The 144179-nt window shown below is 39.2% G+C and overlaps 15 protein-coding genes and 1 pseudogene across 15 annotated transcripts; 9 read left to right on the forward strand and 7 right to left on the reverse strand.

Annotated features, from left to right (window-relative positions):
- Positions 1–4487: 4487 nt before the first annotated feature.
- Positions 4488–5409, forward strand: LOC133108304 (olfactory receptor 2AT4-like; annotated as a pseudogene).
- Positions 5410–8701: 3292 nt separating this feature from the next.
- LOC133108305 (olfactory receptor 2AT4-like) lies at positions 8702–9679 on the reverse strand. The gene has a single exon (XM_061217776.1). It carries the CDS (start codon positions 9677–9679, stop codon positions 8702–8704), a length of 978 nt encoding a protein of 325 aa, XP_061073760.1.
- A 7336-nt stretch (positions 9680–17015) lies between these two features.
- LOC133107234 (olfactory receptor 1M1-like) lies at positions 17016–17960 on the reverse strand. Its single transcript, XM_061216192.1, has one exon. It carries the CDS (start codon positions 17958–17960, stop codon positions 17016–17018), a length of 945 nt encoding a protein of 314 aa, XP_061072176.1.
- Positions 17961–20724: 2764 nt separating this feature from the next.
- On the forward strand, positions 20725–30578 carry LOC133108306 (olfactory receptor 51E2-like). The gene is made up of 3 exons (XM_061217777.1): positions 20725–20747; positions 24173–24192; positions 29641–30578. Exons 1-3 carry the CDS (start codon positions 20725–20727, stop codon positions 30576–30578), a joined length of 981 nt encoding a protein of 326 aa, XP_061073761.1.
- Positions 30579–34457: 3879 nt separating this feature from the next.
- Positions 34458–38555, forward strand: LOC133108309 (olfactory receptor 52K1-like). Its single transcript, XM_061217780.1, has 3 exons — positions 34458–35398; positions 37621–37648; positions 38409–38555. Exons 1-3 carry the CDS (start codon positions 34458–34460, stop codon positions 38553–38555), a joined length of 1116 nt encoding a protein of 371 aa, XP_061073764.1.
- Positions 38556–38811: 256 nt separating this feature from the next.
- LOC133108311 (olfactory receptor 1-like) lies at positions 38812–44754 on the reverse strand. The gene is made up of 3 exons (XM_061217784.1): positions 43791–44754; positions 42061–42114; positions 38812–39062 (listed from the first exon to the last, which is right to left on the reverse strand). Exons 1-3 carry the CDS (start codon positions 44752–44754, stop codon positions 38812–38814), a joined length of 1269 nt encoding a protein of 422 aa, XP_061073768.1.
- Positions 44755–54294: 9540 nt separating this feature from the next.
- LOC133108312 (olfactory receptor 1-like) lies at positions 54295–55278 on the forward strand. Its single transcript, XM_061217785.1, has one exon. The coding sequence runs from the start codon at positions 54295–54297 to the stop codon at positions 55276–55278; it is 984 nt and encodes a 327-aa protein (XP_061073769.1).
- A 3573-nt stretch (positions 55279–58851) lies between these two features.
- On the reverse strand, positions 58852–62889 carry LOC133108314 (olfactory receptor 1-like). The gene is made up of 3 exons (XM_061217787.1): positions 61926–62889; positions 61212–61245; positions 58852–58909 (listed from the first exon to the last, which is right to left on the reverse strand). The coding sequence occupies exons 1-3, from the start codon at positions 62887–62889 to the stop codon at positions 58852–58854; spliced, it is 1056 nt and encodes a 351-aa protein (XP_061073771.1).
- Positions 62890–79509: 16620 nt separating this feature from the next.
- On the forward strand, positions 79510–80505 carry LOC133108315 (olfactory receptor 1-like). The gene is given in 1 exon segment (XM_061217788.1): positions 79510–80505. A coding segment is annotated over 1 exon segment (996 nt).
- Positions 80506–84463: 3958 nt separating this feature from the next.
- LOC133108316 (olfactory receptor 52E4-like) lies at positions 84464–85429 on the forward strand. Its single transcript, XM_061217790.1, has one exon. The coding sequence runs from the start codon at positions 84464–84466 to the stop codon at positions 85427–85429; it is 966 nt and encodes a 321-aa protein (XP_061073774.1).
- Positions 85430–89363: 3934 nt separating this feature from the next.
- LOC133108318 (olfactory receptor 51E2-like) lies at positions 89364–92214 on the reverse strand. The gene is made up of 2 exons (XM_061217793.1): positions 91260–92214; positions 89364–89413 (listed from the first exon to the last, which is right to left on the reverse strand). The coding sequence occupies exons 1-2, from the start codon at positions 92212–92214 to the stop codon at positions 89364–89366; spliced, it is 1005 nt and encodes a 334-aa protein (XP_061073777.1).
- A 9494-nt stretch (positions 92215–101708) lies between these two features.
- Positions 101709–106627, forward strand: LOC133108319 (olfactory receptor 52B2-like). The gene is made up of 2 exons (XM_061217794.1): positions 101709–102611; positions 106589–106627. Exons 1-2 carry the CDS (start codon positions 101709–101711, stop codon positions 106625–106627), a joined length of 942 nt encoding a protein of 313 aa, XP_061073778.1.
- A 5930-nt stretch (positions 106628–112557) lies between these two features.
- Positions 112558–113520, reverse strand: LOC133108321 (olfactory receptor 51E2-like). Its single transcript, XM_061217795.1, has one exon. The coding sequence runs from the start codon at positions 113518–113520 to the stop codon at positions 112558–112560; it is 963 nt and encodes a 320-aa protein (XP_061073779.1).
- A 3736-nt stretch (positions 113521–117256) lies between these two features.
- Positions 117257–118222, reverse strand: LOC133107911 (olfactory receptor 51E2-like). The gene has a single exon (XM_061217205.1). The coding sequence runs from the start codon at positions 118220–118222 to the stop codon at positions 117257–117259; it is 966 nt and encodes a 321-aa protein (XP_061073189.1).
- An 8594-nt stretch (positions 118223–126816) lies between these two features.
- On the forward strand, positions 126817–127761 carry LOC133107220 (olfactory receptor 1M1-like). The gene has a single exon (XM_061216168.1). It carries the CDS (start codon positions 126817–126819, stop codon positions 127759–127761), a length of 945 nt encoding a protein of 314 aa, XP_061072152.1.
- A 7826-nt stretch (positions 127762–135587) lies between these two features.
- Positions 135588–136529, forward strand: LOC133107251 (olfactory receptor 1M1-like). Its single transcript, XM_061216211.1, has one exon. It carries the CDS (start codon positions 135588–135590, stop codon positions 136527–136529), a length of 942 nt encoding a protein of 313 aa, XP_061072195.1.
- Positions 136530–144179: the final 7650 nt, after the last annotated feature.

Consider the following 144179-nt stretch of genomic DNA (forward strand, 5'->3'; position numbering starts at 1 on the left):
TAGAGGGACGTTGTCCCCGGTAAATGTATTTTGGTTTGTGTTTATTCCTGAGCTGCGCCTCATGGTTTTTGTTTAGCCTACGCTGTTTTTGGCTAGGTTGTATTTTTATTTCATTGCCCCTGACTGGGTATTCTCTGTGCTCGTTATTCGGCACAGTTACTGGTCGGTACACTCGCCCTGTTCTCAAAGGGTCGTTTTATTTTCTTCAGCCATTTTGGGCTCCTTTTCTGTTTTCCCTATTAAGAATCGCCTTTGGGTTTGTTTTTGTTTCTCCCCCCTGTTACGGGAGTTATTCTCAGTTTTTGTCCCACTTATCCCTGTACACCGCCCCTGGGATCTAGGAGGGGTTTTATTTAGTCGCACTTGGTCCTCCGCTCAAACCCCACCCTGATAAAAACTTTATATAATATTGAATAAAAAGTGCCAGCGCACATAAACAGAAGTCCAATGGTTTCTTTTGCAAAAAGAAGAAAAAGGGGTTCTAATCCAAGGAAGTGTTGAGTTGGAAGAAAGATAATTGTACATATATAGTCCATAAGGTTTTCATTTCATCATTACGACTCCACAGAATTCCCTGTGCTATTTTCATATTTCGGAACATAAATATAATTAGTTTAACTCTATTTCTTCAAACAAATAATGCAGAGCTATTCTTCAGTCTTTTGTTTTAAAGTGGAAAGAAAAAACACTTTTTGTAAGATGTTTTTTTGAGTTTCAGATATGAAAGATAAAACTGAGTGTCAATGGCACAAATCTTATAAAAGCATTATTAATCAGGAGGGTGATATTTTCTGCCTCAGTGGCTTACCAGCTTATTGTCTTATACACAAGTTTATTTTACTTCAGCCATTAAAAGTACGTGCTCTGACTAGAGTACTTCCATCTTCCCAGGCACCAGTTGTGCAGCTTGTTTGATGTGGGGCGGCCTGTAGCGTGGTGGTTAAGGTAAACGACTGGGACAGGCAAGGTTGGTGGTTCAAATCCCAGTGTAGCCACAATAAGATCTGCACAACCCAACATTGGGCCCTTAAGCCAGGCCCTTAACCCTGCATTGCTCCAGGGGAGGATTGTCTCCTGCTTAGTCTAATCAACTGTACGTCACTCTGGATAAGAGCGTCTGCCAAATGCCAATAATGTAATGTAATGTAATGTGCAAGAAAATAAGTCCCAATCGGGAGCACACACTACAGAGAGGAGTGCATGCTTTCGGTGCACTCCGGGTGAACTAAATGTGTCTTGTGTGTCTGCCACAGATCTATTAATTCAATTGGACAGTCCATATGGGGACAAAATTAAAAATGCAACTGCAAAAACAAAAGTGTGTATGTGTGTGTATTGAGCATATTGTTTCATTTGAAATCCAGTGTGCTGGATGTCACTGTATAAATACTGTAGTGTGTGTATATTTATATCCACTACCATTCAAAGCTTTGGAATCACTGAGATATTTAATGGTTTTGAAAGAAACAGTTTATTTATTAATTTATTTATTTAATTGCCACTGTCACAGTGACGAGATGACTTGAGGATGCTGGATTTTTTTTTGTTTTTTTTTAATGGCCACTTCTGAAAGAAGAAGAAAAGTATTCAGACCCATTCACATTTTGTTAGATTTAATTTTAAATGGATACAATTGTTTTTAGACATTTTTGCAAAAACTGAAATCTCTCATTTATATACAAATATTCAGACCCTTAATTCTGAACTTTGTAGAAGCCCCTGAAGCCACTCCAGCATTGCTTTGGGTCATTGTCATGCTGAAAGGTGAACCGTCACTCCAGTCTGAGGTTGCGTGCACTCCGAAGCAGGTTTTCTGTGAGGGCCTTTCTGTATTCATTAACATTCATCCTTCCCTCAATTCTAACTAGTCTCCTCGTCCCTGCCCTGAGTAGCACCCCCATAACAAGATGCTGCCAATACCATGCTTCGTCATAGGGATGGTGTATTAGCCAGGGGATGACCAGTGCCTGGTGTTCCCCAGACATAGTGTTGGGGCTCTCCCCAACTAGTAAATTTCTTCAATTCATCAGACCAGATAATCTTTTTCCTAATGTTTTCAGTCCTCCAAGTGGGATTCTATATGCCGTTTAGTCAAGAGTGGCTTTTGTCTAGCCTCTCTCCCATAAAGGCCTGATTTGAGTGCTGCTGAGATCGTTGTCCTTCTGGCAGGTTCTCCCATCCCTGCAGAGGACTTTAAAAATTGCAGTGTACTAGACTGTGAAGTAACTGAAAGGATTTTTAGTTTCATTATCTGTGTGTGTGTGTGTGTGTGTGTGTGTGTGTGTGTGAAAAGTCCCTTGGGTCACAAGTGTCATGAGGATAGAGTCACACCTCTGAAACTAGGCCTGCATAATGAGACGTTCTTAAAAATCCAAGTGTCCTCAAAGCCATTAGTTCCACAACGCCGGCCCGCACACTGCTCTGCTCCCGCACACCCGGATTCATCTGGACGGGCATCTCCGCTCTTGCTGTGGTAAATGCTTCTTGTCATTGCTTCATGCTATTCTAAGTCCACTCTATGTATTCGCTGATATTTACTTGAATCGTTTTATTAAAATGTTTTGTATTTCGAATTACAGAGACCTATATTTTAGCTTTAGAATGATTATCAGATTACCAGTATGCTCTTATCAGTGCTGGAAGTAGGTGTCGAAACGTTGAACATTGTTTGACTTTGGAAGTGAATTTAATATAGGCAATTGCCTTTGCAGTACTGTTGCACCAAGTGCATTACAGTAATCTTTTTTTCCCTAATGCTGAAATCTGAAAACTGATTTGCAAGCCCTTGGTTAAATGCTGATCATTCACAATCCTCTGTATATATGCATACAACCAACAGACTGTGGCCTTGGGGTGCAGAAAACTACAGGTAAATTCTGACAGGAGTTTCTTTCATTTAATTTGGGAAATTTCCGGTTGGGCAGGGATAAAGACACACATGCAGAGGGAAGACAAGGGTGTAAACTCCCTGCAAATCCAATGCCTGATTTCAATGCCTAACTCGATCTAATCAATACATTAGTCTAAGCAACTGTACGTACCTCTGGATATGAGCGTCTGCCAAATGCCATTAATGTAATGTAATGTAACCTCATCATTATTCGTGGTAGTGCCTTTTTGCCCTTGTGGATAAGTTGTCAATGTCTCAAATTATTTTTGCATTCATATTTATATCATACAAAAAACTGTAACGTAATAAAACTGCAAAATGGTGATGCCAGATTCTTAAAGACTCTTCGCTTTGAAAACAGCAGTTTAGATTCTTACCAGTTTCTTAATTATAATGCAGGGCAATAAAACGGCGTTAACGCTAACGGTTTACAACCCAGACCTAGTCACAGACTCAGATAATAAAAGGCATATTCTAACAATCCTTGATACCATTTCTCTACATCAAAAATGTTTCCAATATAAGAACAAAAATATACAATTCAGAAGTTGTATGAATAAACGCATTGTTTCTTTTTTTCTTAGTTCACATAGAAATACAAGGTTGTTTTGCAAATTATTCGACACAGACATATTTATGGAACCAAATATTCCACCTGGTTATGAAGCTACGACTGTTTTCTGACTAATGTCTTGAAATTTTCTGATATTTCAGTCCCGAACTAATGTAAAACCTGGCACGCTTCTTGTACAGGGTTTCCTACCCTTTCCAACAAGGTATAATGTGTCATATTCCTGCCGATGGATAGTTTAGGAATATCGCTGCATTCGTGTAGCTGAATGAATATACAGATTTTGGATTTACAGGATCTGGGCTATAGATGGAAATCTGTAATTTTACTGTAACAGGTAGGCTCTGTTTAACCTAATTTTGAAATAAAGTTCAATTTTAAATGTGATCCAGATTGGTCAGAAAGCATTACATTGAGTAATCCTTTATGGAGAGCTTTTTTAACTTTTTTGAACACTTGTTTTATTCATAAAATTGAATAAAACATGTGAAGATTAAATTTTCTATTAAAACAGATTCTTTTCTTTTCATTTTGTATCATCTGTTTTAATAGAAAAATAAGCTGTTCTGATTATTTGTGCATCTGGACAAAAAGATGTGCAGATGTTTTGTATTTTGTAAATTTGGGAACACTTGAGGAAATACGGATGCAGTTTTAGGAAAACTCATGTGGACTTTGAATGCCTGTCGTTATCTTTAACATATTTTGTACACAAGTGATAAGAAGTAGTCTACATAATGCCATTATATCAATTGTAAGATATGACTGTGTATGCATTGCTAAATTAATTTTTGAAAGAGAGAAAACACAGAGGAAATCTGAATTTAGAATGGACAACACAACACTTTTCACTGATGAAAAGTAGAGACTGTTCCAGGTGAATAGAATAAAAACATTCCTAAATGGAATTAGGATGGATGGTGTAGTTGTTGTTTTTAAAAAAAAATATTTAGCAATAAATTGATTCTGCTACCTCTGCTCTGCATCCAGTTCTCCAGGTGGGGTCTCAGAGGACTGCAGTTCACCATGTCAGAGGGAAACGGGAGCGCAGTGACTGAATTTGTCATAGTGGGGTTCCCTGGACTCAAACCTAAATACTACGGCCTGGCCTCTGCCGTCATGTTCCTGGTGTATGTCTGCACTTTGCTGGGAAATGCCATATTTCTCATGCTGTTCACAAAGGATCGCAGCCTTTTTGGCCACTTTGCCAAAGATCATTGCCAGATACTGGTTTCAGGCAGGAACCATTTCATTCACCGCCTGCTTTGTGCAGATGTACTTTGTGCACTATTTCGGAACTGTCAATTCCTTTGTGTTGTTCATAATGGCTTTAGACCGTTACGTGGCGATATGCCACCCTCTCAGATACCCCATGATCATGACAAATTTTAATGTGTGTATGCTCCTTGCCACTGCCTGGCTGATCTCGAAGGCTGCTCCGATGATTATGGTGATCAGGGCGTACCCTCTGCCTTACTGTGCATCAAACAGAATAGTCCAGTGCTACTGTGATCACATTTCAATCACAGTGCTCGCGTGTACCGACAGGGCGCCTTACGGCTTCCCGGCCTTCATTGCCGCTATGGTGGTACTGCTTGTGCCGCTGGCGTTTATCGTCTTCTCCTACGCCTCCATCATCGTGGCCGTGATCTGGATCGCCAGCACGGAGGGTCGCCTCAAAATGCTGTCCACCTGCAGTGCCCAGCTAATCATCATCACCCTCTACTACCTCCCCCGCTGTTTCGTGTACCTGGCAAGCATCGTGGGAATTAAATTCAGCAGGGATCTGCGCATTGTCATCATCATGCTGTACAGCCTGCTCCCACCCATGATAAACCCACTCATATACTGCTTGAGGACTACAGAAGTGAAGCAAATCATGCTGAAAAAATTTAGGGGACAAAGGGTGCATGTGCAGAGACAAAATATCTCTACTCTTTGCAACTAAGCCATCAACAGAATGGTTTTCCTCTAAAAAAAAGTGAATATATGCCTTTTTGGGGAAACTACTGGCTATGAATATTGCACTGTACAATCAAGCAGGCACATCAGCAGCAGAATTAAAAACAGCCAGAAAGGGATTTTATTTGTATTTCCTTTACAAAGCTTACATGGCATCAATAATGATGATGTCAAAAAAATCTGAAGGCCTGTGATCAATGTGGATTTCACTGCAAAAAAGAAAACATTTTCATTTCAGAGAATGTGTTTCCTGAGTGCCTCTTTTCTCAAAATAAGGATAAGATAAGAAATGCAGTTAAGTTTACCTTGCACCACAGCAGGAGGGAATAGCCAAGACAGCAAAGCAAATAACAAATAAGCAAATAAGAAGCATTACGTTTATTTGCACTGAGACGACAACTGAGGAAAACTTCTGTCAGCCTCAGCTGCACGTTCAGTCTCAGATCAACATCAGTCTAAGTTTGCCTTTTTGTGACTTACACACTTGAATTCAGTAACCAACTTTTTATTTTATATTTTCTTTCATGCCTTATGTTGCTTCGGAAACTCACATACCGAAAGTACCAATGGTCTGACTTTCTTTTACAGCCTTTTGCCATTCAATGTAATATGACTCACTTGTGTAGGCCTAGCTGATTTAGTCACTTCTGTAAAAGTGATTTTTTCATATGGTATTTCACACCTGTACTTATTTGTAAGTAATTTCCCAAATACAGCCTACTAATTGGAATTAATGTGTGTGCTGTTTCTTCATTTTAATAGGCCTACATTCAAATTCCAATGAATCCATATTCTTTTTAAATCTTCAAATAAAAATTTACTTCAAATGGATGTTTATTGTCTTTTTGTCAATTATCATTATTACTATTGTTCTTATAGATGTTGGGAGAAATTAAAGTATATTCAATTTTTACATGTACAGCAGCAGAAAAAAAATATGTTTGACACAAAAGAGAAATCCCCTTTCATACTGTTAAAATATTCACAGGTGTTTTACTTCAAGTGCTTTGTTAACACTCATACAATCAAGGTGAAATAACTAAAGAAGAATAAAAAGCAGTGTACATAGAAAAATACACTTTCCCCATATTGCATAAAGCCAACAGGCTCTACTCTCAAACATATAAAAAATGTAGACATCCTGTAAATGTGAAAACAACACATTTACAGGATCACATTCAGTTTGACACAATTATAGCCTCTAATCATGACATATTAGAAAGTGGCCTATACATAAAATAATCCATGAATTTTTGTAAGAATTGAATATGCCAGTTCTATACCACACATGCATTTCATATATTCTGTATACTCCGTTATAGGTGATTCCTGAACGTGTTTTACAAACGTGCACATGGGCAGGTCCCGTTGAAGAGGGAGTGGCCTTCTGGGGACCGCCCGCTGACATGAAGGGGCATGTGAGGGACAGGAGTGAGCTGTGGGAGGGGACTGTGAACCCCAGTGTGTGGGCAGCCCCACAACGTTATGGGGAGCTGGGGTGGGTCATGTGACCCGTCCAAGGGCTCGGACAACGCCTCTGACTGTAATTGTGCAGGGACTGTGTGGGCCTGGCGTGGTGGGGCCCAATGTGAGATCTTTTTATGAGGTTGGAAATCCCTGCTGGCACCCCTGTGTGTGCAGGTGTGCCTCTGCTTTGGATCATGTCCCCTGAGGGCTTCCCTGGAGGACCAGGTTAATTATCTTTACACTACAGGCTTCTTTCTGGGGGTGGTGGACCGGTGTTCACCTGCTGTGTGCATGCTTGTTGATTCTGATGCTGGACTGTTCTCTGCATTGCAGGTCAAACCACAGAGGAACTCTGTGGGAGGCCAACTTTAGATGATTGTGTTCTGTTTGTTTTATTGTCAGTGTCTCTTTATTCACTCAAATGCATGGTATTGTTAGATAAAACATCTGTCAATGGGAACACTGTTAACTGGGTGGTTTATTTATTTAAATAAAGCACATATTTAAGGGTTAATGGCCTATTTGGCTACTCTTTGAAGGTTGTTTGTCAGCTGTATAGCCTACCTATTCTGTTAGCAAAGGTAACTTTATTCATGGTGATTCTCTGAATCTGATGTCACTGCAGAAGCGATTCTTTTATGTCACTGTTCATCCAGAAGTTCACAGATTTTGCCTCATTTGTGCAAATGTAACTTAATGAAATCATTATTGATCCATCTAGGTAGAGTGTTTATATGGTTATCAACATTTTCTTCTTTTTAAAAAACATTTACAGTTTGTTTTTAATGTTGATCCCAAGTTAGCCATGTGATTGTCGCAACCCCCAGTTCAATTTGGGAGAGTATAATGCTCTCACATGATGTTGTTTTAAAATGTATATATGTATATATTTATGCAACAGGCTAGCTAAATAACACTGGTTGTAACAGACACAACATTAAACATTAAAAATAGCCAAGAGGAAAAATGTCTGCTTCTACTCGACTGTTGAATTGTAGCTAGCATCTTATTCCACCAGGCCAGGAAATAAGCTTGATTTTTGATAGTGATCAATAATACTTTGTAGCAGCTAAAAAATCACTGTAGTTATTGATGGAAATAAAGACAAAGCCAATATATTTCTAAAGCCAATTATATGTTATAGACTATATAGTATACTGTATATCTTAACCTATTTCTTGTAAAGGTCTCTTGTACAGGTTGTAGTTATTTAAAATATTTTCTTTTTTTATGACCATGTTGGCTTCTTCATAAAAAACAGCAATGCCAAATGATATTTGGAGCTATTGGAACAAAGTGGGAACTGCACTAAAACTGCACTCTACCTAAAAAATCAATTGATTTCTTTTACTGCTTGTGGTTGGCTTCAAAGACATATCTTGAAGTAATGAGTAGTCTGATAATATTTCATTAATTGGTGACTGGCAGGGACTTGCTTGTCCAACTTCATTTGCTTTGCTGTCTTGGCTATTCCCTCCTGCTGTGGTGCAAGGTAAACTTAACTGCATTTCTTATCTTATCCTTATTTTGAGAAAAGAGGCACTCAGGAAACAGACGTTCTCTGAAATGAAAATGTTTTCTTTTTTGCAGTGAAATCCACATTGATCACAGGCCTTCAGATTTTTTTGACATCATCCTTATTGATGCCATGTAAGCTTTGTAAAGGAAATACAAATAAAATCCCTTTCTGGCTGTTTTTAATTCTGCTGCTGATGTGCCTGCTTGAATGTACAGTGCAATATTCATAGCCAGTAGTTTCCCCAAAAAGGCATATATTCACTTTTTTAGAGGAAAACCATTCTGTTGATGGCTTAGTTGCAAAGAGTAGAGATATTTTGTCTCTGCACATGCACCCTTTGTCCCCTAAATTTTTTCAGCAGGATTTGCTTCACTTCCGTAGTCCTCAAGCAGTATATGAGTGGGTTTATCATGGGTGGGAGCAGGCTGTACAGCATGATGATGACAATGCGCAGATCCCTGCTGAATTTAATTCCCACGTTGCTCGCCAGGTACACGAAACAGCGGGGGAGGTAGTAGAGGGCGATGATGATTAGCTGGGCACTGCAGGTGGACAGCATTTTGAGGCGACCCTCCGCGCTGGCGATCCAGATCACGGCCACGATGATGGAGGCGTAGGAGAAGATGATAAACGCCAGCGGCACAAGCAGTACCACCATAGCGGCAATGAAGGCCGGGAAGCCGTAAGGCGCCCTGTCGGTACACGCGAGCACTGTGATTGAAATGTGATCACAGTAGCACTGGACTATTCTGTTTGATGCACAGTAAGGCAGAGGGTACGCCCTGATCACCATCATCATCGGAGCAGCCTTCGAGATCAGCCAGGCAGTGGCAAGGAGCATACACACATTAAAATTTGTCATGATCATGGGGTATCTGAGAGGGTGGCATATCGCCACGTAACGGTCTAAAGCCATTATGAACAACACAAAGGAATTGACACTTCCGAAATAGTGCACAAAGTACATCTGCACAAAGCAGGCGGTGAATGAAATGGTTCCTGCCTGAAACCAGTATCTGGCAATGATCTTTGGCAAAGTGGTAGTGCTGAACAGAATGTCCGACACAACCAGGTTTAAAATTATGATGTACATGGGTTTGTGGAGGCTGCGATCCTTTGTGAACAGCATGAGAAATATGGCATTTCCCAGCAAAGTGCAGACATACACCAGGAACATGACGGCAGAGGCCAGGCCGTAGTATTCAGCATGGAGTCCAGGGAACCCCACGATGACAAATTCAGTCACTGCACTCCCGTTTCCCTCTGACATGGTGAACTGCAGTCCTCTGAGAGACCCCACCTGGAGAACTGGATGCAGAGCAGAGGTAGCAGAATTAATTTACTGCTAAATATTTTTTTTAAAACAACTACACCATCCATCCTAATTCCATTTAGGAATGTTTTTATTCTATTCACCTGGAACAGTCTCTACTTTTCATCAGTGAAAAGTGTTGTGTTGTCCATTCCAAATTCCAAAACTAAAATGTCTGAAAATGATTTTTCTTACAATTGATATAATGGCATTATGTAGACAACTTCTTATCACTTGTGTACAAAATATGTTAAAGATAACGACAGGCATTCAAAGTCCACATGAGTTTTCCTAAAACTGCATCCGTATTTCCTCAAGTGTTCCCAAATTTACAAAATACAAAACATCTGTAAATCTTTTTGTCCAGATGCACAAATAATCAGAACAGCTTATTTTTCTATTAAAACAGATGATACAAAATGAAAAGAAAATAATCTGTTTTAATAGAAAATGTAATCTTCACATGTTTTATTCAATTTTATGAATAAAACAAGTGTTCAAAAAAGTTAAAAAAGCTCTCCATAAAGGATTACTCAATGTAATGCTTTCTGACCAATCTGGATCACATTTAAAATTGAACTTTATTTCAAAATTAGGTTAAACAGAGCCTACCTGTTACAGTAAAATTACAGGTTTCCATCTATAGCCAAAATCCTGTAAGTCCAAAATCTGTATATTCATTCAGCTATACGATAGTCATATATATAGTCAGAAAACAGTCGTAGCTTCATAACCAGGTGGAATATTTGGTTCCATAAATATGTCTGTATCGAATAATTTGCAAAACAACCTTGTATTTCTATGTGAGCTAAGAACAAAAGAAACAATGTGTTTCTGAATTGTATATTTTTGTTCTTATATTGGAAACATTTTTGATGTAGAGAAATGGTATCAAGGATTGTTAGAATATGCCTTTTATTATCTGAGTCTGTGACTAGGTCTGGGTTGTAAACTGTTAGCGTTAACGCCGTTTTATTGCCCTGCATTATAATTAAGAAACCGGTAAGAATCTAAACTGCTGTTTTCACAAGCGAAGAGTCTTTAAGAATCTGGCATCACCATTTTGCAGTTTTATTACGTTACATTTTTTTGCATGATATAAATATGAATGCAAAAATAATTTGAGACATTGACAACTTATCCACAAGGGGGCAAAAAGGCACTAGCACGAATAATGATGAGGTTACATTACATTACATTAATGGCATTTGGCAGACGCTCTTATCCAGAGGTACGTACAGTTGGTTAGACTAATGTATTGATTAGATCGAGTTAGGCATTGAAATCAGGCATTGGATTTGCAGGGAGTTTACACCCTTGTCTTCCCTCTGCATGTGTGTCTTTATCCCTGCCCAACCGGAAATTTCCCAAATTAAATGAAAGAAACTCCTGTCAGAATTTACCTGTAGTTTTCTGCACCCCAAGGCCACAGTCTGTTGGTTGTATGCATATATACAGAGGATTGTGAATGATCAGCATTTAACCAAGGGCTTGCAAATCAGTTTTCAGATTTCAGCATTAGGGAAAAAAAGATTACTGTAATGCACTTGGTGCAACAGTACTGCAAAGGCAATTGCCTATATTAAATTCACTTCCAAAGTCAAACAATGTTCAACCTACTTCCAGCACTGATAAGAGCATACTGGTAATCTGATAATCATTCTAAAGCTAAAATATAGGTCTCTGTAATTCGAAATACAAAACATTTTAATAAAACAATTCAAGTAAATATCAGCGAATACATAGAGTGGACTTAGAATAGCATGAAGCAATGACAAGAAGCATTTACCACAGCAAGAGCGGAGATGCCTGTCCAGATGAATCCGGGTGTGCGGGAGCAGAGCAGTGTGCGGGCCGGCGTTGTGGAACTAATGGCTTTGAGGACACTTGGATTTTTAAGAACGTCTCATTATGCAGGCCTAGTTTCAGAGGTGTGACTCTATCCTCATGACACTTGTGACCCAAGGGACTTTTCACACACACACACACACACACAATGAAACTAAAAATCCTTTCAGTTACTTCACAGTCTAGCACACTGCAATTTTTAAAGTCCTCTGCGGGGATGGGAGAACCTGCCAAAAGGACAACGATCTCAGCAGCACTCAAATCAGGCCTTTATGGGAGAGAGGCTAGACAAAAGCAACTCTTGACTAAACGGCATATATAATCCCACTTGGAGGACTGAAAACATGAGGAAAAAGATTATCTGGTCTGATGAATTGAAGAATTTTACTAGTTGGGGAGAGCCCCAACACTATGTCTGGGGAACACCAGGCACTGGTCATCCCCTGGCTAATACATGTACCATCCCTATGACGAAGCATGGTATAGGCAGCATCTTGTTATGGGGGTGCTACTCAGGGCAGGGACGAGGAGACTAGTTAGAATTGAGGGAAGGATGAATGTTAATGAATACAGAAAGGCCCTCACAGAAAACCTGCTTCGGAGTGCACGCAACCTCAGACTGGAGTGACGGTTCACCTTTCAGCACGACAATGACCCAAAGCAAACAGCCAACACAATGCTGGAGTGGCTTCAGGGGCTTCTACAAAGTTCAGAATTAAGGGTCTGAATACTTGTATATAAATGAGAGATTTCAGTTTTTGCAAAAATGTCTAAAAACAATTGTATCCATTTAAAATTAAATCTAACAAAATGTGAATGGGTCTGAATACTTTTCTTCTTCTTTCAGAAGTGGCCATTAATAAAAAAAATAAAAAAAAACCCAGCATCCTCAAGTCATCTCATCACTGTGACAGTGGCAATTAAATAAATTAATGAATAAATAAACTGTTTCTTTCAAAACCATTAAACATCTCAGTGATTCCAAAGCTTTGAATGGTAGTGGATATAAATATACAGTGACATCCAGCACACTGGATTTCAAATGAAACAATATGCTCGATACACACTTTTGTTTTTGCAGTTGCATTTTTTATTTTGTCCCCATATGGACTGTCCAATTGAATTAATAGATCTGTGGCAGACACACAAGACACATTTAGTTCACCCGGAGTGCACCGAAAGCATGCACTCCTCTCTGTAGTGTGTGCTCCCGATTGGGACTTATTGTCTTGCACATTACATTACATTACATTATTGGCATTTGGCAGACGCTCTTATCCAGAGTGACGTACAGTTGATTAGACTAAGCAGGAGACAATCCTCCCCTGGAGCAATGCAGGGTTAAGGGCCTGGCTTAAGGGCCCAATGTTGGGTTGTGCAGATCTTATTGTGGCTACACTGGGATTTGAACCACCAACCTTGCCTGTCCCAGTCATTTACCTTAACCACCACGCTACAGGCCGCCCCACATCAAACAAGCTGCACAACTGCTGCCTGGGAAGATGGAAGTACTCTAGTCAGAGCACGTACTTTTAATGGCCGAAGCAAAATAAACTTATATGTGTATAAGACAATAAGCTGGTAAGCCACTGAGGCAGAAAATATCACCCTCCTGATTAATAATGCTTTTATAAGATTTGTGCCATTGACACTCAGTTTTATCTTTCATATCTGAAACTCAAAAAAACATCTTACAAAAAGTGTTTTTTCTTTACACTTTAAAACAAAAGACTGAAGAATAGCACTGCATTATTTGTTTGAAGAAATAGAGTTAAACTAATTATATTTATGTTCCGAAATATGAAAATAGCACAGTAAATGTAACCTCATTGTTTGACGCATTTAAATGAGAAGGGAATTCTGTGGAGTCGTAATGATGAAATGAAAACCTTATGGACTATATAGGTACAATTATCTTTCTTCCAACTCAACACTTCCTTGGATTAGAATCCCTTTTTCTTCTTTTTGCAAAAGAAACCATTGGACTTCTGTTTATGTGCGCTGGCACCTTTTATTCAATATTATATAAAATTTCATCAGCTCTCAAATGATGTTAGAAAAGGATCTCAGGTGTAGCGTGGTCACAAAGCTCTTAATTACGAAGTCGATTAGTGCCAGGCCCAAACAGACATTCATACTTAAAGGCTCATCATCAGGGTGTACAGGAAGAGTGGGAGGAAAAAGAACAAAGAGAATAATACTAGCAGACCCCAGCTGGTTAACGAGTGTGGACCTTCCTTTAGGGCAAGAGCTAATGGTCTCTGGTGATTTCAAGCGGGATTGAAGTGGGGCCCACTGGTTCAGTTTACCATCTTTGTGTCAACAACAATGAACCATTTAACCTGTTTTAATTACTTTGACCTATGGAGCTGAGGCTCCTTGGCTCCAGGTCTTTGCACCAGGCAGAATCTGAGAGTGCTGCTGCTGCATGCCTGCTCTGCTTGGTTTAATGATATGACATGTGTTATGAAAGCTGTTATTTATAAATAAATGTGGCAACACAAAAATAAACACCCTCCATTAGTTGTTTTATGTCAAATCCGCTCAAGGAAAAATCACACAAGGATGCAAGTACAGGTTAATTGCCACATTGACACCAATCCGTACATAAGTACACTTTTTTTTTCTTCTTTTCTTGAATTTTATGTATGTTCTATTGAAAATTGGTCTTCTAATAAGGAAACTTTGTTTTGTACATTGCTACAGCACTGTCTTAGAATGTTAGGGTTTTGTTTCACAAATATACAAATATGCAAATTTTGTCAATACAAACCGCAAACCAATTAACATATAATGTCTCAGAAGAAATGGATAAGAGTGAGTGCTAAATAGGACCAAATAAGTGCATGGTATACATGGAATATGCAGTGTATGCAGTAAAAGCTATTGTGGCTGAGGCATTCATAATGCATGTTGGAATACAGCATTCCAAAGTGCCCCGGCTGTACTAATTGTACTCCTGCATGGCTCACAGTTTCTGCTTACAAGTGACATGTGTCTGTCAAAACTGTACTGCCTCATAACCAGAAGAGAGTGATTTAAACAACGTATATTTGGAGTCATGTTTCTCATCCCCATGTTTCAACATGCCCCGTGTTAGTTTGTGCCCCTGTCTCCCCTACCAGTACTGGGTAATTGCCACATTGACACTTTATTAAATTACGATTTTGGTGTACTTCCTTCTTTTCTTAAATTTGATGCATGTGCTATTAAAAATGGGTTTTCTAAAGAGGAAACTTGATTTTGTGAATTGGTACTGCATCTTTTGTTCAAAATGAGCAATTACAAACCCTGACACAAGCAATACGTTATATTGGGAAGGCTTGGAGTGATTTGACACATATTGTTGGAAAAACAAGAAGCACTGTTTGCCTTTGAGAATTTGCTGAAAATCTAGTGAGCAATTCTGTGGGCAAAATCTCTTTGTCAGTAGAGAAGGGCTAGACTGGTCAAAGCTGACAGGAAGGTGACAGGAACACAAATAACCACACATCACAACAGTGCAGTGCAATGCAGAAGAGCATCTCTGAAGACACAATGTGTTAAACCTTTAAGTGGACAGGCTACAGCAGCAGAAGACCAATAAAAAAGAAAAAGAGTCTAATTAATACCTAATGAAGTGCTCAGTGAGTGTATATGTGTTTTACCAATTACAGAAACACCTATTTCCCCCCATTTCTACGGATGAACTTAAAAGTAAATCAAAGGAACAAATCAACAATCATTTGCTATCTTCTTTCAAATTGCCGGATTTCACAGGGTTTCTGTCTTTAGTCTCCCCCTCAGCAAGTTCATTGTATGCTCAATTGAATTTAAATCAGGTGACTGACTTGGCCAGTCCAAAACTTTCCACTTTTTCCCCATTGATGAATGCTCTGGCTGTGTAGGCAGCGTGTTTGGGGCATTGCCTTGCTGCAGGACAAGGTGCTGGCCATCCTACAGTTTCCATCCTCCCAAAAGATATATCCTCCCAGCTATACATGCCCAAGCCATGACACACACACTACCTCCTATGTATTTTCGAAATACAAAATACTGTATTTTATTTTGATACATTTCTTTGTTGCAGGATTTCGTAGTACATTTACATTTGGGGTATTTGGTATCAAAATACATTTAATGTATTTTTGCCCATCCCGGCATACAGTTAACAGTTTGAGGGCACCCACATATACCAATGCACATGCAAACAGACACACACACACACACACACACATCTATTCAAAATTGTGAAGGCATATTATCAGCAACAAATAAATTGGCAAGATATTTTACATTCCATGGACCAGAACCCATACACATTACATTTTTTCCTTAAGCTATACAGGTTAACATATGTGTAATTGTTAAGGCTCTACCAAATTATTATTGTTAAACCGAAGGACTTAAACAATAGTAAATAGACACAATTTGTTGCACTTTGTTGTACGTCGCTCTGGATAAGAGCGTCTGCCAAATTCCAATAATGTAATGTAATGTAACAATTAGTAAGATAATGTAGAAAAAAGGAATGCCTGCACACTGTATTGCATGCAGTTATTCCTTGACAATGCACAATGCTATAGCAACAATCGTGCAGTGCCCATTCCATACCTAGCCTGAAAACACAATGTGTATTTATCTGGATGAGGTCAATTGTAGCATGAAGACTGCATTGGAAAAACAACATGATACATAGATGACATTATGACCACTCACAGATGAAGCGAATCATGCTGATTGTCTGGGACACGTCATTTTATTTTGTTTATTAAAACAAGATACTGTTGTATCTTAGTTACAGCATAATTTGTTTAAACTACTGAGCTATGGGTTTAATGGGGAATCAAAACTGGCCGATAATAAATGTTTAGGCAATGTTTTATTGAAATTCTGACTGAAGGAAATGCGTACATGATGTGCATGGCCTTCACTTCACCTTTACAAAAATGCCAACATGTAAAAGCCCCACCCAGGGCACCACACCTCACCAATGACTCTGCCAAAAAATATGGGCCTCAATGTTAACTGCCAAAAACACAAAACATGTGACTGGAAATAGCATAGGTTACCTTTTCCTGCTCACATGTTATAAGTGGGATTATTTTTATCGTTCATATGCGTACTCCTCACCTGTTAGGTGTTCAAATGTGGTTTTTGAATAGTGTTTTTCAATGTGATTCTTTTATGAGGGTGAATACAGTTAAGAAAATAAGTGTTGATCCTTTTTTTAGATCTTCAACACAACAGAGGTGTACCATTCTCTACACATATAAACAAATCAAACATAAACATCAAAAATCAAACAGCAAACAGAAAGTTTTACCCAGGAGATTAGTGAGAGGTTACAGAAAACATTGAGCCTTAATTAGATGTAATATTAATAGTCTTTCAAGCTTTTACTTACAGTAATGTGTATTGAATAGTAAAGACACAGAGAACAGCCACCAAATGTCTGCCATGCTGTTTAATCACTCAGTTTAATTTTTGTAAATATTCTAAAGATTTTATTTTTTATTTCCTCAGTACGAAAACAGTACACAATGGGATTAATAAGACAGGGACCTAGAATCGCTCCTATCAATAACCCATGGCGCTCCTCCTTAGTAAGTACTACTCCTAGTCTGGTTAGAACTACTTGTACAAATAGTGGAAAATAAAAGCAAATAACAACAATCAAATGACTGAAGCACGTGCTGTACATTTTTTTCCTGTCAGTCTTGGAAGACATTTTAAAGATGGCAATCATGATTCTTGTATAGGAAAATAAAATAAAGGCAAATGTAGAAAACAACAAAAGGAACGTTATGATGGTAATCATGAAGAAATAGTAATTGGGATCGACGCAAGTGGCTCTGACTAAGCCTGGGTAGTCGCAGAAGGCGTACTGTATTGTCGACCTGCAGTAAGGGAGAGGTATGACAGTCCCAGGTAAAATGGCCACAAACACGCAGGCCAACATCCAGAGGGAAAACGCCATCAGCAGTGTACGCATGTTTGTCAGAATACTGTGATACCTCAAAGGGCTGGATATAGCCACTAGGCGGTCGAAAGCCATCCCAGCGATGGCAAACATTTCCATAACTCCGGCCAGGTGGAACGCAAACATTTGAATGAAGCATGGAGCGTAGGCGATGGTTCTAGCGCCCGCTAACAGCAGCCCAATCATGGTGGGGCTGCAGCTACTGCTATGAAGCATGTCCACGACAGCCAGGTTGCAGATTAGCAGGTACATTGGCTTGTGCAGACGCTTATCCAGTGCAATGAAGCATATGTTTGCGGTGTTGGCAACCATGACCATGGTATAAACCACCAGTATCACTATCCCAATGGCCACCGGATTCCCAACCTTGTCAAGTCCACCTATGATAAATTCTGTTATTACTTTGGTTGTGGCATTTCCTGGTGACATGTTTGATGGCTCCTTTGGAGTTCAAAGCATCTGAAAAGATAGAAATACTGTAAGTACCTAGGATTTTCTCACCCCAGATATACATGGATATACAGTATATTATATTTGCATTGGTTGGCACTTTGAACCTCAATATCTCACTCATATGGTGTTTTGCCATTTCTGTGTTATGAAAATAATGTAAAAGTCTCAACAAAAGACCACTAATTTTGTGGGTAATTCAGAAATATACATGCTTTTCCTCATTTCATAACTGTACATTTTATTACATTTGAATTAGACCTCAAAATTCTACATTTCGACCATAAATTGAGACTTAAAGGTATAATAGGTAAGATTTTTGTTAAAACATTGTTACAAGACCATCCCTTCCTATCGTTGAAAATGGCTCACTGACATGTTGACTCACCCTTTGCATGTGCTTATAGTCTTTAAATTCTGGTTTCAAAATATACAGTTGACAGGCTGTCACTCTGTACCAAAACCTTGTACAGCTGTACAATAATACAAGTTCATTTGTTGAAAATTGGTTCGAATTGCCTCTGCCACTGGCGTGGGGGCTTATTCTGATTGTTCGTGGATCATGGCCCAAATTGCACTCCAGACAAGCGATCATTGAAACTCTGTATACTATTGCTTATTATCCAAGCGAAGACTACATATCTAGTTATAATACATATCGTTTTATAACTAGATATGTATTCTTCCCTTGGATACTAACCAATCGGTATACAGTTTCAGTATAGTTTCAGTGATCGCCTGATGTGCAATTTGGGCACTTACGCGTTCTATCTGTTTATGTGTTGAATCATGCGGTTTTAGCTAAACTTTAATTTGTCTCAAACTGTAAGTTGCATTCTTTATGGTAGACTATCATATCGTAGTTATATAGCCATCTAGTTACATAGCTAAATACGTTCTTGCCCATAATATAATTGATTAGCTAAAGTGAAAACTCAAAAAGATAAAAAAGTATAAATAGTTGTGTAGCACACTAAAGTCCACATTTCATAAAGTCACCTGTTCGGCGAACATTTTCTTACGAGGACACTACGAAAAGATGGCAGGCTCTGTTGCATTTGTCACTCTCAGGTTTCCAAAACATTGCATGAGGACACTGAACTGCATAATAACGCTTTATATTTCGTGTTATATTCATAGACTGTGGGAAGTTAGTGTTGTGGGTTGAGGGTATTTGTTGCTGCTTTGTTAGGAGTCCGAAATTACCTATTGTACCTTTAACATGGAGACACGCATTGGGCTAATTGAACATTACGTTATTAAACAGAGACGAGAATCACAAGAGCCCATAATGTTCAGCAACTTTATCACTGACAGGCAATAGATGACATTTAGCACGCTGACGGTTGCAGCAGCCAGCCTGAAGGACTGCCGAAAGTGGCAAGCCCTCAATTTCTGAAAACAGAGTACAGTAAATTATCCAATAGAGTAAAGTGAGGGCGGCAAAAAGAGGACAACTGGGTCAGCGTACATGAACATAAAATGCCAAACAGTGTATGCTCCTGTTAGTATTGACTCTATTTTTTTCAGTTGTTTGGGTGGTTGGATGTGTTTTGAACAGCTCTGTTTGTGAGACTGGATATTAACCCATGTCACGGCTGCCAGGCTGTTGTGGCTGCGTATGGTTCTTCCACTCACTACTGATGCTCTTGACTTTTTGTTCAGAGAATAAAGCATAAAATTAGTAATATGTCTTATTTGTTCCTTGTTACTGAGAGAGAGTTCAATCATCCAATCCACCAAACACCTCAAAACAATGCAGTCATTACCAACAGGAGAATACACTGTTTGACATTGGCAGGGATATTTGGCACATTTCACTTGGGACCCCACCCACATAATCAGCTGTGCTGCTCATCCCACAAATGCATGATCCTTACACATGGGACATCATTGTAAAGGGGAATGAACAGGCTTTCCAATGATGTCAGACACATAATAAAACGGTGTCAACAGGAGATATACAGACTTTGGCACTTTGTCTTACTTTCTTTTAACTCTCCAGGTAATTTTTTTAAATCAAAAAACTGCTCTTAAAATGTTACTTTACCTTATTTAATGAAATACTAAATCTTACAATTAATGCTTGGAAATATAAAATTTGCCAATTTCTACTGACACACTAACGCAGAGAAATATAAAAGACCAAATTTGTGGACAAAAAATGTAGGTTGCCTAAGACTTTTCTTTATACAGCATATATACACACACACAATATACAGTATATAGAAATGCAATATGCATACAAAATACAAAACATTATAATTCAGATTACAAAGGCAAAGCATTATGCACAATAATAAGATCAAAACCTTTCTTCAAATGCTGTACAATACATACTGAAAGTCACGTCTGTTTCTTCAGTCTGAGAAAATGAGAATGCTTTCTCTGCCCCTCACATGAAAAAAGTGTCATTCATGCTGTTGCCTCAACTGAAGCAGTATTCTTATATTCTGGAAATTTCACTCATTTACATTTACCCTTGTCTTAAAATTCCAACATTTCTTAAAATCAGAAAGCTTTCTTACTTACTCACATGGCACAGCCTTCAAATGAAGATCAGATCAATGTGGATGTACATTTATAACCAGGTTCTCTTACATTGGGGAAAAGAAGGCCCAGTTCTATTCTTGGACAATGGACAAAAAAAGAATATCATGACACAGACCTGTGGGATTATGAGTTTAACACCCCCACACTGTACATACTATCTAAGACTGCTTGTTAATAATAATATCTGACAATGGAAACTAGCTCCATCATGAGGTAATTCATGAAGCTGGTAAAACTAATTCAGGGTTACTTACAACTTTTCCTTTTCTCTTAAAACAGTAAGCATTGGTACTAATAAAAGACATCATTGTTGTTGCTGATTGGACATGGGCCATTACAGATATACACATTATTTAGTATAGGCTGACTGTAATGGAAGGTGGTCAGCAATGCCACCATTGGTTCTGAACCCAAAAAGGACCACAGCTCTGTATGCATTTGTCAGGATGTGGTTGCTGATGGAAAGTCCACTTTCTATTAGGAAAGGTGATTTCCAGCCACAATGATTAATTCTGATACCTACCTATGAACATTGACTGTAGCATTCATTCCAGTTCCAAGAGATTTCCAAGGATTTTAAAAAAAGAACAGATTTTCTTGGTATCAATTTGATGTTTGATTTCTCATTTGGAGTTAAATGATTCAACTGATGTAATTCACAGTTTTCAATGCTTATGGATATTATTGCTCATACTAACTGTGTCACATAGTAGACAATACGCATACCTCGACTATAACATGAACAGTACAAGATTGAGATCTGGTTTCATTTAGCTTTAAGCTTGTTTTCTGGTCTGACAACAGTCTCTGGTCTACAAATGAATAAGCATAAGTGTTATTCCCAGGGCCTGAAGTGAACTGAAGGTGAGGGGCACAGGAACAGGTTGGTTGTCACAATGTTAGTAATTGCTTTTGTTAAAAAGGATAAAATCTTGACTTTAGACTTTATTTACAAAAGAATATTTATGTTTACAGTTTTGATGCATGTCCCCTTGAGCATCCTCTTGACTTCAGGCCAGGTGACCTTTACCAGGGTCTTTGGTTCCTCGTAGAGGGAGGACTTGATGATGGTCCACTGGTCTTGGATCAGGACAGGTCGCGGTCAACTCCGGAAGTCAATATCGGCTTGAAGTGATTTGTGAGCCTGTCCACCTCTGAATCACCAAAGTCTGAAATGATATCCATCCATCCATCCATTATCTGAACCCGCTTATCCTGAACAGGGTCGCAGGGGGGCTGGAGCCTATCCCAGCATACATTGGGCGAAAGGCAGGAATACACCCTGGACAGGTCGCCAGTCCATCGCAGGGCACACACACACCATTCACTCACACACTCATACCTACGGGCAATTTAGACTCTCCAATCAGCCTAACATGCATGTCTTTGGACTGTGGGAGGAAACCGGAGTACCCGGAGGAAACCCACGCAGGCACGGGGAGAACATGCAAACCCCACACAGAGAGGCCCCGGCCGACGGGGATTTGAACCCAGGACCTCCTTGCTGTGAGGCGGCAATGCTACCCACTGCACCATCCGTGCTGCCTGCTGAAATGATATAAAAATACTATTTTGTTTGCTGCAGGGAAGTTTGTAGTAGCGGTGTAATACTGCTACCCTCCGCTGCACATTGGGCCAAACAACGCCAGGTTCTTAGGAAACACACTAGAGCCCATTTTAGCAGCTTAGCAGTGTAGGTGTGTAGCTGTGTAGGTTCTCTGATGTGCTCGAAGCACTGGACTGGACAAAAATTGTGTCATTACTGTGTTTTTACCAAGATATATTGTAAAACCTGAACCCAAGATATACAGTAGTCCCAAACAATTACCATAACCATAACATATACCATAACTTGAACCACACACAAAAAACCTCATCTGCATATGCATAATAATCATAATGGTGTACATCAGTCATTTTATTTCAGTTTTCCATTAATTTTTAGCCAGCCAGTCAGTACTATTTGAAACATCAGTGTCGTTGAAGCATAGGTTCAAGTAGCTATATTTCCCCAGCTTAAAAGTGTTTCAAAGAAATTACAAGGCACGAGAGGAAATGCATTCAAAGTTCTAACTGTCATATGCTGTATGTTTGCCGGCCTGAGCTGACAGGTATTCTCAATGGTGTAGTTACTCCCTCCCTCTCCTCAGAGCCCTATGTGAAACTGTCAACATCATTAGGTACACTCAATTAGGAATCTAACACCTGAACTGCAGACAAGGGAGGCTTCAATCGCCTAATGAGTGCCCCGTGTCTTTCAGCTGTGACACACAACAGTGTCCCTGTATCAACACAGATGTTACGTCACTTGACCTTATGTCAGTAGACATTTCAGGATGCGAACTGTAGGGCAACTTTTTTCCAGAGAAACCTGCTCCATAAAACGCTGAAATTATTCTCATGGCCTTTAAAAACAACAAGAGCTTATATGTAAAATAACACATAATATATATTACATACATACAGTACATTATAATAATGAGAATTATACATTAGATGATTATGATATTGATGATGATATACTGCACAGTGTTTGGGACAGACCATGAGGGACAGACTGATTATACTGTAAGTGCCTTCCGTCATGTTTAGGACAAAGACATGCGTTCTATACTTGCAGACAGATCCAAGATTAACTTGTATCATTTTGAGGGCAAGAGCATATAATAAATATTGTTTCATCAGAGCATGCGTGTTTTTCTGGAATGTATCTTAATTTTTTTGCCATGATGTATATTATAGAGCTGTGTTCGGTAAATATTTGGGCATCCACCAGTCAAAATGTTTCGCACCCTGGACACAGGGGACAGGGCACTGGACTTCTGTTCACTATACTGCATCACTGTACTTTAGGACAGTGAGGATTGAACAAAATATATTTATGTTCTAATTCCAGTGGTTTTAAGAGCTAACACCCTCTTTTAATGACTTATAATTGCCCCAAGGATGCTTCCTTTCCTGTTTCTGGAGGGGAGAGCAGGGATAGGGAGGGCATTCCTATGATCAAAATAGAGCAAGCTACTCAATCTCAAGTGACACTGCCTGGACTATGAGCAAGTTTGCCTGATAAATTATATTGCCACTTTCTCAAATTCACACTACAAGAAAATAAAAAAAAAATAATTTTGTGATTGATACTTGTGATGTCATTCATGGCATGAACTCTCAGGACCAAAAAGCAACATATGAGAAGTTTTCAGTTTATTTTTTTATGTGTTTAACATCTCCAGTGTTGGTGAGGACTCAAAAGACCATGATCAAGACCATGAAACACAACAAATGCAAACTGAATCAGCTGCAGCCATAATGTTTGCGTCCACATATTTAATCATAAGCATAGGATGAGGAAACACAAACGTGTGTTTTTTTACATTTATCAACACATTCCCTACTGCTCTGCTCTATCCCTTGAGAGCATTACGGCAAGCCATTACTCAATTAAAAGCTCATTATTAAATTAATAGCTCAGTTGGACACTAATGCCCTGGGAGCAAGCTGAGTTTGAAATCACTGGTGAATCTAATTATCACTACTTGCTGGAGGGATTTGTTTGTTGAAATGGAGGATAAACTAGCAATGAAATGTTTCAGAAAGAGGCAGCAGTTTTTTTTTATTTGGAAATATAATAATTTCTGCAGTATATTCCATGTTAATGTGGGCTAATCCTCATATACAGTGCAGTTCATAAGTATTTGGACAGCGGTACAATTTCTGTCCCTTTGGCTCTGTACTCCAGCCATACTTAAAGCATGATTATGAGGTTAAAGTGTAGACTGTCACCTTTCATTTGAATGCATTTACAGCCATATGTATGGCGTAACTCTCATTGGTGTAATTACTAGAGAAGGATGTCCCCTTGGACCAAACCAATCATTAGAAGCTCTCAATTAAGAGCTTCACGCCTGAGCCGGAGAATTGTGTTTGACACATGAGTGATCCAAGTAAATGATCAATGTTTTGTTAAAAATGTAAATTTTTATAAAATATATATTCATCTTAATTTTGTAGAACAATGATCTGAATGTCTTAATACCAAATTCAGAGCAAAAATATACACTCCAGAACTGGCCCAAACACGTACAATCACAAATATTCTTCACAAGAACGTTGACTTCATAATGTTGTCACAATGGGTTTCGGACATCTAACACGGCTTCTGAACTATGTCACAGAGGTCAGGATATCCGTTATGAGAGAGAAAATCTAAATCAACTTGTGATTTGAGAAGATGAAATGGCTGATCACATGCAATGCTCCATCACAGTTCACAACAGCTGCATGCTCAGATTTTCCACCTGGTGGCGGTTGTGCACATACAAACTGTAAACCACTATGGATTATGGGTGATCTTGAATACAAATGACTGCTTCACCTGTTACAGGCTGAAATGCAACTTGGCTGCCTCCTACAGTGGGCACCTCACAGGTATTATTTCCCAGCCGGCCTAATTTTTGCTGAGAGGCAAAACGTAAAATGAAAATACAGTATATACCACTGTTCTATCCAACTGTGATTTCATCATATTTGGCCTTTCTGGTAGTTTATTAGACTTCCCTCATTAGTAATCATTTTTTACACAATGAAACCTAGCTAACTAGCGAAAGGTCACCCTTGGTACAATGCACTTCATGGTACATTAATGTCGATACCATACCATTTTCCGTAAATAGCATTCCAGGTTGGTCTGTCTTTCGTTGGCAGATTGTCATGTGTCCCGACTATACTCTCCAGCATTATTTAGATTTTTTTTTGTCTAAGACTTCCGCCTTTTGATTTATCCTTGTGAACAAACTGCCTATTCTCTGCTGATTCTGTTTGCTAGCCTGTATACTCTGCCAACCAGATAATAAAGACTTTGAACTCACTTCTGTGGTCTCACTACTGGGTCTAATGTTCTGGAACCTGACAGGAATTGAAATTTGATTGAAGTTACAAAAGCTATGCCTAGATTCTGTTTCCTAAGAAAGATGAATTCCTTGGGTTTTATTGTATTCCTATGTTTCCTATAACAGTGTGGTGAACAGCGTATCAACATTAGCAATTGTTTGCTGGTGCAGAAAACTGACTATGGAGGGTGCAATCAATCTGAAGAAGATAAGAGAGCAAATTAAGAAGAATATCCCAACTAAATGTCCCTTGAAAGACTCAAAATCAATACTATCTGGATGATGAAAACAAAACAGTCATTGTCTTCATATGTCACAAAACAAATGTTATTTAAGCAGTCAATATTCTTCTCTCATTTGTATGGCTGGGAGTTTCATAAAATGGTTCATTGAAAATAATCAGGTTGATAGCATCATGGACCCATTGCAATAAAATTCACAGATAATAATGAAGCACAAAATTGACATTCAAGCTTTAAATAGCCTTTAAAACCCCTTCCTCTGCCATTATCATCACACTGAAATCCTTAAAACCTTAAACTCCTTCATGAAATGATCTTGCTTATGTCACGTTTTATGTTTGTCATGCCATTACATTACATTAATGGTATTTGGCAGACGCTCTTATCTGCTACCTGCATGACTGCTACTGCATGACAAAGATAAGGACCAGGGCCTATTTGATTTTTATTTTTTTTCAAACAAATAAACAAATGCAAAAGTATGACCAAACCCCTTAACTAGCCAAACACTGCTTACCTAGCCAAACTAAAAATACTGATACACAAAAAAGTACATCACAGAAAGACAACAATTAAGGTTCACAGGGAGGTAGGGAGGGACGGGGAGAGGTGCTGCCTGAAGAGGTGCGTCTTCAGTTTGCACTTGAAGATTGGAAGAGATTCTACAGTTCTGACCTCAACGGGGAGGTAAGCTGGGGAAGACCCCTTAACTGCTTGGAAGGCTAGCACCAATGTTTTGAATTTGATGCGAGCCATGACAGGCATCGAGTGGAGGGAAGTAAGCAGGGGGGTGACGTGAGTATTTGGGAAGGTTGAAGACTAGATGAGCTGCTGCATTCTGGATAAGTTGGAGGGGTCTGATGGCGGACGCTGGGAGGCCAGCCAAGAGGGAATTGCAGTAGTCCAGGCGGGACAGAACCATCGCTTGGACCAGGAGCTGGGTCGAGTAGGGGGTGAGAAAGGGGCGGCTTCTCCGTATGTATAGGAAGAACCTGCATGACCGGGTCACCACCGCAATGTTCTTGGAGAGGGACAGTCTGCTGTCCATCACCACGCCGAGGTTCCTTGCACTGGGTGATGGTGTAAGTGTGGTATCCCCTTGGGAAATGGAGAGATCCAGATGGGGAGAGGTAATGGCAGGTATGAATATAATTTCTGTCTGAGCTTTAGATGGTGGTTGTCCATCCAGCTCTGGATGTCACTCAGGCAAGCAGAGATACGGGCTGAAACCTGTGTATCAGATGGTGGGACTGAGATGAAGAGTTGGGTATCGTCCGCATAGCAGTGGTAGCATAGACCATGTGCAGTGATAACAGGGCCAAGGGAATGAGTGTAAAGAGAGGACTGAGCCCTGGGGAACTCCTGTGGCAAGGGGCCGAGGTGTCGATACTGTACCAGCCCAGGCAACCTGGAAGGAGTGACCAGAGAGGTAGGACTCAATCCAGTCCAGGGCTGTGCCACAGATGGCAAATGGGAGAATGTCAGGTGTGATAGTCTGTTTCATGTTTGGTTATTTTCTTAGTTATCTTATTGTCATGTGACGTATTTTGGTAGTCTAGTCTTGTCACGTTTTTATGTTTAATTTCTTGTTTCGTTTCATTGTCAGGTCATGTTACGTTTCATGTTTAGTTCTTGTTACGATTATTTTTTTAGTCTTGTCATGTCACATTATATAGTTTATTCTTGTCACAGTCTGTTTCTTGTTTTGTCATGGTTTGATTCATGTTTTGTTTTCCTGTTCATTATTTAGCATACACTTTTTTGTGTCTTTCCGCAAACCTTGCACTCATACTTTCTCTCTCTGCTTTGTTGTCGCTCATGCTTCCCAAATGGTTTCATTTTCCCATGTGTACTTACTAATCTACTCACGTGAGATCAGGATTGGGTAATACTAACATTTTAACCATGTGTTTATGTTTACCTTACGTTTCTCGTGCATGCCATTTACTAATTTACTGATGCTAGGTCAGGATAAATTTATTACTAATGATTACTAATTATCTTGTTAACATGTCAGTCCTCTACACCTGATTTCCATTCACATGCTGCTCTCAAGCTAATTGTCTGCACCTGCCTACATCTGCATGTAAGCTCAGTGTTCATGTCAGGTCTTCACAAAATTGTTGCCTCCTGTTTGTCAGTGCACTTTCGAGCGGTTTTCCAAGCCATTGATTACCTTTTAAGATCCAAGCCTGTTGATTGATCATCGTTATTGACATCTGTTTTGTTGACCGTTGCCTGCCTGTACCACAAACTCTTGCCTGTTGTCCTTGTACTTTTGCCCCGCGGAGCGGACTTCGGTCTTGACTCTTGCACCGTCTTCGAATCCGAGCCTGCCTACCATCCGTCTGCACTACTGCCTTGCTGACAGCCTTCCTGGTTACTGGATTTTTTGCATGGTTTACCGATTTCGAGACTGCCTTCTCCCTCTGTACTGAACTTTGGTTTTTGACTGGATTAACTGTATATGAACATTGGTTGTTCTTTGACTACACTCATTGGACAATCCCTTAATAAAGTCTAAAGTTCAAAAATAACATTTCAACCCCAAAAATGGGAAAAAAAAGAAATACAAGTTATTTTTCATAATCAGCATAAAAAATACTATATTAAATATAATTTTAAAAAATAGTCTGAAAATGACAGGTTTTTTCCCAAAATAATTGGCGGGGAAGGGGTTAAAGGCTTGAAATCTGCTCATTGTGGCTTTTGGCTACATTTCACTTATTCTTGTTATTTTTGATAAATATTTATTTTTTGCTATTTAGCTGCTGTTTGATATTAACTGCCAACTAATCACAAACCCTTTTTTCTAATAGCCAGTGAATAAAGGCATTGCTTAATTTTGTGTGTAATGTCTTTCTGAAACAAAACATCTTAGGTTTGAGTTAGGCTAAAGGTTATTCGCCTTGTATTTAATAAGTGTTAATATTACTACTGTTTCTTCTATTCACAAATTATTTGTTTCCTCTACTATTCTGAAATGTACTTGTTCACTTGAGGAAGGAAATTAAGGAAAAAGTAATTCGATTCTGATAACTAGCCTTGCTTTCGCCATAACCAGACATTGTATTGACAGTTGTTATTGTCTATGAGTTACATTACATTACATTACATTACATTATTGGCATTTGGCAAACGCTCTTATCCAGAGCGACGTACAGCTGATTAGACAAAGCAGGAGACAATCCTCCCCTGGAGCAATGCAGGGTTAAGGGCCTTGCTCAAGGGCCCAACGGCTGTGCGGATCTTATTGTGGCTACACCGGGATTAGAACCGCCAACCTTGCATGTCCCGGTCATTTACCCTAACCACTACGCTACGGGCCGCCCCAGGTTCCCCAGGTTCATTACTGTGTCACATGTAGAAAACTGCAGAGCAAGAAGTATAAATGCAGAGTTGATGTGCCTGTACTATAATACGCACAGGCTGAACAAACTGGATTTTTTCCCCTTGTTCTCTACCAAGTTGTTTGTGGTGAGAAATTTGTCACATTCTTTCCCCATTAAGAAGGTATTACTTGGAAGATTACCTATTTCAACAAGAAAAATACATGTACAGTAATGCTCTTTATGAATGTGGTGATTTTTACTTTTGGGAAACGTAAAGAAAATCTGAAGTTTGAAAGTAAATGAGGCAATGTATACTTTCTTTGGCATAGTTTTCTTTGCACATTAGCATGTCATGCTATAACTGGAAAGTATTTGGGAGATATTGTAAGTAGAAACCTATTGCTATTGTTAGACATTACCTTACATTTTCACCATTTTATTTGCTCAGTTCGATGGTCAGTTACATATGTCCATGTAATCTTAATTTTTTTCAGGAATTAAAAATAAATCAACTGTATAAATATAAATAATTCTTTTTTTAATTTTTTTTACTTACAGGACAAGTAAAAACAAAAAGCCAAGCAAAATAGAATGAATCACTCATCTGACCTGAACTCCTTGAATTCCACCCTTTCTCTGAATACAGCTGTTGTGCATCCCCCATTTTTTTACATTAATGGTTTCCATAACATACCACATGCCAAATACTACTATGTTTTCCTATGCTTTGTTTTTGTGGTCTCTGTGTTGGGGAACTCCTTTGTCATATTTGTTATATATACAGAGCGCAGTTTTCACACCCCAAAGTATATGGGCGTTTTTAATTTGGCTGTAGCTGACTTGGGGGAAAGCAATTCTCTTATTCCAAATTTAATGGCAATGTTTCTTTTTGATTCCCAGTACATCTCTTATGATGCTTGCTTGGCCAACATGTTTTTTGTATTTTACTTTTCCTTTTTGCAGGCTCTCATTCTTACCATTCTGGCCTATGATAGATTGGTGGCAATATGCTTTCCACTGAGATACCATGCCATTGTCACAATGCCAGCCATGGCTGTGATGTTAGCAGTGGTGTGGGGAATTACTGCACTTTTCATTATTTTAACTGCAAGTTTAATTACCAGATTGTCATTTTGTAAATCCATTGTGGTAAAAAGCTACTTCTGTGATCATGGACCCATTTTCCATTTGGCATGCAATGACATTCTGCCAAATTATATCATGGCATATGCTTGCATAATATTGTTCCTTTATTTACCATTAGTTTTGACTGTACTGTCATATGTGTTTATTGCAGGTGCTCTCTTTAAAATCTCTTCACAGGAAGGGCGATTTAAAGCCATTAAGACTTGTTCTGCACACCTAATGCTGGTGGCTATATATTATCTTCCAATAATAGGCACCTACATTGCTGTGGAAGCTCGTACCCTTCATCCAAATGCCAGGATAATCAATACATCACTTGCAAATGCCATTCCTCCCATGATGAACCCAATCATTTATGTCCTGAACACAGAAGAGGTTAAGGAATTCTCAAAAAAACTTTTCAAAGGAAAAAAAACCACAACTGAAATAGTCAAATAATTATATGATTAAGTACAACTGGAAATCTGCTGTTTACTGCTTCGGATTTTCCACAGTTTGTGAAAAAGGATAGGCTGATTTAATATAATCTTTTTTTAGTCAACTAATTCTTGGTTAATATATTTTGTGAAACAAAATTAATTTCAAGCTTATTAAATGTATTCTTTTTTCATTCCATTTTTAAATGGAGTTAAATTACATTGATTTGTGTTTGATTTTGTGGATTCTATTCTTGTTTGGTTTGAGTAATGTACTGTACTTTGTCACATATTCAGTTAGCTTAATGGTGATGTCAGGAAGTTATTAACTGTCAACAGTAACTATCGTTACAGTTCTACTCTTCCACAAATGAATGCAGATATTTTGACATCTGACGCAAGCAATAGTTCATTGCATCTTTATTTAAGATTCCAGTTTAAAATCCCATGAGTTGGTATTGCAGCAATAAAGCTAACAGTCAAATACCAGTTGTTTCATCAAAAAAACTCAAATATAATCGGTGTTTCGTCTACTATTAATGGTTAATATATTTTGTGGAACATTACCTTTCAAGTTTATTAAATGTATTATTCATTTGAAAAATAATTATTAAATGTGAGGAATTACATTGATTCATGTTTGAATTTGTGGATTCTATTCTTGTTTGATTTGAGTAATGTACTGTACTTTGTCACGTTTACAGTTAGATTAATGGGGATGTCATTAAATTATTAGATGCTAACACTAACTACCTTGACAGTTCTACTCTTCCACAAATGGTACTTTTTCTGCAATTAAGGTAATGAAGGTAAGGAATAGTTAATTGCGTCTTTATTTAATATTCCAGTATAAAATAGCAAGTGTCGCTATTGCAACAATAAAGATACCAGTCAAATACCAGTTTGCCAGCGTGATATTGGACACACTAGTAACACAAGCATTATTAGTCAAGCATTTCTAAGACAAAACTGTAAGAAAAGAAATCCCATTTCTGCGGCCGAACTCTACTCTCTAACACAGCAGTTCCAAAGCTCGTTCCTGGGGGACTCCCGTGCTGGTTTTCAGAAGGATTGTTTACCCTCTTAAGCCATGCTGGGCCCATATTTAACAGTCAAGGTGCAATTGTCAAAGCTAGAGGCTGGTTTGATGAATTAACGGTGGATGTGATGTGAGGTACCATTTTTATTGTCCCATTTCTTTCCCTTTAAAAACAGTGCAGTTCAATCTCTTCCTTAGTGCAGGTATAAGAACGCTAGGTGGTGTGGAGTACAATGCAATTCTTTTACACTTTCGATTCCTTCAGTCCAAAGAAGGACTCTTTTGACTGACTCACTTCATTCACTTGATTCAGTAAGGCCAGAGCTCATAAGAACTCTAGTGAACAAAGACTTCTCGTTCAGAGTTCATAGTGGTTTTATAGTGTCCTGCAACATTGCGTCATTAAATGCTTTTGCACAATTATTATAATTCATGTCTTGCCTTTCATGATTTGTATGTCTCAATGTGAAATTAAATTCAAAATATGTAGTTTTAAATGCTTAAAACATGGGGAAGTAAACAGTTTTACGTCATTTGAAGGCCAGCCGGCTTGTCACCTTTCACCAATCACAAACCATATCAGCTGCATTCGTGGTCGTGGCTACATGTTAATGTGTTTGCGTTCAGGGTCTGTATGTGTTAATGTCAAGAGTAAATGTTCAGATATAAAAATATAGTTTTACAAACATAAGATGACAAGTTATAGCCCCAGAGTTTCATTTTCACAGTGTTTGTAGTCTCCCAGTTTCAACTACTATCACACAGCGAAACTTTGAAGCCGTTTTCTCAAAAACAGGATTTGGTGGAACTCAAAATGCAATGGACAAAACTCCCTTGATATCTGTAGCAGAGAGATAATGTTGGTGTCGTTCGAAAGCTTCCAGCTCTTGTGCATACCACTGTTTTAATGTGTGGTTATTTGCATTCCTGTCACCTTCCTTTCAGCTTTGACCAGTCTGGGAATTCTCCATTGACTTCACTCATTGACAACACATTTTTTTCCCCGCAAACTCTAGAGACCGATGTGTGTGAAAATCAGCAGGAGATCAGCAGTTTCCGAAACACTCAAACCACTCTGTCTACCAACAACAATCATTTCATGGTTAAAGTCACTTAGATTACATTTCTTTCCCATTCTGATATTTGGTCTGAAATACAGCTGAACCTCTTGACCATGTCTGCATGCTTTTATCCATTAAATTGCTGCGACATGATTGGCTGAGTACATGTTTGCATTAACATTCTGGCTGCCTAACAAAGTGTTCAGTGAGTCTATAATGTACTCAAAGAGATAGCACAGTTAACAAGCAATGTCACTGGTCTATTTCTGTCATTGCATCAGTGCAGAAAGCGGACAGTTCAAGTGGTTATCCATACTGTTTGCTTTTTGTGTCACACATCTCCATCAAAGCTCACAGCAGCTGTGGTGTAGAGTGTTGACATTTGTTACCTGATGGTGGTTGTCCAAAAACAAACCATAAACCACTATGGATTGTGAGTAATCTTGCAACAAATGACCGCTCCACCTGTTAAAGTCTGAAATGCAACTTGGCTGCCCCCTAGAGTTGGAACCTCACAGGTAATATTTCCCAGCCGGCGACATTCTTGCCGAGAGCCAAAACGTCAAATGAAACATGAAACTACTGTATATACTGAATAAAGGCATTGCTTAATTTTGTGTGTAATGTCTTTATGAAACCAAAACAGCTTAGGTTTGAGAAAGGTTATTTATGAGAGGCTGTTTAGGCCATAAATCATACTCTCTCACACACTATCACAGTCTCTCACATACACTAACCTACTCTCTCACACAGACTATCATACTCTCTCACACACACTATCATAGTCTCTCACACACACCATCATGTGTGAAAGTGTGTGTGAAAGAGTATGATAGTGTGTGTGAGAGAGTATGATAGTGTGTGAGAGACTGTGATAGTGTGTGTGAGAGACTATGATGGGATATGTAAGAGCAAGTATGATTTATGTCCTAAACGGCCTCTTATAGTCATTTGCCTTGTATTTAATAAAAGTATTAATAATACTACTGTTGTTTCTTTAAAAAAAAATTTTTTTTCCCTCTACGATTCTGAAATGTACTTGTTCACTAAGGCAGGAAATAACTAGCCTTGATTTCTCTATAAACAGACATTGTATTGACACTTGCTATCGTCAATGAGTTCCCCAGGTTCATTACTGTGTCACATGTAGAAAACTGCAGCGCAAGAAGTATAAATGCAGAGCTAATGTGCCTGTACTATAATACGCAACCAGGCTGAACAAACTGGATTTTTTCCCCCTTGATCTCTGCCTAGTTGATTGTGGTGAGCAATTTATTTCACATTCTTCCCCTATTAAGAAGGTATTATTTGGAAGATTACCCATTTCCATAAGAAAAATACATGTACAATAATGCTCTTCATGAATGTGATGGTTTTTACTTTCAGGAAATGTCGGAAGTTTGAAGTGTGAAAGTAAATGAGGACACATTGATATACTTTCTTTGGCATAGTTTTCTTTGGCCATTAGCACATCATTCTACCACTGGAACGTATTTGGAAGATTGTAAGTAGAACCTTATTGCTATTTTTAGACAGTACCTCACATTTTGACAATTGTATTTGGTCCATTCAAAGCTCAGTACTTGACCTAAAAAGTCAGCTTTGTCTCCCTTTTATGAATAATGTGATGACTTGCAGGATTCTAGTTAGTTTTGTATGACTATGAAATCTTAAATGTTTTCTGAAATGTAAAAAGAAATCAGCTGCATTAAATAGAAATAATTCCGTTCATGTATTTTTTTCCTTACAGGACAAGTAAAGACAAAAACAAAAGCAAAAAAGAATGAATCATTCATCTAACATGAACTCCCTGAATTCCACCCTCTCTCTAAATACAGCTATTGTGCATCCCCCCTTTTTTTTCATAAATGGTTTGAATAACATACCCCATGCCAAGTACTACTATGTTTTCCTATGCTTTGTTTTTGTGGTCTCTGTGTTGGGGAACTCCTTTGTCATGTTTGTTATATATATAGAGCGCAGTTTTCACACCCCAAAGTATATGGGCGTTTTTAATTTGGCTGTAGCTGACTTCGGTGAAAGCACTTCTCTAATTCCAAATTTAATTGCAATGTTTCTTTTTGATTCCCAGTACATCTCCTATGATGCTTGCTTGGCCAACATGTTTTTTGTATTTTACTTTTCCATTTTGCAAGGTCTCACTCTTACCATTCTGGCCTATGACAGATTGGTGGCAATATGTTTTCCACTGAGATACCATGTCATTGTCACAATGCCAGCCATCGCTGTGATGTTAGCAGTGGCGTGGGGAATTACTGCACTTTTCATTATTTCATTAGTTAGCTTAATTACCAGGTTGTCCTTTTGTAAATCCATAGTGGTAAAAAGCTACTTCTGTGATCATGGACCCATTTTCCGTTTGGCATGCAATGACAATCTTCCAAATGATATCATGGCATATGCTTGCATAATATTGTTCCTTTATTTACCATTAATTTTGACTGTACTGTCATATGTGTTTATTGCTGATGCACTCTTTAAAATCTCTTCACAGGAAGGGCGATTTAAAGCCATTAAGACGTGTTCTGCACACCTAATGCTGGTGGCTATATATTATCTTCCAATAATAGGCACCTACATTGCTGCGATTACTCATACCCTTCATCCAAATGTCAGAATAATCAATACATCACTTTCAACGGCCCTTCCTCCCATGATGAACCCAATCATTTATGTCCTGAGCACAGAAGAGGTTAAGGAATTCTCAAAAAAACTTTTCAAAAGAACAAAAAGACAACTGAAATAATCAAATAATTAAATGATGAAGTACAACTGGAAATCTGCTGTGTACTGTTTCAGATTTTCCACAGTTTGTGAAAAAGGATAGACTGATTTAATATAATCTGTGTTTTGTCAACTAATTCTTGTTTCTTAAATATATTTCATGAATATGAATATTGATTCATTTTTTAATTCGTGGATTCTATTCTTGTTTGGTTTGAGTAATGTACTGTACTTTGTCACATATTCAGTTCATGGTGATGTCATACTTTTTTAACTAACTATCGTTACAGTTCTACTCTTCCACAAATGAATATATTTTTGACATCTGAGGAAAGCAATAGTTAATCGCATCTTCATTTAATATTGCAGTTTAAAATATAGAGAGTATCGCTGCAGTTGCACTGGGGTTCGATTCCCGGTCCTGCCAAAAGCCAAGTTTGGCTGGCTCTCACGGGAGGGACTTGGCAGGATGAGCTGATCGCCACACAAAGAGCACCTTTGGTGCCTCGGAATCACAGTCATGAGCATGAGATGAGACGGCTTGAAGAAGGCGTGTTGCTCTCTTTCGGGCCGCCAAGGGCCGGGGTGTGTGCGGTGTATCTAACACTAACTCTAATTGGATTAGATGGGGTACAATTGACTACCAAATTGGGAGAAAAATTGGAAAAATCTGAAAAAAAAACAAACAAAAAAAACAAGTCGTATCGTAACAATAAAGGTAACAATCAAATACCAGTTCTTTAATAAAAGAAAAATAACTAAAATATAATCTGTGCTTAGTCTACTAATTATTGGTTAATATATTTGGTGGAACCTTACATTTCAAGTTTATTAAACGTATTATTTATCAAAAAAATATTATTAAATGTGATGAATTACATTAATTCCTGCTTGAATTTGTGGATTCTATTCTTGTTTGTTTTGAGTAATGTACTGTACTTTGTCACATATTCAGTTAACTTAATGGGGATGTCATGAATTTATTAAATGCCAACACTAACTACCTTTACAGTTCTAGTCTTCCACAAATGGTACTTTTTATGCAATTTTCTTTTAAATCCAAGGCAAGCAATAGTGAATTGCATCTTTGTTTAATATTCCAGTATGAAATAGGAAGAGGCGCTATTGCAACAGTAAAGATATCAGTCAACATCAGTCAACAGTTGTTTGCCAGCATCATTTTGGACACACTTATAACACATGCCATTTTAGTTAAGGATTTCTAAGAAAAATCTACTTTCTGTGGCCCTACTCTCTAATATAGCAGTTCCAAACATTGGTCCTGGGGGCCTCCTCTGCTTGTTTTGAGAATGGTTGTTTACCCTTTTAACAAAATATGTGTTTCAAGTTGATTGAACTTGCAACATCTGTGCATTGCAGATCTTACCATGAATATTCTTCAAGTGTCAGTGTGGAGAACTCAGAATACATCTATCTCCAATTTTAAACGACGATAAAGGATACCCGATTTTATGATTCAAATACATTTTTTATTACTCACTGTTATGACCTAAGGCTCGATTTGGCCGTAACAACGAGGTGAAGGACACAAACAACGAGGTGAAGGAATTACAAATATTTATTAAATACCTTCTTTTACTCTAGACTTAGTATTCAAAGGCAAATCCAAAAGGCAAGCCTTTTTAACAAGTGTCAAAGCCAACAACCAAATACAGAACACAATGCCAGAGAGGAAGGAGCATTTGCAGTGCAGCCATGAGCTAACACGAGCTAGCTCCAGAATGGTGAAGAAGCTGCACTTTTAAACCCCAGCTTCCAGGTGCGTCAAATCCAATAATCAGCGCTGGCTCAGTTCTCCTTAGCTCCACCCACCTTTCCATTCCTGCAAGCAGAGCACACGAGCAGAGGGGAAAAACCCAGAGCGGATCGCGAACCTGGGTCGTAACACCTCCCCCACAAAGACGGCGCCTCCGTGGTCGTTCAAAACCATTTAACACCAAATTTATAAATACAATATTGACACAAACTAATAACAAAGATACTTCCCTTTTAATTCCCGCTTACTTAACCCATGCTTCCTTTGTTCCAAAGTTTCTCCAACCGCCAGCTCAAACTCCATCCTTGGATTTCAGCCTCACTCAAGTCCTCCACAGCCACGGGCTCACTCATCACAGGAGAAAATGGAGATGTCGCAACACAGCAGACTGGAGACACAGGAACTGTGGACTCAGACTTGGAAAACACAGGAATGTCGGGGGGTACAGCAGGTTCAGGAATTCGGGCACAGTACGGTTTTAAAAGATTTATATGGCACAACTGAACTTTCTTTCGGCGATCCGGTGTACGGATAAGATAATTGACCCCAGAAAGCAGTTTGTCGATAACATATGGACCCATAAATTTTGCTTGCAGTGGGCTATGGTCCAGCGGCAACAAAGCCAAAACTTGATCCCCTAGTTTAAAGCTTCTGTTTTTAGCTTTGCGGTTAAACAATTTTTTCATCTTCGACAGCCACTTCACGAATGGCCAACAATAGCCACGGGAGACCCTCCTCCCAGTCACGACCCAACTCAACGCAATAAGAGCGTAATAGGGATGTCAGAGTTTGATGAAACCTTTCTAACACTCCCTGACTCTGTGGATGGTAGGCGCTAGAAACGCCGTTACGCACTTTGAGTTGCTTCATGACAGTCGCAAACTGCCGTGACATGAAATTCGAACCTTGGTCCGACTGGATGACTTTGGGCATGCCAAACAGACATAGAAGTAGTTAACGCTTTTAATATAGATTTGGTGGTAATGGAACGCAAGGGGTAAGCTTCCGGATAACGAGTGGATTGGCACATGACCGTCAACAAATAACAACGCCCCCCAGATGAGCGTGGTAAAGGACCAACACAATCCACAACCAGGTACTCAAATGGTTTTGAAACAACCGGTATGGGGTAGAGTGGGCCTACGGGAATAGTCTGATTAGGTTTACCAGCGATTTGACAGGTGACACTTTTTAATATATTCCGCTACTTCTCTTTTTATTTTTGGCCAGAAAAAGTTTCAGAGTAGACGGTCGCAGGTTCCTAACCCCAGAGTGGCCAGCTGTGCCATCGTGAGAGAGCTGCAACAACGCCTCCCTATATACGGAAGGAACCACCACCTGGGTGACTTGTTTTTCCCCCCCACAGACCCCACCTGAGGTTCCCACCTCCTCCACAACACGCCGTCCCGCAGGAAATAACCTGATTGGGTCTCACACTTACCCTTTGTAACTGCCTTCGGAAACATTACCAGGGACATTTTCTCGTTTTACAACGAAGTCCCCACATTCAACTGACATATTTTCCTTACCCACATTCCCCGTTTCCTGCACCACTGCCTCCTTTGTTTCCCCGACACCTTTGGCGTTAAACCTTTATCCAGGTCAGCGAAAAACGTGTCAAAGCGAGGCACCTTCATCTACACTGATCACATTCGGCTTTGTCCTTACTAGACAGAGTCATTGACCGGATAAAAACAGACAAGGAAAATACTTTGGGGAACTGCCGACCAAGCTCGTCCTCCTCCCCACAGGCGACTGGATTCTCCACCACCAGGAGGAGCACCGATACCTGATCACCCGCCAAATCATTTACCAAAATAAGGGAAACACCGTCTACTGGGAATTCGTCACAGACCCCCAGGACAACATCCCCAGACACCAAACCTGAGGAAAGGGAAACATAATGAAGAGGCACGGTTGAATGGCCAGTCACACTCCGAATAATCACACTGTGTCCAGTGAACGAATCGGGAGTGAACTGTAAAACATTAGATAAAACCAGGGACTGCGAAGCCCCAGTGTCACGCAATAATTTTACAAACCGCTTGGGCCCTATTCCCAGAGACACAAACCCCTCCGAAACAAACGGAGAATAATCTGCGTTTTTACTACAAATCGGATTAACAGATTCTGCAGTATCCACCTTGGGCACACGGAAAGGACGAGGAAAACGATTGGTAGAGACCAGACCTACCGGTTTTGACATAAAGCCCGACCTATAAGACTTGGGGCTTTTGGGACCAGGGCACTTATTCTGCCAGTGCCCCCGGTTATGACACACGTGACATATCCTAGTGGGAATGAACTTTCCATCAGTCCCCATAACATCTTTGGCTTTGTACACTGACTGTTCTTGGTTGCCAGATTGACCAGGGAACGGTTTAGAAGGGCGAGAGCCATCACGCTGAGAAAGACCTCGTGGGTAGTTCCCCCCTCCATCCTTACGGATTAGCATGAACTCGTCAGCTAACGTAGCAGCTTCGGAAGCTGTTTGGGCTTTCCGCTCCATTACGTACGTGGTGACCGAATCAGACAAAGAACTTCTAAACTGCTCGAGGGCAATTAAATCCCAGAGTTTGGCGTACGTATCTGCACCAGCCACTGCACACCACCGTATCAGCTGTAGTAGCCTCTCCCGAACAAACTCAACACGCGATTGTTTTTCCCGGCGTTTCCAGGTCCGAAACCTTTGTCGATACGTTTCGGGAACAAGCTCATAGGCTTTCAACACTGCTTCCTTGATTGTATTAAAAGAACTAGCTTGTTCAAGAGTCAATGCGGCATACGCTTCCTGCGTGAAACCCAGAGCGGATCGAGAACCTGGGTCGTAACACTCACTTATAGCTGAGGAGAACTGGTTATATGTGATGGGATGGCATTGACGATCATGTAAATATGTGCTGATATTCTTTTTCGCTTCAACTAATTGAAGCTCTGCTCATGCACTTTTATTTATTTACATTAAATTTTTAAATGTAATTAGAAAATGCCAGTATTTGCGGTGTGAGAATAACTGCACTAACAGCACGGATAGGCTTTTGTACTGTATGCCAGGGGTTAAACCAAACACTGTAACAATTACACAGCTCAATTACGGCACAGCTCAACAAGCAAAATAGTAGGAAGGCATTTTTGGTCCATTTGACCATCTGCAGCCACTCTGTGCCAACCACCTTGCCTCAGTTTTTAGACAGTTTTAGACAGTTTTAACTGGTCTCTTGGGCAGTGAAAAGTTACGGTATGTTAGAATGATATGACCTCTATAATTATGGTGTTTAACAAACAGTGATTAGACAGGGTTAAGGGCTAAAGTGGAGGGCCTGATTGAATAGTGTAAGGAAAATAACCTAATGCTAACAAGTGTAAAATAGTCCAAGACAATCGGTGGACTTGGTTAAGGTACATGACTGGGACCTGCAAGGTCGGCGGTTCAATTCCCGGTGTAGCCACAATAAGATCTGCACAGCCGTTGGGCCCTTGAGCAAGGCCCTTAACCCTGCATTGCTCCAGGGATTGTCTCCTGCTTAGTCTAATCAACTGTACGTCGCTCTGGATAGGAGCGTCTGCCAAAATGCCAATAATGTAATATTAATATGAATGCCCTCAAATTAAATTTGTGAGGCACATACAGTGGGTTCCAGAATTATTGGCACCCTTAACAATAATGAAGAAAAAAGGCTGCATATAATAAACAACACAGATAATTATCTATGTATATGTTATGTTCATAGTATATAGTTTTAAACATATGGGAAAACTATATAATTTTATCTCAGTACATCTCCTCTCATGCAAATTGTCAATAATGTCAGTTATTTCATTTAGTATTTCTCAGTGTCATTCCATCTCTTCCTCTCTCACTAGAGTATAGAGTATAAAACATGCAATATCACTTTGTCATCCATCAGCATTGGAAAAGCTACAGTGCCCTCTATAATGTTTGGGACAAAGGCCCATCATTTATTTATTTGTACTCCACAATTTGAGATTTGTAATAACATCTCACATGTGGTTAAAGTGTTCATTGTCAGATTTTAAGGGCATTTTTATACATTTTGGTTTCACCATGTACAAATTATAACAGTGTTCATACATAGTCCCCCCAATTGTAGGGCACCATAATGTTTGGGACACAAAGTAGTCCTGTTTATTCCTTTGCATGCCATGTGTCTTCTCTGGTGATGCTCTGCCAGGCCTGTATTGCAGCCATCTTTAGCGAACGCTTCTCTTGGGAACTAGTCCTCTTAACCTTTTTCTTTGGCAGTCATACATGGCCAGGCCATAACACCGATGTGGTGGTATATTTTACCAAATGTCATTGAAATTATGACTGGAAGAGAGTGCTATGGTCAGATGAGAACATTTTGGCCATGGACACCATCAACATGTTTGGCAGCAAATGAGCAATGCGCACAAGGAGAAGCAATTCATATCTATTGTTAAATATGGAGGTAGGTCATTGATGTTCAGAAAAGTACCAATACATTTTAGCAGAAAATCTGGTTGTCTCTGCTAGTAAGCTGACGCTGGGTCATAGGTAGATTGTCCTGCAGGACAATGACTCCAAACATACTCTAAATCAAAATAGACAAAATGGTTAAGTGAAAACGACATCCATGTTCTGCAATGGCCATTTCAGTTTCCAGAATTCATTTCCATCAAAACCTGTGGTCTGAACTGAAGAGGGGGTCCATAAGCACAAACCCACAGATATCTGACTAGTTCTGCATGGAGAAATGGTCAAAAGTTCTAGGAAGAGACTTATGGCTGTCATCTTTGCCAAGGGTGTTTGGACAAAGTATTAAAAGAGAGGTGTCAATAATTGTGAAACCATTGGTTGATTTCATTGAATCATAAATAGAGTATACACAGGCACACATACTGTGTACTGGGACACATTGCTTTCTATTTTCTTCTAGTTCAGAGTACACTGTTGGTTTGTTAGCAACATAAGGATCCTATCTCCCATTGACAGTCACCCACAGATACCTACAGCCATCAGGTACTCAGATCACTCATCTGCTGGACACAAATCTCAGGTGTGAAGCTTTTAATTGAGAGCTGCTAAAGAAGGCTTGCTTTGGTCCAAGGGGACTTCTGATGTAATTACACCAGTGAGAGGTTCTTATATGTGAACAAATATGTTCAAAAACAAAATAATTATTTAAGGCCTATCATACAGCAAGCTTAATTTTTGTCACCTTTTGTCTTTAAGGGAATACAGTCAATTTCAGTTAATCTTAACGTGGTGTAAACTGCAGACATTATTATATTTCCAACTGTAAAAACTGCTGGCTCCTGAAACGTTTCATTGTTAGTTTGTCCTCCATTTTAACAAACAAATCCCTCCAGTCATAATAATTAGATTCACCAGTGATTTCAGAACATTTTGGCCATACACATCATCAACATGTTTGGCAGCAAATGAGCAATGCGCACAAGGAGAAGCAATTCATACCTATTGTTAAATATGGAGGTGGGTCATTGATGTTCAGAAAAGTAACAATACATTTTAGCAGAAAATCTGGTTGTCTCTGCTAATAGGTAGATCGTCCTGCTGGACAATGACTCCAAACAGACAAAATGGTTAAGTGAAAACGACATCCATGTTCTGCAATGGCCATTTTAATTTCCAGAATTCATTTCCATCAAAACCTGTGGTCTGAACTGAAGGGGGGTTTGTCCATAAGCACAAACCCACAGATATCAATGATTCTGAATAGTTCTGCAAAAATCCCTTGAAATGTGTTCCCTAACCTTCTCACAAATTCTAGGAAGAGACTTATGGCGGTCATCTTTGCCAAGGGTGTTCGGACAACCAGCGGTGTCAATAATTGTGAAACCATTGGTTGATTTCATTGAATCATAAATAGAGTATACACAGGCACACATACTGTATACTGGGACACATTGCTTTCTATTTTCTTCTAGTTCAGAGTACACATAAGGATCCTATGTCCCATTGACAGTCACCCACAGATACCTACAGTCATCAGGTACTCAGATCACTCCTCTGCTGGATCTCAGGCGTGAAGCTCTTAATTGAGAGCTGCTAAAGAAGGCTTGCTTTGGTCCAAGGAGACTTCTGCTGTAATTACACCAGTGAGAGGTTCTTATATGTGAAAAAATATGTTCAAAAACAAAATAATTATTTAAGGCCAATCATACAAGTATTTTTCTGCAATTCATCTTTAATGCAACTTTGAGATACAATTAAATATTGCTTGAAAGTACATTCAACTGTAACGATAGTTACTGTTGGGGGTTAATAACTTTATGACGTCACCATTAAGCTAACTGAATATGTGACAAAGTACAGTACATTACCAAACAAGAATAGAATCCACAAATTCAAACATGAATCAATGTACTTCAACTCCATTTAAAAATGAATTAAATAAATAATACATTTAACAAACTTGAAATGCAATGTTCCATAAAATATATTAACCAAGAATTAGTTGACAAAACACATTATTATAATTATTATAATTATTATATATTATTAATTATATTAAATCAGATTATATTTCCACAAACTGTGGAAATTGTGAAACAGTAAACAGCAGATTTCCTATTATATAGAATTACTTAATTATTTCAAAAGATTATTTCTTTTGAAAAGTTTTTTTGAGAATTCCTTAACCTCTTCTGTGTTCAGGACATAAATGATTGGGTTCATCATGGGAGGAAGGGCCATTGCAAGTGATGTATTGATTACCCTGGCATTTGGATGAAGGGTACCAGCTTCCACAGCAAGGTATGTGCCTATTATTGGAAGATAATATATAGCCACCAGCATTAGGTGTGCAGAACAAGTCTTAATGGCTTTAAACCGCCCTTCCTGTGAAGAGATTTTAAAGAGAGCACCTGCAATAAACACATATGACAGTACAGTCAAAACTAATGGTAAATAAAGGAACAATGTTATGCAAACATATGCCATTATATAATTTGGCAGATAGTCATTGCATGCCAAACGGAAAATGGGTCCATGATCACAGAAGTAGCTTTTTACCACTATGGATTTACAAAAGGACAACCTGGTAATTAAAGTAGCTAATAAAATAATGAAAAGTGCAGTAATTCCCCATGCCGCTGCTAACATCACAGCAATGGCTGGCATTGTGACAATGGCATGGTATCTCAGTGGAAAGCATATTGCCACCAATCTATCATATGCCAGAATGGTAAGAATGAGAGCTTGCAAAAAGGAAAAGTAAAATACAAAAAACATGTTGGCCAAGCAAGCATCATAGGAGATGTACTGGGAATCAAAAAGAAACATTGCAATTAAATTTGGAATAAGAGCAGTGCTTTCACCGAAGTCAGCTACAGCCAAATTAAATACGCCCATATACTTTGGGGTGTGAAAACTGCGCTCTATATATATAACAAATATGACAAAGGAGTTCCCCAACACAGAGACCACAAAAACAAAGCATAGGAAAACATAGTAGTATTTGGCATAGGGTATGTTGTGAAAACCATTAATGAAAAAAAATGGGGGATGCACAACAGCTGTATTTAGAGAGAGGGTGGAATTCAAGGAGTTCAGGTTAGATGAATGATTCATTCTTTTTTGCTTTTCTTTTTGTCTTTACTTGTCCTGTAAGTAAAAAAATAAAAAAATTAACAGAATTATAATTATTTCTATTTAATGCAGCTGCTTAATTTTTAATTTCAGAAAACATTTAAGATCACAGACATACAGAACTACCTAGAATCCTGCAAGTCATTATTTATCATCACATTATTCATCAAGCAGTTTATATAAATATCTTTATTTGCCATAGACAAAGGGAGGCTGACTTTTTAGGTCAAGTACTGAGTTTTGAACTGAGCCAATACAATTGTCAAAATGTGAGGTAATGTCTAACAATAGCAAAAAGATTCTCCTAACAACGTCTTCCAAATACTTTCCAGTTGCAGCATGACATGCTAATGGGCAAAGAAAACTGCCAAAGAAAGTATATCAATGTGTCCTCATGTACTTTCAAACTTCGGATTTTCTTAACGTTTCCCAAAAGTAAAAACCACAATGTTCATAAAGAGCACTACTGTACATGTATTTATCTTGTTGAAATAGGTAATCTTCCAAATAATACCTTCTTGATAGGGGTAGAATGAGAAAAATTGCTTACCACAATCAACTAGGCAGAGATCAAATCAATAAAAAAAATCCAGTTTGTTCAGCCGGGTTGTGTATTATAACTCTGCATTTATACTTCTTGCTCTGCAGTTGTTTGCATGTGACACAGAACCTGGGGAACTCATTGACGATAGCAACCGTCAATACAATGTCTGTTTATAGAGAAACCAAGGCTAGTCATCAGAATCTAGTTACATTTTCCTTAATTGCCTTCCTTAATTTAGTGAACAAGTACATTTCTGAATCGTAAAATGAAATTAATAATTTATTCAAAGGAACAATAGTAGTATTATTTATACTATTATATAAAGGCAAGGCAAATAACCTTTGACCTAACTCGGGGACAGGATCACAAAGTCACCCACCATAAGTTGGATAACCACTGAACCCCTCACAAATGGGTGGGGCCACTAGAGGAGAGGGAAAAAACTGAAAATGAGAAAAACTCCCTGGTGAAATGTCAACTGAAATAAAACCGCAAAATCGGTTGAACAGGGTATTTGTAAGTTAGCACGCAATGTCCGAAGTAACGGGCGAGTCGTGTGAAAACAAATAACTGAAAAACCAAAACTCCCTGGCATTTCACCAACAGAAAATTGACCTGAGAGATAACGGTCAGGGAAAAAAGAAATTCCTCAATGGAAGAGTTTCGTTAAGGCTATACCCAAGAGGCAAAATCCTCTGCTCGGTCCTCTAAACTGAAGAGGGCTTAAGAAATCAAAGTAGGGAATGTCCAGGGGAACCACCCAACCAAAGCAAAGCGGAACTACTAGTCACTATGCTTCTAATTAATTCTAAAAAGGTTACTGAATGCCTTTCCTGCCTAAAAGCAATTAAATCCTCGTACTACCACTTTACCGGCTCAGTGTACGTGTCAGAATAAAACACCAAAGCCCAGAGCACGGCCAGGAAGAGACCTAAGTTGTTTTGGTTTCATAAAGACATTACACACAAAATTAAGCAATGCCTTTATTTAATATACAGTAGTTTCGTGTTTCATTTGACGTCATCTAGGTAAGAATGCTGCCGGCTGGGAAATAATACCTGCAAGGTTCTGACTCTAGGGGCAGCCAAGTTGCATTTCAGCCTGGAACAGGTAGAGCAGTCATTTGTAGCAAGATTACCCATAATCCAGAGTGGTTACAGTGTGTTTTTGCACAACCACCATCAGGTGACAAATGTCGACACTCTACACCACAGCTGTTGTGAGCTGTGATGGAGGTGTGCGACACAAAAAGCAACCAGTGTGGATAACCACTTGAACTGTCCGCTATCTCTTTGAGTATATTATAGCCAGCATGTTAATGCAAACATGTACTCAGCCAATCATGTTGCAGCAACTTAATGGATAAAAGCATGCAGACATGGTCACCAGGGTCTGCTGTATTTCAGACCAAATATCAGAATGGGAAAAAAATGAAATCTAAGTGACTTTTACCGTGAAATTATTGTTGTTGGTAGACAGGGTGGTTTGAGTGTTTTGGAAACTGCTGGAATTTTCACACACATCAGTCTCTCGAGTTTGCTGGGAAAAAACATGTTGTTAATGAGAGAGCTCAGTGGAGAATTCCCAGACTGGTCAAAGCTGAAAGGAAGGTGACAGTAATGCAAATAACCACACATTACAACAGTGGTATGCAGAAGAGCATCTCTGAACAGAGAACGCTTAAAATCTCTTCAGTGGATAGGCTACAGTTGCAGAAGACCAATGCATGTAAAAATAAGTAGAATAAATACCTAATAAAGTGCTTTACATTACATTAGGCAGACACTCTTATCCAGAGTGATGTGCAGTTGATTACACTAAGTAGGAGACAATCCTCCCCTGGAGTAATGCAGGGTTAAGGGCCCAATGGCTGTGCGCATCTTATTGTGGCTACCGAGGATCGAACCACCGACCTTGCAGGTCCCAGTCAGCCACCGTAACCACTATGCTACAGGCCGCCTACAGTTTTGAGTTTTAGAACCTCAAAAGAGGAGAATGTAAGCCTCTCTAATGACACCAAAGAGATCTCTCTGCTACAGATATCACCATTTTGAGTTCCACCAAATCCTGTTTTCGAGAAAAACGGCTGCAAAGCTTCGCTGAAGGTAGTTGTGATGGTAGTTGAAACTGGGAGACTACAAACACTGGGATAATGAAACTCTGGGGCTGTAACTTGTCATCTTATGTATGTAAAACTATATTTTTACTCTGAACATTTACTCTTGACATGAAGACAAACAGACCCTGAAAGCAAATACATTAACATGTAGACCACGGACACAGCTGATATAGTTTGTGCCTGGTGAATGGTGACGAGCTGGCTAGCCTCCAAATGACGTAAAACTCTGTGGCTACCTCACTATGTTTTAAGAATTGTAAACGACATAATTTGAATTGAATTTCACATTAAGACATACAAATCATGAAAGCCAAGACATGAATTATAATGATTGTGTAAAAGCATTTAATGACACAATGTTGCAGTACACTATAAACCCACGATGAACGAGAAGTCTTTGTTCGCCAGAAGGGGAGATCCTATGAGCTCTGGCCTTACTGAATCAAGTAAAGGAAGTGAGTCATTCAAAAGAGTCCTTCTTTTGACTGAAGGAATCTAACGTGAAAAATAATTACATTGTACTCCACACCACCTACATTACATTACATTACATGAAAGGCATTTGGCAGACGCTCTTATCCAGAGCGACGTACAACAAAGTGCATACCCATAACCAGGGATAAGTGCACTGAAAGACCCTAGAGGGAAGTACAATTTCAACTGCTACCTGGACAACAAAGATAAGGACCAGGGCCTATTTTAATTTTTTTTATTCTTTTTTTTTAAACAAACAAATAAACAAACAGACAACAAAGCAAAAGTGACCAAACTTAACTAGCCAAACACTGCTTACCTAGCCAACTAAAAATACCGATACACAAAAAAGTAAATCACAGAAAGACAACAACTAAGTGTGACAAGGCGAGTTGTTGTCCCTAATGGTGCAGTAATTGGGGTGGGGGAGTGGCACCGGCAGGACCTCATCTTTTGAACCAATCTCTTGGCTCCCTACCTTTTAAATGTTTTTCCTTTCGCTTCCTGTGATCTTTCTGATTGATTTCCTGTTTCCTGTCTCGTCCTCTCCTCATGTCTGCCTGCCTTACCATGAGAGGTAAGAGAACATCTATTCTGTTTTCCCCTGATAATATTGCGTGGGTTAGGAACACCGCAGATTAACACAATGCTTTGGTTGCAGCTTGCTGTCTGTTGGGTAATTTGTCGCGATTTAGCTGTGTCCCCTGATTTCGGTCGGTGGGCTATATTTTTATAGTTGTAATTACTTGACATTTATCGACAGTAATGTTATTTTCTTCTAATTCATTTATTAAGATGCTTCTGTTTGCGGAGTCTTTTCCGAAACACGGAAGTAACAACTCGCGCAACTTAGAATTCCATGGATTGTTTGGTAATGTACCGTTTTGCTGCATGTATATTCTGATTTTAATTATAAAATACCAGATTAACAGTGACTTGCTTCACTTTGTCGGTGCAATAGTCACTGCTGTTTTGCCTCGCTGTTTTGTTTGAAGTTCGTTTGGTTGCGCTTATCAGGCAGGCGGAACCCGCCTGCTGTTGAGTACGTTCGCTAGTGTCCCGTGTTGCACGGCTATAGACTAGTTGTTGGCCGGACGACCTAAGGTGCGCAGCGGCTGGTGCGCGTGGTGTGTAGCCTATATTACACCTCCGTGCCTGGAGTCTTCTTGGTGTGGCTTCTTAGAGGCGCACTTGTACTTTTCTATTTTCTTTATTTTCATGTATTGAAGCAACTGGTATAGGTAGGCTGTAGTTAGGTTATTTCTTGGACTTTTAGGACTTGTCTTGTTGTATGGTGGGCTCGGTGCTGATTGGTGGCGGGGTTAGTCAATAGGGGTACCCTCCTCACGTGTTAGTGTGTAAGTGTTAATGGCACCTGAATCACATATAGTATCACCTTGTTTGTAGTAAGGCTTGCTGTGAGAGAGCACTGGGTTGTAACTACACATTGGAAGCCCTGAAGGTGAGTATGCCCCATCCCATCAGCGTCGTCACCCACCATCCTTCAGCTTTACATCAGTCTATTTTATTCCTATTTATTCTGGTAAAATTGACATTCAAAATAAATATATTTTTATACGAATATGAGCATTTGTCTTAACCTCATTATTGCCTTCCAGCATCAGAATTGATTTAATAAAGTAATTGCATTTAACTTAGACCACGTCTCTGTCTTGTTATTATCAAACTGTAAAGGGGGCCTCTGTTATATTGTGTGACTGGGCGTACTTTAGGTTGAACCTTACATTTATGCACCCGGTTACATAAGGTTCACAGGGAGGTAGGGAGGGACGGGGAGAGGTGCTGCTTGAAGAGGTGCGTCTTCAGTTTGCGCTTGAAGGTGGGGAGAGATTCTACAGTTCTGACCTCAACGAGGAGTTCATTCCACCACCGTGGAGCCAGAACAGACAGTAGTCGTGAGTTCAGAAGTTCAGAGAGGGGGAGGTGCCAAGTGGCCTGTGGAGGCTGAACGAAGAGGTCTGGCAGGGGTGTAGGGTCTACAAATTTTTTTGTAGGTATGCTGGGGAAGACCCCTTAACTGCTTGGAAGACTAGCACAGGCAGCCAGTGCCATGACAGGCAGCCAGTGGAGGGAAGTAAGCAGGGGGGTGACGTGAGTATTTGGGAAGGTTGAAGACCAGACGAGTTGCTGCATTCTGGATAAGTTGGAGGGGTCTGATGGCGGACACTGGGAGGCCAGCCAAGAGGGAATTGCAGTAGTCCAGGCAGGACAGAACCATCGCCTGGAGCAGGAGCTGGGTCGAGTAGGGGGTGAGAAAGGGGCGGATTCTCCGTATGTTGAATAGGAAGAACCTGCATGACCGGGTCACCGCCACAATGTTCTCGGAGAGGGACAGTCTGCTGTCCATCACCACGCCAAGGTTCCTTGCACTGGGTGATGGCGTAAGTATGGTATCCAGATGGGGAGAGGTATTAGCAGGGATGAATATCATTTTAGTCTTACCTGGGTTGAGCTTTAGATGGTGGTTGCTCTGGATGTCACTCAGGCAAGCAGAGATACGGGCTGAAACCTGTGTGTCAGATGGTGGGAATGAGAGAGTTGGGTATCGTCTGCATAGCAGTGGTAGGATAGCCCATGTGCAGTGATCACAGGGCCTAGGGAATGAGTGTAAAGAGAAAAAAGAAGCAGGCCTAGGACTGAGCCCTGGGGAACTCCTGTGGCAAGGGGCCGAGGTGTCGATACCGTACCAGCCCAGGCAACCTGGAAGGAGCGACCAGAGAGGTAGGACTCAATCCAGTCCAGGGCTGTGCCACAGATGCCCGTTGCTGACAGGGCGGACAGGAGGATGGAGTGATCCACAGTGTCGAAGGCACCAGAGAGATCTAGAAGAATGAGGACAGAAGAGAGGGAGGCTGCTCGTGCGGCATGGAGTGATTCACTGATGGAGAGGAGCGTGGTCTCCGTCGAGTGGCCAGATCTGAAGCCAGACTGATGGGGGTCTAGCAGGTTGTTGTTAGAAAAGAAAGAAGGAAGTTGACTAGAAGTGGCTCGTTCTATGGGTTTAGATAGAAAACGAAGAAGAGATACTGGGCAGTAGTTCTGGATGATGGAGGGATCCAGAGTAGGCTTTTTTAGCAGCGGGGTGATGTAGGCCCTCTTGGAGGTTGCTGGAAAACAGCCAGAGACAGGGAGGAGTTAACAAGGGAGGTGACAAATGGGAGAATGTCAGGTGTCATAGTCTGTTTCATGTTTAGTTATTTTCTTAGTTATTTTATTGTCATGTGACATATTTTGGTAGTCTAGTCTCGCCACGTTTTTATGTTTTACCGTAAATCCTCAAATTGTGTCCGGGGTCTTTTATTTTCTTAGGCTGCACAAAGCACAGGCCTTTATTTGGGGCAGGCTTGTATTTGAGGCAGGCCTTTATTTCTTATTAGGCTTCTGTTGTAGAATTTTATTCTTAGAAATAAAGTAAAAGGCTATACTTAAAGTGGGCCAACACTGTTAAACACTTCCTGTAACTGTTCAGAAATCAATTAGTGTAGGCTAATCAGGAAACACCGTTTGGTAAGTCATAGTGTCAGTCTTAACAGACTTAGTTTATTGCAAATATTCTCAAACACAATAAATCACATGCAAGTCCAGAATCCATAAAATAACAACTTGCCAGACACGCCTTCATGAACAATAACAAATTAGCGTAGATAACAGCAAGTTAAGGATCTTTTTTTCCTGAAGTGCGTTTTATTGTGAGACATGCGTTTTGTTTGGAGCAGCATACCGCTATCAAAAGATTTTCCCTTTGGTTTGGGATTTAATTTACCATTGGACTGTTTGATTCTATTGCTAAATGTTGGGACTGATGGGCACTGAAATCTGGGGGGTATTTGATGGTTCAGTGTTAAGTTTTATGTAGTTGAAAGAGTGTCGGGATTTCCACCCGTCTGTTTATTGCGAGCCAAGGCAGCCGCTTTCATTCATTCATTGAACGTGCGCTGTGCTGTAAATACATGGAAACCTTATTGCGTAGCCAAGTAGCCTTAATTGAGTTAATTTTAAATTTTGCCTGATTTACTTTTTATTAAATTCGTAGGCTGGAATGCCTCGCGGCAACAATTGTGTTTAAATGTATACTGCTTGAACTTTTGGCAAGCTACTTAGAAGGGGGCGGCAAGCAACTGGTAGCTTGAGAGCAACGTGTTGGAGACCCATGGTGTAGGACAACGACTTTTCATTGGCAACAGTATTAAACCAACCAACAATATAAAATATTAAGAAGAGCTCTTTTATTTCATTGAGTTAAATCGAAACAATGTCTTCTAGTGCTCATGGACTGATAGCCCTACTGGTAGGCAATATTACCCCGGCTTGTATTTGGGGGCCGGCCTTTATTTGTCCGAATCGGCCACGCCCCCGGCTATTATCTGAGGCCCGGCTTCAAATAGAATCCCGGACACAATTTGAGGATTTACTGTATTTCTTGTTTTGTTTCATTGTCAGGTCATGATTTATTTTTTAGTCTTGTCATGTCACATTATATAGTTTATTCCTGTCACAGTTTGTTTCTTGTTTTGTCAGGGTTTAAGTTTGATTCATGTTATGTTTTCCTGTTCATTGTTTAGCGTACACTTTTTTGTGTCTTTCCGCAAACCTTGCGTTCATACTTTCTCTCTCGGCTTTGCTGTCGCTCATGCTTCCCTAATGGTTTCATTTTCCCATGTGTACTTACTAATCTACTCACGTGAGATCAGGATTGGGTAATACTAACATTCTAACCATGTGTTTATGTTTACCTTACGTTCTTGTGCATGTCATTTACTAATTTACTAATTTACTAACCTGTCTACATCTGCATGTAAGCTCAGTGTTCAAGTCATGTCTTTGCAAAATAGTTGCCTCCTGTTTGTCAGTGCACTTTTGAGCGGTTTTCCGAGCCATTGATTACCTTTTAAGATCCAAGCCTGTTGATATGATCATCGTTATTGACATCTGTTTTGTTGACCATTACCTGCCTGTACCACAAACTCTTGCCTGTTGTCCTTGTACTTTTGCCCCGCGGAGCGGACTGCGGTCTTGACTCTTGCACCGTCTTCGAATCCGAGCCTGCCTACCATCCGTCTGCACTACTGCCCTGCTGACAGCCTTCCTGGTTACTGGATTTTTTGCATGGTGTACCGATTTCGAGACTGCCTTCTCCCTCTGTATTGAACTTTGGTTTTTGGCTGGATTAACTGTATATGAACTTTGGTTGGACAATCCCTTAATAAAGCCCTGACGGGAGTCGTGCATTTTGGGTCCAACCCCCACGCACCCGTCTCAGTGTAAAGGCGTGAAATCTGCTCATTGTGGCTTTTGGCTACATTTCACTTATTCTTGTTATTTTTGATAAATATTTATTTTTGCTATTTAGCTGCTGTTTGATATTGACTGCCCACTAATAACAACCCCTTTTTTCTAATAGCCTGTGAATAAAGGCATTGCTTAATTTTGTGTGTAATGTCTTTATGAAACAAAACATCTTAGGTTTGAGTTAGGCTAAAGGTTATTCGGCTTGTATTTAATAAAAGTATTAATACTACTACTATTGTTTCTTGAAAAAAAAGAAAAATTTTCCTCTACGATTCTGAAATGTACTTGTTCACTAAATTAAGGCAGGAAATTAAGGAACATGTATTTAGATTCTGATAACTAGCCCTGATTTCTCTATAAACAGACATTGTGTTGACAGTTGCTAGTGTCAATGAGTTCCCCAGGTTCATTACTGTGTCACATGTAAAAAACTGCAGAGCAAGAAGTATAAATGCAGAGCTAATGTGCCTGTACTATAATACGCAACCAGGTTGAAGAAACTGGATTTTTTCCCCCTTGATCTCTGCCTAGTTGATTGTGGTGAGCAATTTATTTCACATTCTTCGCATTTTAAGAAGGTATTATTTGGAAGATTACCTATTTCCATAAGAAAAATACATTTACAATAATGCTCTTCATGAATGGGATGTTTTTTACTTTCAGGAAATGTCGGAAGTTTGAAGTGTGAAAGTAAATGAGGACACATTGATATACTTTCTTTGGCATTGTTTTCTTTGGCCATTAGCACATCATTCTACCACTGGAATGTATTTGGAAGATTGTAAGTGGGAACTGTATTGCTATTTTCAGACATTACCTCACATTTTGACAATTGTATTTGCTCAATTCAAAGCTCAGTACTTGACCTAAAAAGTCAGCCTCCCTTTGTCTCCCTTTTATGAATAATGTGATGATAAATAATGACTTGAAGGATTCTAGATAGCTCCGTATGTCTATGAAATCTTAAATGTTTTCTGAAATTGAAAAAAAAATCAGCTGCATTAAATAGAAATAATTCCGTTCATGTATTTTTTTCCTTACAGGACAAGTAAAGACAAAAACAAAAGCAAAAAGAATGAATCATTCATCTAACCTGAACTCCCTGAATTCCACCCTCTCTCTAAATACAGCTGTTGTGCATCCCCCATTTTTTTTCATTAATGGTTTGAATAACATACCCCATGCCAAGTACTACTATGTTTTCCTATGCTTTGTTTTTGTGGTCTCTGTGTTGGGGAACTCCTTTGTCATGTTTGTTATATATATAGAGCGCAGTTTTCACACCCCAAAGTATATGGGCGTTTTTAATTTGGCTGTAGCTGACCTCGGTGAAAGCACTTCTCTAATTCCAAATTTAATTGAAATGTTTCTTTTTGATTCCCAGTACATCTCTTATGATGCTTGCTTGGCCAACATGTTTTTTGTATTTTACTTTTCCTTTTTGCAAGCTCTCACTCTTACCATTCTGGCCTATGACAGATTGGTGGCAATATGTTTTCCACTGAGATACCATGCCATTGTCACAATGCCAGCCATCGCTGTGATGTTAGCAGTGGCGTGGGGAATTACTGCACTTTTCATTATTTCATTAGTTAGCTTAATTACCAGGTTGTCCTTTTGTAAATCCATAGTGGTAAAAAGCTACTTCTGTGATCATGGACCCATTTTCCGTTTGGCATGCAATGACAATCTTCCAAATGATATCATGGCATATGCTTGCGTAATATTGTTCCTTTATTTACCATTAATTTTGACTGTACTGTCATATGTGTTTATTGCTGGTGCACTCTTTAAAATCTCTTCACAGGAAGGGCGATTTAAAGCCATTAAGACTTGTTCTGCACACCTAATGCTGGTGGCTATATATTATCTTCCAATAATAGGCACCTACATTGCTGCGGATACTCATACCCTTCATCCAAATGCCAGAATAATCAATACATCACTTGCAATGGCCCTTCCTCCCATGATGAACCCAATCATTTATGTCCTGAACACAGAAGAGGTTAAGGAATTCTCAAAAAAACTTTTCAAAAGAACAAAAAGACAACTGAAATGATCAAATAATTAAATGATTAAGTACAACTGGAAATCTGCTGTTTACTGTTTCGGATTTTCCACAGTTTGTGAAAAAGGATAGGCTGATTTAATATAATCTGTGTTTAGTCAACTAATTCTTGGTTAATATATTTTGTGAAACAAAATTCATTTCAAGCTTATTATATGTATTATTAAATTGCATTGATTTGTGTTTGAATTTGTGGATTCTATTCTTGTTTGGTTTGAGTAATGTACTGTACTTTGTCACATATTTAGTTAGCTTAATGGTGATGTCAGGAAGTTATTAACTGTCAACAGTAACTATCGTTACAGTTCTACTCTTCCACAAATGAATGCAGATATTTTGACATCTGACGCAAGCAATAGTTAATTGCATCTTTATTCAATATTCCAGTTTAAAATCCCATGAGTTGGTATCGCAACAATAAAGCTAACAGTGTAAAGGAACATTACCTTTCAAGTTTATTAAATGTATTATTCATTTGAAAAATCATTATTAAATGTGATGAATTGATTCATGTGTGAATTTGTGGATTCTATTCTTGTTTGATTTGAGTAATGTACTGTACTTTGTCACGTTTACAGTTAGATTAATGGGGATGTCATTAAATTATTAGATGCCAACACTAACTACCTTGACAGTTCTACTCTTCCACAAATGGTACTTTTTCTGCAATTAAAACAAAACCTAAGGTAAGGAATAGTTAATTGCATCTTTATTTAATATTCCAGTATAAAATAGCAAGTGTCGCTATTGCAACAGTAAAGATACCAGTCAAATACCAGTTTGCCAGCATGATATTGGACACACTAGTAACACAAGCCTTATTAGTCAAGCATTTCTAAGATAAAACTGTAAGAAAAAAAATCCCATTTCTGCGGCCCAACTCTACTCTCTAACACAGCAGTTCCAAATCTTGTTCCTGGGGGACTCCTCTGCTGATTTTGAGAAGGATTGTTTACCCTCTTAAGCCATGCTGGGCCTATATGTAACAGTCAAGGTGCAATTGTCAAAGCTAGTGGTGACTGGAGGCCTGGCAAATTAGTGTCCAACAACATTTTCATAATTTCTTAACACCAGGCTTTAACACAATAGCAGAGCAGTTGTTGAAAGAGGCTGGTTTGATAAATTAACTGTGGATGTGATGTATCATTTTTATTGTCCCATTTCTTTCCCTTTAAAAACAGCGCAGTTCAATCTCTTCCTTAGTGCAGGTATAAGAAATCTAGGTGGTGTGGAGTACAATGCAATTCTTTTACACTTTCGATTCCTTCGGTCCAAAGAAGGACTCTTTTGACTGACTCACTTCATTCACTTGATTAAGTAAGACCAGAGCTCACAGGATCTCCCCTTCTGGCGAACAAAGACTTCTCGTTCAGAGTTCATAGTGGTTTTATAGTGTGCTGCAACATTGCATCATTAAATGCTTTTGCACAATTATTATAATTCATGTCTTGGCTTTCATGATTTGTATGTCTCAATGTGAAATTAAATTCAAAATATGCAGTTTTAAATGCTTAAAACATGGGGAAATAGATAGTTTTACGTAATTTGAAGGCCAGCCGGCTTGTCACCTTTCACCAATCACAAACCATATCAGCTGCATTCGTGGTCGTGGCTACATGTTAATGTGTTTGCTTTCAGGGTCTGTATGTGTTAATGTCAAGAGTAAATGTTCAGAGTAAAAATATAGTTTTACAAACATAAGATGACAAGTTATAGCCCCAGAGTTTCATTTTCCCAGTGTTTGTAGTCTCCCAGTTTCAACTACTATCACACAGCGAAACTTTGAAGCCGTTTTTCTCGAAAACAGGATTTGGTGGAACTCAAAATGCAATGGACAAAACTCCCTTGATATCTGTAGCAGAGAGATAATGTTGGTGTCATTCGAAAGCTTCCAGCTCTTCTGCATACCACTGTTGTAATGTGTGGTCATTTGCATTCCTGTCACCTTCCTTTCAGCTTTGACCAGTCTGGGAATTCTCCATTGACCTCACTCATTAACAACACATTTTTTCCCCCGCAAACTCTAGAGACCGATGTGTGTGAAAATCAGCAGGAGATCAGCAGTTTCCGAAACACTCAAACCACTCTGTCTACCAACAACAATCATTTCACGGTTAACGTCACTTAGATTACATTTCTTTCCCATTCTGATATTTGGTCTGAAATACAGCTGAACCTCTTGACCATGTCTGCATGCTTTTATCCATTAAATTGCTGCGACATGATTGGCTGAGTACATGTTTGCATTAACATTCTGGCTGCCTAACAAAGTGTTCAGTGAGTCTATAATGTACTCAATGACTCATGAGACGAGACGGCTTGAAGAAGGCGTGTTGCTCTCTTTCGGGCCACCAAGGGCCGGGGTGTGTGCGGTGTATCTAACACTAACTCTAATTGGATTAGATGGGGTACAATTGACTACCAAATTGGGAGAAAAAGTGGAAAAATCTGAAAAAAAAACAAACAAAAAAAACAAGAGTCGTATCGTAACAATAAAGGTAACAATCAAATACCAGTTCTTTAATAAAAGAAAAATAACTAAAATATAATCTGTGTTTAGTCTACTAATTATTGGTTAATATATTTGGTGGAACCTTACATTTCAAGTTTATTAAATGTATTATCAAAAAAATATTAAATGTGATGAATTACATTAATTCCTGTTTGAATTTGTGGATTCTATTCTTGTTTGTTTTGAGTAATGTACTGTACTTTGTCACATATTCAGTTAACTTAATGGGGATGTCATGAATTTATTAAATGCCAACACTAACTACCTTTACAGTTCTAGTCTTCCACAAATGGTACATTTTATGCAATTTTCTTTTAAATCCAAGGCAAGCAATAGTGAATTGCATCTTTATTTAATATTCCAGTATGAAATAGGAAGAGGTGCTATTGCAACAGTAAAGATATCAGTCAAATACCAGTTCTTTGCCAGCATCATTTTGGACACACACAGGATTTCTAAGAAAAATCTACTTTGTGGCCCAACTCTACTCTCTAATATAGCAGTTCCAAACCTTGGTCCTGGTGGCCTCCTCTGCTTGTTTTGAGAATGGTTGTTTACCCTTTTAACAAAATATGTGTTTCAAGTTGATTGAACTTGCAACATCTGTGCATTGCGGATCTTACCATGAATATTCTTCAAGTGTCAGTGTGGAGAACTCAGAGTACATCTATCTACAATTTTAAACGACGATAAAGGATACCCGATTTTATGATTCAAATACATTTTTTATTACTCACTGTTACGACCTAAGGCTCGATTTGGCCGTAACATAAAATGGACACAAACAACGAGGTGAAGGAATTACAAATATTTATTAAATACCTTCTTTTACTCTAGACTTAGTATTCAAATCCAAAATACAAGCCTTTTTAACAAGTGTCAAAGCCAACAACCAAATACAGGCCTTTTTAACAAGTGTCAAAGCCAACAACCAAATACAGAACACAATGCCAGAGAGCGGAAGGCGCATTCGCAGTGCAGCCACAAGCTAACATGAGCTAGCTCCAGAATGGTGAAGAAGCTGTGCTTTTAAACCCCCGCTTCCAGGTGCGTCAAATCCAAAAATCAGCGCTGGCGCAGTTCTCCTTAGCTCCGCCCACCTTTCCATTCCTGCAAGCAGAGCACACGAGCAGAGAGAAAAACCCAGAGCGGATCGAGAACCTGGGTCGTAACACTCACTTATAGCTGAGGAGAACTGGTTATATGTGATGGCATTGATGATCATGTAAATATGTGCTGATATTCTTTTCACAACTAATTGAAGCTCTGCTCATGCACTTTTATTTATTTACATTTAATTTTAAAATGTAATTAGAAAATTCCAGTATTTGCGGTGTGAGAATAACTGCACTAACAGTACGGATAGGCTTTTGTACTGTATGCCAGGGGTTAAACCAAACACTGTAACAATTACACAGGTCAATTACGGCCCAGCTCCACAAGCAAAATAGTAGGAAGGCATTTTTGGTCCATTTGACCATCTCCGGCCACTCTGTGCCAACCACCTTGCCTCAGTTTTTAGACAGTTTTAGACAGTTTTAACTGGTCTCTTGGGCAGTGAAAAGTTACGGTATGTTAGAATGATGTGACCTCTATAATTATGGTGTTTAACAAACAGTGATGAGAAAGGGTTAAGGGCTAAAGTGGAGGGCCTGATTGAATGGTGTAAGGAAAATAACCTAATGCTAACAAGTGTAAGATAGTCCAAGACAATTGGTGGACTTGTGTGTGGAATTTGTATGGAAATGGATATAATTCATTACGAATGACCTGACCGGGCGGCCTGTGGTGTAGTGGTTAAGGTACATGACTGTGACCTGCAAGGTCGGTGGTTTAATTCACGGTGTAGCCACAATAAGATCTGCACAGCCGTTGGGCCCTTGAGCAAGGCCCTTAACCCTGAATTGCTCCAGGGGAGGATTGTCTCCTGCTTAGTCTAATCAACTGTACGTCGCTCTGGATAAGAGCGTCTGCCAAAATGCCAATAATGTAATATTAATGTGAATGCCCTCAAATTAAATTTGTGAGGCACATACAGTGGGTTCCAGAATTATTGGCACCCTTAACAATAATGAAGAAAAAAGGCTGCATATAATAAACAACACAGATAATTATCTATGTATATGTTATGTTCATAGTATATAGTTTTCAACATATGGGAAAACTATATAATTTTATCTCAGTACATCTCCTCTCATGCTTCAATAATCTCATCTCTCCTTTCCTCAAAACCATATGACAATGACCCGTGACAATTTTTGTAAAATAAGATCAGTGAAATTGTCAATAATGTCAATTATTTAATTTAGTATATCTCAGTCTAAAGGAGGTATATTGTGTCATTCCATCTCTTTCTCTCTCACTAGAGTATAGAAATTAGGTAATAAAACATGCAATATCACTTTGTCATCCATCAGCATTGGAAAAGCTACAGTGCCCTCTATAATGTTTGGGACAAAGGCCCATCATTTATTTATTTGTACTCCACAATTTGAGATTTGTAATAACATCTCACATGTGGTTAAAGTGTTCATTGTCAGATTTTAAGGGCATTTTTATACATTTTGGTTTCACCATGTACAAATTATAACAGTGTTCATACATAGTCCCCCCAATTGTAGGGCACCATAATGTTTGGGACACAAAGTAGTCCTGTTTATTCCTTTGCATGCCATGTGTCTTCTCTGGTGATGCTCTGCCAGGCCTGTATTGCAGCCATCTTTAGCGAACGCTTCTCTTGGGAACTAGTCCTCTTAACTTTTTTCTTTGGCAGTCATACATGCCCAGGCCAAAACACCGATGTGGTGGTATATTTTACCAAATGTCATTGAAATTATGACTGGAAGAGAGTGCTATGGTCAGATGAGAACATTTTGGCCATGGACACCATCAACATGTTTGGCAGCAAATGAGCAATGCGCACAAGGAGAAGCAATTCATACCTATTGTTAAATATGGAGGTGGGTCATTGATGTTCAGAAAAGTACCAATACATTTTAGCAGAAAATCTGGTTGTCTCTGCTAGTAAGCTGACGCTGGGTCATAGGTAGATTGTCCTGCAGGACAATGACTCCAAACATACTCTAAATCAAAATAGACAAAATGGTTAAGTGAAAACGACATCCATGTTCTGCAATGGCCATTTCAGTTTCCAGAATTCATTTCCATCAAAACATGTGGTCTGAACTGAAGAGGGGGTCCATAAGCACAAACCCACAGATAATGATTCTGACTAGTTCTGCAGGAATGGTCAGAAGTTCTAGGAAGAGACTTATGGCTGTCATCTTTGCCAAGGGTGTTTGGACAAAGTATTAAAAGAGAGGTGTCAATAATTGTGAAACCATTGGTTGATTTCATTGAATCATAAATAGAGTATACACAGACACACATACTGTATACTGGGACACATTGCTTTCTATTTTCTTCTAGTTCAGAGTACACTGTTGGTTTGTTATCAACATAAGGATCCTATGTCCCATTGACAGTCACCCACAGATACCTACAGTCATCAGGTACTCAGATCACTCCTCTGCTGGATCTCAGGCGTGAAGCTCTTAATTGAGAGCTGCTAAAGAAGGCTTGCTTTGGTCCTAGGAGACTTCTGATGTAATTACACCAGTGAGAGGTTCTTATATGTGAAGAAATATGTTCAAAAACAAAATCATTATTTAAGGCCAATCATACAAGTATTTTTCTGCAATTCATCCTTAATGCAACTTTGAGATTCAATTAAATATTGCTTGAAAGTACATTCAACTGTAACGATAGTTACTGTTGGGAGTTAATAACTTTATGACGTCACCATTAAGCTAACTGAATATGTGACAAAGTACAGTACATTACCAAACAAGAATAGAATCCACAAATTCAAACATGAATCAATGTACTTCAACTCCATTTAAAAATGAATTAAATAAATAATACATTTAAAAAACTTGAAATGCAATGTTCCATAAAATACATTAACCAAGAATTAGTTGACAAAAGACATTATTATAATTATTATTATTATATATTATCAATTATATTAAATCAGATTATATTTCCACAAACTGTGGAAATACAGTAAACAGTAAACAGCAGATTTCCTATTATATAGAATTACTTAATTATTTCAAAAGATTATTTCTTTTGAAAAGTTTTTTTGAGAATTCCTTAACCTCTTCTGTGTTCAGGACATAAATGATTGGGTTCATCATGGGAGGAAGGGCCATTGCAAGTGATGTATTGATTATTCTGGCATTTGGATGAAGGGTATGAGTATCCGCAGCAATGTAGGTGCCTATTATTGGAAGATAATATATAGCCACCAGCATTAGGTGTGCAGAACAAGTCTTAATGGCTTTAAACCGCCCTTCCTGTGAAGAGATTTTAAAGAGAGCACCTGCTATAAACACATATGACAGTACAGTCAAAACGAATGGTAAATAAAGGAACAATATTATGCAAGCATATGCCATTATATAATTTGGCAGATAGTCATTGCATGCCAAACGGAAAATGGGTCCATGATCACAGAAGTAGCTTTTTACCACTATGGATTTACAAAAGGACAACCTGGTAATTAAAGTAGCTAATAAAATTATGAAAAGTGCAGTAATTCCCCATGCCGCTGCTAACATCACAGCAATGGCTGGCATTGTGACAATGGCATGGTATCTCAGTGGAAAGCATATTGCCACCAATCTATCATATGCCAGAATGGTAAGAGTGAGAGCTTGCAAAAAGGAAAAGTAAAATACAAAAAACATGTTGGCCAAGCAAGCATCATAGGAGATGTACTGGGAATCAAAAAGAAATGTTGCCATTAAATTTGGAATAAGAGCAGTGCTTTCACCCAAGTCAGCTACAGCCAAATTAAAAACGCCCATATACTTTGGGGTGTGAAAACTGCGCTCTATATATATAACAAATATGACAAAGGAGTTCCCCAACACAGAGACCACAAAAACAAAGCATAGGAAAACATAGTAGTATTTGGCATGGGGTATGTTGTGAAAACCATTAATGAAAAAAAATGGGGGATGCACAACAGCTGTATTTAGAGAGAGGGTGGAATTCAAGGAGTTCAGGTTAGATGAATGATTCATTCTTTTTTGCTTTTCTTTTTGTCTTTACTTGTCCTGTAAGTAAAAAAATAAAAAAATAAACAGAATTATAATTATTTCTATTTAATGCAGCTGCTTAATTTTTAATTTCAGAAAACATTTAAGATCACAGACATACAGAACTACCTAGAATCCTGCAAGTCATTATTTATCATCACATTATTCATCAAGCAGTTTATATAAATCTCTTTATTTGCCATAGACAAAGGGAGGCTGACTTTTTAGGTCAAGTACTGAGTTTTGAACTGAGCCAATACAATTGTCAAAATGTGAGGTAATGTCTAACAATAGCAAAAAGATTCTCCTAACAACGTCTTCCAAATACTTTCCAGTTGCAGCATGACATGCTAATGGGCAAAGAAAACTGCCAAAAAAAGTATATCAATGTGTCCTCATGTACTTTCAAACTTCAGATTTTCTTAACGTTTCCCAAAAGTAAAAACCACAATGTTCATAAAGAGCACTACTGTACATGTATTTTTCTTGTTGAAATAGGTAATCTTCCAAATAATACCTTCTTGATAGGGGTAGAATGAGAAAAATTGCTTACCACAATCAACTAGGCAGAGATCAAATCAATAAAAAAATCCAGTTTGTTCAGCCGGGTTGTGTATTATAGTACAGGTGCATTAACTCTGCATTTATACTTCTTGCTCTGCAGTTGTTTGCATGTGACACAGAACCTGGGGAACTCATTGACGATAGCAACCGTCAATACAATGTCTGTTTATAGAGAAACCAAGGCTAGTCATCAGAATCTAGTTACATTTTCCTTAATTGCCTTCCTTAATTTAGTGAACAAGCACATTTCTGAATCATAAAATGAAATTAATAATTTATTAAAAGGAACAATAGTAGTATTATTAATACTATTATATAAAGGCAAGGCAAATAACCTTTGACCTAACTCGGGGACAGGATCACAAAGTCACCCACCATAAGTTGGATAACCACTGAACCCCTCACAAATGGGTGGGGCCACTAGAGGAGAGGGAAAAAACTGAAAATGAGAAAAACTCCCTGGTGAAATGTCAACTGAAATAAAACCGCAAAATCGGTTGAACAGGGTATTTGTAAGTTAGCACGCAATGTCCGAAGTAACGGGCGAGTCGTGTGAAAACAAATAACTGAAAAAGGGAACCAAAACTCCCTGGCATTTCACCAACAGAAAATTGACCTGAGAGATAACGGTCAGGGAAAAAAGAAATTCCTCAATGGAAGAGTTTCGTTAAGGCTATACCCAAGAGGCAAAATCCTCTGCTCGGTCCTCTAAACTGAAGAGGGCTTAAGATATCAAAATAGGGAATGTCCAGGGGAACCACCCAACCAAAGCAAAGCGGAACTACTAGTCACTATGCTTCTAATTAATTCTAAAAAGGTTACTGAATGCCTTTCCTGCCTAAAAGCAATTAAATCCTCGAACTACCACTTTACCGGCTCAGTGTACGTGTCAGAATAAAACACCAAAGCCCAGAGCAGTGCCAGGAAGAGACCTAAGTTGTTTTGGTTTCATAAAGACATTACACACAAAATTAAGCAATGCCTTTATTTAATATACAGTAGTTTCGTGTTTCATTTGACGTCATCTAGGCAAGAATGCTGCCGGCCGGGAAATAATACCTGCGAGGTTCTGACTCTAGGGGCAGCCAAGTTGCATTTCAGCCTGTAACAGGTAGAGCAGTCATTTGTAGCAAGATTACCCATAATCCAGAGTGGTTACAGTGTGTTTTTGCACAACCACCATCAGGTGACAAATGTCGACACTCTACACCACAGCTGTTGTGAGCTGTGATGGAGGTGTGCGACACAAAAAGCAACCAGTGTGGATAACCACTTGAACTGTCCGCTATCTCTTTGAGTATATTATAGCCAGCATGTTAATGCAAACATGTACTCAGCCAATCATGTTGCAGCAACTTAATGGATAAAAGCATGCAGACATGGTCACCAGGGTCTGCTGTATTTCAGACCAAATATCAGAATGGGAAAAAAATGAAATCTAAGTGACTTTTACCGTGAAATTATTGTTGTTGGTAGACAGGGTGGTTTGAGTGTTTTGGAAACTGCTGGAATTTTCACACACATCAGTCTCTCGAGTTTGCTGGGAAAAAACATGTTGTTAATGAGAGAGCTCAGTGGAGAATTCCCAGACTGGTCAAAGCTGAAAGGAAGGTGACAGTAATGCAAATAACCACACATTACAACAGTGGTATGCAGAAGAGCATCTCTGAACAGAGAACGCTTAAAATCTCTTCAGTGGATAGGCTACAGTTGCAGAAGACCAATACATGTAAAAATAAGTAGAATAAATACCTAATAAAGTGCTTTACATTACATTAGGCAGACACTCTTATCCAGAGTGATGTGCAGTTGATTACACTAAGTAGGAGACAATCCTCCCCTGGAGTAATGCAGGGTTAAGGGCCCAATGGCTGTGCGCATCTTATTGTGGCTACCGAGGATCGAACCACCGACCTTGCAGGTCCCAGTCAGCCACCGTAACCACTATGCTACAGGCCGCCTACAGTTTTGAGTTTTAGAACCTCAAAAGAGGAGAATGTAAGCCTCTCTAATGACACCAAAGAGATCTCTCTGCTACAGATATCACCATTTTGAGTTCCACCAAATCCTGTTTTCAAGAAAAACGGCTGCAAAGCTTCGCTGAAGGTAGTTGTGATGGTAGTTGAAACTGGGAGACTACAAACACTGGGATAATGAAACTCTGGGGCTGTAACTTGTCATCTTATGTATGTAAAACTATATTTTTACTCTGAACATTTACTCTTGACATGAAGACAAACAGACCCAGAAAGCAAATACATTAACATGTAGACCACGGACACAGCTGATATAGTTTGTGCCTGGTGAATGGTGACGAGCTGGCTAGCCTCCAAATGACGTAAAACTCTGTGGCTACCTCACTATGTTTTAAGAATTGTAAACGACATAATTTGAATTGAATTTCACATTAAGACATACAAATCATGAAAGCCAAGACATGAATTATAATGATTGTGTAAAAGCATTTAATGACACAATGTTGCAGTACACTATAAACCCACGATGAACGAGAAGTCTTTGTTCGCCAGAAGGGGAGATCCTATGAGCTCTGGCCTTACTGAATCAAGTAAAGGAAGTGAGTCATTCAAAAGAGTCCTTCTTTTGACTGAAGGAATCTAACGCTATGCTAACGTGTACTCCACACCACCTACATTACATTACATTACATGAAAGGCATTTGGCAGACGCTCTTATCCAGAGCGACGTACAACAAAGTGCATACCCATAACCAGGGATAAGTGCACTGAAAGACCCTAGAGGGAAGTACAATTTCAACTGCTACCTGGACACCAAAGATAAGGACCAGGGCCTATTCTAATTTTTTTTATTCTTTTTTTTTAAACAAACAAATAAACAAACAGACAACAAAGCAAAAGTGACCAAACTTAACTAGACAAACACTGCTTACCTAGCCAACTAAAAATACCGATACACAAAAAAGTAAATCACAGAAAGACAACAACTAAGTGTGACAAGGCGAGTTAGACTCGCTGTTGTCCCTAATGGTGCAGTAATTGGGGTGGGGGAGTGGCACCGGCAGGACCTCATCTTTTGAACCAATCTCTTGGCTCCCTACCTTTTAAATGTTTTTCCTTTCGCTTCCTGTGATCTTTCTGATTGATTTCCTGTTTCCTGTCTCATCCTCTCCTCATGTCTGCCTGCCTTACCATGAGAGGTAAGAGAACATCTATTCTGTTTTCCCCTGATAATATTGCGTGGGTTAGGAACACCGCAGATTAACACAATGCTTTGGTTGCAGCTTGCTGTCTGTTGGGTAATTCGTCGCGATTTAGCTGTGTCCCCTGATTTCGGTCGGTGGGCTATATTTTTATAGTTGTAATTACTTGACATTTATCGACAGTAATGTTATTTTCTTCTAATTCATTTATTAAGATGCTTCTGTTTGCGGAGTCTTTTCCGAAACACGGAAGTAACAACTCGCGCAACTTAGAATTCCGTGGATTGTTTGGTAATGTACCGTTTTGCTGCATGTATATTCTGATTGGATTTTAATTATAAAATACCAGATTAACAGTGACTTTCTTCACTTTGTCGGTGCAATAGTCACTGCTGTTTTGCCTCGCTGTTTTGTTTGAAGTTCGTTTGGTTGCGCTTATCAGGCAGGCGGAACCCGCCTGCTGTTGAGTACGTTCGCTAGTGTCCCGTGTTGCACGGCTATAGACTAGTTGTTGGCCGGACGACCTAAGGTGCGCAGCGGCTGGTGCGCGTGGTGTGTAGCCTATATTACACCTCCGTGCCTGGAGTCTTCTTGGTGTGGCTTCTTAGAGGCGCACTTGTACTTTTCTATTTTCTTTATTTTCATGTATTGAAGCAACTGGTATAGGTAGGCTGTAGTTAGGTTATTTCTTGGACTTTTAGGACTTGTCTCTTGTTGTATGGTGGGCTCGGTGCTGATTGGTGGCGGGGTTAGTCAATAGGGGTACCCTCCTCACGTGTTAGTGTGTAAGTGTTAATGGCACCTGAATCACATATAGTATCACCTTGTTTGTAGTAAGGCTTGCTGTGAGAGAGCACTTGGTTGTAACTACATATTGGAAGCCCTGAAGGTGAGTATGCCCCATCCCATCAGCGTCGTCACCCACCATCCTTAAGCTTTACATCAGTCTATTTTATTCCTATTTATTCTGGTAAAATTGACATTCAAAATAAATATATTTTTATACGAATATGAGCATTTGTCTTAACCTCATTATTGCCTTCCAGCATCAGAATTGATTTAATAAAGTAATTGCATTTAACTTAGACCACGTCTCTGTCTTGTTATTATCAAACTGTAAAGGGGGCCTCTGTTATATTGTGTGACTGGGCGTACTTTAGGTTGAACCTTACATTTATGCACCCGGTTACATAAGGTTCAGAGGGAGGTAGGGAGGGACGGGGAGAGGTGCTGCTTGAAGAGGTGCGTCTTCAGTTTGCGCTTGAAGGTGGGGAGAGATTCTACAGTTCTGACCTCAACGAGGAGTTCATTCCACCACCGTGGAGCCAGAACAGACAGTAGTCGTGAGCGTGAGGTGGAAGTTCAGAGAGGGGGAGGTGCCAAGTGGCCTGTGGAGGCTGAACGAAGAGGTCTGGCAGGGGTGTAGGGTCTAATGATTTTTTTGTAGGTATGCTGGGGAAGACCCCTTAACTGCTTGGAAGGCTAGCACAGGCAGCCAGTGCCATGACAGGCAGCCAGTGGAGGGAAGTAAGCAGGGGGGTGACATGTGAGTATTTGGGAAGGTTGAAGACCAGACGAGTTGCTGCATTCTGGATAAGTTGGAGGGGTCTGATGGCGGACACTGGGAGGCCAGCCAAGAGGGAATTGCAGTAGTCCAGGCGGGACAGAACCATCGCCTGGACCAGGAGCTGGGTCGAGTAGGGGGTGAGAAAGGGGCGGATTCTCTGTATGTTGAATAGGAAGAACCTGCATGACCGGGTCACCGCCACAATGTTCTCGGAGAGGGACATTCTGCTGTCCATCACCACGCCAAGGTTCCTTGCACTGGGTGATGGCGTAAGTATGGTATCCCCGAGGGAAATGGAGAGATCCAGATGGGGAGAGGTATTAGCAGGGATGAATATCATTTTAGTCTTACCTGGGTTGAGCTTTAGATGGTGGTTGCTCTGGATGTCACTCAGGCAAGCAGAGATACGGGCTGAAACCTGTGTGTCAGATGGTGGGAATGAGAGAGTTGGGTATCGTCTGCATAGCAGTGGTAGGATAGCCCATGTGCAGTGATCACAGGGCCTAGGGAATGAGTGTAAAGAGAAAAAAGAAGCAGGCCTAGGACTGAGCCCTGGGGAACTCCTGTGGCAAGGGGCCGAGGTGTCGATACCGTACCAGCCCAGGCAACCTGGAAGGAGCGACCAGAGAGGTAGGACTCAATCCAGTCCAGGGCTGTGCCACAGATGCCCGTTGCTGACAGGGCGGACAGGAGGATGGAGTGATCCACAGTGTCGAAGGCACCAGAGAGATCTAGAAGAATGAGGACAGAAGAGAGGGAGGCTGTGTCGAGGACCCGGCCCTAGGCCCCCCTGATGAGAGATTGACGGGGGATGGGTTAGAAAGGAATGCATTGTTAACCCCTCGCACACGCCATCGAGGTGGTAGTAAGAACGCCCGTAAGAAGAAAAATATGTGGTTCAGAGAATGAGCAGCCATGCTTGTCAGTAGAGGAGTCTGAAGTCGGGGGACTTAGATTTAGGGTTTTAAGGAGCAAGGTTAAAGTTCTGACTGAGAATACCCCAACCCTACAGGGGAGGGGCACAATGCCTGGCTAAAGAAAAACAAAAATAAGGAAAACGGAAGGGACGTCAATACCGAAAGAAAATTAAGAGGCTTCACGGGCCTCTCTGAGGATAACACAAATAATTTATCGAATAGATTTAAAGGACTGACTATAGAGGAGTTGAATGATGAATTACACTCAGCTATTAGCTGGATGACCTTTGTAGACCCCTTAAGGCGCCACAAAAAGGGGCACCTACAGAGGGTGTTGGGATGGTGGCAGGCTTTAACGTCTGGCTTGCATGAAATCAAAGTTTGGAGGAAGTCAAGGAGAGATTATGAAACTGACACAGACACCAGTGATGAATAGGTTCATTAAAAACAACATAAGGGCTAGTGTTTTTCCACTCATATATTAAGTTGGGGGAAATTCCCAAACCAGAGGGGCCCATGAAATAAAATATTGGGGACAGTTCTTTGGAGGTATGAGAAAATGACAATTGGAAAAACAGAAATAATTAATATGGTCATTAAAAAACAGGTTATATAAAAGATAAATGTCTTCCCGCTTGACATAATGGGGGCATTTCTTATCAAAAAAGGTACACTTTTGTATGCAAAAAAGATATATAAGGGATACGTTTTTAGACCTTAGAGCAGGATCCCAGAATTTGGCTTCAGAAGATATCTACGAGCTGTTGAAGGGAGAGCAACGCAAGACAGTCAAGCTGGAGTGGCGCGCTCCCTCTGCGCGCCACTCCAGGATATGGATATGGAGAGAGGAGTGACGTACGCGGTGCGGACTCAGGTGAAGAAAGAGCCACGCAGAACAATTATAACAAAGCTGGAGTGGTAATTATAATCTATATTACTTGTAGAAGTAGGAAAAGTAACATATTATAAGTTTACTTTTATATATCTTTTATTTCTCATTAGGGTACTATATAAAGTAGAAAAATGTAGAGAAATTATCATATTTAGATAAATATAATATTATAGGAATAGTTTCTTTTTAAACGTCAAGAAGGGGGAGCTATAGGATAAGGCTAAGGCCAAAGAGGATGGATATAGGAAGGGTGTACCTTGATTTTTAAACATCGTGGTGGAAAGGTAATTTAGAAAGAGCTAAGAGGGGTATATGTAACTTGCATGTGATTAGCAAACTGCAAAAGATGATATGTACACTGTAATCTGTGCAACTCTATTCTTTTGATTGATTATAATAAAATATATCTTACTATAATCATATGTGCAAAGAGTCTTTAGAGGAAATACATTGAATACAGGACATCGATTACCAGATTTGCATCACACCCTTCACTTCGAGACTGGGCTGGAAGTTCAGTAGAACTTACCAGGGCTCCAGGACGTTCGGAGTACTTGAGTTCGTCCCCGAGACACCTCATGGTGAGGTACTGCTCGTGGGAACGTGAGGTCTGAGCTCGGCAAGGGGTCCGTGGCTCACGACAATTTTGGCGCCCAACGTTGGGCACGAGCAGCAGAGAATTGCTCACGGCCTATTGAGGCATTGTCCGAGTGGATTCCTACTCGAGGGTCTCGAGTTGATTACTGGCACTGAAGAGAAAGGTGCTGGACACCTAAGTAGTGAAACCGTAAATACTCGAACTCAAAAGGAATCGAAGTAATTTAGAATAAGTTACAATATTAGAAAACTGTATAGGACAGTAAATTCTAATAAAGTAATAGTATACATATCAATTTATAAATAGGTGGGAAAATGGCTGTCAGTGATATGCCAGACCCACATATAGAAGTATATTTCCTAATAAAGAATAGCCCATAGTAGGGACTACTAGGGACTACAAGTCGCGCCTCCGACAGAGGGAGAGGTATAGGTTCGGAAAATACATAAAGAGAATGGACATTTCTCTTTTAATGTAATAAAGAACTTGAATAGGTTACATATACCCAAGCTGAAAGAGGTAGTGAAGGGAGTAGTTAAGAACTGCTCACAATGCCAGATGATTAATACACCACACGGCCTGTGGAGTGCTGGATTAACTATAAGGTCGGGAGTACCCTGGGGAAGTATTTACATGGATTCGGCCGGTCCTGTAGTACGATCCACAGGGGGGCACCGATACTTGCTGATAATAGTTGATTCGTGCACTGGGTACACCCTGGTCCATCCTCTGCGGCAAGGTACGGGGAGACAGATTCTAGCCAAGCTAGAAAGCACAGTAATGGCAATAGGAAAACCTAAAGAAATTAGATCAGAAAATGGAGCACATTTCAAGAATACCCTTATCAATAAATGGTGTATCAAAAACAATATAGAAAGAATATTTTCCCCACCCTATCATCCCCAAGCAAATGGGATAGTAGAGAGGAAGATACAAACAGTGAAGAGATTAATAGCTAAAACTTGTAATAGCAAGGATTGGGATCAGAACCTCATAAAATTACATGAGCAGATAAATGACTTTGACACTACGGGGGGGGGGGGCACGGCCTTTTATAAAATGTTCCAAAGGGAATATGAAACCAGAGAAACAGGGAGACCAGTAGTAAATACCGCTCCTCTGTGCCCCTTACAGGTAGGAGATCAAGTCAGAACTAGAAATCAAGGCCCACAACCAGGTGTCCCTGTAAAGGTGAGGTTTGGACCTATAGATAGGGTAGAGAAAGTGTTAGATAAAAACACGGTAGAATTGAAAAAAAAAGGGACAAGTGTGACAAGGCGAGTTAGACTCGCTGTTGTCCCTAATGGTGCAGTAATTGGGGTGGGGGAGTGGCACCGGCAGGACCTCATCTTTTGAACCAATCTCTTGGCTCCCTACCTTTTAAATGTTTTTCCTTTCGCTTCCTGTGATCTTTCTGATTGATTTCCTGTTTCCTGTCTCATCCTCTCCTCATGTCTGCCTGCCTTACCATGAGAGGTAAGAGAACATCTATTCTGTTTTCCCCTGATAATATTGCGTGGGTTAGGAACACCGCAGATTAACACAATGCTTTGGTTGCAGCTTGCTGTCTGTTGGGTAATTCGTCGCGATTTAGCTGTGTCCCCTGATTTCGGTCGGTGGGCTATATTTTTATAGTTGTAATTACTTGACATTTATCGACAGTAATGTTATTTTCTTCTAATTCATTTATTAAGATGCTTCTGTTTGCGGAGTCTTTTCCGAAACACGGAAGTAACAACTCGCGCAATTTAGAATTCCGTGGATTGTTTGGTAATGTACCGTTTTGCTGCATGTATATTCTGATTGGATTTTAATTATAAAATACCAGATTAACAGTGACTTTCTTCACTTTGTCGGTGCAATAGTCACTGCTGTTTTGCCTCGCTGTTTTGTTTGAAGTTCGTTTGGTTGCGCTTATCAGGCAGGCGGAACCCGCCTGCTGTTGAGTACGTTCGCTAGTGTCCCGTGTTGCACGGCTATAGACTAGTTGTTGGCCGGACGACCTAAGGTGCGCAGCGGCTGGTGCGCGTGGTGTGTAGCCTATATTACACCTCCGTGCCTGGAGTCTTCTTGGTGTGGCTTCTTAGAGGCGCACTTGTACTTTTCTATTTTCTTTATTTTCATGTATTGAAGCAACTGGTATAGGTAGGCTGTAGTTAGGTTATTTCTTGGACTTTTAGGACTTGTCTCTTGTTGTATGGTGGGCTCGGTGCTGATTGGTGGCGGGGTTAGTCAATAGGGGTACCCTCCTCACGTGTTAGTGTGTAAGTGTTAATGGCACCTGAATCACATGTAGTATCACCTTGTTTGTAGTAAGGCTTGCTGTGAGAGAGCACTTGGTTGTAACTACATATTGGAAGCCCTGAAGGTGAGTATGCCCCATCCCATCAGCGTCGTCACCCACCATCCTTAAGCTTTACATCAGTCTATTTTATTCCTATTTATTCTGGTAAAATTGACATTCAAAATAAATATATTTTTATACGAATATGAGCATTTGTCTTAACCTCATTATTGCCTTCCAGCATCAGAATTGATTTAATAAAGTAATTGCATTTAACTTAGACCACGTCTCTGTCTTGTTATTATCAAACTGTAAAGGGGGCCTCTGTTATATTGTGTGACTGGGCGTACTTTAGGTTGAACCTTACATTTATGCACCCGGTTACATAAGGTTCAGAGGGAGGTAGGGAGGGACGGGGAGAGGTGCTGCTTGAAGAGGTGCGTCTTCAGTTTGCGCTTGAAGGTGGGGAGAGATTCTACAGTTCTGACCTCAACGAGGAGTTCATTCCACCACCGTGGAGCCAGAACAGACAGTAGTCGTGAGCGTGAGGTGGAAGTTCAGAGAGGGGGAGGTGCCAAGTGGCCTGTGGAGGCTGAACGAAGAGGTCTGGCAGGGGTGTAGGGTCTAATGATTTTTTTGTAGGTATGCTGGGGAAGACCCCTTAACTGCTTGTAAGGCTAGCACAGGCAGCCAGTGCCATGACAGGCAGCCAGTGGAGGGAAGTAAGCAGGGGGGTGACATGTGAGTATTTGGGAAGGTTGAAGACCAGACGAGTTGCTGCATTCTGGATAAGTTGGAGGGGTCTGATGGCGGACACTGGGAGGCCAGCCAAGAGGGAATTGCAGTAGTCCAGGCGGGACAGAACCATCGCCTGGACCAGGAGCTGGGTCGAGTAGGGGGTGAGAAAGGGGCGGATTCTCTGTATGTTGAATAGGAAGAACCTGCATGACCGGGTCACCGCCACAATGTTCTCGGAGAGGGACATTCTGCTGTCCATCACCACGCCAAGGTTCCTTGCACTGGGTGATGGCGTAAGTATGGTATCCCCGAGGGAAATGGAGAGATCCAGATGGGGAGAGGTATTAGCAGGGATGAATATCATTTTAGTCTTACCTGGGTTGAGCTTTAGATGGTGGTTGCTCTGGATGTCACTCAGGCAAGCAGAGATACGGGCTGAAACCTGTGTGTCAGATGGTGGGAATGAGAGAGTTGGGTATCGTCTGCATAGCAGTGGTAGGATAGCCCATGTGCAGTGATCACAGGGCCTAGGGAATGAGTGTAAAGAGAAAAAAGAAGCAGGCCTAGGACTGAGCCCTGGGGAACTCCTGTGGCAAGGGGCCGAGGTGTCGATACCGTACCAGCCCAGGCAACCTGGAAGGAGCGACCAGAGAGGTAGGACTCAATCCAGTCCAGGGCTGTGCCACAGATGCCCGTTGCTGACAGGGCGGACAGGAGGATGGAGTGATCCACAGTGTCGAAGGCACCAGAGAGATCTAGAAGAATGAGGACAGAAGAGAGGGAGGCTGTGTCGAGGACCCGGCCCTAGGCCCCCCTGATGAGAGATTGACGGGGGATGGGTTAGAAAGGAATGCATTGTTAACCCCTCGCACACGCCATCGAGGTGGTAGTAAGAACGCCCGTAAGAAGAAAAATATGTGGTTCAGAGAATGAGCAGCCATGCTTGTCAGTAGAGGAGTCTGAAGTCGGGGGACTTAGATTTAGGGTTTTAAGGAGCAAGGTTAAAGTTCTGACTGAGAATACCCCAACCCTACAGGGGAGGGGCACAATGCCTGGCTAAAGAAAAACAAAAATAAGGAAAACGGAAGGGACGTCAATACCGAAAGAAAATTAAGAGGCTTCACGGGCCTCTCTGAGGATAACACAAATAATTTATCGAATAGATTTAAAGGACTGACTATAGAGGAGTTGAATGATGAATTACACTCAGCTATTAGCTGGATGACCTTTGTAGACCCCTTAAGGCGCCACAAAAAGGGGCACCTACAGAGGGTGTTGGGATGGTGGCAGGCTTTAACGTCTGGCTTGCATGAAATCAAAGTTTGGAGGAAGTCAAGGAGAGATTATGAAACTGACACAGACACCAGTGATGAATAGGTTCATTAAAAACAACATAAGGGCTAGTGTTTTTCCACTCATATATTAAGTTGGGGGAAATTCCCAAACCAGAGGGGCCCATGAAATAAAATATTGGGGACAGTTCTTTGGAGGTATGAGAAAATGACAATTGGAAAAACAGAAATAATTAATATGGTCATTAAAAAACAGGTTATATAAAAGATAAATGTCTTCCCGCTTGACATAATGGGGGCATTTCTTATCAAAAAAGGTACACTTTTGTATGCAAAAAAGATATATAAGGGATACGTTTTTAGACCTTAGAGCAGGATCCCAGAATTTGGCTTCAGAAGATATCTACGAGCTGTTGAAGGGAGAGCAACGCAAGACAGTCAAGCTGGAGTGGCGCGCTCCCTCTGCGCGCCACTCCAGGATATGGATATGGAGAGAGGAGTGACGTACGCGGTGCGGACTCAGGTGAAGAAAGAGCCACGCAGAACAATTATAACAAAGCTGGAGTGGTAATTATAATCTATATTACTTGTAGAAGTAGGAAAAGTAACATATTATAAGTTTACTTTTATATATCTTTTATTTCTCATTAGGGTACTATATAAAGTAGAAAAATGTAGAGAAATTATCATATTTAGATAAATATAATATTATAGGAATAGTTTCTTTTTAAACGTCAAGAAGGGGGAGCTATAGGATAAGGCTAAGGCCAAAGAGGATGGATATAGGAAGGGTGTACCTTGATTTTTAAACATCGTGGTGGAAAGGTAATTTAGAAAGAGCTAAGAGGGGTATATGTAACTTGCATGTGATTAGCAAACTGCAAAAGATGATATGTACACTGTAATCTGTGCAACTCTATTCTTTTGATTGATTATAATAAAATATATCTTACTATAATCATATGTGACAAAGAGTCTTTAGAGGAAATACATTGAATACAGGACATCGATTACCAGATTTGCATCACACCCTTCACTTCGAGACTGGGCTGGAAGTTCAGTAGAACTTACCAGGGCTCCAGGACGTTCGGAGTACTTGAGTTCGTCCCCGAGACACCTCATGGTGAGGTACTGCTCGTGGGAACGTGAGGTCTGAGCTCGGCAAGGGGTCCGTGGCTCACGACAGCTGCTCGTGCGGCATGGAGTGATTCACTGATGGAGAGGAGCGTGGTCTCTGTCGAGTGGCCAGATCTGAAGCCAGACTGATGGGGGTCTAGCAGGTTGTTGTTAGAAAAGAAAGAAGGAAGTTGACTAGAAGTGGCTCGTTCTATGGGTTTAGATAGAAAACGAAGAAGAGATACTGGGCAGTAGTTCTGGATGATGGAGGGATCCAGAGTAGGCTTTTTTAGCAGCGGGGTGATGTAGGCCCTCTTGGAGGATGCTGGAAAACAGCCAGAAGACAGGGAGGAGTTAACAAGGGAGGTGACAAATGGGAGAATGTCAGGTGTCATAGTCTGTTTCATGTTTAGTTATTTTCTTAGTTATTTTATTGTCATGTGACATATTTTGGTAGTCTAGTCTCGCCACGTTTTTATGTTTTACCGTAAATCCTCAAATTGTGTCCGGGGTCTTTTATTTTCTTAGGCTGCACAAAGCACAGGCCTTTATTTGGGGCAGGCTTGTATTTGAGGCAGGCCTTTATTTCTTATTAGGCTTCTGTTGTAGAATTTTATTCTTAGAAATAAAGTAAAAGGCTATACTTAAAGTGGGCCAACACTGTTAAACACTTCCTGTAACCGTTCAGAAATCAATTAGTGTAGGCTAATCAGGAAACACCGTTTGGTAAGTCATAGTGTCAGTCTTAACAGACTTAGTTTATTGCAAATATTCTCAAACACAATAAATCACATGCAAGTCCAGAATCCATAAAATAACAACTTGCCAGACACGCCTTCATGAACAATAACAAATTAGCGTAGATAACAGCAAGATAAGGATCTTTTTTTCCTGAAGTGCGTTTTATTGTGAGACATGCGTTTTGTTTGGAGCAGCATACCGCTATCAAAAGATTTTCCCTTTGGTTTGGGATTTAATTTACCATTGGACTGTTTGATTCTATTGCTAAATGTTGGGACTGATGGGCACTGAAATCTGGGGGGTATTTGATGGTTCGGTGTTAAGTTTTATGTAGTTGAAAGAGTGTCGGGATTTCCACCCGTCTGTTTATTGCGAGCCAAGGCAGCCGCTTTCATTCATTCATTGAACGTGCGCTGTGCTGTAAATACATGGAAACCTTATTGCGTAGCCAAGTAGCCTAAATTGAGTTAATTTTACATTTTTTTTTTTAGATTTACTTTTTATTAAATTCGTAGGCTGGAATGCCTCGTGGCAACAATTGTGTTTAAATGTATACTGCTTGAGCCTTTGGCAAGCTACTTAGAAGGGGGCGGCAAGCAACTGGTAGCTTGAGAGCAACGTGTTGGAGACCCATGGTGTAGGACAACGACTTTTAATTGGCAACAGTATTAAACCAACCAACAATATAAAATATTAAGAAGAGCTCTTTTATTTCATTGAGTTAAATCGAAACAATGTCTTCTAGTGCTCATGGACTGATAGCCCTACTGGTAGGCAATATTACCCCGGCTTGTATTTGGGGGCCGGCCTTTATTTGTCCGAATCGGCCACGCCCCCGGCTATTATCTGAGGCCCGGCTTCAAATAGAATCCCGGACACAATTTGAGGATTTACTGTATTTCTTGTTTTGTTTCATTGTCAGGTCAGGATTTATTTTTTAGTCTTGTCATGTCACATTATATAGTTTATTCCTGTCACAGTTTGTTTCTTGTTTTGTCATGGTTTAAGTTTGATTCATGTTATGTTTTCCTGTTCATTGTTTAGCGTACACTTTTTCGTGTGTTTCCGCAAACCTTGCGTTCATACTCTCTCTCTCTGCTTTGCTGTCGCTCATGCTTCCCTAATGGTTTCATTTTCCCATGTGTACTTACTAATCTACTCACGTGAGATCAGGATTGGGTAATACTAACATTCTAACCATGTGTTTATGTTTACCTTACGTTCTTGTGCATGTCATTTACTAATTTACTAATTTACTAACCTGTCTACATCTGCATGTAAGCTCAGTGTTCAAGTCATGTCTTTGCAAAATAGTTTCCTCCTGTTTGTCAGTGCACTTTTGAGCGGTTTTCCGAGCCATTGATTACCTTTTAAGATCCAAGCCTGTTGATTGATCATCGTTATTGACATCTGTTTTGTTGACCATTGCCTGCCTGTACCACAAACTCTTGCCTGTTGTCCTTGTACTTTTGCCCCGCGGAGCGGACTTCGGTCTTGACTCTTGCACCGTCTTCGAATCCGAGCCTGCCTACCATCCGTCTGCACTACTGCCCTGCTGACAGCCTTCCTGGTTACTGGATTTTTTGCATGGTTTACCGATTTCGAGACTGCCTTCTCCCTCTGTACTGAACTTTGGTTTTTGGCTGGATTAACTGTATATGAACTTTGGTTGGACAATCCCTTAATAAAGCCCTGACGGGAGTCGTGCATTTTGGGTCCAACCCCCACGCACCCGTCTCAGTTTAAAGGCGTGAAATCTGCTCATTGTGGCTTTTGGCTACATTTCACTTATTCTTGTTATTTTTGAAAAATATTGATTTTTGCTATTTAGCTGCCTTTTGATATTGACTGCCAACTAATAACAACCCCTTTTTTCTAATAGCCTGTGAATAAAGGCATTGCTTAATTTTGTGTGTAATGTCTTTATGAAACAAAACATCTTAGGTTTGAGTTAGGCTAAAGGTTATTCGGCTTGTATTTAATAAAAGTATTAATACTACTACTATTGTTTCTTGGAAAAAAAAGAAAAGTTTTCCTCTACGATTCTGAAATGTACTTGTTCACTAAATGAAGGCAGGAAATTAAGGAAAATGTAATTAGATTCTGATAACTAGCCTTGATTTCTCTATAAACAGACATTGTATTGACACTTGCTATCGTCAATGAGTTCCCCAGGTTCATTACTGTGTCACATGTAGAAAACTGCAGAGCAAGAAGTATAAATGCAGAACTAATGTGCCTGTACTATAATACGCAACCAGGTTGAACAAACTGGATTTTTTCCCCCTTGATCTCTGCCTAGTTGATTGTGGTCAGCAATTTATTTCACATTCTTCGCATTTTAAGAAGGTATTATTTGGAAGATTACCTATTTCCATAAGAACAATACATGTACAATAATGCTCTTCATGAATGTGATGGTTTTTACTTTCAGGAAATGTCGGAAGTTTGAAGTGTGAAAGTAAATGAGGACACTTTTGACAATTGTATTTGCTCAATTCAAAGCTCAGTACTTGACCTAAAAAGTCAGCCTCCCTTTGTCTCCCTTTTATGAATAATGTGATGATAAATAATGACTTGAAGGATTCTAGGTAGTTCCGTATGTCTATGAAATCTTAAATGTTTTCTGAAATTGAAAAAAAAATCAGCTGCATTAATTCCGTTCATGTATTTTTTTCCTTACAGGACAAGTAAAGACAAAAACAAAAGCAAAAAAGAATGAATCATTCATCTAACCTGAACTCCCTGAATTCCACCCTCTCTCTAAATACAGCTGTTGTGCATCCCCCATTTTTTTTCATAAATGGTTTGAATAACATACCCCATGCCAAGTACTACTATGTTTTCCTATGCTTTGTTTTTGTGGTCTCTGTGTTGGGGAACTCCTTTGTCATATTTGTTATATATACAGAGCGCAGTTTTCACACCCCAAAGTATATGGGCGTATTTAATTTGGCTGTAGCTGACTTCGGTGAAAGCACTTCTCTAATTCCAAATTTAATGGCAACATTTCTTTTTGATTCCCAGTACATCTCCTATGATGCTTGCTTGGCCAACATGTTTTTTGTATTTTACTTTTCCTTTTTGCAAGCTCTCATTCTTACCATTCTGGCCTATGACAGATTGGTGGCAATATGTTTTCCACTGAGATACCATGCCATTGTCACAATGCCAGCCATCGCTGTGATGTTAGCAGTGGCGTGGGGAATTACTGCACTTTTCATTATTTTATTAGTTAGCTTAATTACCAGGCTGTCCTTTTGTAAATCCATAGTGGTAAAAAGCTACTTCTGTGATCATGGACCCATTTTCCGTTTGGCATGCAATGACAATCTTCCAAATGATATCATGGCATATGCTTGCGTAATATTGTTCCTTTATTTACCATTAATTTTGACTGTACTGTCATATGTGTTTATTGCTGGTGCACTCTTTAAAATCTCTTCACAGGAAGGGCGATTTAAAGCCATTAAGACTTGTTCTGCACACCTAATGCTGGTGGCTATATATTATCTTCCAATAATAGGCACCTACATTGCTGCGGATACTCATACCCTTCATCCAAATGCCAGGATAATCAATACATCACTTGCAATGGCCCTTCCTCCCATGATGAACCCAATCATTTATGTCCTGAACACAGAAGAGGTTAAGGAATTCTCAAAAAAACTTTTCAAAAGAACAAAAAGACAACTGAAATGATCAAATAATTAAATGATTAAGTACAACTGGAAATCTGCTGTTTACTGTTTCGGATTTTCCACAGTTTGTGAAAAAGGATTGGCTGATTTAATATAATCTGTGTTTAGTCAACTAATTCTTAGTTAATATATTTTGTGAAACAAAATTAATTTCAAGCTTATTAAATGTATTATTTTTTCCATTCAATTTTTAAATGGAGTTAAATTGCATTGATTTGTGTTTGAATTTGTGGATTCTATTCTTGTTTGGTTTGAGTAATGTACTGTACTTTGTCACATTTAGTTAGCTTAATGGTGATGTCAGGAAGTTATTAACTGTCAACAGTAACTATCGTTACAGTTCTACTCTTCCACAAATGAATGCAAATATTTTGACATCTGACGCAAGCAATAGTTAATTGCATCTTTATTAAATATTCCAGTTTAAAATCCCATGAGTTGGTATCGCAACAATAAAGCTAACAGTGTAAAGGAACATTACCTTTCAAGTTTATTAAATGTATTATTCATTTGAAAAATCATTATTAAATGTGATGAATTGATTCATGTTTGAATTTGTGGATTCTATTCTTGTTTGATTTGAGTAATGTACTGTACTTTGTCACGTTTACAGTTAGATTAATGGGGATGTCATTAAATTATTAGATGCCAACACTAACTACCTTGACAGTTCTACTCTTCCACAAATGGTACTTTTTCTGCAATTAAAACAAAACCTAAGGTAAGGAATAGTTAATTGCATCTTTATTTAATATTCCAGTATAAAATAGCAAGTGTCGCTATTGCAACAGTAAAGATACCAGTCAAATACCAGTTTGCCAGCATGGTATTGGACACACTAGTAACACAAGCCTTATTAGTCAAGCATTTCTAAGACAAAACTGTAAGAAAAAAAATCCCATTTCTGCGGCCCAACTCTACTCTCTAACACAGCAGTTCCAAAGCTTGTTCCTGGGGGACTCCTCTGCTGATTTTGAGAAGGCTTGTTTACCCTCTTAAGCCATGCTGGGCCTATATGTAACAGTCAAGGTGCAATTGTCAAAGCTAGTGGTGACTAGAGGCCTGGCAAATTAGTGTCCAACAACATATTCATAATTTCTTAACACCAGGCTTTAACACAATAGCAGAGCAGTTGTTGAAAGAGGCTGGTTTGATAAATTAACTGTGGATGTGATGTATCATTTTTATTGTCCCATTTCTTTCCCTTTAAAAACAGCGCAGTTCAATCTCTTCCTTAGTGCAGGTATAAGAAATCTAGGTGGTGTGGAGTACAATGCAATTCTTTTACACTTTCGATTCCTTCGGTCCAAAGAAGGACTCTTTTGACTGACTCACTTCATTCACTTGATTAAGTAAGACCAGAGCTCACAGGATCTCCCCTTCTGGCGAACAAAGACTTCTCGTTCAGAATTCATAGTGGTTTTGTAGTGTGCTGCAACATTGCATCATTAAATGCTTTTGCACAATTATTATAATTCATGTCTTGGCTTTCATGATTTGTCTGTCTCAATGTGAAATTAAATTCAAAATATGTAGTTTTAAATGCTTAAAACATGGGGAAATAGACAGTTTTACGTAATTTGAAGGCCAGCCGGCTTGTCACCTTTCACCAATCACAAACCATATCAGCTGCATTCGTGGTCGTGGCTACATGTTAATGTGTTTGCTTTCAGGGTCTGTATGTGTTAATGTCAAGAGTAAATGTTCAGAGTAAAAATATAGTTTTACAAACATAAGATGACAAGTTATAGCCCCAGAGTTTCATTTTCCCAGTGTTTGTAGTCTCCCAGTTTCAACTACTATCACACAGCGAAACTTTGAAGCCGTTTTTCTCGAAAACAGGATTTGGTGGAACTCAAAATGCAATGGACAAAACTCCCTTGATATCTGTAGCAGAGAGATAATGTTGGTGTCGTTCGAAAGCTTCCAGCTCTTCTGCATACCACTGTTGTAATGTGTGGTCATTTGCATTCCTGTCACCTTCCTTTCAGCTTTGACCAGTCTGGGAATTCTCCATTGACCTCACTCATTAACAACACATTTTTTTCCCCGCAAACTCTAGAGAGCGATGTGTGTGAAAATCAGCAGGAGATCAGCAGTTTCCGAAACACTCAAACCACTCTGTCTACCAACAACAATAATTTCACGGTTAAAGTCACTTAGATTACATTTCTTTCCCATTCTGATATTTGGTCTGAAATACAGCTGAACCTCTTGACCATGTCTGCATGCTTTTATCCATTAAATTGCTGCGACATGATTGGCTGAGTACATGTTTGCATTAACATTCTGGCTGCCTAACAAAGTGTTCAGTGAGTCTATAATGTACTCAAAGAGATAGCACAGTTAACAAGCAATGTCACTGGTTTATTCCTGTCATTGCATCAGTGCAGAAAGCGGACAGTTCAAGTGGTTATCCATACTGTTTGCTTTTTGTGTCACACATCTCCATCAAAGCTCACAGCAGCTGTGGTGTAGAGTGTTGACATTTGTTACCTGATGGTGGTTGTCCAAAAACAAACCATAAACCACTATGGATTGTGAGTAATCTTGCAACAAATGACCGCTCCACCTGTTAAAGTCTGAAATGCAACTTGGCTGCCCCCTAGAGTCGGAACCTCACAGGTAATATTTCCCAGCCGGCGGCATTCTTGCCGAGAGCCAAAACGTCAAATGAAACACGAAACTACTGTATATACTGAATAAAGGCATTGCTTAATTTTGTGTGTTCTGTCTTTATGAAACCATAACAGCTTAGGTTTGAGTTAGACTAAAGGTTATTTATGAGAGGCTGTTTAGGCCATAAATCATACTCTCTCACACACTATCATAGTCTCTCACATACACTATCAGTCTCTCACATACACTAACCTACTCTCTCACACAGACAATCATACTCTCTCACACACACTATCATAGTCTCTCACACACACCATCATGTGTGAAAGTGTGTGTGAAAGAGTATGATAGTGTGTGTGAGAGAGTATGATAGTGTGTGAGAGACTGTGATAGTGTGTGTGAGAGACTATGATGGGATATGTAAGAGCAAGTATGATTTATGTCCTAAACGGCCTCTCATAGTTATTTGCCTTGTATTTAATAAAAGTATTAATAATACTACTATTGTTTATTTAAAGAAAAAAAAAATTTTCCTCTACGATTCTGAAATGTACTTGTTCACTAAATGAAGGCAGGAAATTAAGGAAAATGTAATTAGATTCTGATAACTAGCCTTGATTTCTCTATAAACAGACATTGTATTGACACTTGCTATCGTCAATGAGTTCCCCAGGTTCATTACTGTGTCACATGTAGAAAACTGCAGAGCAAGAAGTATAAATGCAGAGCTAATGTGCCTGTACTATAATACGCAACCAGGCTGAAGAAACTGGATTTGTTTTCCCTTGATCTCTGCCTAGTTGATTGTGGTGAGCAATTTATTTCACATTCTTCCCCTATTAAGAAGGTATTATTTGGAAGATTACCTATTTTCATAAGAAAAATACATGTACAATAATGCTCTTCATGAATGTGGTGGTTTTTACTTCCAGGAAATGTTGGATGTTTGAAGTGTGAAAGTAAATGAGGACACATTGATATACTTTCTTTGGCATAGTTTTCTTTGGCCATTAGCACATCATTCTACCACTGGAATGTATTTGCAAGATTGTAAGTAGAACCTTATTGCTATTTTGAGACATTACCTCACATTTTGACAATTGTATTTGCTCCATTCAAAGCTCAGTACTTGACCTAAAAAGTCAGCCTCCCTTTGTCTCCCTTTTATGAATAATGTGATGACTTGCAGGGTTCTAGATAGTTTTGTATGACTATGAAATCTTAAATGTTTTCTGAAATGTAAAAAAAAATCAGCTGCATTAAATAGAAATTATTCCGTTCATGTATTTTTTTCCTTACAGGACAAGTAAAGACAAAAACAAAAGCAAAAAAGAATGAATCATTCATCTAACATGAACTCCCTGAATTCCACCCTCTCTCTAAATACAGCTATTGTGCATCCCCCATTTTTTTTCATAAATGGTTTGAATAACATACCCCATGCCAAGTACTACTATGTTTTCCTATGCTTTGTTTTTGTGGTCTCTGTGTTGGGGAACTCCTTTGTCATGTTTGTTATATATATAGAGCGCAGTTTTCACACCCCAAAGTATATGGGCGTTTTTAATTTGGCTGTAGCTGACTTCGGTGAAAGCACTTCTCTAATTCCAAATTTAATTGCAATGTTTCTTTTTGATTCCCAGTACATCTCCTATGATGCTTGCTTGGCCAACATGTTTTTTGTATTTTACTTTTCCATTTTGCAAGCTCTCACTCTTACCATTCTGGCCTATGACAGATTGGTGGCAATATGTTTTCCACTGAGATACCATGTCATTGTCACAATGCCAGCCATCGCTGTGATGTCAGCAGTGGCGTGGGGAATTACTGCACTTTTCATTATTTTATTAGTTAGCTTAATTACCAGGCTGTCCTTTTGTAAATCCATTGTGGTAAAAAGCTACTTCTGTGATCATGGACCCATTTTCCGTTTGGCATGCAATGACTATCTGCCAAATTATATAATGGCATATGCTTGCATAATATTGTTCCTTTATTTACCATTAGTTTTGACTGTACTGTCATATGTATTTATTGCAGGTGCTCTCTTTAAAATCTCTTCACAGGAAGGGCGATTTAAAGCCATTAAGACTTGTTCTGCACACCTAATGCTGGTGGCTATATATTATCTTCCAATAATAGGCACATACATTGCTGCGGATACTCATACCCTTCATCCAAATGCCAGAATAATCAATACATCACTTGCAATGGCGCTTCCTCCCATGATGAACCCAATCATTTATGTCCTGAACACAGAAGAGGTTAAGGAATTCTCAAAAAAACTTTTCAAAAGAACAAAAAGACAACTGAAATAATCAAATGATTAAGTACAACTGGAAATCTGCTGTTTACTGTTTCGGATTTTCCACAGTTTGTGAAAAAGGATAGGCTGATTTAATATAATCTGTGTTTTGTCAACTAATTCTTGTTTATTAAATGCATTATTTCTTCAAAAATTCATTTTTAAACAGAGATGAATTACATTGATTCATTTTTTAATTTGTGGATTCTATTCTTGTTTGGTTTGAGTAATGTACTGTACTTTGTCACATATTCAGTTCATGGTGATCTCATAGTTTTTTAAACTCCCAACACTAACTATCGTTACAGTTCTACTCTTCCACAAATTAATATATTTTTGACATCTGAGGAAAGCAATAGTTAATCGCACCTTCGTTTAATATTGCAGTTTAAAATATAGAGAGTATCGCTGCAGTTGCACTGGGGTTCGATTCCCGGTCCTGCCAAAAGCCAAGTTTGGCCGGCTCTCACGGGAGGGACTTGGCAGGGTTAGCTGATCGCCACACAAAGAGCACCTTTGGTGCCTCGGAATCACGGTCGTGAGCATGAGACGAGACGGCTTGAAGAAGGCGTGTTGCTCTCCTTCGGGCCACCAAGGGCCGGGGTGTGTGCGGAGTATCTAACACTAACTCTAATTGGATTAGATGGGGTACAATTGACTACCAAATTGGGAGAAAAAGTGGAAAAATCTGAAAAAAAAACAAACAAAAAAAACAAGAGTCGTATCGTAACAATAAAGGTAACAATCAAATACCAGTTCTTTAATAAAAGAAAAATAACTAAAATATAATCTGTGTTTAGTCTACTAATTATTGGTTAATATATTTGGTGGAACCTTACATTTCAAGTTTATTAAATGTATTATCAAAAAAATATTAAATGTGATGAATTACATTAATTCCTGTTTGAATTTGTGGATTCTATTCTTGTTTGTTTTGAGTAATGTACTGTACTTTGTCACATATTCAGTTAACTTAATGGGGATGTCATGAATTTATTAAATGCCAACACTAACTACCTTTACAGTTCTAGTCTTCCACAAATGGTACTTTTTATGCAATTTTCTTTTAAATCCAAGGCAAGCAATAGTGAATTGCATCTTTATTTAATATTCCAGTATGAAATAGGAAGAGGCGCTATTGCAACAGTAAAGATATCAGTCAAATATCAGTTGTTTGCCAGCATCATTTTGGACACACTTATAACACATGCCGTTTTAGTTAAGGATTTCAAAGAAAAATCTACTTTGTGGCCCAACTCTACTCTCTAATATAGCAGTTCCAAACCTTGGTCCTGGTGGCCTCCTCTGCTTGTTTTGAGAATGGTTGTTTAGCCTTTTAACAAAATATGTGTTTCAAGTTGATTGAACTTGCAACATCTGTGCATTGCGGATCTTACCATGAATATACTTCAAGTGTCAGTGTGGAGAACTCAGAGTACATCTATCTACAATTTTAAACGACGATAAAGGATACCCGATTTTATGATTCAAATACATTTTTTATTACTCACTGTTACGACCTAAGGCTCGATTTGGCCGTAACATAAAATGGACACAAACAACGAGGTGAAGGAATTACAAATATTTATTAGATACCTTCTTTTACTCTAGACTTAGTATTCAAAGGCAAATCCAAAATACAAGCCTTTTTAACAAGTGTCAAAGCCAACAACCAAATACAGGCCTTTTTAACAAGTGTCAAAGCCAACAACCAAATACAGAACACAATGCCAGAGAGCGGAAGGCGCATTCGCAGTACAGCCACAAGCTAACATGAGCTAGCTCCAGAATGGTGAAGAAGCTGTGCTTTTAAACCCCAGCTTCCAAGTGCGTCAAATCCAAAAATCAGCGCTGGCGCAGTTCTCCTTAGCTCCGCCCACCTTTCCATTCCTGCAAGCAGAGCACACTAGCAGAGAGAAAAACCCAGAGCGGATCGAGAACCTGGGTCGTAACACTCACTTATAGCTGAGGAGAACTGGTTATATGTGATGGCATTGATGATCATGTAAATATGTGCTGATATTCTTTTCACAACTAATTGAAGCTCTGCTCATGCACTTTTATTTATTTACATTTAATTTTAAAATGTAATTAGAAAATGCCAGTATTTGCGGTGTGAGAATAACTGCACTAACAGTACGGATAGGCTTTTGTACTGTATGCCAGGGGTTAAACCAAACACTGTAACAATTACACAGGTCAATTACGGCCCAGCTCCACAAGCAAAATAGTAGGAAGGCATTTTTGGTCCATTTGACCATCTCCAGCCACTCTGTGCCAACCACCTTGCCTCAGTTTTTAGACAGTTTTAGACAGTTTTAACTGGTCTCTTGGGCAGTGAAAAGTTACGGTATGTTAGAATGATGTGACCTCTATAATTATGGTGTTTAACAAACAGTGATGAGAAAGGGTTAAGGGCTAAAGTGGAGGGCCTGATTGAATGGTGTAAGGAAAATAACCTAATGCTAACAAGTGTAAGATAGTCAAAGACAATTGGTGGACTTGTGTATGGAATTTGTATGGAAATGGATATAATTCATTACGAATGACCTGACCGGGCGGCCTGTGGTGTAGTGGTTAAGGTACATGACTGTGACCTGCAAGGTCGGTGGTTTAATTCACGGTGTAGCCACAATAAGATCTGCACAGCCGTTGGGCCCTTGAACAAGGCCCTTAACCCTGCATTGCTCCAGGGGAGGATTGTCTCCTGCTTAGTCTAATCAACTGTACGTCGCTCTGGATAAGAGCGTCTGCCAAAATGCCAATAATGTAATATTAATGTGAATGCCCTCAAATTAAATTTGTGAGGCACATACAGTGGGTTCCAGAATTATTGGCACCCTTAACAATAATGAAGAAAAAAGGCTGCATATAATAAACAACACAGATAATTATCTATGTATATGTTATGTTCATAGTATATAGTTTTCAACATATGGGAAAACTATATAATTTTATCTCAGTACATCTCCTCTCATGCTTCAATAATCTCATCTCTCCTTTCCTGAAAACCATATGACAATGACCCGTGACAATTTTTGTAAAATAAGATCAGTGAAATTGTCAATAATGTCAATTATTTAATTTAGGATATCTCAGTCTAAAGGAGGTATATTGTGTCATTCCATCTCTTCCTCTCTCACTAGAGTATAGAAATTAGGTAATAAAACATGCAATATCACTTTGTCATCCATCAGCATTGGAAAAGCTACAGTGCCCTCTATAATGTTTGGGACAAAGGCCCATCATTTATTTATTTGTACTCCACAATTTGAGATTTGTAATAACATCTCACATGTGGTTAAAGTGTTCATTGTCAGATTTTAAGGGCATTTTTATACATTTTGGTTTCACCATGTACAAATTATAACAGTGTTCATACATAGTCCCCCCAATTGTAGGGCACCATAATGTTTGGGACACAAAGTAGTCCTGTTTATTCCTTTGCATGCCATGTGTCTTCTCTGGTGATGCTCTGCCAGGCCTGTATTGCAGCCATCTTTTGCAAACGCTTCTCTTGGGAACTAGTCCTCTTAACTTTTTTCTTTGGCAGTCATACATACATGTGGTATATTTTACCAAATGTCATTGAAATTATGACTGGAAGAGAGTGCTATGGTCAGATGAGAACATTTTGGCCATGGACACCATCAACATGTTTGGCAGCAAATGAGCAATGCGCACAAGGAGAAGCAATTCATACCTATTGTTAAATATGGAGGTGGGTCATTGATGTTCAGAAAAGTACCAATACATTTTAGCAGAAAATCTGGTTGTCTCTGCTAGTAAGCTGACGCTGGGTCATAGGTAGATTTTCATGCAGGACAATGACTCCAAACATACTCTAAATCAAAATAGACAAAATGGTTAAGTGAAAACGACATCCATGTTCTGCAATGGCCATTTCAGTTTCCAGAATTCATTTCCATCAAAACCTGTGGTCTGAACTAGTTCTGCATGGAGGAATGGTCAAAAGTTCTAGGAAGAGACTTATGGCTGTCATCTTTGCCAAGGGTGTTTGGACAAAGTATTAAAAGAGAGGTGTCAATAATTGTGAAACCATTGGTTGATTTCATTGAATCATAAATAGAGTATACACAGGCACACATACTGTGTACTGGGACACATTGCTTTCTATTTTCTTCTAGTTCAGAGTACACTGTTGGTTTGTTATCAACATAAGGATCCTATGTCCCATTGACAGTCACCCACAGATACCTACAGCCATCAGGTACTCAGATCACTCATCTGCTGGACACAAATCTCAGGTGTGAAGCTCTTAATTGAGAGCTGCTAAAGAAGGCTTGCTTTGGTCCAAGGGGACTTCTGATGTAATTACACCAGTGAGAGGTTCTTATATGTGAACAAATATGTAAAAAAACAAAATAATTATTTAAGGCCTATCATACAGCAAGCTTAATTTTTGTCACCTTTTGTCTTTAAGGGAATACAGTCAATTTCAGTTAATCTTAACGTGGTGTAAACTGCAGACATTATTATATTTCCAACTGTAAAAACTGCTGGCTCCTGAAACGTTTCATTGTTAGTTTGTCCTCCATTTTAACAAACAAATCCCTCCAGTCATAATAATTAGATTCACCAGTGATTTCAGAACATTTTGGCCATACACATCATCAACATGTTTGGCAGCAAATGAGCAATACGCACAAGGAGAAGCAATTAATACCTATTGTTAAATATGGAGGTGGGTCATTGATGTTCAGAAAAGTAACAATACATTTTAGCAGAAAATCTGGTTGTCTCTGCTAATAGGTAGATCGTCCTGCTGGACAATGACTCCAAACAGACAAAATGGTTAAGTGAAAACGACATCCATGTTCTGCAATGGCCATTTTAATTTCCAGAATTCATTTCCATCAAAACCTGTGGTCTGAACTGAAGGGGGGTTTGTCCATAAGCACAAACCCACAGATATCAATGATTCTGAATAGTTCTGCAAAAATCCCTTGAAATGTGTTCCCTAACCTTCTCACAAATTCTAGGAAGAGACTTATGGCGGTCATCTTTGCCAAGGGTGTTCGGACAACCAGCGGTGTCAATAATTGTGAAACCATTGGTTGATTTCATTGAATCATAAATAGAGTATACACAGGCACACATACTGTATACTGGGACACATTGCTTTCTATTTTCTTCTAGTTCAGAGTACACATAAGGATCCTATGTCCCATTGACAGTCACCCACAGATACCTACAGTCATCAGGTACTCAGATCACTCCTCTGCTGGATCTCAGGCGTGAAGCTCTTAATTGAGAGCTGCTAAAGAAGGCTTGCTTTGGTCCAAGGAGACTTCTGCTGTAATTACACCAGTGAGAGGTTCTTATATGTGAAAAAATATGTTCAAAAACAAAATAATTATTTAAGGCCAATCATACAAGTATTTTTCTGCAATTCATCTTTAATGCAACTTTGAGATACAATTAAATATTGCTTGAAAGTACATTCAACTGTAACGATAGTTACTGTTGGGAGTTAATAACTTTATGACGTCACCATTAAGCTAACTGAATATGTGACAAAGTACAGTACATTACCAAACAAGAATAGAATCCACAAATTCAAACATGAATCAATGTACTTCAACTCCATTTAAAAATGAATTAAATAAATAATACATTTAACAAACTTGAAATGCAATGTTCCATAAAATATATTAACCAAGAATTAGTTGACAAAACACATTATTATAATTATTATAATTATTATATATTATTAATTATATTAAATCAGATTATATTTCCACAAACTGTGGAAATTGTGAAACAGCAGATTTCCTATTATATAGAATTACTTAATTATTTCAAAAGATTATTTCTTTTGAAAAGTTTTTTTGAGAATTCCTTAACCTCTTCTGTGTTCAGGACATAAATGATTGGGTTCATCATGGGAGGAAGGGCCATTGCAAGTGATGTATTGATTACCCTGGCATTTGGATGAAGGGTACCAGCTTCCACAGCAAGGTATGTGCCTATTATTGGAAGATAATATATAGCCACCAGCATTAGGTGTGCAGAACAAGTCTTAATGGCTTTAAACCGCCCTTCCTGTGAAGAGATTTTAAAGAGAGCACCTGCAATAAACACATATGACAGTACAGTCAAAACTAATGGTAAATAAAGGAACAATGTTATGCAAGCATATGCCATTATATAATTTGGCAGATAGTCATTGCATGCCAAACGGAAAATGGGTCCATGATCACAGAAGTAGCTTTTTACCACTATGGATTTACAAAAGGACAACCTGGTAATTAAAGTAGCTAATAAAATAATGAAAAGTGCAGTAATTCCCCACGCCACTGCTAACATCACAGCAATGGCTGGCATTGTGACAATGGCATGGTATCTCAGTGGAAAGCATATTGCCACCAATCTATCATATGCCAGAATGGTAAGAATGAGAGCTTGCAAAAAGGAAAAGTAAAATACAAAAAACATGTTGGCCAAGCAAGCATCATAGGAGATGTACTGGGAATCAAAAAGAAACATTGCAATTAAATTTGGAATAAGAGCAGTGCTTTCACCGAAGTCAGCTACAGCCAAATTAAATACGCCCATATACTTTGGGGTGTGAAAACTGCGCTCTATATATATAACAAATATGACAAAGGAGTTCCCCAACACAGAGACCACAAAAACAAAGCATAGGAAAACATAGTAGTATTTGGCATGGGGTATGTTCTGAAAACCATTAATGAAAAAAAATGGGGGATGCACAACAGCTGTATTTAGAGAGAGGGTGGAATTCAAGGAGTTCAGGTTAGATGAATGATTCATTCTTTTTTGCTTTTCTTTTTGTCTTTACTTGTCCTGTAAGTAAAAAAATAAAAAAATTAACAGAATTATAATTATTTCTATTTAATGCAGCTGCTTAATTTTTAATTTCAGAAAACATTTAAGATCACAGACATACAGAACTACCTAGAATCCTGCAAGTCATTATTTATCATCACATTATTCATCAAGCAGTTTATATAAATCTCTTTATTTGCCATAGACAAAGGGAGGCTGACTTTTTAGGTCAAGTACTGAGTTTTGAACTGAGCCAATACAATTGTCAAAATGTGAGGTAATGTCTAACAATAGCAAAAAGATTCTCCTAACAACGTCTTCCAAATACTTTCCAGTTGCAGCATGACATGCTAATGGGCAAAGAAAACTGCCAAAGAAAGTATATCAATGTGTCCTCATGTACTTTCAAACTTCGGATTTTCTTAACGTTTCCCAAAAGTAAAAACCACAATGTTCATAAAGAGCACTACTGTACATGTATTTTTCTTGTTGAAATAGGTAATCTTCCAAATAATACCTTCTTGATAGGGGTAGAATGAGAAAAATTGCTTACCACAATCAACTAGGCAGAGATCAAATCAATAAAAAAATCCAGTTTGTTCAGCCGGGTTGTGTATTATAGTACAGGTGCATTAACTCTGCATTTATACTTCTTGCTCTGCAGTTGTTTGCATGTGACACAGAACCTGGGGAACTCATTGACGATAGCAACCGTCAATACAATGTCTGTTTATAGAGAAACCAAGGCTAGTCATCAGAATCTAGTTACATTTTCCTTAATTGCCTTCCTTAATTTAGTGAACAAGTACATTTCTGAATCGTAAAATGAAATTAATAATTTATTCAAAGGAACAATAGTAGTATTATTTATACTATTATATAAAGGCAAGGCAAATAACCTTTGACCTAACTCGGGGACAGGATCACAAAGTCACCCACCATAAGTTGGATAACCACTGAACCCCTCACAAATGGGTGGGGCCACTAGAGGAGAGGGAAAAAACTGAAAATGAGAAAAACTCCCTGGTGAAATGTCAACTGAAATAAAACCGCAAAATCGGTTGAACAGGGTATTTGTAAGTTAGCACGCAATGTCCGAAGTAACGGGCGAGTCGTGTGAAAACAAATAACTGAAAAACCAAAACTCCCTGGCATTTCACCAACAGAAAATTGACCTGAGAGATAACGGTCAGGGAAAAAAGAAATTCCTCAATGGAAGAGTTTCGTTAAGGCTATACCCAAGAGGCAAAATCCTCTGCTCGGTCCTCTAAACTGAAGAGGGCTTAAGAAATCAAAGTAGGGAATGTCCAGGGGAACCACCCAACCAAAGCAAAGCGGAACTACTAGTCACTATGCTTCTAATTAATTCTAAAAAGGTTACTGAATGCCTTTCCTGCCTAAAAGCAATTAAATCCTCGAACTACCACTTTACCGGCTCAGTGTACGTGTCAGAATAAAACACCAGAGCAGTGCCAGGAAGAGACCTAAGTTGTTTTGGTTTCATAAAGACATTACACACAAAATTAAGCAATGCCTTTATTTAATATACAGTAGTTTCGTGTTTCATTTGACGTCATCTAGGCAAGAATGCTGCCGGCTGGGAAATAATACCTGCAAGGTTCTGACTCTAGGGGCAGCCAAGTTGCATTTCAGCCTGTAACAGGTAGAGCAGTCATTTGTAGCAAGATTACCCATAATCCAGAGTGGTTACAGTGTGTTTTTGCACAACCACCATCAGGTGACAAATGTCGACACTCTACACCACAGCTGTTGTGAGCTGTGATGGAGGTGTGCGACACAAAAAGCAACCAGTGTGGATAACCACTTGAACTGTCCGCTATCTCTTTGAGTATATTATAGCCAGCATGTTAATGCAAACATGTACTCAGCCAATCATGTTGCAGCAACTTAATGGATAAAGGCATGCAGACATGGTCACCAGGGTCTGCTGTATTTCAGACCAAATATCAGAATGGGAAAAAAATGAAATCTAAGTGACTTTTACCGTGAAATTATTGTTGTTGGTAGACAGGGTGGTTTGAGTGTTTTGGAAACTGCTGGAATTTTCACACACATCAGTCTCTCGAGTTTGCTGGGAAAAAACATGTTGTTAATGAGAGAGCTCAGTGGAGAATTCCCAGACTGGTCAAAGCTGAAAGGAAGGTGACAGTAATGCAAATAACCACACATTACAACAGTGGTATGCAGAAGAGCATCTCTGAACAGAGAACGCTTAAAATCTCTTCAGTGGATAGGCTACAGTTGCAGAAGACCAATACATGTAAAAATAAGTAGAATAAATACCTAATAAAGTGCTTTACATTACATTAGGCAGACACTCTTATCCAGAGTGATGTGCAGTTGATTACACTAAGTAGGAGACAATCCTCCCCTGGAGTAATGCAGGGTTAAGGGCCCAATGGCTGTGCGCATCTTATTGTGGCTACCGAGGATCGAACCACCGACCTTGCAGGTCCCAGTCAGCCACCGTAACCACTATGCTACAGGCCGCCTACAGTTTTGAGTTTTAGAACCTCAAAAGAGGAGAATGTAAGCCTCTCTAATGACACCAAAGAGATCTCTCTGCTACAGATATCACCATTTTGAGTTCCACCAAATCCTGTTTTCGAGAAAAACGGCTGCAAAGCTTCGCTGAAGGTAGTTGTGATGGTAGTTGAAACTGGGAGACTACAAACACTGGGATAATGAAACTCTGGGGCTGTAACTTGTCATCTTATGTATGTAAAACTATATTTTTACTCTGAACATTTACTCTTGACATGAAGACAAACAGACCCTGAAAGCAAATACATTAACATGTAGACCACAGACACAGCTGATATAGTTTGTGCCTGGTGAATGGTGACGAGCTGGCTAGCCTCCAAATGACGTAAAACTCTGTGGCTACCTCACCATGTTTTAAGAATTGTAAACGACATAATTTGAATTGAATTTCACATTAAGACATACAAATCATGAAAGCCAAGACATTAATTATAATGATTGTGTAAAAGCATTTAATGACACAATGTTGCAGTACACTATAAACCCACGATGAACGAGAAGTCTTTGTTTGCCAGAAGGGGAGATCCTATGAGCTCTGGCCTTACTGAATCAAGTAAAGGAAGTGAGTCATTCAAAATAGTCCTTCTTTTGACTGAAGGAATCTAACGTGAAAAATAATTACATTGTACTCCACACCACCTACATTACATTACATTACATGAAAGGCATTTGGCAGACGCTCTTATCCAGAGCGACGTACAACAAAGTGCATACCCATAACCAGGGATAAGTGCACTGAAAGACCCTAGAGGGAAGTACAATTTCAACTGCTACCTGGACAACAAAGATAAGGACCAGGGCCTATTTTAATTTTTTTTATTCTTTTTTTTTAAACAAACAAATAAACAAACAGACAACAAAGCAAAAGTGACCAAACTTAACTAGCCAAACACTGCTTACCTAGCCAACTAAAAATACCGATACACAAAAAAGTAAATCACAGAAAGACAACAACTAAGTGTGACAAGGCGAGTTAGACTCGCTGTTGTCCCTAATGGTGCAGTAATTGGGGTGGGGGAGTGGCACCGGCAGGACCTCATCTTTTGAACCAATCTCTTGGCTCCCTACCTTTTAAATGTTTTTCCTTTCGCTTCCTGTGATCTTTCTGATTGATTTCCTGTTTCCTGTCTCGTCCTCTCCTCATGTCTGCCTGCCTTACCATGAGAGGTAAGAGAACATCTATTCTGTTTTCCCCTGATAATATTGCGTGGGTTAGGAACACCGCAGATTAACACAATGCTTTGGTTGCAGCTTGCTGTCTGTTGGGTAATTCGTCGCGATTTAGCTGTGTCCCCTGATTTCGGTCGGTGGGCTATATTTTTATAGTTGTAATTACTTGACATTTATCGACAGTAATGTTATTTTCTTCTAATTCATTTATTAAGATGCTTCTGTTTGCGGAGTCTTTTCCGAAACACGGAAGTAACAACTCGCGCAACTTAGAATTCCATGGATTGTTTGGTAATGTACCGTTTTGCTGCATGTATATTCTGATTGGATTTTAATTATAAAATACCAGATTAACAGTGACTTTCTTCACTTTGTCGCTGTTTTGTTTGAAGTTCGTTTGGTTGCGCTTATCAGGCAGGCGGAACCCACCTGCTGTTGAGTACGTTCGCTAGTGTCCCGTGTTGCACGGCTATAGACTAGTTGTTGGCCGGACGACCTAAGGTGCGCAGCGGCTGGTGCGCGTGGTGTGTAGCCTATATTACACCTCCGTGCCTGGAGTCTTCTTGGTGTGGCTTCTTAGAGGCGCACTTGTACTTTTCTATTTTCTTTATTTTCATGTATTGAAGCAACTGGTATAGGTAGGCTGTAGTTAGGTTATTTCTTGGACTTTTAGGACTTGTCTCTTGTTGTATGGTGGGCTCGGTGCTGATTGGTGGCGGGGTTAGTCAATAGGGGTACCCTCCTCACGTGTTAGTGTGTAAGTGTTAATGGCACCTGAATCACATATAGTATCACCTTGTTTGTAGTAAGGCTTGCTGTGAGAGAGCACTGGGTTGTAACTACACATTGGAAGCCCTGAAGGTGAGTATGCCCCATCCCATCAGCGTCGTCACCCACCATCCTTAAGCTTTACATCAGTCTATTTTATTCCTATTTATTCTGGTAAAATTGACATTCAAAATAAATATATTTTTATACGAATATGAGCATTTGTCTTAACCTCATTATTGCCTTCCAGCATCAGAATTGATTTAATAAAGTAATTGCATTTAACTTAGACCACGTCTCTGTCTTGTTATTATCAAACCGTAAAGGGGGCCTCTGTTATATTGTGTGACTGGGCGTACTTTAGGTTGAACCTTACATTTATGCACCCGGTTACATAAGGTTCACAGGGAGGTAGGGAGGGACGGGGAGAGGTGCTGCTCGAAGAGGTGCGTCTTCAGTTTGCGCTTGAAGGTGGGGAGAGATTTTACAGTTCTGACCTCAACGAGGAGTTCATTCCACCACCGTGGAGCCAGAACAGACAGTAGTCGTGAGCGTGAGGTGGAAGTTCAGAGAGGGGGAGGTGCCAAGTGGCCTGTGGAGGCTGAACGAAGAGGTCTGGCAGGGGTGTAGGGTCTAATGATTTTTTTGTAGGTATGCTGGGGAAGACCCCTTAACTGCTTGGAAGGCTAGCACAGGCAGCCAGTGCCATGACAGGCAGCCAGTGGAGGGAAGTAAGCAGGGGGGTGACATGTGAGTATTTGGGAAGGTTGAAGACCAGACGAGTTGCTGCATTCTGGATAAGTTGGAGGGGTCTGATGGCGGACACTGGGAGGCCAGCCAAGAGGGAATTGCAGTAGTCCAGGCGGGACAGAACCATCGCCTGGACCAGGAGCTGGGTCGAGTAGGGGGTGAGAAAGGGGCGGATTCTCCGTATGTTGAATAGGAAGAACCTGCATGACCGGGTCACCGCCACAATGTTCTCGGAGAGGGACAGTCTGCTGTCCATCACCACGCCAAGGTTCCTTGCACTGGGTGATGGCGTAAGTATGGTATCCCCGAGGGAAATGGAGAGATCCAGATGGGGAGAGGTATTAGCAGGGATGAATATCATTTTAGTCTTACCTGGGTTGAGCTATAGATGGTGGTTGCTCTGGATGTCACTCAGGCAAGCAGAGATACGGGCTGAAACCTGTGTGTCAGATGGTGGGAATGAGAGAGTTGGGTATCGTCTGCATAGCAGTGGTAGGATAGCCCATGTGCAGTGATCACAGGGCCTAGGGAATGAGTGTAAAGAGAAAAAAGAAGCAGGCCTAGGACTGAGCCCTGGGGAACTCCTGTGGCAAGGGGCCGAGGTGTCGATACCGTACCAGCCCAGGCAACCTGGAAGGAGCGACCAGAGAGGTAGGACTGAATCCAGTCCAGGGCTGTGCCACAGATGCCCGTTGCTGACAGGACGGACAGGAGGATGGAGTGACCCACAGTGTCGAAGGCACCAGAGAGATCTAGAACAATGAGGACAGAAGAGAGGGAGGCTGCTCGTGCGGCATGGAGTGATTCACTGATGGAGAGGAGCGTGGTCTCTGTCGAGTGGCCAGATCTGAAGCCAGACTGATGGGGGTCTAGCAGGTTGTTGTTAGAAAAGAAAGAAGGAAGTTGACTAGAAGTGGCTCGTTCTATGGGTTTAGATAGAAAACGAAGAAGAGATACTGGGCAGTAGTTCTGGATGATGGAGGGATCCAGAGTAGGCTTTTTTAGCAGCGGGGTGATGTAGGCCCTCTTGGAGGATGCTGGAAAACAGCCAGAGACAGGGAGGAGTTAACAAGGGAGGTGACAAATGGGAGAATGTCAGGTGTCATAGTCTGTTTCATGTTTAGTTATTTTCTTAGTTATTTTATTGTCATGTGACATATTTTGGTAGTCTAGTCTCGCCACGTTTTTATGTTTTACCGTAAATCCTCAAATTGTGTCCGGGGTCTTTTATTTTCTTAGGCTGCACAAAGCACAGGCCTTTATTTGGGGCAGGCTTGTATTTGAGGCAGGCCTTTATTTCTTATTAGGCTTCTGTTGTAGAATTTTATTCTTAGAAATAAAGTAAAAGGCTATACTTAAAGTGGGCCAACACTGTTAAACACTTCCTGTAACCGTTCAGAAATCAATTAGTGTAGGCTAATCAGGAAACACCGTTTGGTAAGTCATAGTGTCAGTCTTAACAGACTTAGTTTATTGCAAATATTCTCAAACACAATAAATCACATGCAAGTCCAGAATCCATAAAATAACAACTTGCCAGACACGCCTTCATGAACAATAACAAATTAGCGTAGATAACAGCAAGTTAAGGATCTTTTTTTCCTGAAGTGCGTTTTATTGTGAGACATGCGTTTTGTTTGGAGCAGCATACCGCTATCAAAAGATTTTCCCTTTGGTTTGGGATTTAATTTACGATTGGACTGTTTGATTCTATTGCTAAATGTTGGGACTGATGGGCACTGAAATCTGGGGGGTATTTGATGGTTCAGTGTTAAGTTTTATGTAGTTGAAAGAGTGTCGGGATTTCCACCCGTCTGTTTATTGCGAGCCAAGGCAGCCGCTTTCATTCATTCATTGAACGTGCGCTGTGCTGTAAATACATGGAAACCTTATTGCGTAGCCAAGTAGCCTAAATTGAGTTAATTTTAAATTTTGCCTGATTTACTTTTCATTAAATTCGTAGGCTGGAATGCCTCGCGGCAACAATTGTGTTTAAATGTATACTGCTTGAACTTTTGGCAAGCTACTTAGAAGGGGGCGGCAAGCAACTGGTAGCTTGAGAGCAACGTGTTGGAGACCCATGGTGTAGGACAACGACTTTTCATTGGCAACAGTATTAAACCAACCAACAATATAAAATATTAAGAAGAGCTCTTTTATTTCATTGAGTTAAATCGAAACAATGTCTTCTAGTGCTCATGGACTGATAGCCCTACTGGTAGGCAATATTACCCCGGCTTGTATTTGGGGGCCGGCCTTTATTTGTCCGAATCGGCCACGCCCCCAGCTATTATCTGAGGCCCGGCTTCAAATAGAATCCCGGACACAATTTGAGGATTTACTGTATTTCTTGTTTTGTTTCATTGTCAGGTCATGATTTATTTTTTAGTCTTGTCATGTCACATTATATAGTTTATTCCTGTCACAGTTTGTTTCTTGTTTTGTCATGGTTTAAGTTTGATTCATGTTATGTTTTCCTGTTCATTGTTTAGCGCACACTTTTTCGTGTCTTTCCGCAAACCTTGCGTTCATACTTTCTCTCTCTGCTTTGCTGTCGCTCATGCTTCCCTAATGGTTTCATTTTCCCATGTGTACTTACTAATCTACTCACGTGAGATCAGGATTGGGTAATACTAACATTCTAACCATGTGTTTATGTTTACCTTACGTTCTTGTGCATGTCATTTACTAATTTACTAATTTACTAACCTGTCTACATCTGCATGTAAGCTCAGTGTTCAAGTCATGTCTTTGCAAAATAGTTGCCTCCTGTTTGTCAGTGCACTTTTGAGCGGTTTTCCGAGCCATTGATTACCTTTTAAGATCCAAGCCTGTTGATTGATCATCGTTATTGACATCTGTTTTGTTGACCATTGCCTGCCTGTACCACAAACTCTTGCCTGTTGTCCTTGTACTTTTGCCCCGCGGAGCGGACTTCGGTCTTGACTCTTGCACCGTCTTCGAATCCGAGCCTGCCTACCATCCGTCTGCACTACTGCCCTGCTGACAGCCTTCCCGTTTACTGGATTTTTTGCTTGGTTTACCGATTTCGAGACTGCCTTCTCCCTCTGTACTGAACTTTGGTTTTTGGCTGGATTAACTGTATATGAACTTTGGTTGGACAATCCCTTAATAAAGCCCTGACGGGAGTCGTGCATTTTGGGTCCAACCCCCACGCACCCGTCTCAGTTTAAAGGCGTGAAATCTGCTCATTGTGGCTTCTGGCTACATTTCACTTATTCTTGTTATTTTTGATAAATATTGATTTTTGCTATTTAGCTGCTGTTTGATATTGACTGCCAACTAATAACAACCCCTTTTTTCTAATAGCCTGTGAATAAAGGCATTGCTTAATTTTGTGTGTAATGTCTTTATGAAACAAAACATCTTAGGTTTGAGTTAGGCTAAAGGTTATTCGGCTTGTAATGTACTTGTTCACTAAATTAAGGCAGGAAATTAAGGAACATGTAATTAGATTCTGATAACTAGCCTTGATTTCTCTATAAACAGACATTGTGTTGACAGTTGCTAGTGTCAATGAGTTCCCCAGGTTCATTACTGTGTCACATGTAGAAAACTGCAGAGCAAGAAGTATAAATGCAGAGCTAATGTGCCTGTACTATAATACGCAACCAGGTTGAACAAACTGGATTTTTTCCCCCTTGATCTCTGCCTAGTTGATTGTGGTGAGCAAATTTCACATTCTTCGCATTTTAAGAAGGTATTATTTGGAAGATTACCTATTTCCATAAGAACAATACATGTACAATAATGCTCTTCATGAATGTGGTGGTTTTTACTTCCAGGAAATGTCGGAAGTTTGAAGTGTGAAAGTAAATGAGGACACATTGATATTCTTTCTTTGGCATAGTTTTCTTTGGCCATTAGCACATCATTCTACCCCTGGAACGTATTTGCAAGATTGTAAGTAGAACCTTATTGCTATTTTTAGACATTACCTCACATTTTGACAATTGTATTTGTTCCATTCAAAGCTCAGTACTTGACCTAAAAAGTCAGCCTCCCTTTGTCTCCCTTTTATGAATAATGTGATGACTTGCAGGGTTCTAGATAGTTTTGTATGACTATGAAATCTTAAATGTTTTCTGAAATGTAAAAAAAAATCAGCTGCATTAAATATAAATAATTCCGTTCATGTATTTTTTTCCTTACAGGACAAGTAAAGACAAAAACAAAAGCAAAAAAGAATGAATCATTCATCTAACATGAACTCCCTGAATTCCACCCTCTCTCTAAATACAGCTATTGTGCATCCCCCATTTTTTTTCATAAATGGTTTGAATAACATACCCCATGCCAAGTACTACTATGTTTTCCTATGCTTTGTTTTTGTGGTCTCTGTGTTGGGGAACTCCTTTGTCATATTTGTTATATATATAGAGCGCAGTTTTCACACCCCAAAGTACATGGGCGTTTTTAATTTGGCTGTAGCTGACTTCGGTGAAAGCACTTCTCTAATTCCAAATTTAATTGCAATGTTTCTTTTTGATTCCCAGTACATCTCCTATGATGCTTGCTTGGCCAACATGTTTTTTGTATTTTACTTTTCCACTTTGCAAGCTCTCACTCTTACCATTCTGGCCTATGACAGATTGGTGGCAATATGTTTTCCACTGAGATACCATGCCATTGTCACAATGCCAGCCATCGCTGTGATGTTAGCAGTGGCGTGGGGAATTACTGCACTTTTCATTATTTCAGTAGTTAGTTTAATTACCAGGTTGTCCTTTTGTAAATCCATTGTGGTAAAAAGCTACTTCTGTGATCATGGACCCATTTTACGTTTGGCATGCAATGACTATCTGCCAAATTATATAACTGCATTTGCTTGCATAATATTGTTCCTTTATTTACCATTAGTTTTGACTGTACTGTCATATGTGTTTATTGCAGGTGCTCTCTTTAAAATCTCTTCACAGGAAGGGCGATTTAAAGCCATTAAGACTTGTTCTGCACACCTAATGCTGGTGGCTATATATTATCTTCCAATAATAGGCACATACATTGTGCCTACCCTTCATCCAAATGCCAGAATAATCAATACATCACTTGCAATGGCCCTTCCTCCCATGATGAACCCAATCATTTATGTCCTGAACACAGAAGAGGTTAAGGAATTCTCAAAAAAACTTTTCAAAAGAACAAAAAGACAACTGAAATAATCAAATGATTAAGTACAACTGGAAATCTGCTGTTTACTGTTTCGGATTTTCCACAGTTTGTGAAAAAGGATAGGCTGATTTAATATAATCTGTGTTTTGTCAACTAATTCTTGTTTATTAAATGCATTATTTCTTCAAAAATTCATTTTTAAACAGAAATGAATTACATTGATTCATTTTTTAATTTGTGGATTCTATTCTTGTTTGGTTTGAGTAATGTACTGTACTTTGTCACATATTCAGTTCATGGTGATCTCATAGTTTTTTAAACTCCCAACACTAACTATCGTTACAGTTCTACTCTTCCACAAATGAATATATTTTTGACATCTGAGGAAAGCAATAGTTAATCGCATCTTCGTTTAATATTGCAGTTTAAAATATAGAGAGTATCGCTGCAGTTGCACTGGGGTTCGATTCCCGGTCCTGCCAAAAACCAAGTTTGGCCGGCTCTCACGGGAGGGACTTGGCAGGGTTAGCTGATCGCCACACAAAGAGCACCTTTGGTGCCTCGGAATCACGGTCGTGAGCATGAGACGAGACGGCTTGAAGAAGGCGTGTTGCTCTCTTTCGGGCCACCAAGGGCCGGGGTGTGTGCGGTGTATCTAACACTAACTCTAATTGGATTAGATGGGGTACAATTGACTACCAAATTGGGAGAAAAAGTGGAAAAATCTGAAAAAAAAACAAACAAAAAAAACAAGAGTCGTATCGTAACAATAAAGGTAACAATCAAATACCAGTTCTTTAATAAAAGAAAAATAACTAAAATATAATCTGTGTTTAGTCTACTAATTATTGGTTAATATATTTGGTGGAACCTTACATTTCAAGTTTATTAAACGTATTATCAAAAAAATATTAAATGTGATGAATTACATTAATTCCTGTTTGAATTTGTGGATTCTATTCTTGTTTGTTTTGAGTAATGTACTGTACTTTGTCACATATTCAGTTAACTTAATGGGGATGTCATGAATTTATTAAATGCCAACACTAACTACCTTTACAGTTCTAGTCTTCCACAAATGGTACTTTTTATGCAATTTTCTTTTAAATCCAAGGCAAGCAATAGTGAATTGCATCTTTATTTAATATTCCAGTATGAAATAGGAAGAGGCGCTATTGCAACAGTAAAGATATCAGTCAAATACCAGTTGTTTGCCAGCATCATTTTGGACACACTTATAACACATGCTGTTTTAGTTAAGGATTTCTAAGAAAAATCTACTTTGTGGCCCAACTCTACTCTCTAATATAGCAGTTCCAAACCTTGGTCCTGGTGGCCTCCTCTGCTTGTTTTGAGAATGGTTGTTTACCCTTTTAACAAAATATGTGTTTCAGTTGATTGAACTTGCAACATCTGTGCATTGCGGATCTTACCATGAATATTCTTCAAGTGTCAGTGTGGAGAACTAGTACATCTATCTACAATTTTAAACGACGATAAAGGATACCCGATTTTATGATTCAAATACATTTTTTATTACTCACTGTTACGACCTAAGGCTCGATTTGGCCGTAACATAAAATGGACACAAACAACGAGGTGAAGGAATTACAAATATTTATTAAATACCTTCTTTTACTCTAGACTTAGTATTCAAAGGCAAATCCAAAATACAAGCCTTTTTAACAAGTGTCAAAGCCAACAACCAAATACAGGCCTTTTTAACAAGTGTCAAAGCCAACAACCAAATACAGAACACAATGCCAGAGAGCGGAAGGCGCATTCGCAGTACAGCCACAAGCTAACATGAGCTAGCTCCAGAATGGTGAAGAAGCTGTGCTTTTAAACCCCAGCTTCCAAGTGCGTCAAATCCAAAAATCAGCGCTGGCGCAGTTCTCCTTAGCTCCGCCCACCTTTCCATTCCTGCAAGCAGAGCACACGAGCAGAGAGAAAAACCCAGAGCGGATCGAGAACCTGGGTCGTAACACTCACTTATAGCTGAGGAGAACTGGTTATATGTGATGGCATTGATGATCATGTAAATATGTGCTGATATTCTTTTCACAACTAATTGAAGCTCTGCTCATGCACTTTTATTTATTTACATTTAATTTTAAAATGTAATTAGAAAATGCCAGTATTTGCGGTGTGAGAATAACTGCACTAACAGTACGGATAGGCTTTTGTACTGTATGCCAGGGGTTAAACCAAACACTGTAACAATTACACAGGTCAATTACGGCCCAGCTCCACAAGCAAAATAGTAGGAAGGCATTTTTGGTCCATTTGACCATCTCCGGCCACTCTGTGCCAACCACCTTGCCTTGTTTTTAGACAGTTTTAGACAGTTTTAACTGGTCTCTTGGGCAGTGAAAAGTTACGGTATGTTAGAATGATGTGACCTCTATAATTATGGTGTTTAACAAACAGTGATGAGACAGAGTTAAGGGCTAAAGTGGAGGGCCTGATTGAATGGTGTAAGGAAAATAACCTAATGCTAACAAGTGTAAGATAGTCAAAGACAATTGGTGGACTTGTGTATGGAATTTGTATGGAAATGGATATAATTCATTACGAGTGACCTGACCGGGCGGCCTGTGGTGTAGTGGTTAAGGTACATGACTGTGACCCGCAAGGTCGGCGGTTCAATTTCTGGTGTAGCCACAATAAGATCTGCACAGCCGTTGGGCCCTTGAGCAAGGCCCTTAACCCTGCTCAACTGATGCTTAACTGTACGTCGCTCTGGATAGGAGCGTCTGCCAAAATGCCAATAATGTAATATTAATGTGAATGCCCTCAAATTAAATTTGTGAGGCACATACAGTGGGTTCCAGAATTATTGGCACCCTTAACAATAATGAAGAAAAAAGGCTGCATGTAATAAACAACACAGGTAATTATCTATGTATATGTTATGTTCATAGTATATAGTTTTCAACATATGGGAAAACTATATAATTTTATCTCAGTACATCTCCTCTCATGCAAATTGTCAATAATGTCAATTATTTAATTTAGTATATCTCAGTCTAAAGGAAGTATATTGTGTCATTCCATCTCTTCCTCTCTCTGCCAAGGGTGTTCGGACAAAGTATTAAACCAGAGGTGTCAATAATTGTGAAACCATTGGTTGATTTAATCGAATCATTAATAGAGTATATGCAGACACACATACTGTATACTGGGACACATTGCTTTCTATTTTCTTCTAGTTCAGTGTACACTGTTGGATTGTTGTCAACATAAGGATCCCATGTCCCATATACAGTCACCCACAGATACCTACAGCCATCAGGTACTCAGATCATTCATCTGCTGGACACAAATCTCAGGTGTGAAGCTCTTAATTGAGAGCTGCTAAAGAAGGCTTGCTTTGGTCCAAGGGGACTTCTGATGTAATTACACCAGTGAGAGGTTCTTATATGTGAAAAAATATGTTCAAAAACAAAATAATTATTTAAGGCCTATCATACAAGTATTTTTCTGCAATTCATCTTTAATGCAACTTTGGGGGTGCAGATGTCTTATGCACAGTTGAAATTCTACTTCCCTCTAGGGTCTTTCAGCACACTTATCCCTGGTTATGGGTATGCACTTTGCACTTTGTTGTATGTCTCTCTGGATAAGAGCATCTGCCAAATGCCATTAATGTAATGTAATGTAATGTATTATGCATGACACATATGCACCACGCATTTGTCAGCCACCCCTGGCCACTCCCTAGATCCGCCCCTGTGTCTGGATTTGCCACACTACTGAAATCAGGATTGGACTTTGACAGCATGGCCTGGATTTAAAAAACTTAATTAAAAAATGGGAATATGCAAATGAAAAGTACAAAAACTGGCCAAACTGTGTTTGCGAAGATGGAAAAAAACCACTTGCATTTAACCGAATGGTATTTCTAATAAAAAGCATTTTTCCGTCCAAGTGGTTTCAGCAAGCTTAATTCTTGTCACCTTTGGTCTTTGAGGTAATACAGTCAATTTCAGTTAATCTTAACGTGGTGTAAACTGCAGACATTATTATATTTCCAACTGTAAAAACTGCTGGCTCCTGAAACATTTCATTGTTAGTTTGTCCTCCATTTCAACCAACAAATCCCTCCAGTCATAATAATTAGATTCACCAGTGATTTCAGAACTCAGGATGGTCCCAGGGCATTAGTGTCCGACTGAGCTATTAATTGAATCATTTTTTATAATGGCTTGCTGCAATGTTCCTGAAGGATAAAACAGCCTTTACTGATGCAATGTTGCAGTACACTATAAATCCAAAATGCAAACACGTTAGCTGCTGAACGAGAAGTCTTAGTTCGACAGAAGGGGGGATCCTATGAGCTTTGGCCTTACTGAATCAAGTGAATGCAGTGAGTCATCCAAAAGAGTCCTTCTTTTGACTGAAAGAATTGAAAGTAAAAAATTATTAAATTGCACTCCCACCACATAGCTTTCTTATACCTGCACTAAGGAAGAGATTGTACTGCATTGTTTTTAAAGTGAAAGAAATGGGGTAATCAAAATTCAACCAAACTCATATCACGTCCACAGTTAATTGATCAATGAACAATTGCACCTTGACTGTTAAATATGGGCTCAGTATTGCTTAAGAGGGGAAACAATCCTTCTCAAAACCAGCAGAGGAGTCCCCCAGGACCAAGGTTGGGTACTGCTGGGTACAGAGTTGAATCGGGCCACAGAAATGGGATTTTCTCCATTTTTCTTTGAAATGCTTAACTAATAAGACAAGTATGTTACAAGTGTGTCCAAAATCATGCTGGCAAACAACTGGTATTTCACTGTTATCTTTATTAATATCCCCATTAAGCTAACCGAAAAACCACACAAGAATTTAAACATTCATCACATTTATAATAATTTAAATAAATAATACATTTAATAAACTTGAAACATAATGTTTCCCAAACTATATTAACCAGTAATTAGTAGACTAAACACAGATTATATTTTAGTTTTTTTCTTTTATTAAAACAACTGGGATTAGCTTTATCGTTATGATACGACTCTTGGTATTTTAAAATGGAATATTAAATGAAGATACAATTAAATATTGCTTGCCTTAGATGTCAAAAATATTTGCAGAGAAAGTACATTCATTTGTGGGAGATTAGAACTGTAATGGGAACTCCATTTAAAAATGAATTAACAAAATAATACATTTAATAAACTTGAAATGCAATGTTCCACAAAATACATTAACCACGGATTAGTTGACAAAACACAGATTATATTAAACCAGATTATATTTTCACAAACTGGAAATTGGGAAACAGTAAACAGCAGATTTCCTATTATATTGAATCATTTCATTATTTCATTATTTCAGTTGTGTTCTTTTTCTTTTGAAAAGTGTTTTTGAGAATTCCTTAACCTCTTCTGTGTTCAGAACATAAATTATTGGGTTCATCATGGGAGGAAGGGCCATTGAAAGTGATGTATTGATTATTCTGGCATTTGGATGAAGGGTATGAGTAATCGCAGCAATGTAGGTGCCTATTATTGGAAGATAATATATAGCCACCAGCATTAGGTGTGCAGAACAAGTCTTAATGGCTTTCAATCGCCCTTCCTGTGAAGTGATTTTAAAGAGAGCACCTGCAATAAACACATATGACAGTACAGTCAAAACTAATGGTAAATAAAGGAACAATATTGCGCAAACATATGCAATGATATCATTTGGAAGATTGTCATTGCATGCCAAACGGAAAATGGGTCCATGATCACAGAAGTAGCTTTTTACCACAATGGATTTACAAAAGGACAACCTGGTAACTAAACTTACTGTTAAAATAATAACAAGTGCAGGCATTGCCCACACAACTGCTAACATCACAGCAATGGCTGGCATTGTGACAATGGCATGGTATCTCAGTGGAAAGCATATTGCCACAAATCTATCATAGGCCAGAATGGTAAGAGTGAGAGCTTGCAAAACAAAAAAGTAAAATACAAAAAACATGTTGGCCAAGCAAGCATCATAAGAGATGTACTGGGAATCAAAAAGAAACATTGCAACTAAATTTGGAATTAGAGAAGTGCTTTCACCCAAGTCAGCTACAGCCAAATTAAACACGCCCATATACTTTGGGGTGTGAAAACTGCGCTCTGTATATATAACAAACATGACAAAGGAGTTCCCCAACAAAGTTACCACAAAAACAAAGCATAGGAAAACATAGTAGTACTTGGCATGGGGTATGTTATAGAAACCATTAATGAAAAAAAAGGGGGGACGCACAACAGCTGTATTTAGAGAGAGGGTGGAGTTCAGAGGGTTCATGTCAGACATATGATATTCCTTTTCTTTTGTTCTCTTTGTCCTGGAAGTGAAAAAAACATAAACGGAATAAAACTTACATTAAAGTAATTGAGTTTATTTTATTTTTGTATTCTGAGAACATTCATGGCTACATGAACAGAACTACCTATAACCATACAATTAATTATTTACCATCACATTATTTATCAAGCAGTTTATATGAATCGCATTGTTTGCCATAGGCAACTGACATTTTGCTTGAAGCTTCTACTGACTTGATACTGACCATGTACTGTATATGAAATAGACCACAAACCTGAGGTAAAGTCACACTGAATGGTTTCAGATCTTTTGACAGAATGTAATAAGAGGCAAATATCAGCTCCATAGAACAGGCAAACCACAAGTGAGATCAAGGCGTAGGATTCTTTATAATAAGAGTTTTCTTGCAGGTAAGACAGCCAAAGGTCAATAGCCAGCAAACAGATACAGCAGGGACCACCTTTTGCAGCAGTAACTGCAACCAAATGCTTCTTAAAATTCCATTGCTGTGGAAGAATTTTAGCCCACTATATTCTTCGCAAAACAAGTCCTGTACAAACTTTGCATACATAGGTGTAGTGTGGGGTTAGCTTTACCCTCTGTAGCTGGATAACAAGTAAACAAGAAAAAATACAACCACATATTTCTTTGTGGATAGTTCTGGTGGCACTTTCACATACAAGTGTCAAACTTTCTCTTGCCTCAGGTGAAAATGAGATGTTTCCCACAGATTTTTCATATTCATGGTTACAGGGCTTGTAAGACAAGGCTTGTAAGACAATAAGAAGGCAAAACATAAAGTGTCAAAAATTTTCTATTACAATAATTTTGTGTGAATTCAAATTGCTTGGGTCAATTTGACCCCAAACATAAAAGAGGTCATAAAATCTCATAATATGAGGGTTACAAATATTCTGGTACAGAGCAGAATTTGTGGTTCCTTCAATAATGGCAATTTGTCCAGGTCCTGAGCCAGAAAAGCATCCCCACACGACACTCACATTACCATGATTTCTGTGAAATGCTGTATTTGCTTCACACAAGACATAATGCTACCTGTGTTATCCAAACAGTTTTACTTTTGACTCATCTGTCCAGAGAACATTATTACAAAAACCTTGGGAGGTCATCCAGGTGCTTTTTTTGCATTATGTTCCTCTTGGTTAGCAGTGGTTTCTGCCTTGAAACTCTCCCAAGAACCCCATCTTTGCCCAGAGTCTTTCTACTGTATCAGCATAATGAGGTGAAATACAGGTGAATCTGGTCCAATCCCGGTCCGATCTGATCTTTTCACATTTTGGTAGCCAATTATACAATATCTATTCAAATTTCCCATGTTAGCTGAGGACACCGCTACAGTCCCTCAGCGGCCCAGGAGATCTAGCGCTCTGGAGAACAGCACGCCTTCTACAAGCTGCATCGCTTCAAAGCCCCGCGACTGTGACTCCGAGGCCAGTCCAATCAGGGGCGATGGTAGGTGCCGATCCCACAGACCCTGCCGAGTGCCTCCCCCCTCGGCCCCCGTGTGTGCCAGCCAAACTCGGCTTTGGCAGGACCGGTTCTGCAACTGCAACTGCAACGGCATCGATCTGATACCTGCATCAACGTCCGATGCTTTAGCCGCGCACCCCCGTGGCACAGTAATCTGCATGTAATTTTGATATTTAAAAAGGTAATCCTAGAAATCAGATCATCTTAATAAGGAAATATTGCAACAAAAATTACTTACCGCAAGCACCTAAGCAGAGGATGAGGAAAAAGGTTTTCTTTCGCTTGTTCAGCCAGATTGCATATTTACAGTACAGGGACAATAACTCTATTTATACATCTCGCTCTGCGGTTTCCTTTACGTCTGCAATGGGAATTAACCTGGGGAACTCATTAACCAGAGTAACTTTGTCAATAATTTCTTGATTTTTTATTGAGAAAACAAACTAGTATAGTTATAAGTATAGCGCCCCAAACAAAAACAAGTACAATGAAATAAATGTATGTAAATGGTAACTGGAGAATGTAACTGCATTCATTTCTGTGAACATTTACTTCTTTAACAAAATATGTGCTTCAAGTTCATTTAAATTACAGCATCTGTGCATTGCAGATCTTTGCCATGAAAATTCTTCAAGTGTCAGTGTTGAGAACATTTATCTCCAACTTTAAATTACAACAAAGGATACCCGATTTTATGATTCAAAAATTATTTTTATTACCCACTCATAGCTGAGGAGAACTGGTTATATGTGATGGGATGGCATTGACGATCATGTAAATATGTGCTTATATTCTTGAATTAAATAATTGAAGCTCTGCTAATGCACTTTTATTTATTTACATTTATTTTTTAAATGTAATTCCAAAATGCTAGTACTTGCGGTGTGAGAATAACTGCACTGACAGTATGGATAGGCATTTGTACTGTATGTCAGGGGTTAAACCAAACACTGTAACAATTACACAGCTCAATTATGGCACAGCTCCACAAGCAAAATAGTAGGAAGGCCTGTAGCCTTCATTTGGTAAAATATACCACCACATCGGTGTTATGGCCTGGGCAGGTATGACTGCCAAAGAAAAAAGTTAAGAGGACTAGTTCCCAAGAGAAGCATTCACTAAAGATGGCTGCAATACAGGCCTGGCAGAGCATCACCAGAGAAGACACATGGCATGCAAAGGAATAAACAGGACTACTTTGTGTCCCAAACATAGGGCGGCCTGTAGCATAGTGGTTAAGTTAAATGACTGGGACCCACAAGGTCGGTGGCTCTAATCCCGGTGTAGCCACAATAAGATCTACACAGCCGTTGGGCCCTTGAGCCCTTAACCCTGCATAGCTCCAGGGTAGGATTGTCTCCTGCTTAGTCTAATCAACTGTATGTTGCTCTGGATAAGAGTGTCAGCCAAATGCCAATAATGAAATGTAATGTAATTAAGGCATTTTTGGTCTATTTGACCATCTGCGGCCACTCTGTGCCAACCACCTTGCCTCAGTTTTTAGAGACAGTTTTAACTGGCTACATTACTACATTACTAAAATCAAAAAAGAATAGGGTCCAAGAATTAAAACATGAATCAATGTAATTCATAACATTTAATCATTCATTTAATAAACTTGAAATTTAATGTTCCACAAAATATATGAATCAATAATTAGTAGGCTAAACAAATTATATTTTAGTTTTTTTCTTTTATTAAAACAACTGGTATTTCACTGTTAGCTTTATTGTCGTGATAACGACTCTTGGTATTTTAAACTGCAATATTAAATGGAGATGCAATTAAATATTGCTTGCCTTAGCAAGTATTTGCAGAGAAAGTACATTCAACTGTAACAATAATAACTTTATGACGTCACCATTAAGCTAATATGTGACAAAGTACAGTACACTGCCAAACAAGAATAGAATCCACAAATTCAAACATGAATCAAACTCCATTTAAAAATGAATTAAAGAAATAATACATTTAACAAACTTGAAATGGAATGTTTCACAAAATACATTAACCAAAATTAGTTGGCAAAACACAGATATTAAATCAGATTATATTTCCACAAACTGTGGAAATTGTGAAACAGTAAAGAGCAGATTTCTTATTATATAGAATCTTTTAATTATTTGATTACTTCAAAAGATTATTTCTTTTGAAAAGTTTTTTTGAGAATTCCTTAACCTCTTCTGTGTTCAGGACATAAATGATTGGGTTCATCATGGGAGGAAGGGCCATTGCAAGTGATGTATTGATTATCCTGGAATTTGGATGAAGGGTACGAGCTTCCACAGCAATGTAGGTGCCTATTATTGGAAGATAATATATAGCCACCAGCATTAGGTGTGCAGAACAAGTCTTAATGGCTTTAAATCGCCCTTCCTGTGAAGAGATTTTAAAGAGAGCACCTGCAATAAACACATATGACAGTACAGTCAAAACTAATGGTAGATAAAGGAACAATATTATGCAAGCATATGCCATTATATAATTTGGCAGATAGTCATTGCATGCCAAACGGAAAATGGGTCCATGATCACAGAAGTAGCTTTTTACCACTATGGATTTACAAAAGGACAACCTGGTAATTAAACTAACTACTGAAATAATGAAAAGTGCAGTAATTCCCCACGCCACTGCTAACATCACAGCGATGGCTGGCATTGTGACAATGGCATGGTATCTCAGTGGAAAGCATATTGCCACCAATCTGTCATAGGCCAGAATGGTAAGAGTGAGAGCTTGCAAAAAGGAAAAGTAAAATACAAAAAACATGTTGGCCAAGCAAGCATCATAGGAGATGTACTGGGAATCAAAAAGAAACATTGCCATTAAATTTGGAATAAGAGCAGTGCTTTCACCGAAGTCAGCTACAGCCAAATTAAACACGCCCATATACTTTGGGGTGTGAAAACTGCGCTCTGTATATATAACAAATATGACAAAGGAGTTCCCCAACACAGAGACCACAAAAACAAAGCATAGGAAAACATAGTAGTATTTGGCATGGGGTATGTTGTGAAAACCATTAATGAAAAAAAATGGGGGATGCACAACAGCTGTACTTAGAGAGAGAGTGGAATTCAAGGAGTTCATGTTAGATGAATGATTCATTCTTTTTTGCTTTTCTTTTTGTCTTTACTTGTCCTGTAAGTAAAAAAAATAAAAAATTAACAGAATTATTATTTCCATTTAATGCAGCTGCTTAATTTTTAATTTCAGAAAACATTTAAGATATACACACAGACATACAGAACTACCTAGAATCCTGCAAGTCATTATTTATCATCACATTATTCATCAAGCAGTTTATATAAATCTCTTTATTTGCCATAGACAAAGGGAGGCTGACTTTTTAGGTCAAGTATTGAGTTTTGAACTGAGCCAATACAATTGTCAAAATGTGAGGTAATGTCTAACAATAGCAAAAAGATTCTCCTAACAACATCTTCCAAATACTTTCCAGTTGCAGCATGACATGCTAATGGGCAAAAAAAACTGCCAAAGAAAGTATATCAATGTGTCCTCATGTACTCCAACGTTTCCCAAAAGTAAAAACCACAATGTTCATAAAGAGCACTACTGTACATGTATTTTTCTTGTTGAAATAGGTAATCTTCCAAATAATACCTTCTTGATAGGGGTAGAATGTGAAAAATTGCTCACCACAATCAACTAGGCAGAGATCAAATAAATAAAAAAATCCAGTTTGTTCAGCCGGGTTGTGTATTATAGTACAGGTGCATTAACTCTGCATTTATACTTCTTGCTCTGCAGGTTTCTGCATGTGACACAGAACCTGGGGAACTCATTGACGATAGCAACTGTCAATACAATGTCTGTTTATAGAGAAACCAAGGCTAGTTATCAGAATCTAGTTACATTTTCCTTAATTGCCTTCCTTAATTTAGTGAACAAGTACATTTCTGAATCGTAAAATGAAATTAATGATTTATTCAAAGGAACGGTAAGGTAGTATTATTTATACTATTATTATTATTATTAAATACAAGGCAAATAACCTTTGACCTAACTCGGGGACAGGATCACAAAGTCACCCACCATAAGTTGGATAACCACTGATATAACAAGGGAACCCCTCACAAATGGGTGGGGCCACTAGAGGAGAGGGAAAAAACTGAAAACTGAAAAACTCCCTGGTGAAATGTCAACTGAAACAAAACCGCAAAATCTGGTGAACAGGGTATTTGTAAGCTAGCACGCAATGTCCGAAGTAACGGGCGAGTCGTGTGAAAACAAATAACTGAAGAAGGGAACCAAAACTCCCCGGTATTTCACCAAAAGAAAATTGACCCGAGAGATAATGGTCAGGGAAAAAATAAATTCCTCAATGGAAGAGTTTCGTTAAGGCTATACCCAAGAGGCAAAATCCTCCACTCGCTCATCTAAACTGAAGAGGGCTAAAGAAATCAAAATAGGGAAAGTCCAGGGGAACCACCCAACCAAAGCAAAGCGGAACTACTAGTCACTATGCTTCTAATTAATTCTAAAAAGGTTACTGAATGCCTTTCCTGCCTAAAAGCAATGAAATCCTCAAACTACCACCTTACCGGCTCAGTGTATGTGTCAGAATAAAACACCAAAGCCCAGAGCAGTGCCAGGAAGAGACCTAAGTTGTTTTGGTTTCATAAAGACATGACACACAAAATTAAGCAATGCCTTTATTCAATATACAGTAGTTTTGTGTTTCATTTGACATTTTGCATCTAGGCAAGAATGCTGCCGGCTGGGAAATAATACCTGCGAGGTTCTGACTCTAGGGGCAGCCAAGTTGCATTTCAGCCAGTAACAGGTGGAGCAGTCATTTGTAGCAAGATTACCCATAATCCATTGTGGTTACAGTTTGTTTTTGCACAACCACCATCAGGTGACAAATGTCGACACTCTACTCCACAGCTGTTGTGAGCTGTGATGGAGGTGTGTGACACAAAAAGCAAACAGTGTGGATAACCACTTGAACTGTCCGATTTCTGCACTGATGTAATGAAAGAAATATACCAGTAACATTATGTGTTAACTGTGCTATCTCTTTGAATATATCATAGACTCACTGAGCACTGTATTTCAGACCAATATAAGAATGGGGAAGAAATGTAGCCAGGATGGTTTGAGTGTGTCAGAAACTCCTGAGATGTTCATGCACATCAGTCTCTAGAGTTTGCAGAGAATGGTGCAAAAAGACAAGAAAACAGTAACAGTTATGCAGGCAAAAACGCATTGTTAATGAAAGAGTGCAGTGGAGAATTCCCAGACTGGTCAAAGCTGACAAAGCTGGATGGTGACAGTAAGGCAAATAACCACACATTACAACATTGGTATGCAGAAGAGCATCTCTGGACAAATAATGCTTCAAATCTCTTATGTGAATAGGCTACAACAGCAGAAGACCAATAAGTGTCAAAATTAAGTCTAATAAATACCTAATAAAATGCTTTTGAGTTTTTCAGTGCCACAAAATCATATTGTCGAGAAAAAACGGCTTCAAAGCTTTACTGTGTGACGGTAGTTGAAACTGGGAGCCTACCAACATGAGCATCATGAAACTCTGGGGCTGGAACCTGTCATCTTATGTACGTAAAACGATATTTTTACTCTGAACATTTACTCTTGACATTAAGACAAACAGATCCTGAAAGCAAATACATTAACATGTAGACCACGGACGCAGCTGATATAGTTTGTGACTGGTGAACGGTGACAAGCTGGCTAGCTTCCAAATGATAGAAAACTCTGGCTACCTCACCATGACTTCAACATTTAAAACTATACATTTTGAATTGAATTTCACATTGAGACATACAAATCCTGAAAGCCAAGACATTAATCATAATAAGTTTGCAAAAGTATTTAATGACGCAATGTCACAGTACACTATAAACCAAAATGCAAACACGTTAGCTGCTGACAGTTCACAAGCCTACTCAATGAGCTCTGAACGAGGAGTCTTTGTTCGACAGAAGGAGTCCTTCACCAAGTGAGTCATTCAAGAGTCCTTCTTTTGATTGAAGGAATCGAATGTGAAAAATAATTAAATTGCACTCCCACCACCTAGCTTTCTTATACCTGCACGAAGGAAGAGATTGAACTGCACTGTTTTTAAAGGGAAATAAATGGGCCAATCAAAATTAAACCAAACTCATATCACATCCACAGTAAATGTATCAAACCTGCTCTGCTGTTGTGTTAAAGCCTGGTGTTAAGAAATGATTGAAATGTTGTTGGACACTCATTTGCCAGGCCTTCCGTTACCGCTAGCTTTGACAATTACACCTTGACTGTTAAATATTGGCCCAGCATGGCTTGCAAGGGTAAACAATCCTTCTCAAAACCAACAGAGGAGTCCCCCTGGACCAAGGTTTGGAACTGCTGTGTCAGAGAGTAGAGTTGGGCCACAGAAATGGGATTTTTGTTCTCACTGCTTTTTCTTAGAAATGATGAATTAATAAGACATGTGTTACAAGTGTGTCCAAATCATGCTGGCAAACAACTATTTGACTGGCAGTGTTGGCAGTTAATAATTTTATTACGTTCCCATGAAGCTAACTGGATAAGTGACAAAGTACAGTGCATTACTCAAACCAAACAAAAATATAATCCAAGAATAATCCAATTCATTACATTTAATAATTTTTTTTCAAATAAACAATACATTTAATAAACTTGAAGTCCAATGTTCCACAAAATACATGAAGCAAGAATTAGTTGACTAAACAAAGATTATATTAAATCAGATTATATTTTCACAAACGGTGGAAATTGTGAAACAGTAAACAGCAGATTTTCTGTTATATTGAATTATTTCATTAATTGATTATTTCATTTGTATTTCTTTTCTTTTGAAAAGTTTTTTTGAGAATTCCTTAACCTCTTCTGTGTTCAGGACATAAATGATTGGGTTCATCATAGCAGGAATGGCCATTGCAAGTGAAGTATTGATTATCCTGGCATTTGGATGAAGGGTACGAGCTTCCACAGCAATGTAGGTACCTATTCTTGGAAGATAATAAATAGCCACCAGCATTAGGTGTGCAGAACAAGTCTTAATGGCTTTAAATCGCCCTTCTTGTGAAGTGATTTTAATGAGTGCACCAGCAATAAATGCATATGACAGTACAGTCAAAATTAATGGTAAATAAACGAACAGTATTATGCAAGAATATGCCATGATATAATTTGGCAGGGTGTCATTGCATGCCAAACGGAAAATGGGTCCATGATCACAGAAGTAGCTTTTTACCACAATGGATTTACAAAAGGACAACCTGATAATTAAACAAATTAATAAAATCATGAAAAGTGCAGTAATTCCCCATACCACTGCTAACATCACAGCCATGGCTGGCATTGTGACAATGGCATGGTATCTCAGTGGAAAGCATATTGCCACCAATCTATCATATGCCAGAATGGAAAGAGTGAGAGCTTGCAAAATGGAAAAGTAAAATACAAAAAACATGTTGGCCAAGCAAGCATCATAGGAGATGTACTGGGAATCAAAAAGAAACATTGCCATTAAATTTGGAATTAGAGACGTGCTTTCACCCAAGTCAGCTACAGCCAAATTAAAAACGCCCATGTACTTTGGGGTGTGAAAACTGCGCTCTGTATATATAGCAAATATGACAAAGGAGTTCCCCAACACAGAGACCACAAAAACAAAACATAAGAAAACATAGTAGTATTTGGCATGTGGTATGTTATGAAAACCATTAATGTAAAAAAATGGGGGATGCACAACAGCTGTATTTAGAGAGAGGGTGGAATTCAAGGAGTCCATGTTAGATGAATGATTCATTTCTTTTTGTCTTTACTTGTCCTGTATGTAAAAAAATAAATAATTAACAGAATTATTTATATTTAATGTGGCTGATTTATTGTTAATTTCAGAAAACATTTACATAGACATACAGAACTACCTAGAATCCTGCAAGTCATTATTTATCATCACATTATTCATCAAGCAGTTTATAAAAATATCCTTATTTGCCGTCGACAAAGGGAGGCTGAGTTTTAAGGTCAAGTACTGAGCTTCAAACTGAACAAAAGATTTTTTCAAAGTGTGATAATATCTAACAATAGCAATAAGGTTCTATTAACAATATCTCACAAATACTTTCCAGTTGTAGCATGACATGCATATGGGCAAAGAAATCTGCCAAAGAAAGTATATAAATTTGTCCTCATGTACTTTCAAACTTCTTAACATTGCCCAAAAGTAAGAACCACCACATTCATAAAGAGCACTACTGTACATGTATTTTCTTCTGGAAATAGGTAAGCGTCCCAATAATACCTTCTTAATACGGGTAGAATGTGAAATAAATTGCTCACCACAATCAACTCCGCAGAGATCAAGGGAAAAAAACAAAACAGTTTGTTCAGCCTGGTTGTATATTATAGTACAGGCACATTAACTCTGCATTTATACTTTCTGCTCTGCAGTTTTCACCATGTGACACAGTAAAGTCCTGGAGAACTCATTGACTATAGCAACTGTCAATACAATGTCTGTTTATAGAGAAATCAAGGCTAGTTATCAGAATCAAATTACATTTTCCTTAATTTCCTTCCTTAATTTAGTGAACATATCAGAATCGTAAAGGAAACAAATAATTTGTTAAAAGAAATAATAGAAGTATTATTAATACTTTTATTAAATACATGGCACATAACCTTTAGCCAAACTCAAACCTAAGCTGTTTTGGTTTCATAAAGACATTACACACAAAATTAAGCAATGCCTTTATTCAGTATATACAGTAGTTTCGTGTTTCATTTGAGGTTTTGCCTCTCGGTAAGAATGCCGCCGGCTGGGAAATAATACCTGCGAGGTTCCGACTCTAGGGGGCAGCCAAGTTGTATTTCAGGCTTTAACAGCTGGAGCAGTCATTTTTAGCAAGACTACCCATTATCCATGGTGGTTTACAGTTTGTTTTTGCACAAACACCATCGGGTGACAAATGTGAGCATTCTAATCCACAGCTGTTGTGAGTTGTGATGGAGGTGTGCAACACAAAAAGCAAACAGTGTGCATAACCACTTGAACAGTCCGATTTCTGCACCGATACAACGACAGATTTATACCAGTAACATTACTTGTTAACTGTGCTATCTCTTTGAGTATATTATAGACTCAGTGAGCACTTTATTAGACAGCCAGCATGTTAATACAAACATGTACTCAGCCAATCATGTCGCAGCAATTTAATGGATAAAAGCATGCAGACATGGTCACCAGGGTCTGCTGTATTTCAGACCAAATATCAGAATGGGAAAAAAATTAAATCTAAGTGACTTTGACCGTGAAATGATTGTTGTTGGTAGACTGGGTGGTTTGAGTGTTTCGGAAACTGCTGATCTCCTGGAATTTTCACACACATCAGTCTCTCGAGTTTGCGGGGAAAAAAGTGTTGTTAATGAGAGAGCTCAGTGGAGAATTCCCAGACTGGTCAAAGCTGAAAGGAAGGTGACAGTAATGCAAATAACCACACATTACAACAGTGGTATGCAGAAGAGCATCTCTGAACAGAGAACGCTTAAAATCTCTTCAGTGGATATGCTACAGCTGCAGAAGACCAATACATGTAAAAATAAATCTAATAAATACCTAATAAAGTGCTTAACATTACATTAAATTTGGCAGACACTCTTATCCAGAGTGACGTGCAGTTGATTACATTAAGTAGGAGACAATCCTCCCCTGGAGCAATGCAGGGTTAAGGGCCCAATGGCTGTGCGCATCTTGTTGTGGCTACCGAGGATCGAACCACCGACCTTGCAGGTCCCAGTCAGTCGCCTTAACCACTATGCTACAGGCCACCTACAGTTTCGAGTTTTAGAACCTCAAAAGAGGAGAATGTAAGCTCTCTAATGACACCAAAGTGATCTCTGCTACAGATATCATTATTTTGAGTTCCACCAAATCCTGTTTTCGAGAAAAACGGCTGCAAAGCTTCGCTGTGTGATGGTAGTTGAAACTGGGAGACTACAAACACTGGGATAATGAAACTCTGGCTGTGACTTGTCATCTTATGTATGTAAAACTATATTTTTACTCTGAAAATTTACTCTTGACATTAACACAAACAGACCCTGAAAGCAAATACATTAACATGTACCCACGACCACGACTGCAGCTGATATAGTTTGTGCCTGGTGAATGGTGACAAGCTGGCTAGCCTCCAAATGGCATAAACTCTGTGGCTACCTCACTTTGTTTTAAGCATTTTAAACAACATATTTTGAATTTAATTTCACATTGAGACATACAAATCATGAAAGCCAAGACATTAATTATAATGATTGTGTCAAAGCATTTAATGACACAATGTTGCAGTACACTATAAACCCACTATGAACGAGAAGTCTTTGTTCGTCAGAAGGGGAGATCCTATGAGCTTTGGCCTCACTGAATCAAGTAAAGGAAGTGAGTCATTCAAAAGAGTCCTTCTTTTGACTGAAGGAATCAAACGTGAAAAATAATTACATTGTACTCCACACCACCTAGCTTTCTTATACCTATACTAAGGAAGAGATTGAACTGCACTGTTTTTAAAGGGAAATAAAAATGAAACCAAATTTATATCACATCCACAGTTAATTTATCAAACCAGCCTCTTTTAACAACTGCTCTGCTGTTTTGTTAAAGCCTGGTGTTAAGGAATTATTAAATTATGCTGGACACTAATTTGCCAGGCCTCCAGTTACCACCTTGACTGTTAAATATGGGCCCAGCATGGCTTATGAGGGTAAGCAATCCTTCTCAAAACCAGCAGAGGAGTCCTCCAGTACCAAGTTGTTTTTAGAAATGCTTAACTAATATGTGTTATAAGTGTGTCCAAAATCCTGCTGGCAAACAACTGTTATTTGACTGTTATCTTCATTGTTGCAATAGTGACTCTTGCTATTTTACACTGGTATACTGAATAAAAATGTGATCCAATATTGCTTGCCTTTGATTTAAAAAACATTTGCAACAAAACAATCCGTTTTAATCACAAGAATAGACAAGGTTGAGAAGCGAGTGGAATATCTCTAATCTGCTAAGAAAGAATGGCAGGATAATCCACCAGCTGACAAGAAAGACGTTGAGCTGATATGGGAAAAAATAGAGGATATGGAGAATCGCTTGCGATTATAAGACGTTTTATTGATATTATGTGGTCGGTAGCTGAAGCCCAGTCCCCAGTAGCTGCTATTTCTTTAGATGCCGAAAAGGCGTTTGATATGGGTGAATGGGGTTATGTAATTAAGATTTTGAGAATTTATGTGTTTGGGGACACCTAAATAAATCAGATTAAGTTATTGTCGTGAACAAGTAAATTTCAATTCAATTCAAGGCTCCCCCCTACGTCACCGACCTTCTTCACCACGACACTCCCTCCAGCTACCTCCATTCAACTGATGCCAACCTGTTAGTAGGCGGTCAATATCAAACAGCAGCTAAATATAAAAAATAAATATTTATTTTAAAAAAACCACAAGAATAAAAGTGAAATGTAGCCAAAAGCCGCAATGATGCTATCAACCTGGGTTGCGTTTACCGAAGCCTTCTTAATACTATGTGATTTGTAATTATACCTTAACATTTAATCATGTTTCCCGAAACATTCTTAGCTAAGTATACCTTCTATACGTTATAGTTTCGTAAGGTTGGTCCGGACCACTCTTAGCTATACCTTATCGATGTTGTCAGCTCAGTCCGCTAGTGGCCACCACTGTTACGACCGGAAGCCTCTGAAATCTACGTTACATCTACATCTGTTAATAAGCAATATGTACACTAATAATTATACAGTTGCCTAATAGTTCTAGTTTGCTAATAATATTACTGAAATACCACATTAATGGGACTGTTTTCAAGCAAAGACAAAAGGGTACATTACAAAGGATGCATGGTGCACTTTATTACACTTTACATGTTTCCTAATTGCCATTTCAATTTTATAAATTAACTGATGATTTCCCGCTCTCTCCGTGAGCTATTTTTAACAATAGTTCTTGCTTTGTTTTGTTGGACACCGTAGTCCGAAAACTGGAAAACTGGAAAGCTTCTTTCGTACTTTTTTCTTTCCCCCATTATTTTCGTGTTGGTGCGCTTTGCTTGTTGGTGTGCTTTTATTGAAAACGTCAGCTAATCAGAGAAAATAATGAATTACACCAGTAATGTGATGGTGCTTCTGGCAAATCAACCCTGATTGCAAAGTCATTTAAGGCACCATGATAAAGATATTAAAAAACAAGACATGCCAATGACCATATTTTTTGTCAAAATTTGACAAACATTATATATATGTTTGGATAATTTCTACTAATTCTATTAATAAGTTTCCACCAGCCATGATGAATGCAATATTTTTAAGTATTCCCACAATGTTTTATTCATAAAGAACACTAATTTCTCTCATAACACAGTCAAGCAGTCGCTGCATGGAGTGAATAATCGATCTTAGAAAGGTTGATGGGCCTAGTAACATCGCACATAGAAGCTATCCCTTAAGCAACCTCCAAAAGGGATAGTTTTGGGAACACGCCTAGAAAAGTAAACAACTTTAGTAAGGTATAGCGAAGGTATTTGTTTAGTGACATATGGAGACAATGACTGTTTTGTTTTAATCATAGTATTGATTTTGCTTCATATTAGATTTTTTCAAGGGAAATTTAGTTGTTAATTTCCTCTCTCATCTTCTTCAGGTTGATTGCAGCCTCCGTAGTCAGTTTCCTGCACCAGCAAACAATTGCTAATGTTGATACGCTGCTCACCACACTGTTATAGGAAACATAGAAATACAATAAAATAAAAGGATTTCATCTTTCTTAGGAAACAGAATCTAGGCAGAGCTTTCTTGAAATTAAAACTTCAATCAAATTTCTATTTCTGTCAGGTTCCAGAACACTAGACCCAGTAGTGAGACCACAGAAGTGAGTTCAAAGTATACAGGTGAAGGTTGAAAGCCAGCAAACAGAATCAGCAGAGAATGGGCAGATTGTTAACAAGAATCGAGGCAGAGACACCAGCAAACAGCGATAACAGGGACAATCCAAAACGAAGTCGAAGTCATGGGCCAAGGGTTGATAATAATAACCCTGAATTTGTTTGGGGCGGCACGGATGGTGCAGTGGGTAGCACTGCCGCCTCACAGCAAGGAGGTCCTGGGTTCGAATCCCCGTCGGCCGGGGCCTCTCTGTGCGGAGTTTGCATGTTCTCCCCGTGTCTGCGTGGGTTTCCTCCGGGTACTCCGGTTTCCTCCCACAGTCCAAAGACATGCAGGTTAGGCTGATTGGAGAGTCTAAATTGCCCGTAGGTATGAGTGTGTGAGTGAATGGTGTGTGTGCCCTGCGATGGACTGGCGACCTGTCCAGGGTGTATTCCTGCCTTTCGCCCAATGTATGCTGGGATAGGCTCCAGCCCCCCTGCGACCCTGTTCAGGATAAGCAGGTTAAGATAATGGATGGATGGATGGATGGATGAATTTGTTTGACCAGCTTCATGAATTACCTCTGATGTAGGTAGTTTCAATTGTCAGATATTATCATAAACAAACAGTCTTACATAGTATCAGTGTGGGGGTGTTAAACTCATAATCCCACAGGTCTGTATGGCAACAAGCCATTACATTCTTTTTTTTGTCCACTGTCCACAAATAGAACTGGGCCTTCTTTTCCCCAATGTAAGAGAACCTGGTTATAAATGTACATCCACATTCATCTGATCTTCATTTGAAGGCTGTGACACCATGTGAGTAAGTAAGAAAGCTTTATGAATTTAAGAAATGTTGGAACTTTAAGACAAGGGTAAATGTAAATGTCCAGAATATAGTAATACTGCTGTATGCATATTGCATTTCTATATACTCTATATAGTGTGTATATATATATATATATATATATATATATATATATACATACACATATAAAAGTGTTTTTTGTATACAAATTTGGTCTTAGATGTTTAGACCTATTTCTCAGTGTCAGTAGAAATGAGCACATTTTAGATTTCCAAGCATTAATTGTAATATTTTGTATTTCATTAAATAAAGGAACTGTCTGGGATTACCTGGAGAGTTAGTGAAAATAAGATCCGCACAGCCGTTCGGCCCTTGAGCAAGGCCCTTAACCCTGCATTGCTCCAGGGGAGGATTGTCTCCTGCTTAGTCTAATCAAATCTATGTTGCTCTGGATAAGAGTGTCTGCCAAATGCCATTAATGTAATGTAATAAACCCCTAAAAAAAAGTTCAGAAATTTGTGATTGGTCGATCATATCTCTTGTTGTCACTGTTTTATTAGCATTGTGTCTCATATCATTGGAAAGCCTTGGAATGTGCCAAATTTCCCTGTATTCTCCTGTTGGTATTGACTCTATTGCTTTGAGTTGTTTGGATGGATGGATGTGTTTTGAACGGCACTGTTTGTGAGACTGGATGTTAACCCATGTCACAGGTGCCAGGCTGTTGTAGCTGCATATGGTTCTTCCACCAGCTACTGATGCTCCTGACTGTCCAGTGAATAAAGCATAAAATTACTAATATGGCTTGTTTGTTCCTTGTTACTGAGAGAGAGTTCAGTCCAACCGCCCAAACAACTCAAAACAATAGAGTCAATACCAACAGGAGAATGCACTGTTTGACATTTTCTGTTTATGTACACCGACCTAGCTGCCACCCACGCTTTGCTCTATTGGATTTTTTTCTGCACTCTGTTTTCAGAAATTGAGGGCTTGCCACTTTAGGCAGTCCATCAGGCTGGCTGCTGCTACTGTCAGTGTGCTAAATGTCATCTATTGCCTGTCAGTGATGAAGTTGCTGAACATTATGGTCTCTTATGATTCTCATGTATGTTTAATAATAGAATGTTCAATTAGCTCAATGCATGTCTTTCCCATGTTAGAGGTACAGCAGGTAATTTGAGAAAAATTGCAGAAACAAACACCCTCAACCCACAACACTGATTTCCCACAGTCTATGATTATAACATGAAATATAAAGCGTTATTATACATCATGCACTGTTTTGGAAACCTGACAGTGACAAACGTGACAGAGCCTGTTCGCCGAACAGGTGACTCTCTGAAATGTGGACTTTAGTGTGCTACACAACACTATTTAAACTTTTTGTCTTTTTGAGGTTTTCACTTTAGCAAATCCATTTTATTATGGGAAAGCAATGCATTTGGCTCTGTAACGAGCTGGATATATGACTAAGATATGATAGTCAACCACCAACAATGCAACTTGCAGTTGGAGACAAATAAAAAACACGCATGATTGAACATGTAAAGAGATAGAAGGGGACCGTGTAGCTGCCCAAATTGTTCCGGCGATCACTGAAACTAGACTGAAACTGTATATTATCGGTTATTATCCAACCAAAGAATACATATCTAGTTATAAAACGATACCAGTTCATTCTCGGTAACAACAAGCAAATTAGCTATTAGTTAGCCTGCCAAATTTACAAATATCCACCTGAGACTCAACGCGTGTGCAACAATGCTCGCAACACTCACTACTATGTTTGTGTTACTTCAGGTGCATATTTGTAAATTTGTCAAGCTAACTATGACTAATTTGCTTGTTGCTACCGATAGCAAACTGGTATTGTTTTAGAACTATATATGTAGTCTTTGCTTGGATTATAGGCAATAGTATACAGAGTTTCAATAATCGCTTGTCTGGAGTGCAATTTGGGCAGCTATCCGCGAACAACCAGAATAAGCCCCCACGCCAGTGGCTGTGACAATTAGAACCAATTTTGAACAAATAAGCTTGTATTATTGTACAGCTGTACGAGTGATGGCCTGTCAACTGTATATTTTGAAACCAGAATTTAAATACTATAATGCAGAGGGTGAGTCTTTTTCAATGATAGGAAGGGATTTACAATGGTCTTGAAACAATGTTTTAACAAAAATCTTCCTTATTGTACCTTTAAGTCTTTGGACAATTTATTGTTGAAATGTAGAATTTTGAGGTCTAATTCAAATGTAATAAAATGTGCAGTTATGAAATTAGGAAAAGCATTTATATTTCTGAATTGCCCACAAAATTAGCGGTCTTGTGTTGAGACTTGAGTTATTTTTGTGAAAAAAGCCTTAATGTTTTATGCAAATAATTTTACGGTATCTATAACACAGAAATGGCAAAACACTACATGAGTGAGATGCTGAGGTTCAAAGTTTGCTATTTTGAATGGAAGTGCCAAGCAATGCAAATATAATATACTGTATATCCATGTACTATATATTTGTATCAGCATATACATATGTATAAAATATAAATGTTCAAATGTAATGATCTGGGGCTAGAGAATTCCTAGGTACTTACAGTAATTTTCTCTTTTCAGATGCTTTGAGCTCCTAAGGAACCATCAAACATGTCACCAGGAAATGCCACAACCAGAGTAATAACAGAATTTATCATTGGTGGATTTGACAAGGTTAGGAATCCGGTGGCCATTGGGATAGCGATACTGGTGGTTTATACCATGGTCATGGTTGCCAACATCACAAACATATGCTTCATTGCATTAGATAAGCGTCTGCACAAGCCAATGTACCTGCTAATCTGCAACCTGGCTGTCGTGGACATGTTTTATAGCAGTAGCTGCAGCCCCACCATGATTGGGGTGCTGATAGCTGGCACTAAAACCATCGCCTACGTTCCATGCTTCATTCAGATGTTTGTGTACCACCTGGGCGGGGTCATGGAAATGTTTGCGATCTGTGGGATGGCTCTCGACCGCTTAGTAGCTATATCCAGCCCTTTGAGATATCACAGTATTCTGACAAACATGCGTACACTGCTGATGGCGTTTTCCCTCTGGATGCTGGCCTGCGTGATTGTGGCCATTTTATGTGGGACTGCCATACCTCTCCCTTACTGCAGGTCGACAATACAGTACGCCTTCTGCGACTACGCAGGCTTAGTCAGAGCCACTTGCATTGATCCCAGTTACTATTTCTTCATGATTACCATCATAACGTTCCTTTTGTTGTTTTCTACATTCGCCTTTATTTTATTTTCCTATATAAGGATCATGATTGCCATATTTAAAATGTCTTCCAAAACTGACAGGAAAAAAATGTACAGCACGTGCTTCAGTCATTTGATTGTGGTTACTTGCTTTTATCTTCCAATATTTGTACAAGTAGTTCTAACCAGACTAGGAGTAGTACTTACTAAAGAGGAGCGCCATGGGTTATTGATAGGGGGGATTCTAGGTCCCTCTCTTATCAATCCCATTGTGTACTGTTTTCGTACTGAGGAAATAAAAAACAAAATCATTAGAATATTTACAAAAATAAAACCGAGTGATTAAACAGCATGGCAGACATTTGGAGTCTTTACTGTTAAATACACATTACTGTAAGTAAAAGTTTGGAAGACTATTACTGTTAGTATTACAACTAATTAAGGCTCAATGATTTCTGTAACCTCTCACCAATCTCCTGGGTAAAACTAATGTCCCTTTTCTGTTTGCACTTAGATTTTTGATGTTTGTTTGATTTGTTTTTATACGTTGAGAAAGGTACACCTCTGCTGTGCTGAAGATCTAAAAAAGGATCAACACTTATTTTCTTAACTGTATTCACCCTCATAAAAGAATCACATTGAAAAACACTGTTCAAAACCCACATGTGAACGCCCAACATGTGAGGAGTACACATATGAACTATAAAAACATGTGAGCGGGAAAAGGTAACCTATGCTATTTCAAGTCACATGTTTTGTGTTTTTGGTCGTTAAAATTGAGGCCCATATTTTTCTGGAATCAACATTGCATGGAGCATTGGCGGAGTCACTGGTGAGGTGTGGTGCCCTGGGTGGGGCTTTTGCATGTTGGCATTTTTGGAAAGGTGAAGTGAAGGGCACGCACATCATGTATGCATTTCCTTCAGTCAGAATTTCAATAAAACATTGCCTATTTATCATGGGCCAGTTTTGATTCTCCATTAAACCTATTGCTGAATAGTTTAAACACATTATTCTATAACTAAGATACAACAGTATCTTGTTTTAGTAAACAAAATAAAATGACGTGACATGTGTCCCAGACTGAAATGTGCCGTTGCTAGGCGATAATCAGCATGATTTGCTTAATCTGTGAATGGTTATAATGTCATCTATGTTTCATGTAGTTTTTCCAATGCTGTCTTCATGCTACAATTGACCTCATCCAGATAAATACACGTCTATTTACTATTGTTAAAGACCTTCTGTTTAAGAATAGTAATTTGGTAGAGCCTTAACAATTACGCATATGTTAACCTGTGACTGGATCACAATAGATCCAGGAAAAATCCAATTATGAGAAAACCTGAAGGAAATGTCAGTGGGTTCTGGTCCATAGAGGCAATGTATTTGTTGCTGAGAAGATGCCTTCCCAATTTTGAATAAGTGTGTGTCTGTTTGCATGTGTATTGGTATATGCGGGTTCCTCCAAACTGTTATCTGTATGCAGGGATAGGTGAAAATACATCAAAATGTATTTTGACACAAAATATCCCAAATATAAATGTATCAATATTTCCTTGCTTATTTCAGTGGTTATCCAACTTATCGTTGGTGACTTTGATCCCTTCCCGGTCGCTCTTGGTCGCCCGCCCCTGCTCCCTCAGTCATGGCTTGGGCATGTATAGCTGCTTCTGAAACAGGCTCACGTGGATTTAGTTATTATGTACTCTAACGGAGGATGGAAGCTGTAGGATGGCCAGCACCTCGTCCTGCAGCAAGGCAATGCCCCAAACCCCAAACATGCTGCCTACACAGCCAGAGCCTTCATCAATGGGAAAAAGTGGAAAGTTTTGGACTGGCCAAGTCAGTCACCTGATTTAAATTCAATCGAGCATACAATGAACTTGCTGAGGGAGAGACCCTGTGAAATCCAGTGAAGGCCTGAAAAGGCGTTTTGAAAGAAGATGCCATTATGATTGTCGATGTTAGTCGGTCATAGAACTGATGCAGTTTTGCATTTAAGGGCTATGCTACCACATTCAACTTTTGTTCCTTTGATTTACTTTTCAGTTCATCCTTACTTTTTCAATTGTAGAAATGGGGGGGGGGAAATATGTGTTTTACCAATTACAGAAAAACCTACACTCACTGAGCACTTTATTAGGTATTATTTAGACTTCTTTTCTTCTTCTGCTGCTGTAGCCTATTCACTTAAAGGTTTGACACATTGTGTGTTCAGATATGCTCTTCTGCATGCCACTGTTGTAATGTGTGGTTATTTGTGTTCCTGTCAGCTTTGACCAGTCTGGCCCTTCTCCACTGACCTCTCATTAAGAAAGCGATTTTGCCCACGGAACTGAGCCATTTTTGCAGAATAATGTTGCTTCAAACCAGTTTAAACAAATTGTTTAGCATCAACAATCATGGAATGAGCCTTCAAACATGCACTCATGCTAAACATCTGTGTTGATACAGGGACACTGTTGTGTGTCACAGCTGAAAGACACGGGGCACTCATTAGGTGATTGAAGCCTCCCTTGTCTGCAGTTCAGGTGTTAGATTCCTAATTGAGTGTACCTAATGATGTTGACAGTTTCACATAGGGCTCTGAGGAGAGGGATGGAGTAACTACACCATTGAGAATACCTGTCAGCTCAGGCCGGCAAACATACAGCATATGATAGTTTGAATGCATTTCCTGTGGTGCCTTGTAATTTCTATGAAACACTTTTTAAAAGGTAGAATGCAAGTTACCTGTGAGTCAGCAGCGTCCAGTTGTGCTACAAGGGTTAACCAGATTTGTGAGACATACAGAGAACATCAGCAGGGCCATTGTTGTTACCGCCATCTTGTGACTCTATTTGATTTGTTGTTTTTCCTGTAAACCCTCGGTATATAGAGGGAAACGTGGAATAGTTCGAGGAGACTCGCTAATACGATCTCCTGCGCACCATTTGCGTATAGCGATTCATATTACAACTTGTAATTCTTGTAACACGTTGTCGTTCTATTTCTGCAATTCACATTGTTGAATAAATTGTATTAAATTCAACCTGCATCCTCTTGACTCGCACCACTATACACTTAGCACTTTAGAGTCCTAACAGACATAGACAACCTAGGATACCTGCACCCCATAGTCACTTGTCTATACACCAGTGCCGTCACAAGATGCATACTAAGTGTATCATTGTAGGCTATACAGGCCACAGACTACTATATATCTTGGGTTCGGGTTTCACAATATATCTTGATTAAAAACACGGTAATGACACAGCCGCAAATGTTGATTACAGCAAACACATTGACACCTTGAAAAAAGTCTAAATATTATCCAGCATTAGCGAAAGTAGGCCTACTGTCTTCTCATTATTAATGTTTTTATTTAGCATAGCCACAAGGGGAAGAGCCCCGCCTTTGCATATCTACCCCACAGCAGTCAGCTACCATAGGAAGGTAGAGACCACTCAACTCGATGATATTTTTGTAAAAGTCAGAGGAAAATATGTAGAATAACACAAACTGTAAACAAACATTATTTTATAAATCCATCCAGCCGGAAATCACCTTCCCTAATAGAGTGGACTTTCCATCAGCAACCACATCCTGACATATGCAGAGTTGTGGTCCTTTAGTTTTGGGTTCAGAACCAATGGCGGCATTGCTGACCACCTTCCATTACAGTCAGCCTATACTAAAGAATGTGTATATCTGTAATGGCCCATGTCCAATGAGCAACAACAATGCTGTCCTTTTATTAGCACCAATGCTTACTGTTTTAAGACCAGAAAAGGAAGCCAGTAACCCTGCATTTGTTTTATCAGCTTCATGAATTTCCTCTGGAGGTAGTTTCCATTGTCAGATATTATTATAAACAGTCTTGCATAGTATCAGTGTGGGGGTGTTAAACTCATAATCCCACAGGTCTGTATGGCAACAAGTCATTACATTTTTTTGTCCATTGTTCAAGAATAGAACTGGGCCTTTTCCCCAATGTAAGAACCTGGTTATAAATGTACATTCACATTGATCTGATCTTCATTTGAAGGCTGTGACACCATGTGAGTAAGTAAGAAAGCTTTCTGATTTTAAGAAATGTTGGAATTTTAAGACAAGGGTAAATGTAAATGAGTGAAATTTCCAGAATATATGAATACTGCTTCAGTTGAGGCAACAGCATGAATGACATTTTTTTTCATGTGAGGGGCAGAGAAAGCATTCTCATTTTCTCAGACTGAAGAAACTGACATGACATTCAGTATGTATAACTGCCTTTGAAGAAAAGTTTTTATGTTATTGTGCATAATGCTTTGCCTTTGTAATCTGAATTATAATGTTTTGTATTTTATATGCATATTGCATTTCTATATACTGTATATTGGGTGTGTATACAGTGCTGCTTAAAACCCCTTGAGCAGTTTTTCTGTTTTGCCATGATTTTCTTATATCATCAGCAGTTTTTTATATATGAAATGTCAGGTTTGTATCGAGGGTATTGTGTGAGTAGCCATAAAACTACATGAAACATGGAACTAGTGTATGTGCAAAAGTAAGTGAACCCCCAGCTGCATTGGTAAAGTCAAATAGGTAACAGATTCAGGTGAAACACATTTGGATGCTAAATTAATCAATTAAACAGACCAACCGAATGAGACATCCTTAGGAAAGGGGTTGGGGAACACTGATTAAAAGAGTGAGGAAACCAAGCAAACCACTGTAGTGCCAAGGTGTACCCACACAGATCAACAATGCCAAGAGGAAAGGAGCTATCCGAGGACATCAGGAAGAGGGTAACTTCGAATTATCCAGGGAAACATGAATTCTCATGCCTATCCATAAATTCTTGATCAGACTCTCCAGCCATCTGTCAGGGAGTTGAAGCTGAGCCAAAAATGGGTTATGCCACAAGACAACAACCCAAAGCATTCCCGTAAAACTACCAAGGAATGGTTTAAAAGAAAGATAATTCATACTCTGCATTTGCCTAGTCAATGTCCAGACCCCAATCTAATAGAAATGTTGTGGCTAGACATGAAGCGGGCGGTACATGCCAGATGTCCCTCCAACCTCTCTCAACTGGCTGAGCTCTGCGTGGAGGAGTGGGCAAAAGGCAGATGCAGGAGTCAGTGGTTACAGAAGACGTCTGGTTGAAGTAATGGCTGCAAAAGGAGGGGCTGCAAGCTACTAACATACTTTTCATACTGCCATATGAGTTCACATACTTTTGTACATGTCAGTTTTTGAGACCACTTTTGTTGAATAAATAATAATAATATATATACAGTGCATCCGGAAAGTATTCACAGCGCTTCACTTTTCCCACATTTTGTTATGTTAGAGCCTTATTCCAAAATGGAATAAATTCATTTTTTTCCTCAAAATTCTTCACACAACACCCCATAATGACAACATGAAAGAAGTTTTTTTGAAACTTTTGCAAATTTATTAAAAATAAAAAACTAAGAAATCACATGTACATAAGCATTCACAGCCTTTACCATGAAGCTCAAAATTGTGCTCAGGTGCATCCTGTTTCCACTGATCAACCTTGAGATGTTTCTACAGCTTAATTGGAGTCCACCTGTGGTAAATTCAGTTGATTGGACATGATTTGGAAAGGCACACACCTGTCTATATAAGGTCCCACAGTTGACAGTGCATGTCGGAGCACAAACCAAGCATGAAGTCAAATTAATTGTCTGTAGACGTCTGAGACAGGATTGTTTCGAGGCACAAATCTGGGGAAGGGTACAGAAAAACTTCTGCTACTTTGAAGGTCTCAATGAGCACAGTGGCCTCCATCATCCGTAAATGGAAGAAGTTCGGAACCACCAGGACTCTTCCTAGAGCTGGCCGCCCGTCTAAACTGAGCAATCGGGGGAGAAGGGCCTTAGTCAGGGAGGTGACAAAGAACCCGATGGCCACTCTGTCAGAGCTCCAGCGTTCCTCTGTGGAGAGAGGAGAACCTTCCAGAAGGACAACCATCTCTGCAGCAATCCACCAATCAGGCCTGTATGGTAGAGTGGCCAGACGGAAGCCACTCCTTCGTAAAAGGCACATGGCAGCCCGCCTGGAGTTTGCAAAAAGGCACCTGAAGGACTCTCAGACCACGAGAAACAAAATTCTCTTGTCTGATGAGACAAAGATTTAACTCTTTGGCGTGAAAGCCAGGTGTCAGGTTTGGAGGAAACCAGGCACCGCTCATCACCTGGCCAATACCATCCCTACAGTGAAGCGTGGTGGTGGCAGCATCATGCTGTGGGGATGTTCTTCAGCGGCAGGAACTGGGAGACTAGTCAGGATTGAGGGAAAGATGAATGCAGTAATGTACAGAGATATCCTGGATGAAAACCTGCTCCAGAGCACTCTTGACCTCAGACTGGGGCGACGGTTCATCTTTCAGCAGGACAACGACCCGAAACACACAGCCAAGATATCAAAGGAGTGGCTTCAGGACAACTCTGTGAATGTCCTTGAGTGGCCCAGCCAGAGCCCAGACTTGAATCCGATTGAACATCTCTGGAGAGATCTGAAAATGGCTGTGCACCGACACTCCCCATCCAACCTGATGGAGCTTGAGAGGTGCTGCAAAGATGAATGGGCGAAACTGCCCAAAGATAGGTGTGCCAAGCTTGTGGCATCATATTCAAAAAGACTTGAGGCTGTAATTGCTGCCAAAGGTGCATCAACAAAGTATTGAGCAAAGGCTGTGAATACATACATTTATGTACATGAAATTTGCAAAAATAAAAAAAAAAAAAAATTCATGTTGTCATTATATATATATATATATATATAATTACTTTGTTTTTTTGTTTGGCCATTATTTGGAAAGTCTCAAACTTCCAAGCAGCACTGTACATATAAAAGTCTTAGGCACCCTACATTTTTTGGCCACAAATTTGGTCTTAGATGTTTAGACATCTATATTTCTCTGCAAATTTACTCAGAAATTGGCAAATTTTAGATTTCCAAGCATTAATTGTATTTCATTAAATAAAGTAAAGTATCACTTTAAGACCAGTTTTCTGATAAAAATGTGATCGTGGCTGTCTGGGATTAACTGGAAGAGTTAAAAGAAAGTAAGACAAACTGCCAAAGTCTGCAGAAGAACTGCAACAAGTTATTTTATGTATAAACCCCCCCAAAAAAGTTAGGAAATTTGGGTTTGGTCGATCATATCTCTTGTTGTCACTGTTTTATTAGCATTGTGTCTTCTATCATTGGAAAGCTTGTTCCTTTTAAGATGATGTCCCATTTGTAAGGATCATGCATTTCTGGGATGAGCAGCACAGCTGATTATATGGGGTCTCAAGTGAAATGTGCCAATAGTTGCTGAACATTATGGTGTCTTGTGATTCTCATGTCTACTTAATGATAGAATGTTCAATTAGCCCACTGCATGTCTCCCCCATGTTAGAGGTACAATAGGTAATTTTGGACATTCGGTCAAGAGAGGAATTGAAGCAACAAACACCCTCAACCCACAACACTGACTTCCCACAGTCTATGAATAAAACATGAAATCTAAAGCTTTATTATACAGTTCATGCACTGTTTTGGAAACCTGACAGTGACAAACACGACAGAACCTGCCGTCTTCGTAGTGTTCTAGCAACAAAATGTTTGCCGAACAGGTGACTTTATGAAATGTGGACTTTAGTGTGCTACGCAACACTATTTATACTTTGTCTTTTTGAGGTTTTCACTTTAGCTAATCAATTATATTATGGGCAAGCAATGTATTAGGCTATGTAACTAGGATATGATAGTCTCACACAAACAATGCAACTTACAATTTGAGACAAATAAAAGTTTAGCTAAACAAGCATGATTGAACACGTAAAGAGGAAGGAACATGTAGCTGCCCAAATTGCACCCCCGGCAATCACTGAAACTCTATACTGAAACTGTATACAATTGGTTATTATCCAAGCGAAGAATACATATCTAGTTATAAAACGATACCAGCTTGTTATCGGTAGCAACAAGCAAATTCGAACTAGGCTCACTACTATGTTTGTATTGCTTCAGGTGTATATTTGTTAATTCGTCAAGCTAACTATGACTAATTTGCTTTAGGAGTTGTGGCTTTTGCCTGTTCAAATTTAATGATCTGCGGTGAGAAAATTCCTAAAAAACTTGTTTTTCTCTTTTCAGCTGCTTTGAACTCCAAAGGAGCCATCAAACATGTCACCAGGAAATGCCACAACCAAAGTAACAGAATTTATCATTGGTGGATTTGACAAGGTTAGGAATCCGGTGGCCATTGGGATAGTGATGCTGGTGGTTTATACCATGGTCATGGTTGCCAACATTGCAAACATATGCTTCATTGCACTGGATAAGCGTCTGCACAAGCCAATGTACCTGCTAATCTGCAACCTGGCTGTCGTGGACATGCTTCATAGCAGTAGCTGCAGCCCCACCATGATTGGGCTACTGATAGCTGGTGCTAAAACCATCGCCTATGCTCCATGCTTCATTCAGATGTTTGTGTTCCACCTGGCCGGAGTCATGGAAATGTTTGCGATCTCTGGGATGGCTTTCGACCGCCTAGTGGCTATATCCAGCCCTTTGAGGTATCACAGTATTCTGACAAACATGCGTACACTGCTGATGGCGTTTTCCCTCTGGATGCTGGCCTGCGTGTTTGTGGCCATTTTACCTGGAACTGTCATACCTCTCCCTTACTGCAGGTCGACAATACAGTACGCCTTCTGCGACTACGCAGGCTTAGTCAGAGCCACTTGCGTCGATCCCAGTTACTATTTCTTCCTGATTACCATCATAACGTTCCTTTTGTTGTTTTCTACATTTGCCTTTATTTTATTTTCCTATACAAGGATCATGATTGCCATCTTTAAAATGTCTTCCAAGACTGACAGGAAAAAAATGTACAGCACGTGCTTCAGTCATTTGATTGTTGTTACTTGCTTTTATTTTCCACTATTTGTACAAGTAGTTCTAACCAGACTAGGAGTAGTACTTACTAAGGAGGAGCGCCATGGGTTATTGATAGGAGCGATTCTAGGTCCCTCTCTTATCAATCCCATTGTGTACTGTTTTCGTACTGAGGAAATAAAAAACAAAATCATTAGAATATTTACAAAAATTAAACCGAGTGATTAAACAGCATGGCAGACATTTTGTGGCTGTTCTCCTAATGTCCCTTTTCTGTTTGCACTTAGATTTTTGATGTTTGTTTGATTTGTTTTTATACGTTGAGAAAGGTACACTAAAAGGATCGCCACTTATTTTCTTAACTGTATTCCCCCTCATAAAATAATCACATTGAAAAACACTGTTCAAAAACCACACGTGAACACCCAACATGTGAGGAGTACACCTATGAACTATAAAAACATGTGAGCGGGAAAAGGTAACCTATGCTATTTCAAGTCACATGTTTTGTGTTTTTGGTAGTTAACATTGAGGCCCATATTTTTCTGGAATCAACTTTGCATGGAGCATTGGCAGAGTCATTGGTGAGGTGTGGTGCCCTGGGTGGGGCTTTTGCATGTTGGCATTTTTGTAAAGGTGAAGTGAAGGGCATGCACATCATGTATGCATTTCCTTCAGTCAGAATTTCAATAAAACATTGCCTATTTATTATGGGCCAGTTTTGATTCTCCATTAAACCTATTGCTGAATAGTTTAAACACATTATTCTAGATAGATACAACAGCATCTTGTTTTAGTAAACAAAATAAAATGATGTGACGTGTCCCAGACTGAAATGTGCCGTTGCTATGCGATAATCAGCATGATTTGCTTAATCTGTGAATGGTTATAATGTCATCTATGTTTCATGTTGTTTTTCCAATGCTGTCTTCATGCTACAATTGACCTCATCCAGATAAATACACGTCTATTTACTATTGTTAAAGACCTTCTGTTTAAGAATAGTAATTTGGTAGAGCCTTAACAATTACGCATATGTTAACCTGTGACTGGATCACAATAGATCCAGGAAAAATCCAATTATGAGAAAACCTGAAGGAAATGTCTGTGGGTTCTGGTCCATAGAATGTAAAATATCTTGGCAATGTATTTGTTGCTGATAAGATGCCTTCCCAATTTTGAATAAGTGTGTGTCTGTTTGCATGTGTATTGGTATATGCGGGTTCCTCCAAACTGTTATCTGTATGCAGGGATGGGTGAAAATACATCAAAATGTATTTTGACACAAAATATCCCAAATATACATGTATCAATATAAATGTCAAAATCCTGCAACAAAGAAATGTATCAAAATAAAATACAGTATTTTGTATTTTGAAAATACATAGGAGGTAGTGTATGTCATTGTCATGGTTTTCACTGCCTACTTCCGGAAATTCCAGTATTTACCTCTCTAGACCTCGAGAGGGCGTGCTGGCCACGTTCAGCTGGAGAAATTACCTCCCGCATGTGGAATGCGGGTGTAATCATGGCCGATTGCAGTCAGCTGCGTGGAGAGCTATTTAAGTCTCTTCCTGGCACTGCTCTGAGGTTTGGTGTTTTATTTTGACACGTGCACTGAGCTGGTATAGAGGTATAGAGGTATAGAGGTATAGAGGTATAGAGGTATAGAGGTATAGAGGTATAGAGGTATAGAGGTATAGAGGTAGAAAGATAGAGAATTTGTTAGAGGACTGAATTGCTTTTAGTCTGGAATAGCATTACATTTTCTCCTTAGAAATTAATTAGAAGTATAGGGACCCAGTAGTTCAGTTTCTCTTGGGTTGGTTGCTACCTGCGGACCTTCCCTATTTTGGTTGCTTTGGCCCTCTTCTTTTTAGAAGAGCAAGGAGCAGAGTTCGCTGCTAAGGTTTAGCCCTTTCGAGACTGCCTGTCAAATCTCGTTTTGTCTTTCCTGGCCCTTATATTTCAGATCAAATTTTCGGTTGTCGAATCGCCGGGGAGTTTGGTTCCCTTTTTCAGTTATTTCTTTCACACAACTCGCCCGCTTCTTCGGGCATTCCTTGCTAGTTTGCACTTATCCTGTTTGACCGATTTCAGTTTTGTTTCAGTTGGCATTTCGCCAGGGAGTCTCTCTCCCGTTTTCTGTTTTTATATTCCTCTCCTAGTGGCCCCACACATTCGTGAGGGGTTCCTTGCTTATTTCAGTGGTTATCCAACTTATCGTTGGTGACTTTGATCCCTTCCCGGTCGCTCTTGGTCGCCCGCCCCTGCTCCCTCAGTCATGGCTTGGGCATGTATAGCTGCTTCTGAAACAGGCTCACGTGGATTTAGTTAATATGTACTCTAACGGAGGATGGAAGCTGTAGGATGGCCAGCACCTCGTCCTGCAGCAAGGCAATGCCCCAAACCCCAAACACGCTGCCTACACAGCCAGAGCATTCATCAATGGGAAAAAGTGGAAAGTTTTGGACTGGCCAAGTCAGTCACCTGATTTAAATTCAATCGAGCATACAATGAACTTGCTGAGGGAGAGACCCTGTGAAATCCAGTGAAGGCCTGAAAAGGCGTTTTGAAAGAAGATTCCATTATGATTGTTGATGTCAGTCGGTCATAGAACTGATGCAGTTTTGCATTTAAGGGCTATGCTACCACATTCAACTTTTGTTCCTTTGATTTACTTTTCAGTTCATCCTTACTTTTTCAATTGTAGAAATGGGGGGGAAATATGTGTTTTACCAATTACAGAAAAACCTACACTCACTGAGCACTTTATTAGGTATTATTTAGACTTTTTTTCTTCTTCTGCTGCTGTAGCCTATTCACTTAAAGGTTTGACACATTGTGTGTTCAGATATGCTCTTCTGCATGCCACTGTTATAATGTGTGGTTATTTGTGTTCCTGTCAGCGTTGACCAGTCTGGCCCTTCTCCGCTGACCTCTCATTAACAAAGTGATTTTGCCCACGGAACTGAGCCATTTTTGCAGAATAATGTTGCTTCAAACCAGTTTAAACAAATTGTTTAGCATCAACAATCATGGAATGAGCCTTCAAACATGCACTCATGCTAAACAAAAGTCAAAATAAAAATTTCAGTTTCTGGAAATGTTTTCAGTGTTTCTGTTTTTGCCATACTTTTACCCCAGTGTAATTGTGAGAATGATTTTTGGTTTTTTTTGTTCTCACATTTTCATAAAAATTTTTTTTGAAAGAGGTAATGCATTAGGACCCCTTTTAGACAAACTTGGTATATAATAATCACTGCACACTACTGTACTTCTTGCTCTGCAGTTTTCTACATGTGTCACAATGATGAACCTGGGGAACTCATTGACTACAGTAACTGTCAATACAATGTAAAGGCTAGTTATCAGAATCAAATTCTTTTTTCTCTAATTTAGTGAACAAGTACATGTCGTAGAGGAAACAAATAATTTGTTAAAAAAATTAAGGTTAAGGTAGATGACTGGGACCTGCAAGGTTGGTAGTTTGATCCCCGGTGCTGCCACAATAAGATCTGCACAGCTGTTGGGCCCTTGAGTAAGGCCCTTAACCCTGCATTGCTCCAGGGGAGAATTGTCACCTGCTTAGTCTAATCAACTGTACGTCGCTCTGGATGAGAGCATCTGCCAAATGCCATTAAAGTAATGTAAACATGGCGAATAACGCTTAGCCTAACTCAAACCTACGCTATTTTGGTTTCATAAAGACATTAGACACAAAATTAAGCAATGCCTTTATTCACAGACTATTAGAAAAAAGGCTTTGTTATTAGGCGGTCAATATCAAACGGCTAAATAGCAAAAATAAATATTTATCAAAAATAACACAAGAATAAAAGTGAAATGTAGCCAAAAGTAGATTTCAAGCCATTTTTTTTTTTATAAAGGAGTTTTAAGGATTTCACTGTGATGATTAAGGCAGAGTAAGGGGTTTTGAAGGCTATTTAAAGTTTTAATGCCAATTTTGGACTCCATTATTATAACTGAATTATTGCAATGGCTCCATGATGCTAACAACCTGAATTTTCAATTAACCATTTTCTGAACCTCTCAGCCTTACAAATGGGAGAAGAATATCGACTGCTGAAATAACATTTGTTTAGTGACATATGAAGCCAAGTGACGGTTTGACAATGAAAGCAAACAATTGCTAATGTTAATACGCTGCTCGCTTCACTGTTGTAGGAAACAGGAATACAATAAAATCAAAGGATTTCATCTTTCTCAGGAAATATAATGTCAAGAAAGCTCTGCCTAGATTCTAACTTCAATCAAATTTCAATTTCTGCCAGATACCAGAACACTAGACCCAGTAGTGAGACCACAGAAGTGAGTTCAAAGTCTTTATCTGGTTGGCAGAGTATACATGCGAAGGTAAATAGCCAGCAAACAGAATCAGCAGAGAATAGACAGTTTGTTAACGAGAGTCGAGGCAGAGTGTCAGTATAATAATCGGGCTGTCCAAACAAAAACGGAATCCAGAAGCAAGAGCCAATAATCCAAAATGGGTTGAGAAACTATGGGTTGAAACAAAACAGAAGGATAAATCAAGAGGTGGATCGTAACAGAAATCAATCAGAAAATACCACTGGAGAGTATGGTCGGGACACATAACATCTGCCAACGATAGACAGAAACAAGGGGGCTTAAATACACTTAGCCCTCTGGGGTTGGCGGTGTCGCCGGCGACACCGACAAGATCAGATCAACTTCCCTTTCTTTACTATTTGGATGATTTGACTTTGTGACTTTTTTTTTTTTTACCATACAGATGCAACAAACATATTGACAGAAACCTTAGAATCTTGACTACGCAATGCACCTTTATGAGATGAATAAGACCACTGCGATTTTTTAAATCTTTACTCATTAATATGTGAGTTTCGCCTTGTGCGTAAGTGCATAACCATAACCAGGGATAAGTGTGCTGAAAGACCCTAGAGCACAGGTGTCAAACTCCAGTCCTGGAGGGCCATAGTGGCTGCTGGTTTTTGGGGTGTTCTGGGTTCATTCAAGTCATTGATTGGTTAAAGTATCCACACGCCTTGTTCTCAAGGCCTTAATTGGCCGTAATTGGCAGCTGATTGAAAGGAAACCACGAAAACCCGCAGACACTGCGGCCCCCTGGGGATTCAGTTTGACACCCCTGCCCCTAAGGACCAGGGCCTATTTGAATTTTTTTTAAATTAAATTAATTTTATTTTTTAACAAACAAATAAACAACAAAACAACAAAGCAAAAGTGACCAAACTTAACTATCCAAACACTGCTTACCTAGCCAACTAAAAATACTGATACACAAAGTAACCGATACACTACTCCACAACTGTGATGGAGGTGAGTGATACAAGAAGGTGTAAAACAATTGTATCAGCCATTTAATCTTCTCAACTCACAAGTTGATTAAAAAAAAAATTCTGCTGTAATGAATATCCTGACAGGGTTTAGTGCACACCTCTGATGTTCAGAAGCCGTGTTAGATGGCATAAACCCATTGTGACAACATTATGAAGTCAGCGTTCCAGTGAAGCATGTGTGAAGCATGTGTTATATGTTTGGGCCAGTTCTGGAGTGTATATCTTTACTGGCATTTTGGCCTTTGGCATTAAGACATTCAGATTATGAAAGCCAAGATATTGTTCTACAAAATTAACATGATCACTCATGTGTCAAACACAATTCTCCAGCTCTTAATTGAGAGCTGCTAATGATTGGTTTGGTACAAGGGGACATCCTTCTCTAGTAATTACAATATGCAATACACATGGCTGCAAATACACTCAAATGAAAGGTGACAGTCCACACTTTAACCTCATAATCATGCTTTGAGTACAGAGCCAAAAGGACTGAAATTGTACCGCTGTCCAAATACTTATGAACTGCACTGTATATGAGGATTAGCCCACAATAACATGGTATGTACTGCAGAAATTATTATATTTCCAAACTGCTGGCTCCTTTTGAAACATTTCATTGTTAGTTTGTCCTCCATTTCAACAAACAATTGAACAGCAATTAATAATTAGAATTCACCAGTGATTTCAAACTCAGCTTGCTCCCAGGGCATTAGTGTCCTACTGAGCTATTAATTTAATAATGAGCTTTTAATTGAGTAATGGCTTGCCATAATGCTCTCGGGATAGAGCAGAGCAGTAGGGAATATGTAGATAAATGTTAAAAACACACGTTTGTTTCAAACGGGACTCCTCATCCTATGCTTATGATTGAATATATGGACGCAAACATTATGGCAGCAGGTGATTCGGTTTGCATTTGTTGTGTTTCATGGTCTTTTGAGTCCTCACCAATGCTGGAGATACACATAAAAATAAACCAAAAACTTTTCTCTTTGCTTTTTGGTCCTGAGAGTTCCTGCCATGAATGACATCCCATGTATAAATCACAAAATTGATACATGGGACAGTGAAACAGTGAACTAGTGGCAGATATCTAGTTTGGATTATTGCCATTGAGAAAGTGGCAATATAATTGATCAGGCAATTTTGGCATTTTGATCATAGGAATGCCCTCTCTATCCCTCTATCCCAGCTCTCCCCTCCAGAAACGGGAAAGGAAGCATCCTTGGGGCAATTCAAAGTCATTAAAAAAGGGTGTTGGGTCTTAAAACCACTGGAATTAGAACATAAATATATTTTGTTCAATCCTCACTGTCCTAAAACAGTCCTAGTACAGTTATGCAGTATAGTGAACAGAAGTCCAGTACCTTGTCCCCTGTGCCCAGGGTGCGAAACATTTTGACTGGTGGATGCCCAAATATTTACCGGACGCAGCTCTATAAACATCATGGCAAAAAAATAATGCATTCCAGAAAAACCTGCATGCTTAATAGCTCTGATAAAACTAAATTTATCATATGCTCTTGCCCTCAAAATCTGTCTGCAAGTATAGCACATATGTCTTTGTCCTAAACATTACGGAAGGCACTATACAGTATAATCAGTCTGTCCCAATCACTGTGCAGTATATAATAATCTATATCAGAATTATCTAATGTATAATTCTTCATTATATATTGTATGTATATTATGTGTTTTGCATATAAGCTCTCGCGGCTATGAGAATAATTTCAGCGTTTTATGGAGCAGGTTTCTCTGGAAAAAAAGTTCGCCTACAGTACACATCCTGGAATGACTACGGACATAAGGTCAAGTGACGTAACATCTGTGTTGATACAGGGACACTGTTGTGTGTCACAGCTGAAAGACACGGGGCACTCATTAGGCGATTGAAGCCTCCCTTGTCTGCAGTTCAGGTGTTAGATTCCTAATTGAGTGCACCTAATCATGTTGACAGTTTCACATAGGGCTCTGAGGAGAGGGATGGAGTAACTACACCATTGAGAATACCTGTCAGCTCAGGCCGGCAAACATACAGCATATGACAGTTTGAATGCATTTCCTGTGGTGCCTTGTAATTTCTATGAAACACTATTTAAAAGGTAGAATGCAAGTTACCTGTGAGTCAGCGGCGTCCAGTTGTGCTACAAGGGTTAACCAGATTTGTTAGACATACAGAGAACATCAGCAGGGCCATTGTTGTTACCGCCATCTTGTGACTCTATTTGATTTGTTGTTTTTCCTGTAAACCCTGAGTATATAGAGGGAAACGTGGAATAGTTCGAGGAGACTCGCTAATACGATCTCCTGCGCACCATTTGCGTATAGCGATTCATATTACAACTTGTAATTCTTGTAACACATTGTCATTCTATTTCTGCAATTCACATTGTTGAATAAATTGTATTAAATTGAACCTGCATCCTCTTGACTCGCACCACTATACACTTAGCGCTTTAGTCCTAACAGACATGGACAACCTAGGATACCTGCACCCCATAGTCACTTGTCTATACAC

Source organism: Conger conger, chromosome 13, assembly GCF_963514075.1.
Source record: "Conger conger chromosome 13, fConCon1.1, whole genome shotgun sequence".
NCBI lineage: Eukaryota > Metazoa > Chordata > Actinopteri > Anguilliformes > Congridae > Conger > Conger conger.

Bases quoted from the DNA above. Each gene is read 5' to 3' on its own strand.
- LOC133108305 (XM_061217776.1), bottom strand. From the start codon at position 9,679: ATGTCAGAGGGAAACGGGAGTGCAGTGACTGAATTTGTCATCGTGGGG.
- LOC133107234 (XM_061216192.1), bottom strand. From the start codon at position 17,960: ATGTCACCAGGAAATGCCACAACCAAAGTAATAACAGAATTTATCATA.
- LOC133108306 (XM_061217777.1), top strand. From the start codon at position 20,725: ATGGAAACTAGCTCCATCATGAG. The intron at 20,748-24,172 runs GTAATTCATGAA...TAATTTCTGCAG, and splicing joins GAAACTAGCTCCATCATGAG to TATATTCCATGTTAATGTGG. The intron at 24,193-29,640 runs GCTAATCCTCAT...CTCTGAATACAG, and splicing joins TATATTCCATGTTAATGTGG to CTGTTGTGCATCCCCCATTT.
- LOC133108309 (XM_061217780.1), top strand. From the start codon at position 34,458: ATGAACTCCCTGAATTCCACCCTCTCTCTAAATACAGCTATTGTGCAT. The intron at 35,399-37,620 runs AAGAACAAAAAG...GAATGTCGGGGG, and splicing joins TTCTCAAAAAAACTTTTCAA to GTACAGCAGGTTCAGGAATT. The intron at 37,649-38,408 runs GTACGGTTTTAA...ATTTTTGGCCAG, and splicing joins GGTTCAGGAATTCGGGCACA to AAAAAGTTTCAGAGTAGACG.
- LOC133108311 (XM_061217784.1), bottom strand. From the start codon at position 44,754: ATGAATCATTCATCTAACCTGAACTCCTTGAATTCCACCCTCTCTCTA. The intron at 42,115-43,790 runs ATAATCTTTTGA...TTGCTAACAAAC, and splicing joins AAAAAAACTTTTCAAAAGAA to CAACAGTGTACTCTGAACTA. The intron at 39,063-42,060 runs GTATGTGTGCCT...CCCTTTCCTCAG, and splicing joins GCAATGTGTCCCAGTACACA to GTTTGGTGTCTGGGGATGTT.
- LOC133108312 (XM_061217785.1), top strand. From the start codon at position 54,295: ATGAATCATTCATCTAACCTGAACTCCCTGAATTCCACCCTCTCTCTA.
- LOC133108314 (XM_061217787.1), bottom strand. From the start codon at position 62,889: ATGAATCATTCATCTAACCTGAACTCCTTGAATTCCACCCTCTCTCTA. The intron at 61,246-61,925 runs ATAATCTTTTGA...TTGATAACAAAC, and splicing joins AAAAAAACTTTTCAAAAGAA to CAACAGTGTACTCTGAACTA. The intron at 58,910-61,211 runs GCAATGTGTCCC...CTCTGCTTGCAG, and splicing joins GAACTAGAAGAAAATAGAAA to GAATGGAAAGGTGGGCGGAG.
- LOC133108316 (XM_061217790.1), top strand. From the start codon at position 84,464: ATGAACTCCCTGAATTCCACCCTCTCTCTAAATACAGCTATTGTGCAT.
- LOC133108318 (XM_061217793.1), bottom strand. From the start codon at position 92,214: ATGAATCATTCATCTAACCTGAACTCCTTGAATTCCACCCTCTCTCTA. The intron at 89,414-91,259 runs TCAAAAGAAATA...GCAAAGATGACA, and splicing joins GGAATTCTCAAAAAAACTTT to GCCATAAGTCTCTTCCTAGA.
- LOC133108319 (XM_061217794.1), top strand. From the start codon at position 101,709: ATGAACTCCCTGAATTCCACCCTCTCTCTAAATACAGCTATTGTGCAT. The intron at 102,612-106,588 runs GTTAAGGAATTC...TTGGTCTTTGAG, and splicing joins ATGTCCTGAACACAGAAGAG to GTAATACAGTCAATTTCAGT.
- LOC133108321 (XM_061217795.1), bottom strand. From the start codon at position 113,520: ATGAACTCCTTGAATTCCACTCTCTCTCTAAGTACAGCTGTTGTGCAT.
- LOC133107911 (XM_061217205.1), bottom strand. From the start codon at position 118,222: ATGGACTCCTTGAATTCCACCCTCTCTCTAAATACAGCTGTTGTGCAT.
- LOC133107220 (XM_061216168.1), top strand. From the start codon at position 126,817: ATGTCACCAGGAAATGCCACAACCAGAGTAATAACAGAATTTATCATT.
- LOC133107251 (XM_061216211.1), top strand. From the start codon at position 135,588: ATGTCACCAGGAAATGCCACAACCAAAGTAACAGAATTTATCATTGGT.